General features: G+C 63.6%; 8 protein-coding genes across 27 annotated transcripts in view; 3 read left to right on the forward strand and 5 right to left on the reverse strand.

Annotated features, from left to right (window-relative positions):
• Window positions 1-287: 287 nt before the first annotated feature.
• On the reverse strand, window positions 288-9,672 carry MIDN (midnolin). Of its 4 annotated transcripts, none has more exons than XM_059060333.2 (9): window positions 9,585-9,672; window positions 7,743-8,373; window positions 6,605-6,692; window positions 6,354-6,416; window positions 4,227-4,355; window positions 3,838-4,143; window positions 3,536-3,680; window positions 3,061-3,306; window positions 288-2,357 (listed from the first exon to the last, which is right to left on the reverse strand). In XM_059060333.2, the coding sequence occupies exons 2-9, from the start codon at window positions 7,973-7,975 to the stop codon at window positions 2,080-2,082; spliced, it is 1,488 nt and encodes a 495-aa protein (XP_058916316.1). In that variant the 5' UTR covers window positions 7,976-8,373; window positions 9,585-9,672; the 3' UTR covers window positions 288-2,079. The 4 variants fall into 4 exon arrangements, with proteins under 4 accessions (XP_058916316.1, XP_058916315.1, XP_058916318.1 ...); XM_059060332.2 differs by having other exon boundaries at window positions 3,536-3,683; XM_059060335.2 differs by lacking the exon at window positions 4,227-4,355.
• Window positions 9,673-12,828: 3,156 nt separating this feature from the next.
• Window positions 12,829-15,129, reverse strand: ATP5F1D (ATP synthase F1 subunit delta). Its single transcript, XM_059060397.2, has 4 exons — window positions 14,758-15,129; window positions 14,110-14,263; window positions 13,530-13,618; window positions 12,829-13,410 (listed from the first exon to the last, which is right to left on the reverse strand). Exons 1-4 carry the CDS (start codon window positions 14,896-14,898, stop codon window positions 13,288-13,290), a joined length of 507 nt encoding a protein of 168 aa, XP_058916380.1. The 5' UTR covers window positions 14,899-15,129; the 3' UTR covers window positions 12,829-13,287.
• A 550-nt stretch (window positions 15,130-15,679) lies between these two features.
• On the forward strand, window positions 15,680-26,573 carry CBARP (CACN subunit beta associated regulatory protein). Of its 5 annotated transcripts, none has more exons than XM_067033237.1 (10): window positions 15,680-17,797; window positions 19,550-19,663; window positions 19,750-19,889; window positions 20,175-20,239; window positions 20,578-20,722; window positions 20,981-21,076; window positions 21,336-21,432; window positions 21,841-22,051; window positions 23,326-23,518; window positions 24,532-26,573. In XM_067033237.1, exons 2-10 carry the CDS (start codon window positions 19,571-19,573, stop codon window positions 25,580-25,582), a joined length of 2,091 nt encoding a protein of 696 aa, XP_066889338.1. In that variant the 5' UTR covers window positions 15,680-17,797; window positions 19,550-19,570; the 3' UTR covers window positions 25,583-26,573. The 5 variants fall into 5 exon arrangements, with proteins under 5 accessions (XP_066889338.1, XP_066889337.1, XP_066889339.1 ...); XM_067033236.1 differs by lacking the exon at window positions 19,750-19,889 and adding an exon at window positions 20,334-20,407 and having other exon boundaries at window positions 15,813-17,797; window positions 20,905-21,076; window positions 21,295-21,432; XM_067033235.1 differs by having other exon boundaries at window positions 15,818-17,797; window positions 19,277-19,663; window positions 20,905-21,076; window positions 21,295-21,432.
• STK11 (serine/threonine kinase 11) lies at window positions 26,422-44,745 on the reverse strand. 5 transcript variants are annotated; one of them, XM_059060347.2, is made up of 10 exons: window positions 43,749-44,744; window positions 35,866-35,949; window positions 34,972-35,061; window positions 34,123-34,255; window positions 33,883-34,019; window positions 33,015-33,142; window positions 30,829-30,886; window positions 30,413-30,606; window positions 28,264-28,486; window positions 26,422-27,460 (listed from the first exon to the last, which is right to left on the reverse strand). In XM_059060347.2, exons 1-10 carry the CDS (start codon window positions 44,036-44,038, stop codon window positions 27,238-27,240), a joined length of 1,560 nt encoding a protein of 519 aa, XP_058916330.1. In that variant the 5' UTR covers window positions 44,039-44,744; the 3' UTR covers window positions 26,422-27,237. The 5 variants fall into 5 exon arrangements, 4 of the variants coding, with proteins under 4 accessions (XP_058916330.1, XP_058916329.1, XP_058916328.1 ...); XM_059060346.2 differs by having other exon boundaries at window positions 28,264-28,491; window positions 43,749-44,742; XR_010840495.1 differs by lacking the exon at window positions 26,422-27,460 and adding an exon at window positions 30,102-30,303 and having other exon boundaries at window positions 28,403-28,491; window positions 43,749-44,745.
• A 19,177-nt stretch (window positions 44,746-63,922) lies between these two features.
• On the forward strand, window positions 63,923-107,413 carry SBNO2 (strawberry notch homolog 2). Of its 2 annotated transcripts, none has more exons than XM_059061047.2 (32): window positions 63,923-64,037; window positions 76,361-76,552; window positions 80,790-80,863; window positions 81,429-81,537; window positions 92,656-92,817; window positions 94,197-94,280; window positions 94,573-94,669; window positions 95,006-95,160; window positions 95,277-95,410; window positions 95,496-95,586; window positions 95,685-95,828; window positions 97,639-97,756; window positions 98,038-98,143; window positions 98,565-98,718; window positions 99,428-99,604; window positions 100,231-100,328; window positions 101,088-101,170; window positions 102,075-102,266; window positions 102,512-102,681; window positions 103,169-103,300; window positions 103,757-103,892; window positions 103,967-104,079; window positions 104,209-104,280; window positions 104,391-104,499; window positions 104,603-104,677; window positions 104,768-104,911; window positions 104,989-105,083; window positions 105,156-105,248; window positions 105,406-105,537; window positions 105,778-105,854; window positions 105,954-106,144; window positions 106,253-107,413. In XM_059061047.2, exons 2-32 carry the CDS (start codon window positions 76,400-76,402, stop codon window positions 106,729-106,731), a joined length of 4,149 nt encoding a protein of 1,382 aa, XP_058917030.1. In that variant the 5' UTR covers window positions 63,923-64,037; window positions 76,361-76,399; the 3' UTR covers window positions 106,732-107,413. The 2 variants fall into 2 exon arrangements, with proteins under 2 accessions (XP_058917030.1, XP_066889341.1); XM_067033240.1 differs by having other exon boundaries at window positions 105,161-105,248; window positions 106,253-106,609.
• Window positions 107,414-108,493: 1,080 nt separating this feature from the next.
• GPX4 (glutathione peroxidase 4) lies at window positions 108,494-110,948 on the reverse strand. Of its 2 annotated transcripts, none has more exons than XM_059060156.2 (7): window positions 110,777-110,948; window positions 109,679-109,773; window positions 109,457-109,601; window positions 109,172-109,323; window positions 109,036-109,060; window positions 108,817-108,876; window positions 108,494-108,744 (listed from the first exon to the last, which is right to left on the reverse strand). In XM_059060156.2, the coding sequence occupies exons 1-7, from the start codon at window positions 110,858-110,860 to the stop codon at window positions 108,712-108,714; spliced, it is 594 nt and encodes a 197-aa protein (XP_058916139.1). In that variant the 5' UTR covers window positions 110,861-110,948; the 3' UTR covers window positions 108,494-108,711. The 2 variants fall into 2 exon arrangements, with proteins under 2 accessions (XP_058916139.1, XP_066889343.1); XM_067033242.1 differs by lacking the exon at window positions 110,777-110,948 and adding an exon at window positions 109,995-110,261 and having other exon boundaries at window positions 108,495-108,744.
• Window positions 110,949-116,870: 5,922 nt separating this feature from the next.
• POLR2E (RNA polymerase II, I and III subunit E) lies at window positions 116,871-124,596 on the forward strand. Of its 3 annotated transcripts, XM_059061797.2 has the most exons (7): window positions 117,010-117,147; window positions 118,684-118,858; window positions 122,571-122,686; window positions 123,119-123,199; window positions 123,638-123,696; window positions 123,802-123,880; window positions 123,999-124,596. In XM_059061797.2, the coding sequence occupies exons 1-7, from the start codon at window positions 117,091-117,093 to the stop codon at window positions 124,062-124,064; spliced, it is 633 nt and encodes a 210-aa protein (XP_058917780.1). In that variant the 5' UTR covers window positions 117,010-117,090; the 3' UTR covers window positions 124,065-124,596. The 3 variants fall into 3 exon arrangements, with proteins under 3 accessions (XP_066889354.1, XP_058917780.1, XP_066889353.1); XM_067033253.1 differs by lacking the exon at window positions 123,119-123,199 and having other exon boundaries at window positions 116,871-117,147; XM_067033252.1 differs by lacking the exon at window positions 123,638-123,696 and having other exon boundaries at window positions 117,021-117,147; window positions 123,755-123,880.
• Window positions 124,597-127,619: 3,023 nt separating this feature from the next.
• The window catches only part of ARHGAP45 (Rho GTPase activating protein 45), a 12,964-nt gene continuing 8,380 nt past the window's right edge, over window positions 127,620-132,203 (reverse strand). For 3 of the 5 annotated variants that reach the window (XM_067033248.1, XM_067033251.1, XM_067033250.1), the window contains 12 exons: window positions 131,843-131,980; window positions 131,535-131,725; window positions 131,291-131,415; window positions 131,128-131,211; window positions 130,899-131,003; window positions 130,616-130,788; window positions 130,092-130,280; window positions 129,860-129,997; window positions 129,408-129,634; window positions 129,115-129,325; window positions 128,760-128,874; window positions 127,620-128,382 (listed from right to left, as the gene is read on the reverse strand). In XM_067033248.1, the coding sequence (XP_066889349.1) occupies window positions 128,012-128,382; window positions 128,760-128,874; window positions 129,115-129,325; window positions 129,408-129,634; window positions 129,860-129,997; window positions 130,092-130,280; window positions 130,616-130,788; window positions 130,899-131,003; window positions 131,128-131,211; window positions 131,291-131,415; window positions 131,535-131,725; window positions 131,843-131,980 (2,067 nt within the window). In that variant the 3' untranslated portion in view covers window positions 127,620-128,011. Of the gene's footprint in view, window positions 128,875-129,114; window positions 129,326-129,407; window positions 129,635-129,859; window positions 129,998-130,091; window positions 130,281-130,615; window positions 130,789-130,898; window positions 131,004-131,127; window positions 131,212-131,290; window positions 131,416-131,534; window positions 131,726-131,842; window positions 131,981-132,203 lie in introns of all 5 variants that reach the window. The other 2 variants (XM_067033246.1, XM_067033249.1) reach the window with 1 other exon arrangement.

The raw sequence follows: 132,203 nt of genomic DNA on the forward strand, positions 1-132,203 counted from the left end.
TTCCGGCCTTGGGTACCGGGAAGTGGCCGGCCCCTCCCTCCCCCGCCAGGCGGCTTCCTGCCCACCCTCACCCCAAGGCGGGGAGGGGGCGTGGGAACTGTTCCGGGACGCGCCCCTCCCCCCGCTGGGCGCCCTGGGAGCACGTTCCGCCTGCCACTCCCTGGGTGGCGGGCTACCCCAGCATCCAACTCGACCCTCCTGAGACAGATCACCCCCTACCGTACTCGGCCCACTCTGTGACAACCAAGACCACCCCCCACCCCGAGATGAGAAGGCCAGAGGTTCACTCGTGTTTCATTTTCTGTTTATTCCTTGAAATCACGGTGTGTAAGCTTTTTTCTTTTCCAATTTCATGTTTTCATACAAGAAACTCCCGCAAGGTGCTGGGACACCCCACAGCCCGACCCCCCGAGGGTGGGTAATGCTTTCTTGGGGGTGGGGCCCTGGCGAGGGCAGACAGGGGTGGGCGGTTCCTGCCTGGGGCCTCCACCCTCAGACCAGCGGAGGCACAGACGTTATTTAAAAATCGTTAAAAAAAAAAACCCCATCAGAACACACATTAAATAGATATCCAAGACAGCGCTTCAAAAACAAACCCGCCCTTTTTTTTTCTTTTTCTTTTTTTTTTGGAAAAACGAAAACAAAAACAAAGATCCTTGACCCCTACCCTCTGACCCCTCCCTGCCCACCCCCCCCACAAAAAATTTACAGAGCTACAGTTAACACAAGATGTTCACATCTGAAACCATTAACTTTAAACACATAACCGGGGGCAGGGTGAGGACCTGGGGTTCATCTAGGAGGGAGGGGCAGGCAGAGGGCGAGGGGTGTTGCACAGCACAGAGGGGCGGGGCCAGGACGAGACTGACAGGTGGGGGGGGCAGGGCCCAAACATCTCCATTATCAGTAAAAAATAAAAGTGAATGAAAAAAACCCTCCACCCCCATTGAAGTGGCCCCAGTAAAGGGGGGGAGGTCTGTCCCTCTGCCCTGGGGGATGCCCCTGGGGCATGGGCATGAGTGGGGAGGGTCCAAATTAGACCAGCAGCGAACCCCCCCCAAGGGGGTTAATGCTACACAGCGTTGCCCCTCCTGGGGTTTCACAGCTCAGCACCCCCTCCCCTCCCCTCCCAGCTGCCCGAGGGCCCCCAGACACAGTCCACAGGCCCAGATCCCTCAGGTTGGGTGGGGAAGGAGGGCTGGGGGCGTCAAGCCCGCCCCCCCAGCCATTGCTCTCCGTATTTTTCAAGAGATTCCCAACCACTATTGGCTCAGTCAGAAAATTAATAGTCTATAAATACCCCAAGCTCAGAAAAACGGGGTGGGGCGGTGGGGTAGCGCTGAAGGAAGTCGCACAGTGCGTGGACGGGGTGCAGGCTGGCGGCGGGCACCTCTCCTCCCTCCCTCTCCTTTCCTGGCAGGAAAGGGTCCCCCCCCACACTCACACCCCAGCCCACACCGCAAGGCAGGCTCTGGCCAGCCTCTCCCCTGAAACGGCTTTTCTTTTCTTTCCCAGGAAAAAGGAAAATGGAAAAGGAGAGACCAGGAAGAGAAAAGAGTATGGATGTGGAAGAGAAACAGTCCCTGGCGGTCAAGGTTGCGAGTTGTTTTAGGGCCAGGGTTTGTGGTGGGGGCCTCTCCTCTCCGCGGCCCCCTCCCCTGTCTGTAAAGTGCATAATGAGGAATCTACATTTTTGACTTCAACCTGAAAAGGGTGGGGAGGGCGGCAGAACGGAAGGGGGGGGGCGGCTTCCTTGTCTCCGCTCTCAACCATCTGGAAAGACTGCTACATATTTGGAGCTTGGGAAGGTGGGCGGGAGGGACCCGGCCAGGTCGGGGATGAGGATGGGAGATGGAGGGAGGGGCGGGGAGTGTGAGCCAAACCGAGGAGGCAGGAACCCAAGTCCATGGAGAGTTCAAAAAACCACGGTAGGAAGTGAAATTTAAAAAAAAAAAAAAAAAAAAAAAAAGGCCGCATACCCGGGAGGGGGAAGTGCCCCACTGCACCGGCCGGCCGCTGGCCCTCCCGCGTGGGGCCACGCTCACAGGCTACCCTGGGCTGGGGCGAGGGACAGGGTTCCTAGGCCACCACGAACTCTGACTTGATGTCGGGGTTCACTTCTGGCTTCCAGACGGCGTCCTCGAAGTCGAGGCCCAAGCCAGCCGCCTCACTGGGGCCACCGCCTCCCCCGCCGCTGGTGCTGTCGCTGCGGCCAGCCTTGCGGCTGGGCGGCCAGTGGTAGGGGCCCCGGGCGTCGCGCCGGGCCTTTCTGCGGAGCCGTTTCTGCTGGAGCAGCAGCTGCAGGCGCTCCACCTTACAGCGGGTGGCTCGGTTTTCCGTCTGCCGCAGGCGGTCCCCTGCAGAGGTGGCAGTGACCATGACCCTGAGGGCCCCTTGGAGGCCAGACCCCCCCAAGCAAACGCGAGGAACCCCAGCAGATGGGCATCAGGCCTGGTCCAGCCCTCGTGGACGCTCCCTCCTGCGAGTGAGTGGGTCAAGAGGGTCTGCTGAACCTTTAGGTTATTAATTCCACGTCTGCTGATCAAGCAGGCTGTGAGCTCCAGGAGGGCAGGGGCTGGCCTGAGCCAGGCACTGGGGACATGGCTAGCATAAAAATGAGCTGGAGCTTGAACCCTTTAGGCTATTTTCTGTGACCCAGGGTAGGACTCAGGCTGTGCCTTGGTTTCCCCTTTGAGAGCAGGCCTGGGGGCCCACATCACGGTTCTACAGGATTACGGAGGCGTCGGGAATAACGAGATCGTTGCGGTGGCGGGGCGGCACAGGCCGCCCTTGAGCAGGAGGGGAAGCTAACCCCCTCCTTGGCCTGACTGGCCCATTCACAGAGGCCCCACGCGCCATCTGGAGAAGGTGCCCGAGGGGGGTGAGGAGGAAGTGAGGACGGACTCCCCCCCGGGGAGGACACAAAGATGCTGTGTGCCCCCGGCACACACACTCCCTTCTCTACACGCGCCTGCGGAACCAGCGGCTCAGCTGCTCTGAGAGCCGCACAGAGGGGCCTTGAGAGACCCAGGACGGGCTGGGGTGGGGGCGGACACTCACCCGGGGGCTTGCACAGGCGGGCCTGGCTCAGGGAGGCCGGGGCCGTGGCCGCCAGCTTCTCGCAGGAGGTAGTTTTGGGGGCGAGGTCCGGGGCACACTGGGCGTGGCACCGCAGCTGGGTCAGCGATGGGGGCATGCCCTGGTAGTGCCGCGTGGCACTCAGGAGGTCGTTGAGGATCTGCAGGATGGTGCCAATGTCCCGCCTCGGCCGCCCGCTGCTGTCCTGGCAGTTGGGGTGCAGCGTACCTGCGGGAAGGGGTGTGGATGAGGACCCCAGTGGTGGACGGGAGGCCTCGGCAGTGCCCGTGTCCCATGAGTACAGGCGGAACCCCAGGGTGACACGGGCACTCGCACCCACCCACGAGGACACATGGCCTGCTGTATGGCCAGGCACACGTGTGGAGATCCCAGAGAGCGTGTCCCGTCCCTGGCGTGGGTTCACGTGACTGCTCACAGGACACGCCACGACACCTACCAGAGAAGGTCCCTGAGAAGACCCCCGGGGCGTGGTTCACGAAGCTCTCGATGACCGCGCCAGGTTTGCGGGAGCGGGACGTGGGGCTGCCCCCGGCGGGGGATGTGGGGCTGGCACCGGCGCTGGCAGGGGGGGAACAGTCCATCTGCTGATGGGGGAAGGCAGCACGTGAGCTTTGGGGTTCAGGGTCTGGGGATCACCCACCAGACCAGCACCAGCCCAGGGTCTGTGGACGGCCCTTGACACAAAAAGACGTATCCGGGGCTCTGACGTTCTCTCGCCACGTCCCTGCCGAGACTCACCTCAGGACAAGTGGTAGAGGCCGAGTGGGAGCGGAAGGAGCCGGCTGTGACAGGGGAGGATGCGGGCACAGGGCTGGTGGGCACTGGGGGGACGCGGGCGGCACTGGACACTGGCCGACAGGGAGAGGACACAGGGGTGGTGGTCACGCTGGGGTCTCCACGGGCGGCGGCGGCGGCGGCAGCCAGCACGTGGCGGTGCTGCAGTGGGGCGTGCTGGGCTGCGAGCTGCAGCTGGACGAACATCATATGGTCACCCACGCGCAGCGCCAGGGTCAGCGGCGAGCGGCCCGACAAGAAGTCACTGACCTGCAGAGAGCGGCCCGTCAGCCCAGGGCTCCAGCCTGCAGTGCCCCCAGCCCGGCCCGGCCCGGCCCCCCGCGCTGCGTGACCTGGGGCCTCTCGCCGCCCCTCTCTGGGCTCTGGGGTCCCTGTCGGTGCCACGGATGCTTAAATAAAATGAATCGGTATTTCCGGAAGCTGCCTCCGCCAGCCCGGCCCGGGCTGGGCGCCGCTGGGGGCTGTGGGGGGACAGAGGCGGGTGAGATGGGGGGCCTGGCCCGCCCTGGCCAGCTTGGTTCTTTCAAGGGGAAACCGAGGCCAGGGGGGGCGGGGCCCAGCCAGCAATCACTGCTCTCAAAGAACCCTCACCTCACACCTCTTCCCCACCCTCTCTCGCCAGTGAACACTGCAGGGGCCTAGCTCAGGCCCCCTCCCAGCTAAGCCAGTGGAGCAGCGAGTGGGCGGAATTCCTGGACAAATTCTTGTCCTAACCTTTGCTTTCTCAAGATAAATATTTATCTGTCCTGGGCGGGGCCGAGGCTGAGGGGGAGGTGTTGCCTCTGGGAGCGCTGGGGAAGGGGTGGTGGTGGACCGGTTCCCTGGGGCCCGAGTCTCCCAGGGCTTCAACAAAGCCTATTCAAACTTGAACCTCCAGTCTGGCAGTCCCTTCGCAGAAGGCGAGGGGTGCATACAACCCCCATCTGCACTGGACCCCTCCTCTGGGGCCCGGCCAGTGCAGAGCTCTCCCCAGGCCGGGATGGGGCGGAGGTTTCTGAGAAGTGACACAGGCCTCGATGACTCAGAACCACCCCCTCCCTGCTGGCAGCGGCTGGCGTAACCTTCCCTGCTTGGGGGCCGTGGGGAGAAGGCAAAGGAGGCGGGCCCGGGCCGAGCGCAGCCCCCCACCCCGCAGTCCCTGTGCACACGCCCTCCCCGGCCCCAGAGATGCCCTTTGCAGGAAGGGCCTGGGGTGGCTTCCCAAGAGCAGCTGGGTGTCCCCCCCCCACTCCACCCTGCAACTTCCTCCCAGGGGAGGGTGAACGGGCAGGCATGACTCGGTGCCAGGCGGAGAAGCAGCTCTGGGAGCCCAGTCACTCCGCCCAGCACCTCCCATCTCCCTCCTGACGTAGACACCCTGCAGAGGATGTGAACCAAACACGCCCAGGGGCCCCCTGCCAACCACAGCCCCCCCAGGAGCAGGGAGCTCAGTTCACATCTGCCCCAGGAAAGCACACGCCAGCCCCACCAGGCTCCAGGGACCCTGGCTCTCCCCCCGCCCCACTGCTCCTCCCAAGGGCAGACCACCCAGCTCCTGGGTCCCCTCCTCCTCCTCCGCGCCAGCCGGCTGATGAGGGCAGGATGCTACACGCCGGGAGGGGGCGAGGGCCTCAGGGCAGGAGGAAGGGAAGCCGCTGAGCAGGTTCCTGAGGCCGGGGGCCAGCCCAGCCCAGCCAGGGAGGCCGGGGACCTGCCACCCCCACCCTGGCAGCGGGCGGATAGCTGAGGCCTGTGTCACCCTCCTGGGAGGAGGGCCCCGCTGCCAGAAAAATGAGGAAAGGAGGGGGAACGAAAAAAGAAAAAAGCTGCAACAAAACCGGGAACCCAGTGTGGGCCAGCCCCAGCCTTCCTCCTCATCGCCCTCCCGGGCGCTTACTAAATATTTTCCTAACATCCTGTCTGGTCTGTGCTGCCCCAGGGGCTGGGCGCCCCCGCCCCTCCCCCTTTTGGGGCAGAGAACAAAGGGCAGAGAGAGGAGGGGGAGGGGTGACTCCCCACCCCTCGCAATGGGGTCACGGAAGGCGGAAAGAGTATCACCTAGTCCCATCCCTCCCCCACCTGAGAAATGTTAAAAAGATCTCTCTGGGGAAACCGCAGTGGGGCAGGGGGAGAGCGCCTCGGCAAGGCAAAGCTGGTGGGGCTGGGGACGCAGGCCCGGTGGTGTAGGAGCATGGGCCAAGGTCACCCCGCAGGCAGGCTTGGGAAAGCTAGGCCCCCTCCCCCATGGCGGCCACCGTGGGAGAGAAGGCTCTCAAGGTCAGGTGGTGAGTGCTGGGGGGGCGGGGAGGAGGAATAGGAAGCTGGGTGACCAGGCCAAGCTGGCATGAAGGCGGAGCGGCGCGTCCCCTCCCCTCCTCACAGGCCTGCTGGGAGCACAAACAACCCCCAGGCTCTCCAGAGTGGCCGGGCACTGGGCCTGCTGCCCCCAAGGGCCAGGAGGGGGCCGGCGCGGGTCTTACCTGGGTCTCAGTCAAGCTCTCGAGGGCCTGCATCACAGACTGTTCTGGCCTGGAAGCCTGAGACTACAGAGAGAGGAAGAAGAGAGCCTGAGGGCGCACCCGAGTACCGGGGCTGGGAGGGCCCCGCTTGATGGGTGGGGTGGGTGGCCCTGAGGGGAAGGGGTCCAGTGTGTGATGTGGGCACTGTACTCGCAGGGGAGGGGACTGCCTGTCAGTGTGGGGCCTCGGGGCGCACTGCCCCAGCCATTTACCATGAGGCCCGCCTCCACGGTGGGCACGAGTGTCAGCTTGCTGCCATCCCCCACGCCGAACTCCTGCAGCTTCCCCGAACTGAGCCGGCTGAGTGGGGAGGAAGGAAAAGGGTGAGGCTACGCCGAGACAAGGCAGGGGCTCGGAAGTGGAGTCCGCGGGGGAGGGCTGGGCTCGTGGTGTAGAGACAGGAGTCCATCACCCCCACCCCTTCCTGGCTTACAGATCCAGAGACCTGAGTGTGTGCGTGGTTGAGGTCAGACCCTGGGAGCCCCTGCTGACGGTGCAGACCCCTTCTTCCAAGGAACTCCAACTCTGGACTGAGGGCAGTATCTCTGCGCCTCAGCGAGGCACGTTTTCACCATCCAGGCCCAGTCAGCCCCTTGGCACCCTCCCCCCACCCTGGGGCCGCCCCCCTGTAATTCAACCACCGGGGCCTGCCTGGGCTGTCCCTGCGGGCCAAGCGCTTAGCCTTTCCGGGCTTTGCCGGGCGGGCCTCCCCTCCTCCCTCCCTCCCTCCCTCCCTGGCGCAGGCCGCCGCCACGGCCGCCGCTCAGACAAAGGAGACCCTCCCCCTCCCGCCCCTCCCCCACCGGGGCCCCTCCGCTGGGGATGGACACTGCGTGTCCCCGGAGGCCCGCGGAGGGAGGGCTCCCCGGCCTGGAGGCGATTTAAATAGCGGGGGGGGAGGGGGAGACTGCGGGAAGCGCTTGGTGGCGAGAACAAAGGGGGGCAGAGAGACGCAAGTGGGGGGAGAGGCAGCCAGACGCAGAGGGGGCCGCCGAGCAGATACGGAAGCCGGCAGGTCGCAGGCAGAGGAGGCAGCCGCCGCGCCCCCCACCCCCGTAGCTAGGACCCCCGCGCCGCCCGGGACTCCTGCCTTCCGGTGGGGGACGCCGCCTAAGCCCGACCCGAGGCGCCCTCGCAGCCGCCTTTGTGCAGCGACCCCGGGCGGGGGAGGGGGCCAACACTGGCAGGGCCGAACAGAGGGCGCCCGAGAGCGCGCGGCGCGCCCCCGCCCCCCGTCTGGCCGCCCCCTTCCTTACCCGAGCGGCGCGCTCTTTGTTCCCGCCCCGGGGCCGGGGCCAGAGGGGGCGGCGGGCCCGGGGGGCACGGGGGTTGGGGGCGCGCGGTACCTACGTGTCTTTGTGGAGCAGCGCCAGGCGCTCCTTGGGCACTTTGAGGCGTTGGGACAGCCGCTTGCGCAGCCCCTCCACCGTCTCGTCGGGGGGCACCGACAGCTCGTAGCGAGTGCCCGTCGTGCTGTGGATGGCCAGGCTCATGGGCGCCGTCTCGGCCGCCGGACCCAGCTCGCAGGCACCGCCGGGGGCACCGCGCCGGCAGCTCCGGGCGCCGCCGGGCTGCGGCTCCATCCCCGGCCCGCGCTGGGGGGCTGGAGTCCGCGGGGCGCCGCCAATTCTTGCCGCGCCTCCGGGCAGGGCGGGGGCGCTCCCCAAACAGGGGTCCTCGGGGCCCCTAAGGGTGGGGGACAGCGCGCTTCCCCTTCGAGAAGGTCCCAGGAGCGGAAAGCGAATCAGGAATCAAAAATCCGAGTGGCGCTCCGGGGTCGCGTCGGCTCGTCGGGGCACCTTCCTGGGTGGGGACTACACTCTCAGCTCCTTTCAAGGGAGGCGGGCGCGGGAAAGGGTCCCGGAGGAGGGGGCGCCGCTCAGCCGGCCGCGCTCAGGGCCGTCTGCCGCTCGGGCCGAGCTTCCCCGCGCGTCCCCTCCCTTAGCAACAGCCGCCGCCGCCGCCGCCGCCGCCAGAGGATCTGGGGGTGAAAGTAACAAGAAAAAAAAGTTATAATGTATCAACGTTCCGAGGGGCGGGGCCGCCGCCCCCTCCCATTCACTACTTACTCCGCCGGCCCGCGCCGACCAATCAGCGCGCGCCGAACGCCCAGTCGGCCACACGGGCCGGCCAATGGGAGCCCCCGCCTCACCGCCCCACGTGGCCGCGAGGACCCGCCCCTCGCTCCGCCCCTGTCCGGGCGGCCAAGCGGAGCGCGGCGGGGGCGGGGCCGGCGCCGCTCTGGCCCGCCTCCGCGCCCCCGCCCCGCCGCGGCCATTCATAAGGCCCGGGTCCGCAACAAAGGGCGGGCGGCCCGGCCCGGGGGGCGCAGGAGCCAGGCTTGGGGCGGCGCGCTATGGGGGAGGGCAGTGGCTCCGCGCCGAAGGAGCAGGAAGCCGGGGCCTTCCCCCAGCGCCGATCCGGGAAGCCGCCGCGAGCGGAAGCTGGACGCGGTCCCCGCGCCTCGTGGCCGAGCCCAGGCTGGGGGGCTCGCGGGAGGGTCGGTCCGGGGCTCCCCCCACCCGTGAGGCGTGAAGCCCCGGCAAGGGGTGGAGCTGCGGGCGGGGCCTGCACCCCCGTGGCCGGTGCCGTGGTGACGTGGCCGGTGCCGGAGAGCCCCTCCCGGGCCGGTGCCACCTCGCGTCCCACCCCCGTCCCGCGGGCCGGGCCCGCTTCCCGACTCGCGCCCGCCCGAGCCGTGACGTGACGCGGCGTCCCCGGCTGCGCCCGCGCGCGCCGCTCGGGGCTGCGGTGAGTCAGCAGCGCCGGCGCGCCCTCTGCCGGCCCCACCCGGGAGCGCTGCCCGGAGACCCGGGGAGGGGTCGCCGAGGCCGCCAGGGACAGGGGGCAGTCCGAGGGGACTGCGGGCGTTGTGGGAGCCTCGCTAGGGGCATGAAGCCTCCAAGTCAGGAGACTGGGGCTTCACAGTCGGGGAAACAGGCCGGAAAGGCAACTAGCTCAAGGTCACTCTCGGGGAGGGGGAGTGCCCGGGGGGCGGGGCGGGGGCAGAGGTCCCTCCCGGGCTGTGCTGGCTGCGCCGAGTGCCTCCCACTCCACGTCCCGTGGGGCTTCCCAGGGCTGGAGACACCTTTGAACACTGCCTGCTCAAAGAACAAAGAAAAGTGGGGCACCCTTAAGAGCCTAGAATGGGAACCCCCTTCCTCGGCCCGCGAGGTCCCGCCCCCCACTCACCGGGAGAGGCAAGTCCGAAGTCCCAACTGTCCTGAGTGTACCCACGTCGGGGCCGAGTGCGCGGTGGCGGAGCCGGTCTGGGGCCGAGGGGGCGGCCCCCGAGCCTTTATCCGCGCCGCCTTCCCTCGGGGTGGAGTTTGGGCGGCCAGGGGGCGGGGGGCCGGGCAGGCGGTGACGCAGGCCGGCCCCCGCCCCTGCCTGCCGGCCAGGGCCCTGGGGCGCTGTTGGGCCTGGGCCACCCGCCCCCTAAATCTCGCATTTTAAACGGGGAGGGCGTGGCGCTCCTTGAATGCTACGAACCCGGGGTCACGGTCGGCCGCGTTGACCACTCGGGCGCACCCGCACTCCGGCCCGTGCTACGGGGTTTCGGGGTGCACAGCTGGATTCCCTGCCCCGCCCCCTTTCTGGACGAGTGCTTCCGCCTGGGGGCGCCCGCGTGGGGGAGCGGGAAGGGGGGCCTGAGCCAGCGGCCTCGGTCCAGGAAAACAGGCTGGGGTCACCTGCCTGCAGTGGGGGCACCCCAGCCAGCTGCCCCGGCGGCCCGGCCTCCTGCATCCCTTAACGGTGACCTCAGAGGACATTTATGGAGCGATTCACCATAGCCAGGCCTGATCCAGTCACCACCCACTGGGCTTTGTGACCCCGTAGGGCACTGACCTTTGTGAGCCTCAGTTTCTGCAGGGTGCCAGTAGAATGAAGTGAGAGAACACAGCAGACCTCACCCTGGAGCCTGGGGATGTGGGGCCCTCACCTAGGCCTGGCAATATTGTCATCATCCCATCAGGCATGCTCACCTGCTGGTGTCCTGCCTTTGTGGTGGGTGTAATCACCCTACCCCTTTTACACGTGATGAAACTAAGGCCACGCAGCCATTAACAGGCAGAATGTCCTCAGGTGTGTCCCTGCAGGTCACCCTGTGTAAAGGGGCTTTCTAAGGATGACCCTGGCTGAGGGTAGGGCCCTCTCGGTCATCCCTCCCTCTCTGTCCAGAGGAGGGGGACCGCAGGCCACTTGTCCACTTATCTGGTGTCTCCCTTTATCTGACCTGACCACCTCAGCCCCCAGCCGTGCCCTGGGGGCCCCTCCCAGGGCTGTGCTCCTTTCCAGGTCTGCCTCCTGCTCCCACCCAAGGCTCCTGCAGCCTCTGGCCCCCCACCCTCTCACAGGCACACCCAGATACTCCCAGCCCCACAGGGTCAGGGCTGGGCTTGAGGGAGGGCATCAGGAGGCTGGGGTTGAGGCACGGATAGGAGTTTGCCAGACAAACAGAATAGTGCTCGGGTGAGAAGCAAGTCAGCGCAAAGCACCGGAGGCTCTCACGAGTGCCCCGAGACCCGGTGATGGGGCCGGGCTGAGGGTCTGCAGGCCTGGCTGGCTCTGCCTGCAGAGAGAGTAGGAAGGCAGCACAGGGGACCGTGTGTTCTGAAGCCGGAGCATCTGAACACTGGAGGGCTCACAGAGGGACAGGCCAGGTGGGACCCTCAGGTGGGCAGGTGGCACTGAGTAGGGTGCGGCTGAGACCTCCAGTGGGTCTGTGATCTCACGGGGCCTGGTTTGTCTGCCTGCAGGGAAGTGGGCTGTCTCCTGGCATGGGGCCGCTGAGGGTCACACACACAGGGGAGGGGACCAATGGCCCCTGCCTGGCTTTGCAAGTCCAAGTTAATAACCATGCCAGATCAGCCTGAGGCGTGTGCTCTCCCACTCGTAGCATCCCTGTGCTATGCGGGGCAGTCCCAGGACGTGAGCATACTCAAGGCACGAGGGGAATCCTTCCTGGGAGGGAGATGAACCCTTGGGCACCGCCTGTCCCCACAAGGCCCAAGGCCTGCACTCTCAGAAGGGGTCGTGACCCCCGGTTCCTGGCCCTGTGACCCATCTCATCCTAGGTGCCTCCCACCCCAGGACACAGCCTGGCCAGCACAGGCCGTTCCTGCAGCCGTTCGGGCACAGGTGTCCCCAGGCCAGGCTCTGAGGTGTGCACATCCCCCAGGGGGCCTGCACCGTGCTGGGGGTCCTAGCTGTGTGGCTGTGTCCCATAGTCCCGGGCTGTGGCCTCAGGGGGTGACGGTGCAGGCAGGTTCCCTGGTGTGGGGACCACTGGTCCAGGGTCTCCTCTCACGACCCCCCACCAGCCCCCAGCTGTATCCTTGCTCTTATTTATAGACCAGATGAGAAGCCAGTCCAGGAACTCGAAGACCTGGGCTCTAAGCCGGGATACAAAGGGGAGGAGGGAGCTGCACCTGTGACCCCACAGCTGTCCCAGCTTTAGCTAAGATGGGGTTTCCTGAGGAAGTGGGGGCCGGCTGCTTGGACCTCACCTGCATAGAAGGAGCAAGCCCCACACGGACACCGCCCAGAGCTGCAAGCTTGCCTGGAGGCTCCCCGGACATCGAGCCTCAGAGGCAGCTAGGGGACAGTCATTCGCATAGGACCATGACACAAGACCACACAGCCCACCGGTGCCAATGACATGCCCGGGAATGACCTCTCTGTCACCTTCGGGCTGCCGGTGACACAGAGGCCCAAGCTTTCCCACACACTCACCCCCCCGAAATGCCCTATCAACTCTGCTCTGACCCAGGGCCAGGGAGGGGGACAAGGAGGTGGCCAGTGCCTGGGCCACCCCCATGGTTGCCAAAGTGAGTTACTGGCTGAAAGAAACGGGACAGCGCTAAACCTTCAAGGTGCCAGGACCGCCGCCACCCGGCCACCCCACCCATCTGGGGCCAGTCCAGGGGCCCAGATGCCACGGAGGTGCCAACACCACCAGAGATCGGGCACCTGGCCAGCTGGGGCCACCCACAGGCCAGGCAGGAACAGGGCAGGGCCTCCGTGGGAGCAAGCAGGACCCACCCCTTCCCAGTGCAGCTGGGGCGGGGCCGGGGAGCCCACGGGACAGACGTCACAGTCTGGAACCTGGCAGAGCCTCATGTCTGTCCAGCAGCCCAGGCCCAGCCCAGAAGTGGCAGCCACACTGCTGCCTGCTGTCCCCAGCCCTGGCTGGTGACCTTCGCCTGTGCCCACACTCCCGGCGTGACAGCCAACGGCCTTCCCACAACCCAGCCTGGTTTTGTGAGCTGAGCCCGCACCGCCAACACCCCAGGCTGTTCAGACTACAGCCTGCTGAGCTGGGAAAGCTGAGGCTGGCTGCCCCACCTCGCTGCGCAGACACAGGAAAATGGGGGAGAGGCCGCGCTGGGTCCCGAGCCCACCACCAAGCAGCGTAAAGTCAGCGTACGCAAACTGGATTCCAGGTGTTTAATGGAGGTTTGGGCAGGGAGCAGGCTGTCTGTTGCCGGTGGCTGGGAGCACAAGTCTCTGCCGCAGATGCAGCAGACGAGTGGTGGCCCGCACATCAGGTTGGGGAGATCTTAGGAGGTGGGAGGAGGGCCCTCCAGGGTGAGAGTAATCCCCATGGGTAGCGCAAGTGCCTGACCTGGACACCAGCCCTTAGGCCTGCCAGAGCTGGCTTGTTTCCCTGGTTTATTCACCGCAGATAGGCAGAGCCCTGAAAGGCACTCTGAGCAGACGCCGGCACTGCGCTGCCCCCTGGTGGCTTCCTAGGGAGGATGGCTCCCCGAGGCTCACTCCTCCAGCCTCCCAGCCAGCCTGCACCCACAGGAGCTGGGTCCTCACGCCAGGCCATCCCCTGCCCAGCTCTGGCCCAGTCTCCCTGCCGGAACCAGCGTGGGGCACACACCGCCTACTCCAGGGCCTTCACCAAGGCCTCGTTGGCCTCGATACGGATTTGGATCTCGGCCCTCATGGCCTCGTCCGTGGCCCCCAGCAGCTCCGACTGCGCCTTCTCCAGGTTCGCCTTGGCCACCTGCAGGGAGTGGGTGGCGGGTGAGGGCGAAGCAAGGAGCCCAGTCCAGTACCTGTTCCCTCCCTGCAGTTGGGGATTTCTTGGCCGTTTGGAGCACCAGCTTCCCCTGGGACACTCACCCCCAGATCCAGCATGTCCAGTGTGACGGCTTCCTCAGCCAGTAACTGCACTGAAGAGTCAGCGTTCACTGTGACGGAGCCACTGCTCACTGCGGGAAGAGGGGGAGTGAGAGGTCATGTACAGGTGTGGGGACACAATCAGACCCAGAGCCCCTGTAGGGCCAGGAGAGTGACCACACAACGTGGCTCCAGGATCCAAAGGCCCCGGCACACAAGTGAACGGGGGCCACGAAGTGCATCCACCGCAGACTGGACATGGGGATAGCGCCCCCTCCTTTTGCCCAGCAGCCCAGGAGTTGAGCTAGGCTTGGGAGTGAGCCGGAGCTGGGTTCCAGTCTGGGTTGTACCGCTGGGGCCACGCTGTGGAAAACCTCCTCCAAATTGAGGATCCTTTCTCTTCCTATAGGCCCCCAACAGGCCCACTGCTGACCACTTACATCCCTAACCACACCCAGCCCAGTGCGGGGGAGTGCTATATCCTTGGTGCCCTTTCTGACGCTGCCAACTGAAACGAGAACTAGCCCGTTGAGACAAGCATCTCCCACCCAGCCCCTTCCCTCTACCCGCCCAACTGACTCACCAAAGTATTTGGAGATAGTGCCGTCCTCAGCGTGGACCACAACCAGCCCTGGTCGCAGGACCTGCAGTGTGGGTACGTGGGCTGCCAAGATGCCAAACGCTCCGGTCTGCGTGGGCACGTCCACCTGTCGAACGTTGGCGCCGTTGAAGAACACCTAGGTAAGACACATAGAGAAAGGATCACTTCAGGGCAGTCCCTCGAGAAACAGCAGTCACTCTTCCCCGCAGTTGAACAGCCAAGGCAGGACTGAAAGCTGACGGGAGACACAGAGGCACCCGATGCTTCGGCGGGGTCCTCGTGCAGGACTGCAGCGCCTTCGTCTACTTGACAATGGAATCCAAGCACCCTAGCCCTCGGGTAAGGAAACGCGGTCAAGGTAGAACCAGCGAGCCGCCTGGGGAGGAGGGTATAAGAGTGGTGCCGGGACTCAGGTTCTAAACCACGTGAGAAAGGGCACACATCGAAATGAGGGGCTGAGAGGCGACGTGAAAGTTGGGCGGTCTCATCCCGGACCACACGGGGGAGGGGCGCGGGTCCGGAATGGGGGTCGCCGACCTGAAGGCTGGGGGCTCGGATCCTGGGCCACACGGGGGAGTGGCGCAGGTGCGGGGTTTAGAATGGGGTCTCGAGCCCGGCGGACGTCCCAACCTGCGTGGGTGAAGCGAAGGTGAAAGACATCTGTCCTGGGCCCGCGGCGGGGGCCGAGGCGGCAGCGGCGTCGGCGTAGGCGCGGGCCTGGCGCACGAGGCGGCCCAGGCCCGGGCGGCGGAGGAGCGCGGCGGGCAGCATGACGGCGGGCGGACGGCGGACAGCGGAGCAGGGGCGGGCAGACTCCGGCTGGACGCCGGCGGCCTGGAGGGCGACGAGGACAACGCTCGAGGACTTCTGGGAGAAGAATCCCGACGAGGGCGCAGGCGCGAACTACGACTCCCGGCGCGCTGTGCGTGATGTTGAAGACGGCGCACCGCCTGGACTCGCGGCATGCTGGGGGTTGTAGTTTCCTTCCGGCAAGAGCTCCCAGCCCGGTGGTCAGGTGCGGCGGTCGGTTACAAGGCTCTGCATGGGGAGGACCAGAAGCCCGCGCGGAGAAAGAGACACTTAATTCAAGATTTTGGGGGCGCTCATTGGCTGTCAGGCTCTGGGGAGACATCAGGGAAATATTAAGATTCCTGCTCTAGTTTGGGGTGGTGGGGGCGTTTAACAGACACTCAACGTAATAAATTGTACAGTATGTTAGGAGGTGACAAATACTTAAAAATGAAAAAAGCAGAGTATGGGGGCCGGATGGGGCAGTCTGTGACTGTAGGAGGTGCAGGCGTCCCGGAAACGGCATACCAGGCGGAGTGTCCAGCTCCCGTAAGCGTCCAGCGGTGTAGGAATCTCTTGGCTGCAACCCCAAGGGCGCCGGCAGAGGGCGCGCCGCGCCCGGAGATGCGCCCCCCGCAGCCCCTCCCGGCCACCGCCTCCGAGCGCTGCTGACGCAGGGGCGCGTGCGCGGGCGGCCCCGGGCTCCGCGGACGTCACCGCGGCCCGCGCAGCCTCGCTCGCGGCGCTGACGTCACCGCTCCGCCCCCGCGCGCCGGCAGGTCGGCACCCCGGGTTGGGCCCCAGCCCCCACCTTGGGCTCCGGGAAAATGTGGAGTCCGGCTACACCGGGCTGGGGTCCACATCCGGAAGGGCCTTGGGTGAGGAGCGAACGGGTGCAGGGCGCGGTGGGGTGGGGGGGTGTCACACCTGGTCTCGTGGCTGGGCAGGTGCTGTGGCCAAAAGAGGTTTCCACACCAGGGAGGCCCGGGGCCTGGCGCCCAGGCCCCTGCCCCCTCTCTAGGCCAGCGCTGTGAGGGGTACTCGTGGAATCAGTCCTTATGCGCTGGGCATCCTGGCCCTAGTCAGGTGTGTGCAGAGGGAAGCTCTGCTCCCATTTCTTAGGGGTGCGTCCTGTGCATGGCTTGCTCGTCCCGGAACCCTGGATCCTACTGGAATGGAGGCCTATTCTCATATGCTTCTCAGACCCATCTATTGGACTTGTTTCTAATCCCCACTCCAAGGAGCCAAAGGGTCGGGGCATCACCTGTTACTCAGGTCCCCAACCCGAGTTTATCCTGGAATTCTCTGGTGTACCCATCGACAAGCCACCCAGCTCGGGCCCCTGCAACTACCTTTACTGGCTTGGATGGCCCCTGCAGCTACCTTTACTGGCTTGGATGGCCCCAGGCTCCTCCCCTAGCTTCACCACGGCACCTTTTCCACGAACAGCCAGAGGGACCACGTCATTCCCCTGCTGGGAACACAAGCTGCCTCCCCCTGGTCCTCCAACACATTCACCTTCAGCCCACACACTTGGGGACCTCAGGGACTTTGCCCATGCAGTTCCCACACGCCTGGAGCCAGCCTTCCCGGGTAATTGTCCACTTGACTGCCCCTTGCCCTCCTTGGGCAGTGTCACCCTTTCATCCACTGGACACACACCTTCCCTCCAGGGTGCCGCCCCTGTGCTATGCTCTGCTCGCGGACCCAGCTGTAAATGAACTGCTTTTGGAGGTCACCGCAGTGGGGGCAGGGGTGAGGAGGGACACAACGCAGAGGAACAAGTAATAGGCAACGACGTGCAGGGCCTCGGAGAAAAGCAAAGCACAGCAGAGGTCCGGAATGTGGGGTGGGAGTTGCTTTGTTAGCAAAGGGAGTCAAGAGGAGATGAAGACTTTGTCATTGGGAAAGAGGTGAAGGAAGCTCCGGAGGGGACAAGCTGTCCAGGCCTGGCACCTGCACGTGTAAAGGCCCTGGGGTTGGACTGGGCCTTCCTCTTTCACTGGAGGAGAAAGGGGTGCCATTGTGCTGTGCTGAACACAAGGCCAGGCAGGCTGAGATGGGACCCCCTGACCAGGCTGGGGGCAGATTGGTGGCCTGAGCATCTAGAAAGATGAGGCACAACTGTCTGAGAAAGAGTAGGTTTGGGGTTGACCAGGCATGGGGTTTCTGCAGGGGTAGTCCTGTTGTCACCCCACCCCAGGCAAGCCGTGGTGGCATTCAGAATGCGTTGTGTTCCATTCATTATCTTTGCTGCTCATCCTAACAAGACAACCCTGACAGTGCTGCCCACGTAGGGGAAGGAAAGTGGGACATGTGCCCCGGAGCCCCTAGGCTGTGCACCCCGGAGACTCCCAAACCAGGGAAGCGATGGACAGGGAGTCTGGGCACCCCCGGACTCCAGGCTGCGGGGAGTCGTGTGCCCTGGGACCAACACCCCTTCGGTCCCCCGTGCCCGGGGATCCAGGGAAGGTCGGGGAATCGTGCCGCAGGGGCCGGGGGCGGAGATTCAGCTGCCTCGGGAGAGGGCGGCTCCGCGTGGGGAGGGGGCGCCCAGGAGCACAGGCTCCGCCCCCCACCCCCGCCGGAAGGGACGGGGAGGCGGTGGCCGGCGCGGAGCAAGCGAGAAGCGGCGGCGAGCGCTGTGGGGGCGGCCGGCCGGGGACCCGGTAGCACCGGGCTACACCGAGCGGGTCGGAGCGGGCTGGCCGCCAGCGCGGTCACGTGTATGACCCCTCCTCTCGCGCCTGCCTCCCCCGCGCGCCGAGCTCTCCATTCATAAATTCTCCGCCTGCTCCGCGGCTACCGGGCGCCGGAGCCCGCCGGGAGCGCCGTGCAGCAGCCCGCCCGCCGCCCATGGGCCGCGCGCCCCGGCGCTGAGGTAGGCGCGCGGGCCTGGGGCTGCACCGGGGCGGGCGGGGGACAGGCCGAGGCCGCACGGCCCGCCCTGGCTAGAGACCACCAGCCCTCTCACGCGAGGCGGCGAGGCCGGAGGCAGGGAGCGGAGGGGCCAGGGCCGGCGTGGGGGCCAATCTGCCGGGCTCTGCACCCCTCTTCGGCGGCCCGGAGAGGGACCCTTGCCCACGCCCTCCCTCAGCCTCAGTTTCCCCCTGAGAGATTCGGCGAGGGCCGTGGCGTTTCCGCTCCTGGGCTTAGCCCGGGGTTGAGATGTGCCTGAGGTCGGCTCTCTGCATCTCATTGCTCGCCATCCCGGTCCCCGGGGCCGGTTGGGGACGCGGGGATGGGCGCGGTGGCGAGCCCGATCGGGAGCCGAGGCCCGGCGGGACTTTAGGGTGGCCCGTGGGCAACCTCCGCCCTGGTCTCCCGTCCCCACCTGCTCCCTAGGCGTCCACCTCCCTTCCCCTTCGGCCTCCTGCCGTCTTTCCTGGTCTCCTGTCATCGTCCCTGTGCCTCTGCCCCCTCCCCCTCTAACCTGAACTCATTTCCCGACCTACATAGAGGCGCCCCCTCCCCCGAGAATGCAGGGGAGCCGCGGCCAGCCTCTGACCCGAAGTGCCGAGGACACCTGGCTTTTCCAGGACCCCCTCCTGCTATGGGCCTCAGTTTGCCCCGCTGTTGAGTAGGGTGAAAGTCCCAAAGGGTTGGGGGCGCTGGAACCTGTGCACAGGCTTTCCCTTTCCTGTGGGGAAGGGCCGCGCGCCGTGCCCACTCAGGGCTGCTGGTCGTCCCGGCCCCGGACTCGGTTTCCTGAGATTCCAGAGTGCGGCCACCGGTCCTTCCCGCCGGGAAGAGCCGCGTGTTGGAGAGGGCGGTCAGGTGCAAGGTCCAGGCAGTCCCTCTCCCGACAGCTGAGACCCTTTCTGCCTCAGTGCCCCCGGCGCCAGGCAGACGTGGAGCCCGGCCGGCTCGGGCGGGGACGGGTGCGGCGGGGGCGCGCGGCCGAACGGGCACCGGCGGGCGGCGGCGGCAGCAGCCATCTTGCCGCCCGGGGCTGGCTCCAGCCGCCCCTGCAGGAGGCCTCCCTCCCCCGCGCCCCCTCCCCTCCCCAGTGCTCCCTGGCAACCCGCCCCCCCGCCAGCTCGGCCTGCTCGCTCAGTCGCCATGGGAACCAGATTCTTGAGGGCTGGGAACAGATGAGTCTCCTTTGGCCTTTTCACTCCCACCGGCACTGGGCGGAGGGGGAACCTGTACCTCCAGGAGTCGTAACCTGGAGTCCCGGCGCTCAGCCCTTCCGCCCCCTCCCCGGGCTGGCTAGCCCTAGGGATGGCCCGAGTCCCCGCTATTCTGGAACCAGTCTCCTGGGGCCGAGGCGGCCCCTCCCGCTCCCTGATGGTGCAGGCAGGGCCCTTGGGGTCTGGCGGGAGTGAGTTGACAGCCTCAGTTTGCCTATTCCTCACAGAGGTGCTTCTCCTTTCCTGGGCAGGGCTCCTGCCCCATGCCACCTTGCCGGGCCGGCCCCGCCCCACCGGCTGGGGAAACTGTTGATACGCACGCGCCTCCCCCTTTTCAAAGATGGGGACATGAGTGTCTGATCTGACCCGGGTGGGGGCTGCCTCGGGGCTCCCCCCCACCTCTTCGTGAGTCACCGACCTGTGTGGTCCCCTGCTCGAGCTCCCGGGAAAGCGGGAGGAGGGACAGAGGAGCTGGAGCTGAGCAGGCCCTGCCCCCCCAGGCCCCTCCTCCTAGCCTCAGAATGCAGCCCACGGCCACCATGGCCACGGCCGCCACCACCTCCGCCACGGTCGCCCTGACCACGACGTGGGACAACGCCACGGGCCGGCCCACCGTGAGTGAGGGGGGGTGGGGAGGACGGGGGGCGGGGCCTCCAGAGTCCATGCCCACCGGCCCTGACCCTTGACGCTGGCCCCGCAGGGGGAGCCCGACCCCGTCCTGGACAACTACGTGCTGCCGGTGGTTGTGATGGCGCTCTTTGTCGGGGGCACCCTCGTGGTGCTCTCGGGCGCGCTGCTGCTCTGCAGGCGCTGCTGGGAAGTCAACAGGCGCGGCCACAGGTGCGCGGCCCCCAGCCCCACGCCCCGCCCCGCCCTGCCCCGCCCCGCAGGGGAGCTGGGACAGGTCAGCCTGAGAGCCCGCGCCACAGGGGCGCTGGGCCTGCTTCTGAGTGACGGTGCCCACGTGTCTGCGCAGGAGCCTGGGAGAATGGGGTGGGTCCGAGGGAGTGGGAGTGGGTCCCGTGAGCTCAGGATGCCCCGGTGGCCATGAGCCCTGCGGGGGACCCCATGGGCAGCGCCCTGGGTCCTCTGGCCCACTTTGCTCTTTTTGCTGCCCCTTCCCAGAGCCACGGAGGAAGCAGAGAAGGCCACGACCAGCTACCTGGACAACGGCGCCCGCCCTGCGCAAGGTGAGGCGCCCTGCCAGGCCCGTCGCCGCCCGTCTGCCCCCCTCCCCCCACCCCGGCCGCCTGACCATCTGTGTCTGTCTGTCTCCCCCACCAGACTGGGCGCAGCTCGAGTCCGACTCATCTCTGTTTCCTTAAGCCCACGCGTAGGTGCTCACAGGCGCGTGCTGCGTGAGTGAGTGTGTGAGCGGATGAGCGAGTGCCCCCCACCGCCCCACCCCACCCCCGGTGGTCAGTCGGGCCCTCGGCGCTCCCTTCCCGACCCGGCACCCCAGCCCAGCCGCCCGCTGGCGCCCGGCGCGGCCCACCTGGGGCCCACCCTCTCTTGGCTCTCCTCGCAGACCCCGAGTTCAGGGGGGAGGAGCCCGAGGGCCAGGACGCCGAGACCGAGCGCTTCCTGTCCACCAGCTCCACCGGCCGCCGGGTGTCCTTCAACGAGGCGGCCCTGTTTGAGCAGAGCCGGAAGGCGCAGGACAAGGGCCGCCGGTAAGGAGGGCCCAGTGCCAGGGCCCACCGGGGAGGTCCCCTTGCTGCCCCGCGCTGGGCTTGCGGGGTGGGGCTGGCCCCCACTCCAGGGGGGCAGGGTGGCGGTGGGGCAGGGAGGACGCTGGGGCATGGGCAGAGGAACCCAGCTCGCCCAAGGTGACAGGCAGGCGCGCTGGGCACAGGTACACCCTGACCGAGGGGGACTTCCACCACCTGAAGAACGCCCGCCTCACCCACCTGCACCTGCCGCCCCTCAAGATCATCACCATCCACGAGTGTGACTCAGGCGAGGCCAGTGCAACCGCCACACCCCACCCCACGGCAGCCCCCAAGGCCAGCCTCGCCATATTCCAGGTGAGTTGGGGCTGGCAGCTGGCCCGGAGCTCAGGGGTGGCCCACCCTCCCCCAGCAGGCACCACTTTTCCCACCCTCTGGCTGCGCCCTTCACCTCCAGGTGGGGAGTGGGGCCTGGCCGGGTCCAGCGGGTGGCGGGTCCAGCACGCACCCCTCCCCCACCCATGCTCTTTGACCTGTCACTGCTTCCTCCCCCCCACCCCGGCTCTGTCCCACAGCCCCCGGGGAAGGCCCTCACCGGCCGCTCTGTGGGCCCCAGCTCCGCCCTGCCAGGTGACCCCTACAACTCGGCTGTGGGCCCTGCCGACTTCGAGATCAGCCCCTCGGCTTCCAGTGACTCTGGGGAAGGCACCTCGGTGAGGCCCCCGCACATGCATCCCCTGTCCCACTCCAGGACGGGGCAGCCTGTGGCCCCCTGCCTGGTCCCCGAGCTTGGGAGGAAGAGGGGCAAGTGGCACCCAGGGCATATGCACGGCTGGCTCACACAGGGCAGTCCAACAGCTGCAGAGGGTGTGGTTGGGGACCCAGCCCAGCCCGGGGGATGGGACCTCCTCTGTCCAGGGCTGGGGGAACAGAGGTGGCCAGTGCCTGGCCGAGCCCTGGGGAGCCTCTCAGGCAGGGTCTTGGGGGGAGGAGGCTCCAGCCCACCCCCAGCCCTGTTCTTCCTCTGCCTTCTGTGTGAGTGCCGGGTGGCCCGGGCTGGGCTGGTACTAGGGCAGCAGGGAGGGGCTGGGGGGTCTGAGAGCATCCGTCTTCCCTCACAGTTGGACGCGGGGGCCAGGAGTGCCAAGTCTGGTGGGCCGGGGGCCGCAGCAGGGCCTGGGGAGGCGAGCCCAGCCTCTGGGGCAGGCCCCGTACTGCAGTTCTTCACCCGCCTGAGGCGCCACGCCAGCCTGGATGGGGCCAGCCCCTACTTCAAGGTCAAGAAATGGAAGCTGGAGCCCAGCCAGCGGGCGTCCAGTCTGGACACGAGAGGTGAGCTGTGGTCCCTGGTGGGGAGCGAGGCCCAGGGGCGGCCCCAGGAGAATGTGGAGCCGGTGGCTCTGCACCCTGGGAGGGGTCCCCAGTGCCCACCCCATGCTGGCCGGCATTGCCCGCTTACCAGCGGGCATCTCGCCCAAGGTCAGAGCTGGTCAGGAGGAAGAGCCAGGGCTACATGCTGAGCCCCGGTAAAACCAGGGGTTGTCAGGCTAGAGCGGGCGTCAGTGAGCGTCACGTACGAGGCACTGAATGGTGTGTTTCTGGCTCTGCGGTGTGTCTGCTGCGGTAGCGTGAAAGCAGCCCTAGACTGTGTGTAAAAGAGTACGGCTTTGGCCGATGAAACTTTGTTTACAACTACAGGTGGTGGGCCTTCGATCCTGCAGAGCCCTGGTCACGGGGCCCTGCATACAGGGCTTCCAAAGCTCAACCCAAGAACCATACACGTGTCTTGGGAGGGAGGTGGCACCAACAGCTACAACCATCCCTGCTCACGGGAGCTCAGTGGGGCCAGGCCGCTGGGGTGCCTGCTGCCCTGTGGCGGAGGTGGCGGGTCCCACCGCCAGGAAAGGCGGGGCGAGGGCAGGAGCAGTGTTGGAGGCCAGGGAAGGTGCGCGGCCAGTGACAGTCCCCTTGTTGGGGCCTGGCTCCAGCTGCTGTGGGGTGAGGGGAGGGGTGAGTTCTGGCTGAAGCACTCCAGGCCGGGGAGGGGAGAGGAGGAGAGGGCAGGGCAGGGCAGGGCAGGGCTCGTCTCACTGCCCCATTGGGAACCCAGACAGAGCCTGTGATTCGGGAGGTGATGATAGGCAAATGCAGGCACAGAAGCGCCCAGAACCTGTTTGCTGGGTGGCTGTCATCCCCACCCCTGAGGCTTTCCCACTGAGGCCTCCCTTGTGGGAGGGTCCTGGCCCTGGGCTGGCAGGGCTGGAGCTGGCAGCAGAGGGCCTCACTCTCCCCTACCTTCGGCCTTCTTCGGCACTCTGGCCGGGCCGTGTCCGTTACTTGGTGTCCAGGACGAGGCTGTGTTCTGGCCACACCTGCCTGCCAGAGCCACTCGGGCCAGTGCTGCTGCCTCGGCACCTCCAGTCCCGCCCACCCTGGCTGCCGGGCTTTCGGTCCTGGCCTTTCTGCCCTGGGCACCTTGGTTTCCCCACCTGCACGGCCGGGTACATGCTCACCTGGTCCAGGCTGGCTTTGTTAGCTCAGGGATCAGGGGGCGGGGCCCGGGGTGGGAGGGGCCCAGGCAGGCTGCTGTACCTTCCTCTGCACAGGATCCCCCAAGCGACACCACTTCCAGCGGCAGCGGGCAGCCAGCGAGAGCATGGAGCAGGAGGAGGGGGACGCCCCCCACGTGGACTTCATCCAGTACATCGCCAGCGCTGGCGACACTGTGGCCTTCCCGAGCCCCTGCCCCCTTCTGGCCAGCCCCACCAGCCCCGCCAGCCCGCCCCCCACTCTCGGCAGGTATTTTTCAGTAGATAGAGGTGCTAGGGGTGGGCCCCGTCCCCCCCCCCGTCCCCCCTCCCCGTCCCCCATAGGTGGCCCAGGGAGCGCTCTCCCTCCCCTTCAGGCAGGCGGTTGTGTCCCTCTGGCTCCACCGTCCTTCCCGGAGGCTACCTCGCTGGGGCCACCTCTGCAGTACGCACCGGAGGAGGGAAGCAGGGGGAGACTGGGTAAGGGTGGAGGGGCGGGTGGGGCCTCCAAGACAGAATGCCTGCTCAAGCAGGGCCGCTGTGGGTATGTGCCCGTGTGGGTATCGCTGCTTCCTGGTGGAGCCTGAACGGCTCCGCTGTGGCCCCAGGGTCCCTCTCGCCTGTCCATGCTCCTGAGGGCTGGATGGCCACTACTCAGAAACTGTTGTGGCCACTTGTGCCGGCGGTACTGCCTCCCGCAGCCCAAGGACAACTGTGCCGAAGCCCTGGGCCCACCTCAGGGGGATGGGGAACCGGATCCCGGGGGCAGGGCTCCCGGCCCTTGGGCATTTCCTGGTCTGGTTGGTTAACACTTCCTTTGTGTGTATCTTCCTCCCGGCTACTTGTCAGTCTGTGGTGGGGGGCTGAGGCGACACATCCAGAGCCACCCAGGCGCAGGGGCTGAGCTGGACCCTGCTTGGTCCGGTCCATCCCCAGCCACCCCTTGGTACACGAAGCTCTTAGTCGAAGGAGGCCGTCTCCCGAGAAGAGCCTTCACTCTTTCTGGGCGAGGGGCCAACCTCCTGCAGTGGCGGCAGATGCTCTGGTCACATTTTATAAGAGGCCCTGGTTGAACGGCAGGCGCCAGGACGGCTCCAGGTTTACCCGAAGAGCATCCAGTGCAGAGTGAAGGGGCAGCATACAAATACATCATCTTCCATGGGGCCTGGCCAACCCTAGAGGGTGCCCACTCGTGCCCACCCTCCCGGACCCAGAGGCAGGGTGGCCGGGGAGGGGGTGCGGGGGGCCTGGGCTGCCTCCTGACGGCTGCGGCCTGGTTTGCAGGCTAGACGCAGCCGAGGAGGTGGGCGCCGCGGGAGGAGCGAGCCCCGAGTTCCCCCCGGAGTGCGGCGTCAGCGCGGGGCCTGACCAGCAGCAAGACTCAGATGGCGAGCGAGACGCGGGGCCAGAGCAGGCCCCGACCATCTACCGCGACATCTGGAGCCTGCGCGCCTCGCTCGAGCTGCACGCGGCCACCGCCTCAGACCACAGCAGCAGTGGCAACGACCGCGACTCGGTGCGCAGCGGCGACAGCTCGGGCTCCGGGGGCGCCGCACCCGCCTTCCCGCCGCCCTCGCCACCGCCCACACCACGGACGGCGGACGGCGAGGCGGGCGGGCCGCGCAAGCTGCTGCAGATGGACAGCGGCTACGCCAGCATCGAGGGCCGCGGCGCGGGCGACGACGGGCCCCCCAGCGCGCCCGAGAAGCGCTCCTCCTTCACGAGCACGGGCCGCGAGGCCACCGTGGGCTGCAGCTTTGAGGGTCCCGCGCCCGAGGCACCCGCCCGGCATGGCAGCCCGCGCGCCTGGCCTCGCCGCGCCCCGCGCCGCGACTACAGCATCGACGAGAAGACAGACGCGCTGTTCCACGAGTTCCTGCGCCACGACCCGCACTTCGACGACGCCCCTCCCGCCGCAGCGCGCCACCGCGTGCGCGCGCACCCGCACCCCCACGCGCGCAAGCAGTGGCAGCAGCGCGGCCGGCAGCACAGCGACCCAGGCGCGCGTGCCGCACCCTCCGCCCCACCCACAGCCCAGCCCGGCGCCCCCCGCCCCGCGCGCGCGCCCCTGCGCCGCGGGGACAGCGTCGACTGCCCACCCGACGGCCGCGCGGGCGATGACCCGGCCGCGCCTCCCATCCCCGTCATCGAGGAGGAGCCCGGCGGCGGCTGCCCTGGCTCCGGCCTGTGCGCTGGGCCCCCGGACGCGCTGCTGGACAAGCTGGCGGCCAGCCTCGACGACAGGCTCTTCCCGCCGCGCCTGGCCCAGCCTGTCGCCGCGGCCCCTGCGCTGGCCGCGGCCGCGCCCACGTCCCCCGACCACAGCCCGGTCTAAGCCTGCGCCCCGCGCCCACCTCGTCAGCTTATTCGGCACCGGCGGGGCCTTGGCGCCGGACACACCTGGGGCGCGACGCCCTGGCGCGCCTGCGCTGGGACCGCGGGCCTCGAGCACGCGCGCAGTGTCCCAGGCACCCTGCGCCAGCCCAAAGTGCGCACGCACACAGTCCCTTCCAGGCACTTCATCGGGTCGACTAAAGGGAGTGTGGTGGATTCTCATCTTCGGGGTTCCGAGGACCACATTCAACTTCCCTTGTCCCCAGACAGCGGCCTCGGGCTAGTGACCCGGGCCGCCGTGCGCGCCGTACCGCGCCTCCGGCACGACGCAACGGGAAGCGCATGCGTAGGGCTTGCATCCTGGAGGAGCGATGCGAGCCAACTGCGCGAGACGCTTGCGCAGAGCGCCGCTCCCAACACCAATCGAGCCTAGAGACGCGTCCGGTTTGCACGCGTCCGGTTAGCACGCGCCGGAGTTCACGCTAAGGCGCACGCGCAGGGACCAAGGGGCGCCGAAGCTCCGCGAAGAGAGGGCGCGCGGGCCCGGGCTGTGAGGTTGGCTCGAGGCCGTGGCCTCCAAGCCCCCGAAGCCATTTACCTCACCGCGGCGAGTGCTCGCGGCAGTCCGCGCCCCCCTCCGAGCAATAACCGTACCCGCCGCCGCCGCCGCCGCCGCCGCCCCCAGCCCTGTACACGCCCCCCGGTCCCCTCCCTCCCGGTGTCTGCACCCCGAACCCGCCCTCCGCATGTTGAGCGGGCCGCACTTCCCGTAACCACACCGTACAAAGAGCCGCCAGGACTCACCAGTGTTTGAGACACAAAACCCAAACGGTCAAAGTATCAAGTTTCCCAAGCTTTATTTATTGCCAAAAGATGGGGCAGCCCTCGCCAGCGGCCGAGTCGCCCTGCCCCGCCCCTCGAAGCTTCGTGCTGTGTACCATCCAGTGATGGAGTTTGTGTTCTGTTTTCTGATTGATTATATTTACTGCATACTCTGGCTTGCTCTGGGTTTTCTCTGGGGACCCAGGAGTACAGAGGCCTGGGGGGGAAGGGGATCAGGCTCCCCTGGCCACTGCACTGTGGACCTGTGGCCCCTGGGCTGAGTAGAGGGGCATGTGGAGCTCTGGGGAGGCCGGGTCACCAGAGAGCACAGAGATCCAGCATGGCCAGAGGCAGACACGCGTGGGAGGCCCAAGTCTCCACCCGGCACTACCAGCAAGACCTGCAGACCCGGGCCAGCTCCTCCACTGTGGGGTCCACAAAGAGGCTCAGACTCAGACCGCCCCCCACCTGACAGCACGTCCTGCCACCCACAGTTCCCAAACATCCCTCACAATCACAGCTCAAATCCACCTGTTTTATTTTTTCTTAAAAAAGGAGAAGAAAAAAGAACCAACCAAATAAAACAAGGCAGACCGCCGGGCTCCCCTGGGCACTGGGCATGCATCTCAGTCGACAGGCCCGCTTGTCCTGCCCGGCCCGCTGCGGCTGTGGTTGGCGGGAACACATCACCAGGTGTGGGAGGCGCTAACGAGCGGCCAAGTAAAAAGGGATGGGGCGGGCGAGAACCAGTAGTCTCAACGTAAAGTGCATGGCGAGGGCGGGCGCGCGGCCGCACCCGGCCCTCTCCCTCCTCCCCCGGCCGGGGGAAGGGGCTCAGCACAGGACTGCAGTCAGCAGGAGGTCGTGTCCACCGGCCACCAGGGGAGGGCGGACCCCAGTCCCTGCTGTCCCCCAGCCACAGCCCTCCAGGACCCTCCGGCTTCCGGAGGGGCGGTCGGCACGAAGGGTGCAGCGGCGGCCTTCCTGGGCAGTGGGCGGCAGGCCAGCAGTCGGCGGGAAGACTGAGCAGGACCTGGCCGGGACTCCTGGAGACAGGCTGAGACCAGAACAGAAGGTGGGTTATTTTCGGGTCAACGCAAGGCCCTGCATCCCAGGAAGCAGGCCGGCCCTGGGGCTGCCCAGAGGGTGGGGAAACTGAAGCCTGGTCATGCCTCAGGAGGCCAGGGAGGGCTGCGCTGCCTCAAGGGGCCACCCCGGGAATCGCTGGCCACCTGGTGGGATAAAGCATGGCCCTTCTGCCAGGGAACCGGGCCTCCCTCCAGAGAGTTCCTACCCCACCTGGCTGGTTCTGATGCTGGCAAATTCTTTGTGGGGTGTTTCGGGGGCAGCTCCCTGAGAGAGGGAACATGGCTGGACAGGGGCTGTAGCCTCAGGTCTGTACCACACTGCTCACATCCTGAGCAGGCGACAGGGTCTCCAGTGCCTCTGGGGCCCCATCGCCCTTTGAGGACTGGGCAGTCAGGGCTGGGAGGAGGAAGCAGGGAGGGGAGATGACGGCCTCAGTCAGAGCCCAGCCCCTCCTGGCCTGCTCGCCCTCCCATCCACCCCCACCCCCGCCTCATCTGACACCAGCATCGCCTTGTTGCAAAAGCACCCTGGGCGGGGTGGGGGTGAGCCCCGCAGGTCTGCAAGAGAGGCTGCCGGCTTAGGGGTCCTGCTCCTGCACACGCCGCCCTCCGACCCCAGGGCATGGCCAATGCCCTGATGAAAGTGACCTCCTACACCTCCAACCGAGACTCCAGGGGCGACAGGCACAGGCCGTGACGGTGACACCAGCCGAGCAGGGCAGTGCCCACGGCGTGCCCCCAACCCACTCCTCCGGTCCCCGCCGCGTCCCACCTGCAGGCGGCCACCCTCACTGCTGCTTGCAGGCTGACAGCCGGCGGATCTTGCTGCCGGCCGAGCAGGCCTTGCGGGCTGGGTTGGAGGCGGCGCTGGCCCTGCGCTCTGCCCTCGACCTGGTGCTCAGCTGGGCTGACTCGGTGCCGGTGCCGTTCACGCACACGGCTTTGGGGGGGCCCCGGCTCTGCGCGCTCCGCCCGGCCTCCTCCTCCTCCGGGACCTGTCCTAGGAGGGAGAAGGCAAACGTGTGCTGACTGGGGGTCCCCGACCAACACACCCCCAGCGCGCCGCCTGCCCGGACCCGGGGCACCTCCGCCACCTGTCCCACCCGGTCCTGCCAATGGGGGGGCTGGCCTTCGAGCTGGCCGGGGCGGGGCCCAGCCTGCGCTCACCTGCCTGTTCGGGTGCGAGTGGAACCCCGCAGTCGGGTGGGCGGGAACATGGTGGACACCAGGGGCCTGGGGCCCGAGCCTCGGCTCTCTCACCTGTGCGATGGCCAGACCTTGCTGGGCCCCGTGGGACTCGGAGGGCTGGGCTCGGGCCGGGTGTCCGGACTCGCCGGCTCTCCACGCCGGGCACCAACGGAGAGGCCGTCACAGGTGCCTGCCATGCCCCGACCGTGCGCACTGCCAGCCCTCGCCGGGGCCCGGGGCCGCCCGCCCCGCTCTGTGCCCGCTGAGGCGGCGGGGGCGGAGGGAAGGGCGGGGGAGCCCGTGCTGCCCGCAGCGCACCCCCCTCCCATGGATGTCAGCAGGAAACCGCCCTCAGCTGCCTCAAGCCCATCTCCTCCGCACACAGAGCCCCGTCTCCGCCAATGGCGTCCCGTGCCTGACTCGGTCTCCGGACCTGGCCGGGAGGCACCGGCCCGTGACCAGGAAGCGCCTCAGGTCAGAACCCAGAGCGTGGGGGTGGGGGCAGTGTCAGCTGCCTGCTCCGATGGGGGAGAGGGGCTGCAGGGGCGCCGAGCACTGAAACCGTGCAGATCACCTGGGGCCCAGCCTCCGGCACAGTGACCACGGTCCGAGGGCGGCCGGAGGACACGGGATCTGCCCCACATGCCCTCAAGGCAGTGGGGCCACTGGCCCCGACCAACCAACACCCGGCCCAAGGCCCAGCACCAGCCCTCAGGGTGGACGGCAGGACCAGGGACAGACCAGGGACCAGGGACCAGGGAAGCAGCTGAGAGCCTCTGACCACGACCACACAGCAGGACCAGAAGAGAAGGAGCCCCAACACGGCCCGCTGCCAGGCCACGCGCAGGTCAGCAAGAAGCGGCTGCTTGACCTCAGCACAGGACCGTCTGTCCCCAGGTCTCGTGTGGCGGACGTTCCCAGGCCAGGGATCTGGCTCGGGCCCAGAGAGCCGCTCTTGAACAAGCCGTCCCCAACCCAGACAAAGCAGCCCCAAGCCTCTGGAACAGGCCTAAAGAGACGGTGTGTGGTCAGTGCCTCTACAGTCGGCCGACCGGCAAGGCTCATGCCCAGGCACCTGTCCCAGGCCCCAGTGCCTCTGAGAGGCAGGACACCTTGCTTCTATCCTGTGGAGGGGACGGAGGCTCCAGGAGGCCTGACTCAGGACTGGACCCTGGCCAGGGTCCCCAGGGCGGGGGCATCCCACCTGACCCCAGGACCCCACGGGGAACGGCTGCAGCCAACTGCACCAAAGGCCTGAACGTGCCCCCAGGAGAGTGGGACAGGCGGACCCACCCTGGGGCTGCTCCCTGGAGGCCCTGCTGGCCGCCCCGCACACGGGCTCTTTCTGCAGTAAACGCCTAAGCCCTGGCCGGCGAGCCGGAAGGAAGCAAGCGTGACCCGCACACGCTCAGCGGGGCAGACCTTTGTGCAGGAGCCTGTGGAACCAGCCCCGGGACAGCACAGCACCGCGGGGCGGCAGGTGGGGCAGCGCTACACTAGGGCCCGGGCTCTGCCCGGAGCTCCTCGGCGGCCCTGGCCTCAGCTTCCTCTCCAGAAAGGTCTGAGCACTGGCTCTCCTGCGGGCCTCTCTCTCTAAGCCCTGCCTCAGACGCCGCCTCGCCACCTGGGGAAGAAGGCCACTCGTCAGCAGGGCGGCCAGTGCGGGGAGGGCCACCGGACCCTCGGGCCGGGGGCGGGGCCTCCCCACTCCCCCCGCGACCCCGGGGACTCACCGGGCACCGTGAAGTCCTGAGTGTAGATGATGTCGTCCTCGACGTCGAAGAGCTCGTCGTCCGCGGCGTCGGCGCAGCCGTGCAGGTCCTCCAGGTAGGGCACCACCGTCATGCCGCGCCACCGGTCCTTGCAGTCCGCGCTCGGTGGGATGGGCACCAGCTCCTCGGCCGGCGGGTGCTTCTTCCGGAACCAGCTGTGGAAGCCGGCGGGTGAGAGCAGCCGGGGGCTTTCCTGGCTCCCCACGTGGGCCCACCCCCAATTCCCGCTGAGAACCACGCGGGGTGGGGGAGGGAGAAGGGGCCCAACGGGAGAGGCTGAGCCAGGAGGACCCACGCAGCCCTGACCTCCCCCTCCCCTGCCCCCACTCGCTCGCACCACATGGGCCCCCAAGTGGGGGACCCCTGCGGGGACTCACCTGTGCTGCCGGATCTGCTGTATGGAAAACCGCTTGGCCGGCTCGTATTCCAGCATCCCTGCCAGGGAGACCAGCGGTAGGTGCAGGGGCCGGCACGGGCAGAGGGCCCTCCCCTGCCTGGGAGAGGTGGGGACGCCCGTGGGTGCCCGTACAGAGGAGGGGGTGGCGTGAGTGAGCAGAGCTCCCTCCCCCGCCGGCCTGGCCTCTACAGCCGGGCGCCCAGCACAGGGGCAAAGATGCTAAGCCCGTGGCCGAACGGAGGCGGACGCAGCCGGGGCCGTCTCCCTGTCTCGACACGAGGGGCTGCCTGGCAGACGCTGCAAAGCGAGGTCACGAGGACCAAGACCAGAGAAGGCTGGGACGCAGGACGGACAGCCCACCCCAGTGACCCTGAACCTGTCCACACGCCCCAAGAAAACAAAGCACATGGCTCGCCCCTGCTGGTGCCCGCCCGGCTCTGGCCAGCAAAGCCTGTGACTGGCCACCCTAGCCAGGACACCGAAGCTGCCCGAGGTGGCGGCATTAGAACCGGAGGCCCCGAGGGCGACACACCGTACGTAGACACTGGTGTGAGGGCCTTTCGCCCGGCACCCGGACACTCAGAAGGGGCACGGCTGCCCTGCAGCCTGGGCTGGGCTGGCCCGAAGCAGCAAAGGGTGGCACCACCACCCCCAGGGCTGCAGGGGGCCCAGGGCCCGAGGTCTCCAGTGCCCACCCCCTTCCCCAAGGGAGGACCAGGTGCGATGCAGAGAGGGGGATGGGGGCGGCAGGGCTCTCTGCACAACCCCTCTTGGAGATGCCTTTGTTCTCAGGAAACGAGAGACCATTTCAGAAGCTGGGGCTCAGAGAGCTAGCTGAGTGTCAGAGGGTGTGGGAGAGGAGAAAAGGTCACGGTCGGTCACGGCCTCGCTGCAGGAGGGCAGGGCCAGGGCGGTGTTCCAGAGACTCACGGGGGAGGCAGCCGAACAGCCCTGTGGCCGGGAGGAGCCTCCAGGCAGAATACAGTGCAAAGGCCCCAAGGCAGGCCTGGGCGGAGGAAGCGAGGATGGAACAGCCTGCCTGGATCTGGGGACAGGGACCCGGGTACCCTCTGCCATCTCGTCGGCCCCTCTTGGGACTGTTTTGAGCGTTTATGAGAGTGAGGGTGGCAACAGATCATCATCTGTGTCACTGGAGCCAAGAAAGCTCTGTACAGAGGAAACTCCGACCCACCAGCCCCTGGCAAGGGAAGGAGAGTCCGAAACACCAGCTCACCGCCTGCAACAGCCCTCGGCCCTCAGCGGAGCTGGGGGAGGCCAGGGGTCACGCTCCAGGCCCCCCAAGCACGGGGCCCACGAGCTAAGGAGCGCTCAGGGGGGGAGGGCCGGGACTGAGCCAGCTGGGCCGCCGCCTCCCACGTTCCAATAAGACCCCAGACGGGCGGTGTGCCCAGCCCTCTGAGTGTCCTGGGGCAGCTGGCAATGCAGGCCTGGACTTGGGGGGGGGGGGCAGAGCACTGGGAACGCGGCTGCCCAGCTTCATTTCACCTTCACTAACAAACCAAAAGAACCAGCGAGACTCAGTCACCAGAAAGCTCAGGAGCCACACAGGACTGTGAAGATCCTCTTGGCTGTGCATCACACGAAGGCTGGGCACTGACCCAGCACCAGCCGAGGGTCAGGTCAGTTACGCAGAGCCCGGGGACTGTGGGCAGGGAACCTAGGACGGTGCCGGTCACGCAGGTCGATACCCTGCATGTGCTGCGTCATCAAAACTAACTTCCGAGGAGCCCCAGGATGCGGGTGTGGCTCCCGCCCATCCACACCTAGGCAGGGCCCTGCCGTGCAGACAGCGCCACCTGCTGTACAGTACGGGAACCGCAGCAGGAAGAGGCCCCCGCTGGAGACCCCCACTCAGCAGGCAGACTGGGTCCCCGCTACTTCACTGTAGGGATGGGGGATCAGAACAGGGTGGAACGAAGGCCCAGGGCAGGCAGTGGAGCCCAGAGAGCCAGCGGCCCCTCGCAGGCACCCCTGTGCCCACTGCTCTCCACACCCGACTAGGCTCTGCACCCCCCCGCCCCCCTCCCGTGTCGGGGAGCTGCACGGGGAAGGGCCAGCGGGCCACGGGGAACCCACGGGGGCCCCAGTACCTGCCGCCAGCCCACCCCCCCCCCAAGGCCCCACCTCCCGCCTCGAGGGCCTCACCTTGGAGCAGGTCTGCGAGTGGGGGGCCGCAATCCCCTGGGATGGTGTACTCCCCCTTCCCGATGTTCTCAAACAGCTTGTAGATGTTGTCCCCCTCGAACGGGTACAGGCCTGTCGTGATGTTGTAGCTGCATCCCCGGGAAGGACAGACCAGTCAGCAGGGCCTGCCTCATGCCCCAGCCTGGAGCCAGCCTGGTCCCGAGCCTTAACCACCCCCACCTGTGGGGACTTGGCCGTGGTGAGAATGTTCTGGAACACATGGTGGCGGCTCACTAGGAAGATACGGAAAGCCACCGGATGGTACGCTCTGACACGGTGGGTCAAGGGTGCACGAGTCAGCTCTTGGTAACACGAAACGGGACACCCACGCCGGCGGCCGCGCGCACGGGGGGCTGCGGCGTGAACTCGCCTCGGGCAGGAGAGGCCTCCAGAGAACACAGGCCCGCTCGGTGCCGCCTGAGCTCACAGAGGAACAGACGACCACGTGGCGGCGTCTGGGTGGGGGGTACGCGGCAGTGGTCCGAGCATCGCCGGCGGCTCGTGGTATGAGAATTCTCAGCCCCAGGGGTCAAGACAGAAACACCTGCCTGACAGCGACTGTGGCCCGTGTGGGAAGCAGCGCAGGTGGAGACCAGCACCAGCCCGAGGTGGGCGGGGCCGGGAGGACGGCGTCCCAGTGCCTGTCCCCCCACCCATGGGGGCTCCTGACCCCGGCTCCGTGGCCTCCGCAGACTCGGGGGCGGCAGCAGCTGGGGAACCTGCCAGGAGGGGCAGGTCATGGAAGCCTGGAGCCCAGACGGGGTACCTGGGGCCGGGGGGCTGAGGGAGGACCCCTGGGCTGGAGGGACCCAGGCCCAGGGACACTTACAGCGTGACCCCAGCTGACCAGATGTCCACCTTGAAGCCAGAGAAGGTGTCCAGGCCGTTGGCGATCTCGGGCGGCTGGAACGCAGGGGAACCCTGGCTTGTGCGGCACGTGTCGTCCTCGGCAAACGGGTGCAGGGCCTGTAGCAGCACCAGACAGCCCTCAGGGAGCGGCCCTCGGGGGGGCCGGGACCCCACCCCGCGTCCCCACCCTGGGTCCGGCTTGGGGGGTGCGGATATCTACCTCGGCCACGCCCAGGTCGGAGATCTTGAGCGTGCCACCCGTGGTGAGCAGCAGGTTGCCGGGCTTGATGTCCTTGTGCACGATGCCCTGGCTGTGCAGGTACTCCAGGCCGTCCACCAGCTGGCAGAAGTACCTGCAGGGCACAGCCTCTGTGACCCACCGCACCAAGAGGCGCGGCCCCACCTGTCGGGAACCTCAGCTGCCTGGAGCGGCCGCCTGCAGCGACCCAGCGGGATCAAGGATGGGAGGCCGAGGCTCAGGGGCCGTCGGTGCCGGGCGGCCCATCAGGGAACCAGAGGGCCAGTGGCCGGGCCGAGCCACTCCCGGGCCCTCGCTGCAGTAGCTCCCACCAGGGGCACCTGCCCCAGCTGCCCCCCCGCCAGCCTGGGCAGCCCAGGGGCTCTCACCCCAACCTCTGTGGCCTGGACACAGCCCTGCTGCCCCCCCACACCGTTCCCCCTGGGGCCAGGGACCCAGGCCCACCCACTGACCCCTCACGCCACAGGCCCGCTGGTCCTACAGCAACTGGGTGTTAGGGGTTGACTGCCCAGGAGAACTAGCCAGCCACAGCAGTACAGGCCGCTGTCTGGAGCTTCCCAAGCACAGGCGGCCCCAAAGCCTCGGAGGCGGCCACAGTGGGGCAGGGAGGTGCACAGAGAGGGGCTCGTGGGGCTGCCAGGGCGTCCCCAGCAGGTGGGCCGCGGGACTGCAAACTGAGCCCCAAAGCCCCGAGTTCTGAAACCCACTCGAGCCTTCACTTCACTGATGGTCAGAATTAAGTTGTTCGAACACTTGGGCGTGTGAGTGACCGGGCGGGGTCGGAGCGGGCAGCAGGGGCCGCGCGCTCACCCGTGGGCCTGGCACACGGGGAAGCGCTTCTCGGGCACGCTGTCCAGCATCTCCTGCATGCCGCACACGCAGTACTCCATCACCATATACGTGCAGCAGCGGCAGCGCTAAGGAAAGCACGCTCGGCCAAGACCCCGCCCCAGACGGGCCATCCCCAGGGAACAGACAGAGGCTAGGAGCTGCAGGCTGCACTAGTGCACTGAGCTGGAGACCCCAGAGGGATCACAGGTGCTGCAGGAAGCCCCCCCGGTCGTTCCACACCCCAAGGAGGAGCTCAAGCCCCAGCCCGGGCCCCCAAAGGGGCGAGGAAGAGGCGTGTGGGCCCTGTGGAGAGAAGGCCTGAGCGGGGGTGGGAGGCCAGGGAGAGACGAGGGCAGCACAGGGGCGAGGCTGCGGAGCAGGGATGGGGAGCCCAGGGCCAGGCTGAAGCCCCCCAGCCGCATCTGCACCGTGGAGGGGCAGCCCTGCGACCAGGACGGAGAGGACCCCCATCACCCTGCATCCAGCGAGTCAGTGACAGGCCCCACTGCGACACAGGCCCCTCAGCAGGCCCCCATACCCTGCTTCTCGGAGCTGCAGCCCAAGAGTAAAGGGCGAAGGCTGAGGACACTCCCGGTACACCGTTGCCGGTGGCACACTCCCCATCCCGTCCCCCATGCATCCGCCACAGGCCAGGGCGCACAGCCCCCCAAACAGAAGCCAGGAAAGCATCCCCGCTCCAGGGACCAAGCTGACGGCAGGGCCCCAGCTCCACGTGAGAACAGGAGGTCTAAGTGGAGAACCAGCCCGCATCCTGCAGTGCCCCCCGCCGTGGGCACTCGCTGGAGAGGGGCCCCGGGCCCGGGGTCGGCGGCGCTCAGGGAACACCTGGCACCCCGAGCCCCAAAAGGATATATCTTCTGCTTCTCCTCGTTGTACAGCACGTCCACCAGCTGGATAACGTTTTTGTGCCGTAACCTCCTCAGCAGCTGGATTTCCCTGAAGACAGAGAACGGAGGCATCAGCCAAGCCCCGCGGCCCGGCAGTGCCACCGGCCCCCAGAAACCGTGCAGAGGGCAGCACCGGAGTGAGCAGCTCCACACAGGGGCAGCTGGTCCCGGGCAGGTCCCCGAGCCCAGCAACACGACCAGGCCCCGTCCCCGCGTTTTAACTGAAGACGCAGAGAGCACAGCGAAGGCCGCGCGGGGGCAGCAGGAGAGGGCGCGGAGCTGGGGCTCCAGCCAGGTCCCCGCATCCCCCCACGGCCTCCTCCCTCTGGGACTGAAGCCCAGGCTCCCGCCGCTGTCAGGGCGGCTCCATGAGGACTCCCTGCAGGAGCCGGGGGCGGGCAGCTCCGCAGAAGGCTGAACAGTCGCCAGCTGACCCAGCACCTCCAACCAGGGACCGTGCCCGGGAGGACCGAGAGCACGGCGGCCCGGTCACACGTGCTCGTGGCGGCACCATCCACGGGAGCCCAAGGGCGGGTACAACTCCCGTGTCCCTCCACACGTGGCAACACCGCTCAGCCGTGCCAAGGCAGAAACGCTGCCACTCGCTACCGCGTGGACGGACCCCGAGGACACGACGCTCAGTGAAGAGAAACAAGACACAGAAGGACACACAGTGTGTGATTCCACTGATGGGAAACGTCCAGAACAGGCAGATCCAGAGAGTCAGAGAGTGGGTTCCTGGTTGTCAGGGGCTGGAGATGGGATGCGGTGACTGCTGATGGGGACGGGACTTCCTTTGGGGTAACAGAATATTCTGGAACTAGACAAAGATGAGAGTTGCTACGAAGATACTAAATGTCACCGAATTCCATGGTATGTGAATAATACGTCAATAAAGATTTTTTAAAGTCCTCACCAGGAAGCCCAAGCGTGACACGTAAAACTAGCCGCACAGGTGAGGGGTCCCCAACGTCACGAGACCCGAGTCGCATGCCTCCCGCTGTCCACATTCTATGAAGAGGTGGCCTATTCCAGGAAGCCGTTCCTGACCGCACCCCACCCTCGCACAGCACGGACCCTGTGCCTTCAACACGGTCCTCCTCCCCTGCAGACGCCCCGGCCCGGCACTCGCGCAGCCTCTGAAGGGAGGGCGCCCCGGACACGGCATTTGTGTGTAGCGCCCTCTCCCCAGACCCATCGCACAGGAGGCCACCGACTTGCTGGAGGAAACACACCTTTACAGCTGCTTCCCGTGAGCTCACTGCCCCCCTGCCCCCCACCCCACTCCCACCCGCACCAGAGGGCTGTGGGGCGCAGCAGTAACTCTGCCCTCATCCCCCCATCAATCCACGCTTATCCCTAACCACCTGCCTCTGAGGTCTGGGATGCTGCACACGTTCCAAGCCACACCTGAGTAGGAGGGAGGGAAGGAGACTCACGGGGGGCGGGGGGGGAGGCACCCTGGTTTACGCCGCCTGACCTCTGGAATTTATCCTGGCGTCCGGTGTGAGCAGGGATCGCGCTCGATGCTCCCCCAAATGAATGACACACCGTAGCCCCGCCTCAGGACGGAGACGTCAGGGCGGGCTGGGCTCCGTGGGGTGTGGAGCAGCATCCCTGACCTCCACCCCTTTGACGCCAGGAGCCCCCCTCCCTCATCGCGACAGCCACACACGTCCCCAGGTATCGGCAGGTGTCCCTGGGGCAGGACAGCCCAGGTGAGAGAACTGCCATAAAGGACCAGGGACACCCTGGGGTGTGGGGAGCAGACCCCGTACCACCCCTTCTGGCCTGTGAGCCCCTCCGGACCTCTGGCAAGTGCTCCCTGAACCTTCCCAGCTTGGCCCCTGTGGGTCAGGCCCCGGGCGGGTGGGCGCCCTGTCCGTGGGGGCTTGGGTGCCCCATGACGCTCCGGGTCCACCACCACTTGTCAGGGAGCGGCCCTGTGCCCCCAGGCGTCCTTCCCCCCCTCGCCCAGATCACCCCACAGCTCCGACTCCTGGCCTTGCCTGCTGCCGGCTCTCCAGGGCCAAAGCTCGGCTCTGGTGACTCAAGGACCCTCCCCCGCAGGCAAGTCCCCTCCCTCTCTACCTGACAGTCGAGGGCGGGAGGCCGCACGGCACAGCAGCCTCTGTCATGACGGTGGTGACCAGGCCTTTGGGGTCCCTGCCAGGACTGAGCACAGAACTCCTCCTCGCAGGGGTCCCAGGGGCAGGTGCAGAGCCGTCTCCCCTCAGAGACCAGCGTTTGGCACCTGCCGTCCACCCAGCCAGCCAAGTACCTGCCGAGCTACCTGGCCAGAGCCGCCACGGGGTCTGCGGCCCAGAGGGGAAGGTTGTCACGTGGGGAGCAAGCTGTCGCAAGCTGCAAGCTGGGGGGGCTGAGGGAGGGCCCAGTGCAGACTCTGACCCCGCGCCAGCCTCCTCGCCAGCGCCCCCACCAGCCTCCCCGGGAAGCCGGCTCCGGGCACTCTCCCTCTCCTCTCCATCCAGAGGCGCTACCTGGGCTAACTAAACCGCACGTGTGGACACCTGGAAGCCCTCCGTACCTGGAGCCAATCCACGGCCACCACCTGGAGCGCTTACAGCCAGGCTTCAAGCAGCGTCTGCCGACCCGAGTGTGAGAACCCGCCTGAATGCAGACGCCAGCTGCCAACAACACGCGTGGCAGCTCCGGGAGGGGGGCCCGCGGCTAGTCCAGGGGCCCCGGGGAGCTCACCCCAGGCCTTCCAAGGCGAGGACAAGCCCCACTGCTCTGCCTTCCGTGCCGCGAGACACCTGGGCCTGGAACCATCCTCCGGGCCGCGCCTCCCCATCCGCCCACTGCCTTTGGGGCGAACTTCTGTGCCGGAGGAGGCAGACGGCAGCACCCCTCCCTCCACAAATAAACAGCTCACCCCCTACTCCGACGCCGACAAAGCCAGCCCTGAAGGGAGGTCCCCGGGCCGTGGGTGCGTCGAGCGCTCACGTGGTCAGTTAACTGTGATGAAAACCTCCTGAAGAAAGACGTGTAAGCCCCATTATGGATACCAGGGAAGTGGCTACAGTGTCCAGCTCCTCCAAGAGAGGAGAACTAGGGCCACAGGCGGCATGGGGACGCGCGCTCCGAGCGGGTAAAAGGGGAGTGCGGAAGGACCCCCGAGACATTCACTGCAGAGACCGGGCCGGAGAGGGGCCGCTACACCTTCTCTGAGTTCTCCATCTCCTACGAGGCACACCACCAACAGGAAAAAAAGAAAAGCAGCATTTAAAGAAAGAGGAAAAGCCAGGCGCTCAGCCAGGATGCAGGAAGTAAAGTGACCGGAAGCCGAGCCTTGCGGCCCGGTCGCAGCCGCTCAGGGCGGGTGTCACGGGGACCGGCCTGGAGTGCCGCCCGAGCAGAGCGGACTGCTGGGGACAGACCCGCTGACCACCCACGGGAGAAGCAGACGAGCCCCTGGCGCTCACAGAGTGATGGAAAGGAGCTGTCACCGCGGGTGCGCATCCCAGAGCCACCGGGGACGCAGCCACCTCACTCCCTCCGGACGGGGATGGGGACAGGGACGGGTCCACGGAGAGCAGGGAGGGGACGATGGCAGCCCTGGACGAGGGACACTGAGCGAGACCCCCCTCACCCCTCGGCCTCTCTGCTGGTGCTTCTAGTCACGTGGCAAGAGGCCATCGGGGATCCGGGAGAAAGGCTAAAATGGGGAGACATTCGCTAAAAGTGAAGTTCGACACAAACACTCGCTCACGCAGCTTCCCAGAAGCACAATTCCCGACGGGCACCAAGTGGGGACAACCCGAACGTCCACTGACGGGTGAATGGATACACCACGTCCCTCCACACCCGGGAACGTCAGCCCTGACCCTCGCTACCACGTGGACGGACCCTGAGAACGCGACGCTCAGGGAGAGAAGCCAGACACACAAGGACACACAGTCTGTGATTCCACTGACGGGAAACGTCCAGGACAGGCAGATCCATAGAGACAGGGAGTGGGTTCCTGGTTGTCAGGGGCTGGGGAGCGGGTGCTGATGGGGGTGGGGTTCCCGCTGAGGGGATGGGACGTCCTGGAATTAGAGGCTATGGTTGCACACTGTGAAAATACTAAATGACACTAAGGTACCTGCTAATAGTTGAACTTTATGTCACGTAAATTATGTCTCCTTAAAGCCGTTGAAAGAACAAATCGCCACGCAGCGCGAGGTCAGCGTGGGATACAGGGCAGCTCTGCTGTGATTCCCAACAACTCCTGAGTGAGGAGCCAGCGCCCCCATCCCCGCACCCCGGCCTGGGGTGTATCCCGATGGCCCCCAGCTCCCACTGCATCTCAGTCACCCCCTTGGCCAGGGAAGGACCAGACAGGGAGGCCGCGAGGACGCTCAGTGCAGGGCGCCTAAGTGGACCAGCCACGCCCTATCGCTGCCAGCCTGGCCTCACGGCAGAATCCTTCCCAATGGGGGGTGGGGGGCAGGTGCCCCAGCAGATGCCAGGACCTGGCAGAGGCCACTCAGGATGGGGAAGAAGGCCAGCGAAGTCCAGGCTCTGCTGCACGTGCTAAAATCCCAACCACTCCCCGCCCCCAGGTTCCAGTACCTGCCAGTCACCGCTGGCCCGGCTGAGGGAGGCCCAGCCTAGAGACTGGTGCCGGCCTGCTGGGCCCCAGCCACATGGGCAGGGACGCCGACGAAGGAGGCTGGCGGGGCCCTGAGCTGCCCAGCGCCGGCCCCACACGGCTCACCAAGCACCAGCACCCGGCACACACTGGGTACAGACCCTGACCTGCCCTCACACAGACGGGCCGTGGGGCACACAGACTGCCCTGGCCGCGGTACACTTCTAAACAGCTGATGAAAGCCCACGAAGGACAGTATCTTGGGACAGGTGAGAATCCCACGAGCGGGGCCCATCTGCCACCCGCCCTCCCCGGAGGGCTGAGTCAGAGGGGCGTGTGCCCACCCTCTGTATGGGTGCTAAACCCCATGGCTGCCTCCGGCCAGGGAGGCGCCAGCGCAGCTTTGTTGCCAACCGGGAAAGCAAGCAGGTACAGCTTACTGTTGAAAATGATCCTTAGGGGAGTTTAATTTTTCATTAAAAAGTACTTGGATAAGTAACGAAAACATGCTAAAGAAAGGCTCAAAAGGAGTGTGGCAGAAGCGTCAGTATTAAAACAACGAGTAATTTCTGTCTTACTTCCTGGTGGTTTTCGGAACTTTAGTGTTTTACAACAAGAGCAAATTAGTCTTTGTGAGCAAGAGGGGGACAAGCACAGACCCACAGCAGCCCTCCCGGGAGGAGCCACAAGAGGGGAGGACCTCCTTTAACACAAAGTGTATTCTTTAAGGAAAAGCTTCCCATCCCAACTGGAGACGGAGGACTGGACTCCTGAGGCTTGTCTGGAAAATTCTGGACGCTTCACTCCAACAGAAGAGTCTGGAGTTGAGTTCATTAAGTCTCTCCAAGACAAAAGAGCCTTTTTTCCCTGCAGCCGCCTGGCGGCAAGGCTGACCCAGAAGCCCGGCTCTCTGGGCCGGGAAGTGGACAGCCAGCCGTTGCTTGAGCCCCGGGCCTCACCTCCTCTGGCCTCCAACCCGGGGCTCTCTGCCAGGACTCAGGACAAGGGGACAGGGTGCCTCCGAGCAGGGCGCGCCCCCTCACAGCGCCCAAGGAAGGAGGCGCAGTGGGTTCTAACCCACAGCCGCACACCCAGCAGGTCCTCACGCCACACTCTGCAGACGGCAGGCGGCCGCACAGGGCCAGTGCTGCGCTCCAAGGGGCCTCAGAGAGGTGAAGACCTGCGCTTCTAGGGCTAAGCTGGGGGAGCCGGCCCTGCAGCTGCAACACCTCGCGTTGACTGCCGGGCCGGCTGTGGACCGCCAGCCACTCTGCCTCCCGGGCCTCAGTTTCCCCTCGGGCTCTCCTGACGGACACTGTGTCTCCACAGCCCCTGGGACCGCGGCTGGCCGCTTAGGAAACGAGGACTGGGAGCCGGCGCGCTGCGGCCCTCCGGTGGGGCGGCAGAACACGAGGGTACTCTTTGGGTGGCGAACACACGTCCCCTAACTTGACCTTGGGCATGTGCATTTGCATGTGGGGAGGGCCTTTATCACGTGTACGTCACGCTTTGGCAGAAGTGGGCGCTCGACGCCTCCTCGCGTCTGCGGATGTTCTGGGACCCTCCCAGCTCTGCTGCCCCCAGTCCACGCCCCTGGACGCGTGTACTCCCTGAAGCCCCAGGGATGGCCAGCAGGGTGGGCTTGGGCGACTCTAGCCAGACAGATCAGTTGGGGCTGGAAACCAGCCTTGGCCTCTTGGGGACGGACTCTGGGAACCCCTCCTACCTCGGGGTGCTACTCCCAAGAGGCTGGGGCCTGGGGTGCCACGGCAGCCCAGCATAAAGCACCGGCACCAGAACACCTCCACAGACCCAGGCTGACCTCAGGCGGAGGAAAGGTGCATCCAGGCTGCAAAAGCACAGCACCCCGTTCCCCGGACAGATCCAGGGATGAGGCCTAAGAGGAGCCAGGAGGACGAGGACCAGCCCTGGAGAGCAGGGGGGTGCGGAGGGGGCCCAACCCGGAGCAGCAGCCAACTGGCATCCTGAGGGCCACGTCTCCCCAACGCGCTTCTGACTTAATGAGAAAATGTGACTTAGAAGCACGGAGTGGGGATCTGAACAGAGGTGTGGCCTTGCTTGGCCCACAGGAGGGCACCCGCTGTCCCCTGGCCTGTCTCCCCAGGACACCGGTGGCCCCTGTCCCACCCCCACCCTGCAGGTAAGAGATGCGCACAGAGAACTGAACAACCGGCCCTGGGCGCCCGGCCCCACCTTCGCCGGGGGTCCACAGCTGGTGCACTGACCACAGCCAATCAGGTGTCAGCACCCTGCTCCCCGACCTGACCACCCTAGGCACCCCAGAGCAGGCGAGAACAGCTGGGCAGCGCTGTCACACTGCGCGAGAGCAGGGCGGCCGGGAGGAGGGAATGAGAGCGGATCCGGGAGCAGCACTCCCAGTACTGGCCAAGGTCACCAGCCAGTCCCGCTGCCGCCTGGCCCGTGAGATAAACCCCTCGGCTCGGGCAGGGCAGGGTCCCCCCAAGCAGCAGCGATAAGGAAGGGTGGCCCCTCCTGAAACCAGCAAGAGGGATGGAGGTAGGGCTCCCACCGTCCTGGCGGCGGGGGGGTGGGGTGGAATGCGGGGGTCTGCACACAGACCCCACCATCTCTGGGATGTCAACGGGCAGACGGGCGCCTGAAAAAATCCGTGTAAAAAGTTTGCGGGGACACAAGTCGATCCCCTTCTCAAAAGTCACCGGGCCCGCGAGTCGCCAAAGTGTCCTGTGTTACATCCCAGGAAAGTGAGAAAGGGCGAAGTTCCCCCCTGCTGACTGATAAGCCGGTGCAAACAATTATTTTTGGCAACCGCACGGTCCCCCTCCGACAGGATAAACAAACCGCGTGTCCCCGGCCCTAGTAAGAGCCGCACGCTGCGCGGAAACCTGCTGCCGGCGGCGGGCAGGCCCCTTTCAGAGCCCAACTGCTTGCAGCCAAACCAACGCCGGCCGCTTCCGCCGGGCACCTCAGCCCTCGGACAGCTGGGAGGGCAGAGGGGATGAGGGGCGCCCCCTTCCGAGGAGGGTTCCACATCGGCCGAGAGCACAGGACGCCCAATCGCGACAAGCGAGCCTGACTTCACCAAAGTACCCTACCGAGTTGCCCACGACCTTCCCCGGCTGGTCGGCTCAGGTGCTTAAGAAAAGAGAGGAAGGAAGGAAGAAAGCGAGAAATGGAGGGAGAAGAAAGGGAGGAAAGAACGAGGGGGCCGCCCAGCGGACCGCGCCCCCACCCAGGAAGCCCGCACTTACTTCTTTACGTTGGCCTCCCCGTTGGGGATCCTCCGCAACTTCTTCTTCTTGAGAATTTTGACGGCTCTCCGGCACAGCGTCTCCGAGTCCAGCACCTCCTTCACCTTGCCGTACGACCCCTCCCCGAGCAGGTCCCCCATCAGGTACTTGCCGATGAGCTTGGCCCGCTTGCGGCGGGGCTGGTAGATGACCTCGGTGGAGTCGATGCGGTGGATGAACGTGTCCATCCCCACCGACATCAGCTCGCCCTCTGTAAACATGCCCAGCTGCTGCGGGTCCGCCAACTCCATCCTAGACCCCAGGCCTCCGACTCGCGCCGGCGGTCCCTTATCCCCTTTATGAGCTTCGCGGTGGGCGGTTCTTCCGTTTGTTCCCCCCCCCTCCAAAAAAAATTCCCTTCTCCAAAAATAAAAGTCAACAAATCTCAAATAAAGGAAAAAAAGAAAAAAAAAAAGGAAAACCCTTCTTGGAAAAGAAACGATTGTACTGAACGTGAGTTCAAGAGGCGCGCCTGGTCCAGAGTCCGGGCAACCGGGCGTGCGCAGCGTCCCAAGTTTGGGGGCCGCCCGGCCTCGCAGCTTCGAGGCGGGCCGGCGCGTCCACGGGGGCCCTCGAGAGGCCGGTGGGGTCGGGAAGTGCTAGGTCATCCTCCAGGGACTTTAGACCCTCGAACGAACACGGACGCGGCAGGGTCGAGTCTTCTCCGCGCCGTCCATTACCAGCGGCCCATGGCGCGCGCCGGGGACCCCGCACAGGCCGGCCCCGGGACCCCCAGAGCTGGGCAGGCGAGCTTAGCCGGGGGCCAGGCGCGCCGCTCGGGGGCGTCTCCCGCCGGCCTCGCCGTCCGGGGAGCCCGAGAAGCCGGCAGGTGCGTGTCCTGAGCGCGCGGGGCACCTCCGTCCGGCCCAGCCGGCTCCCGCCAGCGCCGGGGCTGCTCGGGGCCCGCCGGCCGCAGGGAACGAGCCCCGTCTGAGCTGCCCACTGCCCGGGCGCCCGCACACCGGCCCGGGACCCCGAGCGGCCGCGCGGGCCCGGCGGGCGCCCCTCCCCAAACGGCAGCCCGCACTCGCTCTCTGCCCGAACGCCGTCGGCCGCGGGGCGCGCGGGGCTCCGGGCAGCCGAGGCGGCGCAGGCCGCAGGCCCCGGGTCGGGGTTCCGGAGACCGCCGGAGCCCGGGCGGCGCGTCCCCCGCCGCGGCCGCCGCGCGCGTGGAGCAGGCGGGGCGGCGCGGGGACCCAGCCCATGCAAGGCGGCCGCACTGCCGGCCGGCTCCCGCCGCCGCTGCCGCCGCGCCCCGCCTCACTCGCGGGGGCCCCGGGCCGCCTCCCCCCTCCCCGCCCGACACGCCGCCGCCATCTTGTTTACCTCCTCCCCCGCCCTGGGCCGCCGCGCCGCCGCACGCCCGCCTCGGGCCCGCCCCTCGCGGCACCGACGTGCACGCCCGTTGGCCGAGCCGGCCGGCCCCACCCCCACAGCGGGCCCCGCCGCCGCCTCCCATTGGGCCGTTTGGACCCAGGCGGGCGCCCGAGCGGGGATTGGCTCAAGCCCGGCCGCGCCCCAGGGGTGGATACTCCTTGCTCATTGGTCCGCGGGGGCGCCCGTCAAGGGGAGGGGGCGGGAAACAGGCTCGGGGAGGCGAGGCCTCGGCGCTGACCTGGGAGGGGTTGGGGCCTGGGGTCGGAGGTCGCGAGTGCCAACGGCGTCCTCAGAACCGGTGGGGTCAGGGTGCAGCTTACTTGGCCGGGACGCGGATCGGGAACCCTAGTGGGTCCCTGCCAGGGCTTCTCCCCCGAAACCCCGTTTGAGGCGAGGTCAAGGGTCAAAAAGTAGCCGAAAGTGGCCAATTCGAGGCAAAAAGCCTTTATTAAGAATCTCCTCGCCCAGATGGGGAGAGAAGTACGCTGGGCGGAGTATGCCCAAAGAAACTCACGGGCTAAAACTCAGAACCCAGCTGGGATGGTTCCAGCAAAGTGCTTTGGATGAAAAACAGAGTTGGCAAAATACTACGGCTTAATGAAGCTGAAAATACCTCCAGGCCTGTGTTGTTGTTGTTGTTGTTTTTAACCTTTCTGTTTTTTATCACTAGATTCTTACTTTGCCGGAACAAACTGCTTGTCTTGAGTGGAAACGTTGGGAGCTGACACCATCGGATTTGAGCTCATGGTTGGGGGTTCTGAGCCCGACACCTGTGAACTACCTAAACCTATGTGCAAAATTGAGTGTGCCCATGTACTTGTTCTTGGGGACATCCGTGAGTTTCATCAGATTCTCAAATGACCCACAGAAGAGGGATTGCTGTGGCTTTGGGGGTGGGGGCCACAAGTCACACCAACATACCAGCAAGTCCTAATCAGAACATGTGGATTAGCCCGAGATTTCTAAATCATAAAGATCAGGGCAGAAACCACTGAAACAGAATAGAAAAAGAATAGCGAAAATTGATGCAGCCAAAAGATTGGTCTTTGAAAAGATCAAAACAATTGATAAAACTCTAGCCAGACTGACCAAGAAAAAAGGATGACCAGTATCAGGAATTAAAGAAGGGATATCACTACAGACCTTACAGATATTACAAGAATTAGATATAGGAACAACTCTATGCCCATGAAGTCAACATGAAATGGACTGACACCTGAAAAGTCACTAAAATGAAAGCTTACTCAAGAAGAAATAGGTAATTTACATCGTTTTATATCTATTAGAGAAATTAAATCTGTAGGGAAAAACATTTCTTTTTTTGGCTGCACGGCTTGCAAGATCTTAGTTCCCCCATCAGGGACTGAACCCAGGCGCATAGCAGTGAAAGCAGAGTCCTAACCACTGGACTGCCAGGGAATTCCTGGGAAAAACCTTTCAACAAAGACAATTAAGGCCCAGATGGTTTCATTCGTGAATGTCCATCAAATATTTTAGGAAGAAATAACATTGGTTTTTAGCAATCTCTTCCAGAAAACTGGAGAAGAAGGAACATTGCCCAACTCAAATTCCTTTTGGTATTTTCTATGTTTTTGACTGCTGGCTTATGCCCAACTTTCTTGGAATCTGGGGTATTTGATAATTTTGGCATCTGTAAGCCTCACTCTCCTTCACTCCATCCCTCTCCTGATGTTCAGGACTCATGGAAGGGACTCGGGAAATGTTTGGTGACCGTTGCAGAAAGAGTCCATGAAGGTGAATCTCAGCTCAGAGGCCACCTTTTCTGAGAAGTCCTCCTGATCATTCCCTTGAATGTAACCCCTTTCCAGTTTGATTTTCTTCTTAACACTTGTCACCAGCAGAAATTGTCTCATTTATGTATTCCGTTACCCGTTTTTCTTCGGTGTCTGGAACCACACCGGGAGCTCTCTGAGGCAGAGGCTGGGCATGTCTTGGCCACTGCTTCATCCTCGGCAGTTTGAGCTCTGCTGTCCAGTACGGCAGCCAGTGGCCTCCTGTAACGTGGCTACTGGAATTGAGATGTGCTGTGGGTGTAACCGCACACTGGATTTTGAAGCCTTAACGTGAAAACATGTTAACATATGCATATGTACATATATATGTGTGTGTATATATATATATATATCTTAATAACTGTAATGTGAAAACACCCGATAACTTACATTGATTACATGTTGAAATGATACATTTTGGATATGTTAGGTTAAAATAAATGTTATTGAAATGAATCACTTCAGGGAATTGCCTGGCAGTACAGTGGTTAGGACTCCACACTTGCACTGCTGGGAGCCCAGGTTCGATCCCTGGGCAGGGAACTAAGATCCCACAAGCTGTGCGGTGCAGCCAAAAAAATAATTAAATTAAATTATATTGACCACTTCATACCCACTAGGGTGACAACGATCAAAAAAAAAAAAGGGATGATAACAAGTATTAGCAAGGATGTGGACAAACTGGAACTTTCATAGAGTTGGTGCAGCCACTCTGGAAAAAAAGTTGAAAGTTTAACACTGAGTTACCACATGGCCTAGTAATTCCACTCCTAGGTGTCTGCCCAAGAAAAATGGACGCGTACGTCCGCACAAAAACTTGTACACGGATATTTGCAGGAGCATGATTCACAGCAATCAGAAAGTGGAAACAACTCAAATGTCCATCAACAGATGACGGATGGACAGAATATGACATATCCATACACTGGCATAATATTCAGCCATGAGAAGGAATGAGTCATTGACACACATGGCTGAACTTGAAAACACGGTGCGCCGTGAGAGAAGCCAGACACAGAAGGCCACCCCGTGTGATTCTGTTGATGGGAAACGTCCAAAACAGGCAAATCCGCAGAGACGGAGAGTGGATTCATGGTTGTGAGGGGCTGGATGGGGTGTGCCTGCTGATGAGGACAGGGGTTTCCTTTCCAGGTGATGGAATGTTCTAGAATCCTCCTTCCACCCTCCTTACAGGTGACTGAGGTTTGCAGAGGCGAAGCCCCCTGACCAGGTGCCTGGTGGAGCGGGCACTCACATCTCAGTGCCCAGCCTGGGAGCCCCCAGGAGCCCAGTAAGAATTCTAGCATCATCCTCTCCGGGTGATTCAGGCCTTGGGGCTGCCCAGCTGTCGTGCTTATGTAAGGTTCATGGCAAGCATCAAACCCAAGCCAGGCTAGCACAGAGCCAGTCTGGGGGGACCTTCCCAAGCACGATGAGGTTGAGACCCCTGTGAGGGCTGCTCTAAGCCTCTCCAGGGACCCTCTCACAGGCCCCAGCCCTTTGCCCAGCAGAGAGCCTCAGCTGCGGAAATGGGGAGAGGTTCTTGGCTTCTCCTATACCATTTCTCTGAGTGGGGGAGTAACAATACCATGTATCATCAAATATAAGAGGCCAAGGGAAGTGAGATGTACTATTACTCTATGAATCACCACAAAAAGAAAAGACTTAGCAGCCAGGCATGACACTTTGGACCTAGAGAGGCAGCATGACCTCTGGGACAGTAAACTGTGACAAATGGGATTAGTAATAGGCTTAAGCCATAGTTACAAATATTTACGGGTGCCCTGGGAAAAATGCTTTGCCAGCATGCTCTCACCCTCACCATCCTGCGGGTTCTGTTAAGGACCCTGGGTTACAGGTGGGGCCCAGGTCATATAGGTGGGGGGCCCCAGGATGGGGTCTCAGGTTACCATCGAGGGGCTCCAGTTTCTAGGTGGGGTCCCCGGATTATAAGTGGAGACTCTAGGTTTAGGTAGGGGGCCCAGGTTACAGATGGGAGCCCCAGATTACAGGTAAGGGGCCCCAGGTTACAATGGGAGGCCTCAGGTTATAGACGGGGGCCCAAGGTTATAGGTAGGGGGCTCATGTTACAAGTGAGCGGCCCCAGGTTTGAGGTGGGGACCCCAGTTTGTAAATAGGAGCACCTGGTGATATAGCAGGGGGCCCCAGGTTATAGGTGGGCGGCCTCAGGTTATAAACAGAAGTCTCCAGGTTACGGGTGAGAGCCGCAGATAACAGGTAGGGGACTCCCGGTTATATGTTGGGGACCCAGGTCATAGCAGGGGGCCCCAGGTTATACATGGAGCCCTTAGGACTCAGGACTTTCCTCGGCCCCCGTCTCCTCCTGTGTAGCCCATCCCTCTCACCTCTCACCTCTCCCAATCCCGCACAGCCGTCACACACAGACACGCACGCTCAGCCGGGCCCCAGACTCGCTCGCTCCCCCGCAGCCCTCCCACTGACCCCCTTGCTTCCCTCAGCTCTGATAGCAAGACCCCCTTCACCCTTTCCGCGAGGACCGAGGAGGCAAAGGTCCTCCTGGACCCTCTCCTGGCCGGCTGCCCCACCCTGGGTCTCCTCCCACTTGGCGGGTCTCTTAAATGTTGGACTCTTGGCCCCAGGACCACCCCTCTCCAGGGGCCCAGCTAAGCCCCCCGCCTGCGGAGTGGGGGCCCCAGGAGCCAGAGGTGTCCTTTCAAAAACAGGGTCAGCCTCTGCCAGGAATCCAGCCATGGTTAGGTTAGGGGCTGGGTCTGTGTGGGCCAGCGTGGCCGCCAGGGGGCGGGTGGGGATCGCGGCTGAGGTTAGTCGGGTGCAGGCGTGAGCATGTGTGCATGTGTGTGTCAGTGTGTGTGTGTGTGTGTGTGTGTGTGTTACCAACAAGAGAAGCCACCGCAATGAGAAGCCCGCGCACCGCAGCGAAGAGTAGCCCCTGCTCGCCGCAACTAGAGAAAGCCCGCTCACAGCAACGAAGACCCAACCCAGCCAAAATTAAATAAATAAGTTTATCAAAAAAAGAGAAAAAAAGGGGCTTCCCTGGTGGCGCAGTGGTTGAGAGTCCGCCTGCCGATGCAGGGTTCGTGCCCCGGTCCGGGAGGATCCCACGTGCCGCGGAGCGGCTGGGCCCGTGAACCATGGCCGCTGAGCCTGCGCGTCCGGAGCCTGTGCTCCGCAGCGGGAGAGGCCACAACAGTGAGAGGCCCGCGTACCGCAAAAAAAAAAAAAAAAAAAGAAAAAAAAAAGGCCCCCAGTTCCCCCTTTTAGTTACCTCCCTCCCCCAGCCCTTCCCAAGTGCGGAACAAGTTTTGGCCTCTCAGTTTGATCCTCTCTGGGTGGAATCAGACAGTAGGAGCCTGGTCTCCTTCACCTCGCATAATTCATGGGCGATTCATCAGCGTTCTTGAGAGCGCTGACTCCTTGTTAGGTTTGGATGGTGTTCCTTCATACGGACATTCTGCAGGGTTTTTTTTTCATCCTTTGACCAGTTGAGAACCATTCGGGTTGTCTGCAGGTTTTGGTGATTACACGTCACGCTACTATGAACACGTGTGTGCAGCTTTTTCTGTGGACAGAAGACTTCATTTCTCTCGGGTTAACACCCAGGAGTGGAACAGCTGGATCATCTGGCAATTCTGCATTTCACGTTTTGAGGAACCGCTGAGCTGTCTTCCAAAGTGGCTGCATCCCCACCGGCAACATCTGAGGGTTCCGGTGGTTCCGCATCCTTGCCAGCACTTTGTTTTGTCCAAATTTTTTTGGATTTGGTTTTGCCATTCAAATAGGTGGCACATTAACACACAGGCATGCACAAAAATGTGGCCACATAGAGGAAAGGATGGATGGTCAGCTATGTGCTAAATAAATACAGTGGAATGTTAATCGTAGGAGCTAGGTTTTGAGTTTTTAACAACAAAATCCCTTCAACTCTTCTCTCCACGCTTGAAAATATTCATAATAAAAGGTTGGAAGAAATAATCCAAGGGACTTCCCTGGTGGCGCAGTGGTTGAGAATCTGCCTGCCAATGCAGGGGACACGGGTTCGAGCCCCGGTCCGGGAAGATCCCACATGCCGCGGAGCAACTGAGCCCGTGCGCCACAACTACTGAGCCTGCGCACCTACAGCCCGTGCTCTGCAGCAAGAGAAAGCCACCGCAATGAGAAGCCCGCGCACCGCAACGAAGAGTGGCCCCCGCTCGCCGCAACTAGAGAAGCCCCGCGCGCAGCAATGAAGACCCAACTCAGCCAAAAATAAATAAATAAATTTATAAAGGAAATAATAAGCATCCAAGGTTGGACTGGAGAAAAACAAGACCGGCCAGGGGTGGATACTGGTTAAGGCTGGATGCAGGCGGTGGGGGGTGGGGGTGGGGGTGGGGGTGGGGGTGGGGGCGGGAGGGGGGCTCCATCTACTTTCTCCTCTCCTGTGTGTTTTAAATACTCCATAACAAAGAGTTCGGGGGCTCATACCTCACGCCCCTCAGGATGGAAAGGAAGGAAAAAAACAGAAATAACAGGCTTTGGTGAGGATGTAGAGAAATTTTTGGAAGCCTTGTGGACAGCTGGAGGGAATGTAAGAGGGTGCAGCTGCCGTGGAAAACAGCCTGGAGGTTGCTCAAAAAATTAAACATAGAATCACCATATGACCCAGCAATCCCACTCCAGCGTACATACCCAAAAGAATCGAAAGCAGGAACTCGAAGAGATATTTGCACCCCCGTGTCCGCAGCAGCGTGATTCACAACGGCCGACAGGTGAAAGCAACCCTGCTGCCCCTCGACACACGAGGGGTAAACACGGCGTGGGCCATCCACAGTGGTCATCCTCAGCCATGAAAAGGAGAGAAGCGCTCACACTCGTTACCACGTGGATGGACCCTGAGAGCACGAATGCTGAGTAAGAGAAGCCAGGCACAGGAGGACACACAGTGGGTGACTCCACTCATAGGAGGTCCTTATGGTTAGGATGCTGAAGTTTATGTTATGTGTTATGCTATTTCATGTTATGTTACCCCTAAAATGTATGTTACGTTACGTTCTCTAAAAATTAGGAGGTCCAGGAAACAGTCTCTGGTCTTCGCTGGGGGAACCAAATGGTCCCCCCAAGGGCAGTGAGGCCACATCTTCTTTTTTTTTTTTTTGCAGTACGCGGGCCTCTCACTGCTGTGGCCTCTTCCGTTGCGGAGCACAGGCTCCGGACGCGCAGGCGCAGCGGCCACGGCTCACGGGCCCAGCCGCTCCGCGGCACGTGGGATCCTCCCGGACCGGGGCACGAACCCGCGTCCCCTGCATCGGCAGGCGGACTCTCAACCACTGCGCCACCAGGGAAGCCCAGAGGCCACATCTTCTGAAATGACAGGCAGCTGCCAGGGCTTGCTCCCTGGTTCACTTGCCCACGTGGAAGAGTCGGGACCACGTGGCTGCCTCTGGGGTGCCAGGCCACGGTATTGTCTGGCCGAGATTCCTCTGGAAGGACACCCAGGGCACCGTGGGAGGGGGACGTTCATCTGGGCACACCTTTTTGTGGTAAAATACATATAACATAAAACTCACCATCTTTATCATTTTTAAGCGTGCAGCTCAGCGGCACTAGCACATTCACACTGTCGTGCAACCATCCCCACCGTCCGTCTCCAGAACTTTCTCATCTTCCCAGACTGAAGCTCTGTCCCCATGAAACGCTGACTCCCCAGCCCCTCCCCCAGCCCCCGGCCCCCACCATCTCCTTCCTGGCTCTGTGGATGTGACTCCTCTGGGCGCCTCATGTGAATGGAATCAGACAGTATTTGCCCTTCTGTGTCTGACGTATTTCACTGAGCATCATGTCCTCAAGGTTCATCCACTGTGAAGCAGGAAATCTCCTTCCTTTTTAAGGCTGAGCAATATTCCACTGTGTGGATGGACCATGTTTGTTTATCTCTCATCCATCGACGGACACTTGGGTCACTTGCACCTTTGGCCATTGGGAACCCGCTACTGTGAACATTCACACACAGGCAGGTACCTGTTTGGGTCTCTGCTTGCAGGTCTTCTAGTTCACACCTGGTAGAATAGCTGGTGGGTCAGGTGGCAATTCTGGTCAACCTTTTGCGCAGCCACAGACTCTCCCACAGCAGCTGCCCTCTGGATGTCCTTTTGACTTGAATTTCGAAACAAGGGAATGAACTACCTATTTGAAAACTTAAATCATCACAGGGAACCAAATCAGCAAGTTCTAGACTGTAGGAAACTTAACAGGAAAAACAACCGGGTTTCATGCATAAAAACACAAAGAACAAAAAAAACCACCAAACCACAGAAAAAAAAAATGAGGGAGGAGGTGAAGCTATAAATTAAGACGTGAGCGGCATCAGCTACATTTTGTTTATTTGTTTATCCATCGGTGGGCATGAAGTGACCAGGTTGGACTGGATCACCAGGGCCAGCATCTGCTGGGATGCTGTGGGCACCAAAAACCTTGAGTGAAAGAATGAGTGAGTGAATGAATGAAGGAGTGAATAAATAAGTGAATGAATGGAGTGAGTGAATGAACAAATGAGTGAGTGAGTGGATGAATGAATGAAGGAGTGAGTGAAGGAAGGAAGGAGTGAGTGAATGAATGAATGAGTGAGTGAATGAATGAATGAGGAATGAGTGAATAAATGAGTGAGTGGGTGAAGGAAGGAAGGAGTGAGTGAATGAATGAATGAGTGAATGAATGAATGAATGAGTGAGTGAGTGAATGAATGAATGAGTGAATGAAGGAGTGAGTGAGTGAAGGAGTGAGTGAGTGAGCGAGGGAGTGAGCAAGTGGGGTGATGAAGGAGGAGAAAGCCTGCCCAGTGCTGCCCATGACCACTCCAGCTTGCTTAGGACCCCGGGTTCCCAGCCCCAGCTCCGGGGTTCCAGACCTACCTTGAGCCTCTGTGGGCCCACCTCTGAGATAAGCTACTCATTCGGATCCAGGGTCCCTGGGTGGCCAGGGAAACGCCAAGGAAGGGGCAAGGCCGATGGCCAGCCCTGTGGGAGCAGGGTCCTGGCAGACGAGGGGGCCTGGGGTATCGGTCCCCACTGTGTCCAGGGCTCTGCTCTCCCTGACAACCGCACCCTCACATTGATCCTTCTCGGCCTTAATGGCAGGGTTGGGGCTTTGGGGCAGCACTTCCTAGAGTTGGAAACCTGTGGGGTGGGAGAGACCTCTGTCAGTCTTACCCTCCCCCCCCCGGGACCATTAGCCCGTTAGCCCATTATTGGGCTTCGGGAGCCAGAGATGTGGTGGCCAGCTTGACACCCAGCCAGGCCAGCACAGACCTGAAATTCCGGGACATCATTGGGTGCTAGCCCCCATTCTACAGTTGGGGAAAATGAGGCTCGGGAGGGGAAGGCTGGATTGGGGGTGGACCCACCAGCCCAGTGTGCCTGGTGGCCTGGGGCGTGTGGCTTTGGCTAGGGGTCATTTTGTTCCAGTCACATTGTCCTTTCATCTCCCGTCACCAGAGCAGCTTCTGTCTTACCCCGCGGCCTTTGCAATTGCTCTTCCCCCAAGTGTCCACACAACTCCCTCCTTCACTCGTTCAGGTTGTGGCTTCAGGTCCCCTGACCCTCCTAGCTAAGCCCCCACCCTGACACACACACACACACACACACACACACACACACACACACACACAGTGCCCCCATCAACCCAGGCTGCAGGATCCTGTTGCCCTATTTGACATGATCTCACAAGGTTGTGCTGTGGTTCTAAGGCACAAGCATGTGTAGGTGCACAGCATTCAGGTGTGGCTTCTTCTCCTGCCTGCTACCTGGGAAAGCTGGAGGCCCCATGCCCCAGGCCACCTAAAGAGTGACAGTTATTATCATGGTGCTGACCTGGAGTTCACCTCTTGCTGGCTTGGAGGCCAAGGTCCTTCCTCGCTCTCACCAACCCCTTTTGACAGAGGGGACTCCTGGGCTCAGAGAGGTCCCTGCATCCTTGCCCAGGGACGTACATCCGTGTCGAGCAGGGCTCAGCCAATCCTTTGTGTCAAGGGCCAGAGAGCAAACATTTTCAGCTTTGCGGCTGGATGGACTCTCGTAACTGCTCAGCTCGGTCCATTGTGTCACCGAAGTGGCCACAGACGACGTTTAATGGAAGGTATGTGTCCGTGCCAGTGAAGCTTTGTTTGTGGACAGTAAAATGTGCATTTCGTGTCATTTTCATGTGTCACAGGAGAAGTCTTCTGATGCTTTTCACCCGTTTCAAAATGTAAACATCACTTTAGGGCGATAGAGTCCTCATACAGACGGACCGTGGCTGGACCGAGAGTCTGCAGACCCCTCAGGCAACCTCACTCTATTGCACTCAAGCACTGAGTTGCAAGACGGTGGTCCTTCTTTGCTGAGGCTGGAGGCTGTGTGGAGGACAGACCCTTAAGTGGCCTGTGATTCCACCTCCTGCTGGTCATGCCTTGGTGTCATCCACTCCCCTTGAGGCAGGCGGGAAAAACAGACTGTGGCTGAGGTGACATCATACACGACCAGACCTACATCCCCTCCCCGTGGGTTTGACAAAGTGAGAAGCTGAGTTAGAGAAGCCCACGTGCAGCCGAGGGCAGCCTCCAGCCAACAACTAGCAAGAAACAGGACCCTCGGTCTTACAACAGCAAGAAAATAAATCCTGCAGCAATGTGAGGGGGTTGGAAAGCAGCCCCCTCCACGGTGGGGCCTCCCAATCAGCCCCCAGCCTTGGCCAACACCAGTGATGCAGCCTGAGCAGAGGACCCAGCTCCACCAGACTTGGAAACTGTGAGATAATCAATGCATGTGTTGTTTTAAGCCTCTGTGTTTGGAGAAATTTGTTATGCAGCGGCAGCTGACTAATACAAGCTATATGTGGGGACCATCCCAGCTTCCACCACTTGTCGGTCCATTCATTACTTTACATCCAGCATGTATTTATTGAGCACTACTGTATACCACTCATTCATTTATTGATTCTGCCCCCCCAAAGCCCAGAGCGGGATGACTGGCCAAACTCGCCCAGCAGTGGTCTCTACTGCCCAGGGCTACTCCTCCTGTTTCCAATCCCGTCCAGAGTGTCCTTATCCCACTGGCTGACTTTATACACTCCATTAGCTGACATCATGGGGTTCTTACCCCATTGGCTGACTCCATACAACCATGTGATCCCAGCTCGGCCAATTAGGGCTTTCCCTTACCTGGCCACAGAGATTGGTTCAACAAGGACGTGTGACTAAAGTTGGTCCAATCAAATCCTTCCCTGTGACTTTTGCTGCTTTTCTTGAGGAAGAAGTGCTGACCTTCTGCTGGGGCTGATAGGCTGATGGGGGGATTTGGTCTGGGGCTGCCGGCACCATCTTTGTCTCCTCAAAGGGGGAGACTGTTGAGGAAAAAAGCCAAGAACGAGGATGGCAGAACTGAGAGATGGAGGGGTGGACAAATCTTTGTGACACTGTTTGAGGGTCCTGGATCCAACTGGGCCTGAAACTAGCTGGACCAGGGACAGTCCTGCCCCCAGGGGACACTGAGCAACACCTGGGGCGTCTGTAGTTGTCAAGACTGTGGGGCTCCTGCTATCAGGTGGGTGGGGGGCAAGGAGGCTGCTCCACACCCCACAGTGCCCAGGATAGCTGCAAAACACAAAGAACCATCTGGTCCCAAATGTCAGCAGTGCTGAGGGGGAGAACTCTGAGTTAAATCTATCCCTGGACCTTTCAGTTCCATGAGCAAAATTTCCCATTTAAAAGAAAAAAGTGCCAGTTTCAGTTGCAGTTTCTGTCACTTGCAACCAAAAGATTCTAATCAAACTGGAATTAAGACTCATGCAGGGGGTTTTGGATATGGAAGCTACGGGTGGCCGGCCTCGGTGGGCTTCCTTCCACAGGGAGGGGTGGGAGGACAGGTCAGTCCTTACACTTTCATTATTTTTAACAGCCTTATTTTAGATTTATAGAAAAGTTGAAAAGATGGTACGGGGAGTTCCTGTATCCCGGCACCCACTTTGTCCTGCCGTTAACATGTTCCATGAGTGACAAGGACATCTGTCATTGATACATTGTTATCAACTAAAGTCCTCATTTTTTTTCAGATTTCTTTAGTTTTTCCCTAATGTCCCTTTCCTGCCCCCAAGGCGCCATCAGGATCCCACGTGACATTTAGTTGTCACATCTCCTTAGGCCCCTCTGGGCTGTGACAGTTTCTCAGACTTTCCTTGTTTTTGATGACTGGACAGCTTTGGAAGGGGTTTGTCTGGTGTTGTTCTCAGGACTCGACCAGGGTGATGGGCTTGAGGAGGAAGGCCATAGAGGGGAGGGGGCTTCTGATCCCATCACTTCAAGGGTCCATGCTGTCCACACCGATGTTCAGTCAGGGGCCACGGAACTTCTTGAGTGTGTTTGCAACTTTTTTTTTTTTTTTGGAGGCCTCACTGGGATTTGAATGCAACATTGTTTTAGGATTTGATGGCGACCTGGCTGTGACATCGATGACCCCTTTGATTGCCAGGGTTGATTGCCTTTTGCTTCTTCTTCTTTTTTTATTTTGGTGAAATTCGCATGACATACAATGAAGGATTTTTTTAAAAAATGTTATTTATTTATTTTTGGCTGCGTTGGGTCTTCGTTGCTGCGCGCGGGCTTTCTCTAGTTGCAGCGAGCAGGGGGCTACTCTTCTCTGCAGTGCACGGGCTTCTCATTGCGGTGGCTTCTCTTGCTATGGAGCATAGGCTCTAGGCACCCGGCCTTCAGTAGTTGTGGCACATGGTCTCAGTAGTTGTGGCTCACGGGCTCTAGAGCGCAGGCTCAGTAGCTGCGGTGCACGGGCTTAGCTGCTCCGTGGCGTGTGGGATCTTCCCGGACCAGGGCTCGAACCCATGTCCCCTGAATTGGCAGGCGGATTCTTAACCACTGCACCACCAGGAAAGCCCCATGGACACGGGTTCGAGCCCTGGTCCGGGAAGATCCCACATGCCACGGAGCAACTAAGACCGTGCACCACAACTCCTGAGCCTTCGTGCCACAACTACTGAAGCCCGCGTGCCTAGAACCCATGCTCCAAGACAAGGGAAGCCACTGCAGTGAGAAGCCCGTGCACTGCAAAGAAGAGTAGCCCCTCCTCGCCCCAACTAGAGGAAAGCCCGCACACAGCAATGAAGACCCAACCCAGCCAAAAATAAATAAATAAAATTTTAAAAATAAATAAATAAATAACAAAAGCCAGGACAGTGGCTTCTAGCATATTCACCTTGTACAACCATCATCTCTCTCTAGTTTCAAAACAATGTCATCACCCCCTAAAAACATCAAGTGCCCAATAGCACTCACCCCCACCCCCCTTCCCAGCCCCGAAAACCACGAACCCACTCTCTGTGTCTGTGGATCTGCCTGCTCTGGATGTTTCCCATCAATGGAATCACACCCTGTGTGTCCTTCTGTGTCTGGCTTCTCTCACTGAGCGTCGTGTTCTCAGGGTCCATCCATGTGGCAGCGAGTGTCGGGGCTTCACCCCTTTTCATGGCTGAGGGATGTTCCCGTGTGTGGAGGGACACCTCACGTGTATCCATTCACCAGCTAAAGTATATTGGGTTTGTTTTCACTTCTCGGCTGTTATGAATCGTGCTGCTGTGGATTTGTTTTTTTAAACAATTCTTACCATAATGTCCCCAAGCTCATACCGGTTCATGACAAATTCTCACAAAAACCCTCCAAAGGAGGCACCATGATTTTTTCCCATTTTATAGGTGGGGAAACCGAAGCACGTAGAGATTAAGTAACCTGCCTGGGGTGACCCAGCCGCTGGCAGAGCTGGCTTTGCATCCAGGAAGTATCAACCTCATGGTCTGCTGCTGGACCTCCACTCCATTCTGCTGGTCATTTTTGCAGCCCTGGGGACATGAGACAACCATCAGGGGAGGACAGACACCCCAGACCAGCTCCAATAGCCACCCCCAAATTCTCACCCATTGGAACCCAGATTCCTGGCCTCAACCTGCAGATTCTGATGGGGACACCTGACCCAGGGCTGGGGAGTCTGGCTTCTCCCTCAACTTGGGGAATGCAGGGGGGGGTGGGATTCCACAGAGTTTTACAAATGCCCCCACTGTCCCTCAGGAGCCTGGCCGCTCCCGAGCCAATGGGGCCTGGACGTGAGTCAGCTTGGCCCCGGCTGGTTTGGAATTTCCCCGTGGGTCCGGGCAGATCCAAGGTGAAGGTTCAGGAAGTTCCAGCACAGGTGACATCAGGGTGCAGGGCTGGCTGTGGTCTACACCCGAGAGGACGGGCCGGGGCAAGGAGAGGCTTGGCCACCTGCTCAGACCCTCCTCTGGCCCTTGTGTTGCAGGGACGTGCCGGGAAAGGCCAGCATGGCTGTGCCCCGTGCTGCAGGGGTGTCCTGTTCCCTTGTGACCCAGGAGCATAACGGGTGTGCCCTGGTCTCTGTTCCATCCTTTGTGCCTGGCCCAGGATGATAAACGTTTAATGGATGAACGTGTGGCCACAAACTTGCGGTCAGCCTCGCCTCTCCCCTGCGGCAGCCCACCTCCCTCCCTCCCGGGGCCCCCTCCCCCTCCTACGCCCACCCTTGCCCTAGCTGCCTCTCTGCTGGTGCTCTAAATCCACCCTATCTTCCTACTGCCCTGGGGATAAAGCCAAGCTGAGTTCCCCCTCTGAAGTGGGGTTGGGGGTGAGGGCACATCCTGAGGGTCCGCACCTCTCTCCCAACCCGTCTCCAGCTCAGGCCTGGCTCACCGCTGGCCTTTGATAGAAAGAAATTCAAACGTTGGCTCCTTTGGCTTTGGCACAGTGACTCTACCTCCTCCAGCCTCCATCTTTCTACCAGATGAGCTTCGGAGAGGTGGCCCCTCTGTGCCCCCCCGTCCAACATATGTGGTAAATGTAAGGACCTCCAGCCCCACCCTGACCACACCATGCCATCGCTCCATAACCTTCAATAGCTCCCTAGTGTCCCCAGGATCAAGGCCTCGCTCTAGCTTTCCACGCCCCCCAGCACGCCACCTCTCCCTTCCCAGCCTCACTGCCTGTTCCCCCACCCCCCCTCCCCCTCCCCGCACACACACATGTTCCTCTGGGCCTTTGCACGTGCCGGGGGGTGGGGTTGCTCCCGCTAACAGTTCTACACCTCTGGGCTGGGTGGGTGGACTGCTGACCTTTCTTTCCCTCCCACCTGACCCAGCCTGGGGTGGGGGTTCCTAGTCAGGTGTCACATTTAACCCCCGTCGCCCTTGTGGCCCAGGCTCCGTGCAGAGGCGGGAAGGCCTGTCTGGGGCGGATCTCAAACCCGTTAGACAGGTTTGCTGTTCCCTGAAGTGGCTCTGGCTCAGAGGCGGCAGGAGGGAGCCTCAGGGCCCTGGAACCCACAGCCAGGCTCCACTTGAGGACACCTCGGGGCAAGTGGCAGGTGGGCCGGGTACAGGGAGGGCGTGGTGGCCGGACTGGACCGAGTAGGCTCCAGGAGGGAGGACCAGTGAGAGCCGGAGATAGAGGTGGGGACGGCGACAGAGACAGAAAGAAAGACGGGGGGGGGGGGGGGAGGGGGGGCAGAAAAGAAGGAAAGTGACCAGAGACAGAGGCCGGCGGGGGCACAGACGTGGCTTGTGGGACCTTGCTGTCTCTGCCTCAGTTTCCTCTTCTGCACCCTGCGGGGGCCTGATTGGGACTTGAGAAGGAGAGGAAAGAGGGGAGTGGGAGAGGGGGTGGGAAAAGAGGGGGAGGAGGGGGAGAGGGGAGGGGTGGGGTAGGTGGGAACCCAGCCCGCTGGGCACGGGGGGAAGTGGGTGTGGAAAGGAGAAGTGGTGAGGGAGCCAGGCCCTGAGAGGAGCAGGGAGGGAGGAGGCGCTCCGCGGCCGGGAACGCGGGGGGCTTTCCAGAACGTGGAGAAACAGGAAGTGGCTAGTCTCTGCCCCCGCTGGCTGGATGGGCCAGGCTGCGCCCACCTGCCCCGCCTCACCTGCCCGATCCGCCGGGCTCCTCCTCCCTGGATGGGCCTAGCCCGGGAGTCCTTCCCAGGAGGGAAACAGAGGCGAGTGGCAGGGGGCAGGGGGCGGGGGGGGGGTTTGCTCCTAACTGAGGGTTGGCCCAAGACTCTCCTGACTCACAGGGAAGCCCCCAGGGGTCTGACCTCTGTCCATCTGGAGTTTTCTGCTCTTTAAAATAATGACCCGCACAGTGAGCTTGCCTCTATGTCGGTGCTAGCATCTCGCCCATTTAGCAGGTGGGAACACCGAGGCTCGGAGAGAGGGAGCTGCTCGCCTGGCCCCCTCCTGGCTTGGCTCTTGGGCCCCATTTCTCTCTGTGGTCTCCCCATGTCAGCTCCCTTAATTTCACCGATAAGAACACAGGACTCCCAAACCAGCTAGATGTGAATTTCTGATACACGGAGGCTACTTCTTTAGCATAAGTATATCCCAAATATTGCCTGGGATATACTTGCACTAAAAAAATTATTCTCCGTGTACCTGAAATTCACATTTAAGTGGGTGTGCTGCATTTTATCTGATGACCCTACTTCCTCGAGCCTGGTCAGAGTGCCTGGGGGACAGTTAGGGGGCCCCTGCGTGGGGTGGGGGCAGACGGAGGGCTTGAAGAGGAGGCTCTTTGACCTCAAACAGAGCTTCACCAGGCAGACCTGTGGCCTTCTGTGAGCCCTGTCCTCACCGGACGAGGAGCCTTGGGCATTTCTGACTATTGAATGTTCACTTAGGTGACCCTATGATCCAGATGTTCACCTGGAAATATTCATAATGGCTTAATGCTAGGCACTGTTCATTTAGCTGTCTGAATAGCCTTGGAGATAGATACTATTATCCGTGGGAAACGGAGACACAGAGAGGTTAACTCACTTTTCAGGGGTCACACAGCACCCAGCCCAGAGCCATGCCTCGAGCTCCAGAGCTGCATCCCTTCTGCTCTCCAGCCCTCCTCTTGTGATTCCCTGGAAATCCCCAAATCTGACTAATTCCCTAGACATCCCCAGACTTGGCAGTTTCCTCCATGCTCAGATGGCTGGACCCACCCCGGCCTGGGCAAACTGCCCCCATTTCAGGCAGAGTTACCCATAGAGACCCTGTGTTTATCCGAGGTGGACGTGGCAGAGGTCGAGTCCACGCCTCCCCACAGTTCACTCCCTGACCTGGGCCAGCTGCGAAACAGTTCTGTGCCTCAGTTTCCCCACCAGCAAAACGTAGGTAATACCGGTCCCGATCCCAGAGGGCCGCAGTGGGAACAGGGCCAGCTTCGGGGCGTGTGACTCAGGACCTCGCCCAGGCCTGGCGCTGGGGTGGTGGCGGTGGCGCTGGCGCTGTGCTCAGTCGAATGCTCTGCAGTCTCCGACTTGAAGTTCTCCATGCTTTTTGAACAAGGGGTCCTGCGTTTTCACGTTTCACTGGGACCCGCAAATTGTGTGGCTGGCGCTGTGTGAGTGGAAACAGGAAAATGCCACCGGATAACCTGTAAATCAGTTTATTCACCCTTTCGAAGCTTAAGTGTCTCTTGCTCAATTTGATTTCTTCTCATTAGATGTAAAAAATAGTTCCAAAGTCAAGGTTATAAACCAATTGCCAAAAACTATGCATGCCAAAGTGAAGCTCGCTCTGGATAAATCACTTCTCTCTGGGTCTCAGTTTTCCCCATCTCCTCCCTTGTGCTTGTGGGTTTGGGTATAGGGGTCCTTGGCCTGAATTTTTTAGGGCAAACAGATTTTAAACAGACCAGGCCTTTGAACAACTTATAATTTGCCCTTCTTGGGACTTCCCTGGTGGTCCAGTGGTTAAGACTCATGCTTCCAATGCGGCGGGTGTGGGTTTGATCCCTGGTTGGGGAACTAAGATCCCACATGCTGCACAGTGCGGCCAAAATAATAATAATAATTGCCTAAGTTTAGCTGCCTGGCAAACTCCTACTTGAACTTCAAAGCCCCAGCTTCAACACCCCCTCAACCCCTCCTTCCATGATGCCCTAGGCAGACACTGTACTCCTCCCTGGGCTCTAGGCCTGATCTTGCAGATGGAAGTGTCTGGTCTTGGCCCTGTTTTCCCTAGACTGGGGGCTTCCTGAGGGCAGGCATGAAAACTGAGTCCTCTCTGGGGCCCCAGATTTGTCTCCAGGCATGTAGCAGCATCCATAAGAATTCACTGAATAGACAAGGAAGTGGAGAGGTGACCTCTAAATTCAAGGGGTACAGGAGGCCTCTGGCTGGTGGTGAGGTGGGTCCAGGGATATGGTGGCGTCTTCATTCCTGCACATCCTGCTGGGGAGGGGGTGGTGCCTCCTGCCCGGGCTCTGCCCGAACCGCCAGGCCCACCCCGTGGTGGGCCCAGTGGGCTCTAGTCTCAGGAACACAGCTCGTCTGTACCAGGGCTGAGTCCCACCCTGTTCCTGGCAGTAAGGCAAATCCCAGCATCATCTACTCAGGCCCCTAGAATCCCTAACGGGGAGGGAGCCAGGAGGGGAGCCACCCACACCCTGTGGCCTTGCCTGAGAGGATCCTGCTTTTTCTCCTGGTGGTGCCTGAGGCTTATCAGACCCCTTGTGTCAGGCTCCCCGTTGGGGTGGGGCGTGGTCCCAGGACTCCTATTCTGGGGTGGAGACAGATTCATAAGCAGACTACTTTCGGTGGGGAGGCAATAAAGGGAGGGAGCATGACTGGGGGACCCGGGGCCCTTTCAGATGGTTTCGAGGCCAAGATCTGGGTTGTCCAAGAGTCCCAGTGGCTGATAGGTTAGGGTCGGAGTGCACCAGGGGAGGGCACAGCCATGCAAAGGCCTGCAGGTGGGGGTGATTCCTCATGCTGCAGAGGAGGAAACTGAGGCTCGCGAGGGTAGCCAGTGACAGTCAGGGCGGGATTCAAATCCAGGACCCATGTAGTCTGAGCCTCTCCCTAAGGCGGAAGGGCCTCAAGGGGCTCAGGGTACATCGCGAGATGGCCCCGCCCACGACCCCCGCCCACCAGAGGCTCCGCCCCACGGCATGACCGGAAGTGCGCGGGGCCCCCAAGATGGCGCTCGAAACCCGGAAGTGAGCGCGGCTGCGGTGAAGCTCGGAGAAACGGAGGCGCCGCGGGCTCCGCGCCCGGCCGGACACGGGTCCGAGGTGAGGCGCGCCCGGCCCCACCCCCCGGCCCGTCCCCGCCGCCCCTGCCCGGGCTCAGCCGCGCTCCCCGGCCTGCGCGGGCCCTGGCACCCCGCGGCCGCCCGCGCCCCGGGCCGGGGGTTCCGGAGTTCCGGGGTTCCGGGGCAGCAGGCGCGGGGAGCGCGGCGGCGTGTCCCCGCCCTCCTGGGCGACCCCCGACCACGTCCTTCGCCGCAATCCTGCGACCGCGTCGTCAGCCGTGAACTCTCTGTAACCCCGTACTCCTAGGCGACCCTCGACCTTGCGCTGCTCCGTGACCCCCGCCCGACACTCGCCTTGGCGTGAACCCTGAACCCAGGCGACTCCCCCCCCCCCCCCCAGCCTTTTCCTCTCGCCCTCCTCGGCGATTCCCTGACCCCTCCCGTCTTGGTGATCCCCGGATTTTACTTTGGTGACCCTTGACCCCGCACTTCTCTGTGACTCTCCTGCAGTTGGTGACCTCCTCCTGACTGCTCCTCCGTCATTCCCCGATCCCTCTCTTCTTGTGACTCTCCACTCCGTCATTCCCCGATCCCTCTCTTCTTGTGACTCTCCAGCTCCATTACCTCAGCTCCTCCTTTTCTGGGTAACCCCTGACCCCAGGCTGCTTGCAGATTCCTGCGCTTCCTCCTCAGTGTCCCCTCTCCCAGGACGCCTCCTGTCCTCGCTTCTCCACCCTGGGGCTTTTGTTCCCTGTATTTCCACGGGTGGGATCCTGTGGCTTTGGGATGGGGGCCTTGCTGGTATTAGCTGAGCTGGCAGAGCATGTTGGGTGGGAGTGTCTCCCGGAGCTGGCACTGGAAACGGCCCCCAGGGATGTGCTGGGGGAGGTGGTAGGCAGAGGGCTGCCCGGACTTGGAGTGGGTGGAGGAGCAGCCTATGACGGTGGATGGGGAAAGCGAGGCCCCTTCCCAGCACCCCAGCACTGGCCAGGAGGGGCCGGGGTGGGGGAGCAGAGGCGTGGACAGCCAGGCAGGAGTGTCTCATAGCATCGTGTTGTTAACGTCCTGGAAAAGGAAAAAGAACCGAGCGTGTGAAGTGTGTCTGCCCCCCCTCGGCTTCTGCTTCCCGGAATGCGCCTTGGTCCTGCCTGCCCTGGACATCCTTTCTGCCTGTCCGCTGCCTGGCCCAGCCAGGTTTGGTGCCATCTGTTTGCACGCGGGGCAGGCCTGGACGTGGCCTGGGATGGAGCTTGCTGGCAATCGCGAGGTGGGGGCGGGGGGGGGGCGGGTGAGTGTTCCACGTGTGGCGAGGGGGCTGGTGTCGGACGGACTTTAGGTGGGAACCTGCCTACCTGCCGTCTGACCAGATGATCCAGCCCCGAGCCCACCATGGTGGGTCTGTCCCTGTAGGAAAGGTTCGAGGGAACGGGGGCTGGTCCCCAGGGGCTGGAGAGCCCAGAAGGAAGAAAGGCCACCTGTCAGAGGCGTGAGACTCCAGACAAGTCAGTGGATGTGAGGCCCGCCCTTCCTCCAGGCTGGGCGGCCAGGGCTGGACCTGACCCTGTGTTTCCCGTCCCTGCCCTGGGCCCTCTGTGCCTGGCTGTGTGGGGAGCTCTGCCCTCAGGGACCCTTGTGAACAGAGGAGAAGCTGCGGGCCCCTGTCCTTGGGGCCGAGACCTGGGGCTATCGGGCGGTCTGGAGAAGCCACCGCCAGCCCAGCTGCACCTTTTCTTCCAAGCACCCTGGATTTTCCCAGGGGAGTCCCCAGAGATGGGTAATGGCTGTTCAGGGCTGTCTGCTTGGACCCTGGGTAGGTGGGCTGGGGAAGGGTAGTCCTGGGAGGGCCGGGGAGACGCAGGCAGGCGCCTGATGGACCCTGGGGAGCCTGGCGAGTGTGAGACACCGTCCCCAGGGACAGCCAGTGTGGGCCCAGGGGAAGGCTGTCTGGGATTTTGGAGGGCTGGAGGGCCCTTTGTTTAACTCTGTGAGATGTCTGCTCACACCTGCTTGGAGCCGGACCCACCGCGCGCGCGCGTGTGTGTGTTCCCACCGTGTGTGTGTGTGTCCCACCGTGTGTGTGTGTGTGTGTGTGTGTACACGCATTGGGGGAGATGTTTACGCTTTGGCGGCGGGGTGGTGGGCCCCGGGACCCAGATGAGGGGCCTGATTTCCAGGGGAGCCTCGCGGCACAGCACAGAAGAGGCAGTTGCCTTTGAAGTCCAGACGGGGTGGGCCTCAGGTGTGCAGCCCAGGGCCAGCGCTCTCTGGCTGCCTGACCACCTCGACCTGGGTGGGGTGGGGGAACGGAGCTGGCCCCCACTGGGAACATGACCAGCCCAGCTGTCCCAGCTTGGTTCTAGCAAAGTCTCAGACACCCCTCCAGCAGGGGCCAGGCCGGAAACGCTGACCCAGCAGAGGGCTCTGGCCACGTGAGCGAGCTGGGCTGGGAATAAAGAGGCAACTGTGCCCAGTCCCCAGAGGCCGCCTCCCTCCCAGGATGGCCTCCACCCTTGAGGCTTTTACAGAGCCTGCCGGGGGCGGGGATCTGCTTGTGCTCCGTGCGGGGGTCTTGTCATCAAAAAGAGGCATGTGGAGGCGGACACACAGAGTAGGGAAACAGGCCCCCAGGGTGTCAGCACAGTTCCAGGGTGTGTGTGTGTGTCTGTGCGCGTGTGCGAATGCATGTGTGCAGATTCGTGTGCAGCAGTGCACGTACGTGCCAGAGCGTGCACGTGTCGTGTGTGAGTGCCACGTGCACACTGTGCATGTATGTTGCGCGTGTGCATAAATGTGAGTGTGCGTCTGTGTTGTGTACGTGCGATCCGTCGGTGGGCAGGTTTGGAGCATCTCCAGCCACTTTTCCACAGCCAAGGGCCGTGTGCTCAGATGCAGGGAGGGCTGGTTATGGAAGGCTGCCTGGAGTAGCCGGGAGTGAGGTCACTCAGGCCCCGTCCAGGCCCGGCCAGCCCTGCTCACCCACCATCTTCCCATCTGCCCAGCCTGGGTAAGGCCTGGTGTCCGTGGGGCCCCTCTCCCCTGAGTGGAACCCCAGTCCCTGTCCCTTGGAACTACCCTCTGCTCTGCTGCTGGCAGGTCAGTCCTACATGGGCGACCTGAGCTGGGCTGGGGAAGACAGCAAACTTCCTTCATCTTCCTGCCATGGTGACAGCCACCAGCTTCCTCACTGAGAGGTGGGGCCGCCCTGCCCTCAGGTGGGTGACTCAGGTGAGGACCATTTCTGAGGCTCTGGGCTTGCCAGCCCCCTGGGGTGGGGGGGCAGAGCTAAGGCCTGTCGTTTATGTACAGCGACAGGGACTGACTTTGAGAACAAGACGCTCAGTGAGAGAAGCCAGACACAGAAGGACACACAGGGTGTGATTCCATTGGTGGGAAACGTCCCGAACAGGCCGATCCAGAGAGATGGAGGGGGTGGGGGTGAGTGCTGATGGGGGTGAGGTTTCTTTTTGAGGCGGCGGAATGTTCTGAAACTAGATGGAGGTGGTGGTTGCAGACGTCTGTGGATGTACTAGAGGCCACTGAATTGTTCATTTTAAACTGGTGAAGTGTATGGCATGTGAATCGCGTCTCCATAAAACAAAGAAGTGTTAAAAAAGAAAGAGAGATAGCAGGGCCTGGCTGAGCCCTCAGATGCCTGGTGCTGCGGCGGCCTGGGGTGAGCGGGCCTCAGCCGGCCCAGAGCGCGGAGGTCTGTCTTCTCCCAGCCCCACAAGGAGGGCAGGGGAGGTGCCGTCTGCCCATCTTATGGTGGGTGAACAAGGCTCCCCTGGGAGCCCCCAAGCCCCAGCTCTGCCCTGACTGCCACCGGCAGGAAGCGGTCTTGCGGGGTCATGGGCTCCTGGTGCAGGGGTGCCTGGGCCGTGGTGGGAGGCCTGGGAGCCCCTCCCTGAAGCCCGGCCCTGTGGGAGGTGGCAGGCCCTCCTGTAGGTTCCCCCGATTGGCCGGGACACCCCTGCTTTCACCCGTCAGGTGACTTGTCCCCTCCCGGGTCGGCTCAGCACTCCCCCCGTGCAGCCCACGGGGCAGAAGGGGCGTCCCCTGCACGGCAGGCAGGGGCACCGCTAGGGAAGGCATTGAACTTGGCCCCACTGTGTGCCGGGGAGGGGCAGCGGTCACCCCGCGCCTCCCTGGGTCCTCAGGCGCCCCCTCCCTCCAGGCAGGCCACCGCCCGCCTTCCCCGCTGGCCTCGCCCCGGGGCTGCGCCCTCTCCCTGCCGGCAGGTACCTCCCTCCGGGTTGGCCTCCGTCCTCATTGCAGCCAGTCCCCAAGTGAAACCGAAAGAGGCCTCGCCGGCCTTGCCGCCAGGTCCGCAGCTGGCGCGGGAGCCGGGCCACATTCCGGAAGGCCAGCGCCTGGCATTTCCCAGGAGCCGGGGTGGGAGCTGCAGCCCCGGGTCAGAGGCTGACACAGGAAGCGGGATGGAGGAGGACGGGAGGAGGGAGTGTCTTGGGGCTGCTGGCGCAGTGAGCCTGTGTGGCTGTGACTCATCGCGGATGGGATGGGGTGAGAGCCCCGCGTGGAGTTGGCCGGGAGGCGCCAGGAGCGGGTGTCCCCCAGCACCTGAGGTACGGTGCGGAGAGGCTGGCGCAGGAGCTGGGATGGTGGGGGGGGCAGGGCGAGCCTGAGTGATCGGCCCCTCAGCCCTCAGCCCTCACCTCTCGAGGACGACGCAGCCCTGCGGCGTTGGGGTGCTCGGAGCTCGGCAGGGGCCTCCAGCAGAGCCACTCAGAGTGTCTGCAAAGCTCCGCGTGGCCTGCACGGCTTGGGGGCGGGCTCGGCCGTGGAAGCTGCACAGTGGGGGCGTGAGACCCTCCCCACTACCCACTCGTGGCCGGTCAGGGTGCCACAGGGCGTGGGGGCCCTCCTGGTGTTGCCTGGGGTATGTCCGCGGGCCGGGGCATTTGGGGGCAGTTCCGTGAGATTCAGGGCCTCCGGGGGCTCGGCCAGCGTCCCGGGCGCGGGGCTCAGGGCGCGTGAGCCTGCAGCTGGGCGTCGGGTGGTGCTCAGGAGGACCCTGGGCGGGGGCGGGAGCCGGGTTGTAAGTGGGGAGTCTGGCAGCTCTGACCCCGGCACCGTGGGCACCAGGAGGAAGGCACCCCATGCTGGGGCTGCACCCCAAAATCCAGACCTGCCACTCCCCTTGCAAAACCAGCCCATCTGGAAGCCCCGGGCCACATCCCTGCGCAGAGGAGGTCCCGCAGCCCCTCGGCGGCCCCGAGGAGGCTCCCGGGGGCATCACCACCTCCAACACCTGTGGGTGGCTCCACGCACAGGGCCGGGCCGGTCCCACCCAGGCTGCCTGTCCACTCGTGGGCTGTGTCCTAGCTGGGTTCAGTGGTCGGCTCAGTAACGGCCCCAGAGATGCCCCCGTCCTGGCCCCGGGACCTGCGGACGTGTCACCCCACACACAAAGACGCTTTGCTGGTGGGATTACATTAGGGGCCCTGAGATGCAGAGGACCCTGGATTCCCCGGGGGCCCCAGTGTCTTCACCAAGTCCTTATAAGCAGAGGACTTTCTTCGTGGAGGCTGAAGGGGACTGAGTCGGAGCTCAAGGGGCCTCCACATGCTGCTGCTGAGGCCGGGCTGCAGCCCCACTCTGCTGAGAGGATCAGCACCAAGCCGGGCCTCTGGAGACCCAGAGGCGAGGGCCGGCGAGCTCGCCTGGACTTCTGACCTGCAGGCCTGGGAGAGGGCCTGAGTTTGTGGTCATTCATCTCGACGGGAGAAGCGGACGCAGGCTCCATCTGCTGTGATTCGGGGGCGGGTGGCCTTTGGCTTGGGCGAAGGTCTCTTAGGATGTTCTTGGAACCGGGCTGGACCTAAGGAGCCCGAGGAGGGTGCTGACAGGTCTGAATATTCACCTGGGACTAGTGCGACCCGGCTGTGGGCAGCACCAGCCACTGTCTTGCTCCAGACTCTCTGAGGAGCTGGGTAGAGAGACCTGGCGTGCCAGCTGGCCTGAGACACTCCTGTCGTCAAGCAGCAAGCGACAGGAGGGACAGACCCTTCTCCCCACAGAGCCTGGACAGATTGGGGCACATCAGCGTCAAAGGACTAGGAAGTTGGGCCTGCTGAGATTTGGCTTTAACATCCACTCAGGGGAAGAAGACCTGGGCGTCAGAGGAGACCACAAGCTCAGTGTGTCTAAAGCCTTTTATTTTATTTTATTTTTGCGGTACGCGGGCCTCTCACTGTTGTGGCCTCTCCCGTTGCGGAGCACAGGCTCCGGATGCGCAGGCTCAGCGGCCATGGCTCACGGGCCCAGCCGCTCCGCGGCATGTGGGATCTTCCCGGACTGGGGCACGAACCCGCGTCCCCTGCATCGGCGGGCGGACTCTCAACCACTGTGCCACCAGGGAAGCCCCAGCCTTTTATTTTATTTTAATTATTTTTGGCTGCGTTGGGTCTTCCGTTGCTGTGTGCAGGCTTTCTCTGGTTGTGGTGAGTGGGGGCTACTCTTTGTTGCGGTGCGCGGGCTTCTCGTTGCGGTGGCTTCTCTTGCTGAGGAGCACGGGCTCTAGGCGTGAGGGCTTCAGTAATTGTGGCTCGCGGGCTCTAGAGCGCAGGCTCAGTAGTTGTGGCTCGTGGGCTCTAGAGCGCAGGCTCAGTAGTTGTGGCGCATGGGCTTAGCTGCTCCGTGGCATGTGGGATCTTTCCGGGCCAGGGATCGAACCCTCGTCCTGCATTGGCAGGTGGATTCCCAACCACTGCACCACCAGGGAAGCCCTTCTAAAGCCTTTTAAAGACCACGAGTAATCACAAGCCCTGAGCAGGCACTTCCCAGTGGAGGAAGCCCGCATGAAGATGCCCTGCCGTCGCTGTGGGCAGCCGCTCCACACCTGTCCACGTGGACGTAGGTTGGAAGGTCCGCCAGCAGCAAGGGTGGGCCAGTAGGCACCACAGCCGGAGCTCCATCCTGTGGGCTCTCCCCTGGTAAGGCTGGACCACACCTGGGAGTGGGGACCAGGGGTCGGGGCCCCAAGACCCAGGCTCGGTATCCCCAGCTGTGACTAAGGAAGCTCCCGGTCTTCATCCCCATTCCCCGCTGGGCCCTCGGGTGGATACAAAGGGCTCTGTGCCCCCAAGCTGTGTCCTCAGGGCTGGTGGGGGCACTGACTGTCCTCCTGAGGGCTGTAAGGCACTGACAGGTCCTTGTAGATTCGGGGCGGCCGCTCTGGGTGTGTGGGTTGCTTTGTGAAGCACCTGCCCTGCCGTGGGCCATCAGAGCACCCCAGGCCGGCTGTTCTGTGCCCAGATGCAGATGGGCCTGTGGGCGCGGACACAGCCAGTGCGGGTGACCCCGGGTCGGTGCCTCTGGAACTCAGCCTGAGGGTCTCCTTTTCTGCATAAACATTCAGCAGATATCGCCCTGTCACCTGGGTCTGGGGTCGGTTCTGCATCCCGGGGTTTCTCCTAGTGGCTGGCCTTGCCCTCCTGGCCTCTGGTCTGTCCGAGGTGCGTAAGGGGAGCCCTGACACCTGCCACCTGCTTTTCTGGCCGGGGCCTGTCCTCAGGCGTGTGCCTGCCCCCGTGGTGGCTCCTGGGGTAGCGGCCCCGTCCCTGGGTTGGCGTCCGGGGTCACCATGCATGTGCCCCGTGGCCGGCGCCAACGTGGTCTGGCTCTGCTATGGTCACGCTCCCCACAGGGCCTCCTCCGTGCGGCCTGGTGTCGAGTGTACCGGGCCGGGGCCCAGGCTCTGATGCTGTGGCCCCATGATGGGGGTGGGGGCCTGGGGGGGTGGTCTGTGTCCCAGTAGGCTGGGAGGTTTTGCAAGAGACTGCTTGTCACTTCAACCACCCGCTGGCAGTGAAGTGTGGGAGCTGGGTAGCCTGCAGATACCCCCCCCACTGGCAGCGGAACCGGAAGTTGGACCCCTGGCCTTCTCCGCGGGCCCACCTCCTCCTCCTCGTCCCAGGCGATGGGGCTCCCCGTCCCGCCCGACGGGTGTGTGCTCAGGGGCCGGGCCCTCCCCACCCCTGGCATCCCAGGACTGCTGTGTTCCGCTGGCCTCCTGGGAACCCGTGGAGGTGCTGGGTCGCACGCTTGGTGCCAGCCTCGCCCTGGTCAGCGGTGCGCCCAGCCCCGGGTGGCAGGAATTAGAGCCCAGTGTCGGGTGGCTCCTTGGCTCTGCTGAATGAAGTGGCTGGGAAGCCTCCCCGTCCTGTCCGAGTGTCCGGGGGTGGCCGTGACAGCTGACCGCACACTTGGCTTAAACCACACAGGTTTATCCTCTCCCGGCTCTGGAGGCCAGCTGTCTTGAGATCAAGGTGTGGCAGGGCTGTGCTCCCTCCAGAGGCTGGGGCGGGGGGCCGGCCGGGGGGGATCCTTCCCTCCTCTTCCAGCTCCTGGGGCTCCAGGTGTCCTGGGCCTGTGGCTGCATCACCCTGGCCTCTGCCTCTGTCTTCACGTGGCTTCTCCCTGTGTCTCTGTGTCCAAATTTCCCTCTTATAAAGAGGCACGGTCTTTGCGTTAGGGCCACCCTACTGCAGTACGACCCCATCTTAACTAATTTCATCTGTGAAGACCCTATTTCTCAATGAGGGCCTATCTTCAGGTTCCTGGTGGACGTGAACTTGGGGGACACCAGTCTCTCCAGCACACCTCCTCTGTCCCTCCGCCTCCCTCCTGCGCCCTGGGCCCTGTCTGCCAAACCCCTGTACCCCCGTCGCTCACCAGCTGGCCCTGTGTCCCCATGTGTCCCACCCAGGAACCTGGCCTGGTCAGTTGGTGGGGAGGCCCCTGAGGCTTCCCTTGGGACCCCCCCCCCCACTCCCTTTCCGGCCTGCCCGTGGAGGTGGCTGTCCGGGGGCGTGTGCCCTCCTGGGGGTCCTGACGTAGCCAGGCGGTGCCAGCCAGCCCAGGCGGGACCTCAGTGCGTGGCCGGCGCCCCCAGGACGGGACCCCATCCCCTTGCCCAAGCGTCCGTGTCGCCCCAGTCAGCCCAGTCGGGGCCCGGCCAGGCCTCCCAGTTCCACCAGGGCCTCCGTCCCCGCGAGCCCCCCACTCTGCCCCCGTCCCAGGACCCCAGCGCCGTTGCTCGGAGCCCAGTCGAGGGGTGGCCAGAGTGGCTGCCGTCCTGTGGCCTGGAGGAGGCCGGCAGGCCCCTGACGCCTGGAGATGCAGTTCCTGGGGGGCCAGATGACAAGTGGCCAGTGGGGCCAGGCACCACCCGGCAGGGGGTGCGGGCGGCCGGTTCTGAGGGTGCTTGGGGGGCTGAGCCAGTAGCACGCATCGTGGGGTGAGACTCAGCGGCCAGCCCTGGGGACACCAGCCCCGCGGTGAGGTCCGGCCAGGGTGACGGGGCGGAGTGGGCTCAGCCAAGAGGCAGGGGTAGCCACGGTCACCCGCCAGCTGGGCACGTCCTGGGGGTCCGGCTGTCCCAGTTCCCGCCCCTTCCCACGTCCCGCCCCCCACCCCGCCACCGTCTGGTCTGGGCCACCAATTCTTCGCCCTTTCTCTTTTACAATGACTCATTCGAAATCTGACCTCAGAAGGAAATCCTGCAGCTCAAAGCTGGGTGAGGCGTGGGCCCTTCCCCGAGAGCACCTTGTGGGCGTGCCCACGTGTCTGTGTCGTGGGGCTCACCTCTAAAAATACACTCTGACCCAGCCTCCTTCAGCCCCAAGGCCCCGCCTGGTGGGGTCGATCCTGGGCCGCTGGAAGCCCCCCAGGGATGTGGCAAGGTCACCCTCCGCAGCTCTGGGGCTGGCGACAGGGTCCTGGGCCCGGGGCAGGGCGGGGCTGGTGGGGCCGCTCAGCAGAGTTTGGAAAGTGAGGGGATGGGTGGGGGGACGGTGTTTGGGGGCTGCCCCAGTGCCAGCACTGGTGGGATGGGGGAGCAGGAAGCCAAGACTGTGGAGGTGGGGGCGGGGAGATGACCTTGGGCCTGAGCATCGAAGGACAGGGACACCATAGGGGTGGCCCCGGGGGCATGGGGATGGCGGTGGGCACGGTGTCGACCCCTCCCCAGCCCCCGACAGCTGCTTTCCGTCTGCGGATCTGCCTGTTCTGGACGTTTCCCATCAGTGGAATCACACACTGTGGGTCCTTCTGTGTCTGTCTTCTCTCACTGAGCGTCGTGTCCTCGGGGTCCGTCCACGTGGTAGCGAGGGTCAGGGCTTCACCCCTCTGCGTGGCTGCGTGACGCCCCCGTGTGTGGAGGGACCACGTGGTGTGTATCCGTCATCCGCCGGTGGACACTCTGGCCGTGTCCACCTTTTGGCTGCTGTGGTGACTGTCTAACTGTGTGAGGAGCTGCCGACGCCCAGGCGGCACCACGTTCACTGCCACCCACCGCGTGCCCCCGCCCCGTCCTGGATAACGGTGCCCAGCAGACACCCTGACTCGCAGCAACGTCGCTCCCCTCCCCACGCCCCCCTCCGGGTCCTGGTCTGAACCCCTGCTTGGCGGGGTCCCCAAGGCACGCCCCCCCCGCCCCGTGTCTTTGAGAGGACAGGATGTACAGGCTCCGCTACAGGGACTCCCACCCGGTCACGGAGCCCTCGCTGCGGGGACAGACCTCTTGCTGGGGAACGTGGTGCCCTGGATGGCAGATGACGGCGTGGGGCCTGAGCCTGCTGGGGCTGCCACTCAGAACAGAGGCCACCGGGGCCTCGCAGGCCTGGCCTGCAGCTGGTGGGGGCTCCTTGGGCACAGCGCACCCTGGGGACGGCCCGGGGTCCCCCCCCCATGCTTTTCGGCCGTGGGCTCTGGATGGTGCTTCCCAGGAAAGCAGCCCCGCCCTCCGCGGCCGCAGAACCCGGAAGTGCCCACGAGCGGGACGGGGTCGGACGCGGTTGGCGGTGCTTGGGCTGTGGCTGCCGAGAGAGGGACGCTGTGGCAGCAGGGGTGTCAGTGGGGTTAGTGGGGGTCTCAGGCAGAGACACACGCCCTGCACTTGCTGCAGATAAGGGACCCCAGGGACACAGCGAGTCGGCCCGCCTTCCATCCCAGGTGGGTCCGCGGAGGCAGCGGCCCCCGGAGTGGCTCGGGGTCGCCGAGGCCCCGGGCCCCCCTGGGCGGCAGATGGGCCTTGTGCTCGTACCTGAGCAGCCCATCCTCCCGATGACCAAACCGAAGCTCAGGGAGCTCAGGCGCCCCGAGTTGTGGGAGGTTCTCCGGCCATTAGACGTGGAGCTGGGCTTTGACCGTCCGCCCGACCAAGACCGCGGGTCCCAGAGCAGCCTTGCATTTCTCCTCCTCCCGCCGGGTCCGGCCTGCAGGAGGCTGGGGGCCATGGCACTGGCGGCTGGCCGGCAGCTGGAGCCCGAGGCCTGAGCAGAGCGGGTGGGCCCGGCCCCCGCTCCCTTCCTGAGGGCTGGACGCAGCTGTGGGCTGTGGCCCGGCCCCCGGGCCCCTTTCCCTCTGGGCCGCAGGGCGCAGGGCGAGGCGCGCACGGGCGGCCCAGCCGGTGCAGGCGGCCCTCCCCGCCCCCACGGGATTGCACAAGCTGCCGGTGTGCAGCAGTGATTACTGGAAGTCCCGAGGATTTCTTCACTCAGGGCTTGGCCCGGCCGGGAGCGCCAGCCTCCTCCCCTTCCTGCCTCCCCGGGTGATTAACATCCTCGGGCTGCTCCCTGAGGTGTGCCCCGCCAGTCGGGGGTCCCTGCTATCCGTGGCGGGTGATGGGACCTGGGGGACCGGGCTCCCGGGCCACAGGCGGGTGCAAGTGGGGGGGATCGCGTGGGGCTAGGTCGGCCCCCGCAGCTTTTCCCGGCTGGGTGTCTGCCCTCCTTCTCAGTGGGGACCCTGTGCGACCTTAGCCCCATCCGGGCCTGGGAGCTCTTCCCCACTCAGCTCGGCCCCAACCACCCGGAGACCCTTGGCCAGCCTGACCTGGTGGCAGAGGTATGGGGCTGCCCGGCCCCGGGGGGCCCCACAGCTCAGAGCTGCCGGCTGGCCGGCTTCCTCTCTGCCAGACCTGCTAGTTACGGAGAGCCGGGGGTGCGCCCCCCCGCGGCTCATGCTGGGCTCCCAGGGCTCGAGGCCCCCTCTGTGGGTGGAGGGAGCAGCCCCCGGCCAGCATTATTCAGGGGCCCGAGAATGAGGGCAGGAGAGCGGTGAGGCCTGGTCACCCAGAAGGGGTCGCCCTCACCCTGGAGGTCCCGGCCCCGCCCCCAGGAGCGGGTGGCCGGCCAGCAGGAGGGCCACCCCGGCAGCGCCGCGGTGCTGGGAGCGTCAGCTTGGCCGCCGCGTGGATGGGGCAGTCAGAGGGGCTGGGGGGACATCTGCGGGGTCCCCTGGGGGTCCCGCCACCCCTCAGCCTGCTGATCCTGTCCCTGGAGGGCACCCTCCCCTGTTGGGATCAGAGGGCGACCTCAGGACATGCGTGTCTCTCCCCAGGTCATGATGCCACCACCACGGAGCAAGAAGCCCAGATAGATGCCCCTGCGGCCTGGCTCGTGGAGCCCCCCGATGCTGGCAGTGGGGCCCACCATGGACGGGGAGTTCCCTCCGCACGAGCCTCCACCGGCCGGCAGCCTCCTGTACAGCCCGCCGCCCCTGCAGACCCCGCTGTGCGGGCCCAGCGTCCAGGTGAGCCCCAGCGCCCAGGGTCTCCTCCTGGCCCCTCGGCTCTTCCCTGGTGCCTCAAGCCCAGCCCCCAGCCCCCAGGTTTGCAGGCAGGACCCTCCGGGGGCTCCCGTCACCCCCAAGTCCCTCGTGTGTTAGTCAGGAGGCTTCTCCTGCCAAGGCCTTGGCTGGCCCTCAGGGGATGCCCAGCCCCGGCGGCTGCCCCACCTGCCCCCGCCTGCGGGACGTCACACTCGTCCGCTCTGCGTCATCGCTTCTTTCTTCTTACTTTATGAGGCTTTACTCCTTAAGCAGTTCTAGGTTGACAGGAAAATGGCACAGCAAGTTCCCGTAGGCCTCTCCCCTCCCCGCTTCCCCGCTGTTAACACCTCGCACTCGTGGGTGTGCCGTGTTCCAACCCGGGAGCCGGCGCTGACCCGGCATCGTTACCTAAGGGCCACGGTGGCGGTCGGCTCACTCTTGGTGTTGGACGTTCTGTGGGTTTTGACAGATGTCAGGTGACCCGCATCCACCGTTAAGGCGTCACACGGCGGCATAGTTTCACCGCCCTGAACCCCTCTGGTCGCCACCTGACCTTCCCTCCTCCCCCAACCCCCGCATTGCAGATCCTTCCCCCGGCTCCAGAGTCCTGCCTTTTCCAGAATGTCCCAGAGTTGGAATCACGGCGTGTAGCCTTTTCAGATCTGCTGCTTCCACTTGGCGATGTGTATTTAGGGTTCCTCTGAGGCTTTTCCTGGCTTCATAGCCCGTTTCTTTTGAGCACTAAACGACTTTCCATCGTCCGCATGTCCCACGGCTGCTTCCACCGCCGAGGGCCATCTCGCTCGCTTCCGAGCTCTGACGGCTGCAGTAAAAGTACCGCGAGTGGTAAGACGACCCTAGGGGCCGGGCCTCCTCGTGTCACAGAAGGCGCGAGAGGCCTCACGGAGAGAAGTGCCCAGAATCCTCCGGCAGGTCAGGCCTGGAGCCAGGCGGGGGCTCCTTCCCCGCGGAAAGGAAAAGAAGCCGAGCTTCTCCGTGTGGAGACTCGAGCTGCCGGGTGGGGAGACCAGAGGGGCTGCGGGCGCCAGGGGGCCGCGTGGGCTGTGGCAGTGATGTGCACACCTGCGTGGGGAGAGAGGGCGAGGATCCGGCTTGGCGTTGGGAGAAGCCGGGCCCTGGGCCTCGGGGCCCAAGTGGAGCTCCGGGTTGAGGGTCCAGAGCCGTCATGGGGCGTCCCAGACCCCAGGGTGTAGCATCAGACGGGGCTGGGAGGTGTGTGCGAACCCAGGACCCACTCCGTGCCCGGCTGTGTCCGCAAGGCACCCTATCGGGGCAGAGCACAGCGCCAAGCCACATCGAGCGGGACTTGCCAGTCGGCAGGGAGGGAGCAAAAGCGGGTCACAGCTGCAGACCCACCCGCAGCTTCCAAGCCTCGGCTGATGGCCAGAGCCTCCAGCCGGGGCCCCGGGCGCACGTGTGCCAGGCCAGCTGTGCCCACGGGGCCCCTGCCCTCCTCAGCCCCCACCTCCTTCCAAGCCTCTGCCTGCCCGCGCCCGCCCTGAGGCTCTCAGATGCCCCGGTGCCATCCCACACGCGGCACAAAGCGTGCCCCTTCCTCGGGTGCCGTGTCGCTCTGTTTCGCGGGCTCGGAGCGCGCGCTTGTCATTCTTACAACGCCTCAGGATTCCTCCTCCTCGGCATCCCATCATTTGCCTAATTATTTTCCTGTTGTTGGGCCTTTGGGGTGACTCCAGTTTTTTCTGCCGCTATAAATAGCGCCGCTGTGTTTTCCTCCCCGCTCCTGGATGAGTCCCTGGGGGTGTGTTTCTGGAATAGAATTCCTGGGTCAGAGCAAGCCCCAGCTCGGGCGGGTTTGCAGAGGATGAAGCTGTTCCACAGGGAATGGGCTCCTGCCACATCCCGTGGTGGTGACCCAGGAAGCCGACCGAGGGCCAGGACATGAGCTCTGTCTGGACAGCCCAGACAGAGGGACCAGAAGGGCTCAGACACTGGAATTGGGGGAGGGATGTTTGGAACAAGATAGGGACCCTTTTACGAGGGAGGTGCCGCGTGGAGCCCGCCCTTGGCTTCGAGCCCCACTCCGGGCAGTTGGAGCCAGCAGGGCAGGCTCCCCGGTGCCCTCCAGGGCTCAGGCTATGCACAGAGCCTGTTCCTCTCAGGACACCGAACGTGGGGGTTGCCCCTCAGGCCACACTGGGCCTGGCCCAAGAGTGACTGGAAGCCCGGGCAGCCCGCGTAGGCTGCGGGCCTCAGTGTTGGCACCGTGCTCCTTACTTCTCCTCTCTTGTGTCCTGGACGAACCAAGCTTGTAAGGAGGATCCCAGGGTGGAGCAGGTGGGGGGTGGAGCTGGCCCCAGGACTGCCTGGCAGGAACATGCCCCCAGGACTGTCAGTGTCCCTAAGGTGGCCACGATTTAGCAAATAAAAATATAGAGCCGGGTGAAATTTAAGTTACACATAAACACAAATAAAGTTTTAGTATGTGTGTGTTCCATACAGTATTTACACTAAAAATTATCTTTTGTTTATCAGAAATTCCAATTCCTGTTTTTTATCCGGCAGCCCTATGTCATCTGCCGCCCTTGCCGCCCTAGCAGGAGTGTCATCTTCCTTCATCAGTTTGCACATGGCCTAGGAAGCTTCTGGCTAATCTCCCAGGGCCTGCTTCTTCCCAGAAGAGGGCCAGCCTCTCTGTCTCCAGGCAGGCTCTGATTGGCTGGCTGGGGTAGGGGCCCATCTTTGGACCAGTCAGGTCCCACAGGCCTGCCCTCTGAAGGTGGAGTCCCCCCTCTGGCTGCAAGTGTAAAATCCCGAGGAAGGCTCTGATTGGCTGGCCATGCTGTACCACCCCTGTGGGGTGGGGCTGGAGGTCCTTGGTTGGCAGCCTTGCCAGAGCAATGTGCTGGGGGAGGAGGTTGGGGTGCTGAGTAGACAAAGTCATAAGGGACCCTCCCCAGCCTGAGGCCTCAAACTCCTCAAGGACCTGGGGGTCCCCTGGTCTGGGAGCTCCACAGGGACCACCCCAGGCCCAGTCTGGGTGCAGGTGGAGAAGGTTGGTGAGCAAGGGGCCTCTTGGCCCCCGCCTCCCCGGCTGCCCGCTTCTGGGCCCAGACTAGAGCCTGGACTGGCCTCTACCAGTCAGTACGATCTCACCACATCTCCTTCGTGCCTCTTCTCTGAGCTGGACCGTGGAGAAGCAGGCGGGGCCCTGTGGGCAGCCCAGGGCTGGGGGCACAGTGATGGAAAGTGGGACTCGCAACCCCCTTGGCACAGAGGGGCGGTCCCGGCCCCCCAGGCTGGTTCTGGGCCGGTACTAGGTCGGGGAGTCCCGAGGGGCGGGCCTTGTGCGGCCAGGGCTAGCACAAGCAGGCACCGCAGCTGCAGCCAGCGGGCCTCCCTGACGGAGTTGCACGTGGCCGGCGGCCCATTTGGGGCAGGGGCGCAGCACCTCGATTCTCCAGAGGGTGTGAGTGTCCACAGCCCTACCCCTCCAGCCGGTCCTGGCACATGCTTCCCCTGCTGACCTCAGGCTCACCTTCCAGCCACGCTCCCTCCCTGCCTGGTGTTTCCTAAAGCAGGTTCCCCAGAACCCCTGCCTGTGCCTCACTCTTGGGCCACACGGGCTTGGCCTCTGGGAGCTCTGAGAAGGCCGGGCTTCAGACCTGCCTGGAGGGGTTGGGCTGTGAGAGTCTGGCTGGGACGGGGCCGTCCACGGTGCTGGTGGGAGCCCCTCACCCTGGCCTCAGCCCCCACCCCTCTGAGAAGTCCCCTGCCCCTCTCCCCCACCCACCCGCTGGCAGGCTGCCCGTCTCGCTCATGGGTGCTGGCCCAGGAGGGACTCTTACTGTCTTGCTTTACACAGAGTCCCCTCCTCCACTTTCTAGAACGCAGGCATCCAGCCTGGGCTCCCCAGGCCCTGCAGGGATTCTGGGGGCCCTGCCAGTCCAGAGTCGCGGCCACGCCCGCCATCCCTTCCCCAGCTGGTCCCCAGCCCTGCTTGTGTACTGACCAAAGACTTCCTCTTCACCACAGCCCTCTGGGTGGGTTCTTCTGTGCACACGGGGAGACCGAGGCACCGGTGACCCAGATGGGAAGGCCCTGGGCAGGCGGGCTCCGTGCTCTCTGGAGCCTGCCCCAGGGCAGTGTGGCGGTGTGTGCTGGGGGGGAGGTGGGGGGCGGGAGGACCAGGGACCCTGCCCTCCTGTCGTCTCCCCTGACCCCCGCCACTCTGTCTCAGGATGCCATGCTGCATTACCCCTGGTGGAACAGCTTCTCGCACACGCCATACCCAGCCTTCTCCAGCGAAAGCCAGTAAGTGCCCAAACCCACTGCGTCCTGCTGGGGGGTCCCCGCCTCACAGGGGCTTCACTCTGCCTCCTCATCCTGCAGTCATGGGCTAAAGAAGACTAGAGCTCTCAGTCAGGGGGGCTGTGGGCCGCAGGCCCTGGCCACGTGGGGAGAGCTGAGACTGACCTGCTGTGGTCTGTCTAGGGAGAACTCTCGAGGGGAGAGGGCAGGGGTAGTGGGGACGAGGGGGCCAGGAAGGGCTCTACTGTCGGGGGGACACCAGGTGATGGTGAGAAACTTCAGGGGTGAAGGGAGCTGGAAGGACAGCTTCCCCATGGAGGGCATCAGCAGCCTGGGTTTTGAAGGGTAAGTAGGAGTTTGCCAATGGCCCAGGCGAAGGGCACGGAAGCACACGTAGCCAGAGCCTCGAGGTTCTGGGGCACCACGTTCCGAGACATGGGTGCGTGGGCCCCTCCTGAACGGAGTTTCTGAGGCACCGGAGTTGTTCCTGCCGGCCTGTCCTGCACCTGGGGTGGGCAGGCAGCACCCCTGTCACGCCTGCTGGCTCAGCTTCCTTCTCCGCCTCCAGCCAGTTCATGAACTCCTCCTTCATTGTGGGCCAGCCCTGCGTGGACACCAGCTATGGCCCTGCAGCCGCCACCCCTAGCTTCCCGCCAAAGAGCAGCGACTTTCCTCAGGTAGGAGACCTCGGCTGGGCCGTGCCCCGCGTGGGGTGTCAGTGCTGGGGGACTGGGCTTGTTTGGAGGACCAGCTGGTGTGACTTCCGCGCAGCAGACGGGGGCGCTGGGTCAGAGGTCACGTAACCGAGGCTGGGGGCCCATCTGTGCTCCTGCCCGTCTGCGGGTTATGGGGCCACATCTCGAGCATCCGATTGCCTCGCCCAGACCTGCACTTGCTCCATCTGGGCGCCCTAGCGCCTTGGTGCCCCCTTCCTGGTGCCCCCCCCCCAGGCCGGAGTGACACCTAATCCGGTCGAAACAGCATAGTGAGCATTTATGTCCCCAAAACAGCAGCCGCTTGACGAACGTGAGCCCCTCGAGTTGGAGGAAGGGAGGACGTCTGATCTTGATCGTTTGGGGGATGCCAGGCAGCTCAGCCCCCAGGGAGTCAGGCGGACCCCGCCTTGCAGCCTTGTCCGCGGGGTTCACGAGTGGGTCCCACACCTCTGTCCTGCACGGCAGCCGTCGAACCTGAGAGCCTCAGAGGGGGTTTGCGGGAAGGAGCCCAGCGATGTCGTGGGGTGACCCCGACCCGGGGGCAGGAAGTGGGGGCAACAGGGGCTGAGTGGCGCCGGGTTTCCCTTGGAAAGTTGAAACCCTTGGCAGCTTCTGTGCTGGCCTCTGTGTCTGGGCTGCCTCGGCGCTCAGTTTGGGAAGCATCCGGGTGGGCCCGCCAGGGAGTAGGGTGTCAGGCGCTCAGCTCCCCTGAGCCTCAGTTTCCTTCTGTAAAGCGGGGGCACGTGGGCCCCACCAGGTGACAGGCCGGGGGAGGCCACGGCACACGCGGGCTGGCGCAGACCTGCGAGGGATCCACGTGGCTTCTGAGCCCAGAAGCCCCCGGGGCGCCGCGTCCGCCCCTTGCTGCAGGTGGGGAAGCGTGCCCCGTGGTGGAGGTCGCTCATCCACTCGACAGATTCTCGCTGAGACGCGGCCGCAGCCCACCCGCCCTCCAGCTGCCCTTGCTGGGGGCGACTTGGACCCAGATCTCCCTTTAGAGCCGCAAAACCTTCTGCAAATGAAATCTCACCTCACTGCCACCCGTGGGGTCTGACAGATGTGAGACCGCAGTTCAGACCCTCAGGCTGAGGGTCTGAGGCCCTGTGGTCAGCCTCCCCCACCTCCCCCAGGACCCTGGGCCTGTGGGCCAAGCCAGGACGGAGTCCAGAGCGAGCCTGGCACTCAAGGCTCTTCCCAGACCAGCCCTGGCCCGGTGGGTCCACCACAGATACCTCTGCTCCTGGTTCTGACTGAGTGACGTTGCACGGGGGCCGGCACAGGGACAGCCCCAAAGATGTCCCTGTCCTGATCCCGGGACCTGTGGATCTGTCACCTCACAGGGCAGAGGGAACTTTGCAGGTGGGATTAAATTAAGGTCCCCGGGGCTTCCCTGGTGGCGCAGTGGTTGAGAGTCCGCCTGCCGACGCAGGGGACGTGGGTTTGTGCCCCGGTCCGGGAAGATCCCACGTGCCGCTGAGCGGCTGGGCCCGTGAGCCATGGCCATTGAGCCTGCGCGTCCGGAGCCTGTGCTCCGCAGCGGGAGAGGCCATGACAGTGAGAGGCCCGTGTACCGGGGGAAAAAAAAAAAAAATTAAGGCCCCTGAGATGGAGGTGACCCTGGATTCCCTGGAGGGCCCAGTGTCATCACAGGGTCTTTTTTTTTTTAATATATAAATATATTTTAATTAATTAATTAATATTTGTTTGGTTGCGTTGGGTCTTTGTTGCTGCACGCGGGCTTTCTCTAGCTGCGGCGAGTGGAGGCTGCTCTTCATTGCGGTGCACAGGCTTCTCATTGCGGTGGCTTCTCTTATTGCAGAGCACGGGCTCTAGGCGCATGGGCTCAGTAGTTGTGGCTCATGGGCTCTAGAGTGCAGGCTCAGTAGTTGTGGCGCACAGGCTTAGTTGCTCCGCGGTATGTGGGATCTTCCTGCACCAGGGCTCGAACCCGTGTCCCCTGCGTTGGCAGGCGGATTCTTAACCACTGCGCCACCACAGAAGTCCACAAGGTCCTTATAAGAGGGAGGCGGGAGGGTCAGAGGCAGAGAGAGACGGGAGAGGCTGCGCCGCTGGCTGTGAGGATGCAGGAGGGGCCGCGAGCCAGGGCTGTGGCACCTCTAGAAGCTGGAAAAGGCGGGAACCGCTGCTGCCCTGGAGCCTCCGGAAGGAACCGGCTCTGACAACCCATCTCAGACTTCTGACCTCCAGAGCCATAAAGTAATAAACGTGTGTTATTTTAAGCCGCCTCACCACGTGAATCCCTCCTGAGGCCCGTGGTACACTGTTGAAGTGTTCACTCCTGTTTGTGCATCAGAAGGAATTGGAATGGGGAATCCAGACCTGGGCTGGGGGCAGGCAGTGAATAGAAACCCACAGGCCTTAACATACCTCCTGGTTACTAACCTTGAGCCCTGAGTTTCCTAGCAGCCAAAGCGAAAAGAGAAAGGAGATGGGTTGTGTGGTTCCTGCTGCCTACCAGGAGAAAGCTTCTTGCCGACTTCCCTTTTGGGCTGGGAGCAGTTCCCTGAGGCTGCACGCAAGCTGGCCCCGGCCAGGACCTTCGGTGAGGGTCGAGCCGGCCTCCGTGTGGGATCCCGTTTCCCAGGTACCTGGGAAGGATCTCTAGCCGGAGGGCCTCTGCCCTAGGGAAGGCAGGAAGCCAGTCCGGTCCCCGCTCTGGGGCAGCTCTGCTTCACCGGACAGTCCTGGCCGTCAGGCCTGGCACCCATTGAGCCCGCAGAGCCGGGGCCCTGGGTTCCAAGTGTGGGAGGGGAAGTGCGCCCAGGGGTTACCTGAAAATTTCAGCTCTGACGCTCTCGCCTACACGTTACACGTAGCACCTTAAGGTAGCCGAGGCCAGCGTCGCAGGGCAGAAATTAGCCCCGGTGCAACACTGGTGAGCACGCCTGTGTACACCCATGGGTGTGCTGAGGCTCCGAAGAGAGCCGGCCAGGCGTCTGTAGGGTGCCCCGCACCGGAAGGGGGTCTGCGTCCCTGGCAGGAGGCCCACAAACACAGCATGTTGTCTTCCAGGCCCTGTGTCGATGCGTCTCGTTGCCGATGGGTTGACCTTGACCCCTGGTGAGGCAGCGACCTCTGGGTCCCCCCACTGTGCACTGTCCTTCCCGCCCTCAGGTTGGCACAGAGCTGCTCAGACCCTCACACCCTGAGGGGCCCCACGTGGGGTCTCCCACCCCAGGGTGTAGTGTGTGTTGGGGGGTGTGGACGTGTGGCTTTTATTTTTTAATTGAAACGTGACTTGGCGTTTCATACGATTCAGCAGTCTTAGTGCATTCACAGTGTTGCGCAGACATCACCTTTGTCCAAGTCCAGAACATTCCATCCCCCAAAAGAAACCCCGTCCCCCTTAGCAGTCACCCCTCCCCCTGCCCCAGCCCGACACCACAAGTCCGCTCTCTGTGTCTGCGGATCTGCCTGTTCTGGACGTTTCCCGTCAGTGGAATCACACGCTGTGGGTCCTTCTGCGTCTGGCTTCTCTCGCTGAGCGTCGTGTCCTCGGGGTCCGTCCACGTGGTAGCGAGTGTCGGGGCTTCACCCCTCTGCGTGGCTGAGGGACGTCCCCGCGTGGGGAGGGACACGTGTGTGTATGTGTTTGTCCATCGATGGACACTTGGGTCGCTTCCGCCCTTCGGCTGCTGTAACTCATGCTGGTGTGGACGTGCGTGTAGACTTCAGCGTGAGCGTGTGTTCCAGGTGTGGCTGGCTCTCGCTGGGAGGGCTGTTTGGGGCCTTGCTGGAGTCGGGGTTGGGGTGGTGCCCAGCCTTCCAAATGCCCCTCGAGGCCTTGTGCCTCCACCTCTTGCTGCCCCTGCCCCTCCAGGCCCTCCTCTGGGTTCTCCCCACCTTGGTTTCTCTGGGGTCCTGACTGTAGGGGTGGCCTCCCTGCCCTCCTTCACTGCCCCCCAGTGCTGAGCCCCGCTGCAGCCCCCAGGATCACGTGTTGCCCTGACCCGTCCTCCCGAGGACCCCTGGACCCTGGCGTCTCGGCCGGGCCCCGGGGAGGGGGAGGGCTCTTGCCGGTGGGCTGAGACCCCCCTCACGCAGTCGCAGCCGGCAGGGCAGGCCCGCGCCCCGAGGGTCCCTCCAGGCATCTCAGGTGGGCCCCGCGTCTACCCGATAAGGACACTTTCCATCTGCCAGCCCAGGCTTCTGGGAAGCAGGGTGAGGTCACAGCTCAGAAAAGTGCTCTGCACACTCTGGGCGGCTCCCCCCACGGAGAGGGGTCGGCGACATCCACTGCTCCGCGAACGGATTTCCACAGGGTCGGAGGCCTGGCCTTCCCGGCCAGCAGGGCGCGGTGCGGGGCCGCTTCCCACGGGAAGCCCTTGGGTCACGCGGGGCCGCGGCCAAGGCCCCCCGCCCTGGGGTCCGCACTCCCTCCGCAGGCTCCAGGGGAGGGTCCATCCTGCTTCTCACAGCTCCTGGGGCCCCAGGCGTCCTGGGCTTGTGGCTGTGTCACCCCACCTCTTCCTCCATCGCCAGGTGGCCTTCTCCTCTCTGTCTGTGTCCAGACCTCAGTCTTGTAAGGGTACTGGCCGTCGGCTTAGGGCCCGCCCTGCTCCAGTGCGACCACATCTTAGTTGACTACATCTGCAGCGACCCCATTTCCAAAGGCGCTCCCGACATGGGCCGCGCCCGCCCCTCTGTGGCCAGCCCGGGGGCAGCCTAGGGACCAGCGAGCGTCCCGCCGGCCGCAGCCCCACGGATCGGACGTGCTGGCCAGACGGGGCCGAGCAGCCATCTGGTGATGAAGATACAGGGGGCAGAGAGTCCGAGTTTAGAAACCGCTGGCAACCTGATCGGTTTCCTGCTGCTGAAATCTAATCACAAAACACGTGTGCTTGTCCTTTGCGGGTCTTCTTCTCATGTCCATTTCCTAGTAATTCTTTTTAAAGCTGAGACAAAATTCACACACCTTAAAATTCATCTTTCTAAAGTGTATTCAGAGTTTTACAACCACCACCTTTATGTAATTCCGGAACGTTCCATCACCCCGAAAGGAAGCCCCATCCCCGTCAGCAGTCACTCCCTCACCCCCTCCCCAGCCCCTGACAACCAGGAACCCACTCTCTGTGTCCGTGGATCGGCCTGTTCTGGACGTTTCCCATCAGTGGAATCACACGCTGTGTGTCCTTCTGCGTCTGGCTTCTCTCACTGAGCGTCGCGTTCTCGGGGTCCGTCCCCGTGGCAGCGGGTGTCAGTGCTTCACCCGTTTACGTGGCTGAGTGGTGCTCCCGTGTGTGGAGGGACCGTGTGGTGTTTATCCGTCATCCGCCGGTGGACACTGAGGTGGTGTCCACCTTTGGCTGCTGTGGACGTGTGTCTCCGTTGCCCCTGGTGGGCGCCTGGCAGTGGAATCGGGGTCGTGGGGTGACTGTGACTGTCGTCCGAGGACGCTGCCCTGTTTCACGCCCCCACCGGCCGAGTAGTGGTTCCGCTTTCTCCGCCTCCTCCCCACACTGGTCCCTGCTGGCTTTGTGGGTCCAGCTGTCCAGGCGGGTGTGAAGTGTGTCCCGCTGGTTTCGGGTTGCGTTTCCCCGCTGCCTGACAGTTTGCGTGTCCTTCCTCTCCTTGCTGCCATTTGTACACATTCCTCACCCGCGGCAGTGGCCGCCGGCCATGTTCCCCCCCTCTTCCTCCGCCGGCTGTGGGCTGGACACAGGTGAGGGCTGCAGCACTGGACCGAGGTCTCCCTGACCCCAGGGACCCTCCCCAGTCAGAGCTCTGGGGTGCTGGGCAGCTGCAGGGAGGCCCATGGGCCCGCTCGCTCCTCTTGGCCACGGATCCACACAGAACCGTCCTGGGATGGGGGTGATCGAAAGAAACAAGCAGGATGGGCACCGGGCTTCAGGGCTTTGTGCCCCCTGCCGCTGACCCTGTCTGCGTCCTGCCCCCTGTTCCGGGCTGCGGGTTGCAGGGGCTGACCCAGCAGGGAAGCGCAGCGTTTGGGGGACAGCCAGACCGCTCGCCGAGGCGAGGAGCAGCGGGTGGGGCCTGGGGCCCCATGGGGGCAGCCCTCCAGGTGGGGCCACAGCACAGGCAAAGGCCCTGGGGCGGGCCCTGTGAGGCACTGGAGGCGGCCTCTGGGACAGGGAAGGTCCAGGCTGAGGATCTGAGGGCAGGCCTGGGAGGGCGTGGGGGGCACGGAGGGGGCAGCCAACCTAGGTTTCCTCCCTGCGATGCGGGGACCTCTGAACCTCGAGTCAGTGCTGTGGGCATCCCAGGGGCAGCCGTGGTCCCTGCCAGGCCCAGCTGGGCACGTGCTTTGGGGGAACAGCGGTCTGGGGGAAACTGAGGCCGGGGCCAGGAGAGCGCCGGGGCAGGCAGGGGGCGAGCCAGTGGCAGCCGGGAGTTGTTGACAGCCGTCTGTGGTAGATTCCGCCCCGTTCAGTAATTCTCCGCGCTTTGCCAGTAATCGTCCTGACTTACCAGGCAGGCATCATTTCCTGAAAGTCAGCCGGCCTTAGGGGAAGTAGGCGCAGGCGGTGACTAAACCAACATGCAAATGCGGCCGGGCGGGCTGAGGGCTGAGGGCTGAGGGCTGAGGGCTGAGGGCCGGCGGGCTGAGCCGCCCGGGGTCATGAGGCTGCTGCTCCCGCCGCTTTCTCGGGACCCGGCGGCCACCATGTCCCAGCTGCGCTTCTGGCTGCAGTTTGCAGCCCTCGGCAAGGTAACCCCGGGCTCCTGCCTCGCGAGGGGGGCCGGGCTGGGAGGGCCCTCGGGAACGGCCGGGAACAGCCGGGCTGGGGGCGGGGGGAGGGCTCCCCGAGCCTGCTCCGTCTGTCTTTTCTTGGCAGCGAGGGTCACCCCGCTGGAGTTTTCCGAGCAGAGCCACGTGGAATGTGGGGACAGCCAGGGAAGGCAGGGGGCTGCACGGGTCGGAGCCGTCCCACCTGGCGCTGTGTGGGGGCTCCGTGTCCTGGGATGGTGGCAGTGGCTCTGTGGGCCGGGGTGGGGCATTTTGAGACGGGCTCTGATTGGACAGGTAGGATCAGTCCCCATCCCTCTGTCTGTCTCTCTGTCCCTCCCCAGGGCCAGTGAGAGGACCTGTGTCCGAAGAGTGTTTCTGGGGTCGCTCTCCTGGCTGGGAGGGGGTGCTGAGCAGACCCGGAGCCGGGTCCAGTCTGAGGGCCGTCCTGTCCCAGCCTGCTGGGCGGTGGCAGAGATGAGGTGGGGGGGGGGGTGTCACTGCGTGGGCAGCTCCTCGCTGGTCCAGGGTCCCCGACATGCTGAGAGGCAGTAAGCTCCTGGCCCCCCAGAACTGTCGGGGTAACCAGCCAGCTCCCCCACATTGGGGCCTGCAGTGGGAAGAGCAGGGGGGTGGGGTCTGGGATCCCGGAGGAGTTCCAGGTGGGGACGCAGGTCAGGAGGTGAGCCCGGGGAGGGGTGGACACAGGCTGCTGGGTCGGGGGCTCTGGTGAGGGCCTGGGAGCTGCGGCCCTGCCCTGGCCGGGCCCTGGGGACCCGAGGAAGGTGATTCTGGGTCTGGGTCATCTTGGAGGTCTCCTGTGGCTGCTGGGAGTCAGGTCCCAACACTGGCAGGCAGCCCACCCGGGGGGTCCACTCTCACTCCCGTCCAGCCACCCGCCCTCCACGGTGGGGAGAGGGAGGGACCTCGGCAGCCCCACCCCCACCCCCTGGGGACCCAAGGGAGGCCCACCTCCCTTTGCCCCCGAGGAGCCAGGGGACCCCGATGATGCCGGCTGCCCGTCAGGGCATCCGTGGAGACGGTGTCCACAGACTGGGGAGGGATCACCGACTTTCTTAATAAATTATATTTTTTAGAGCAGTGTTAGGCTTACAGAGAGGCTGCGAATCAGTTCAGAGGGTGTCCGTGTGCCCACGACCAGCCCCTGGGCGCCGCCGGATCCCGGCTGGTGGGCCCGTGTTCATGCGTTGTCCTCAGCCAGAGCGCACGCTGGCCCACGTCGCCTCTGCCCGAGGCCCCTGGGCTGTGCCGGTGTCGCCCGCTCTCCTGGGGTGGGCTGGGGCCCTGGGCCGTCGTGGGGAGCCCGGGCCGGGACTCCTGCAGGACGTGCCCAGTCTGGGTTTGCCCCGTGTTTTCTCAGGGTCACCCTGGGGCCGTGGGTTCCTGGGGGAGACCTCGGAGGGGAGGTGCCCTTCCCAGCCATCACCCCAGGGGGCCCTGCTGCTGACCTGGAGCTGACCTGGCTCCTCCACGGGGTCCTCTTCACCTGCGTGCTGTCCTCCTGGGAAGGGCCTCCGTGCCCAGCCCTCACACAGGGTGGCCCCCGAGGCCCCGCCCGGCTCCCCGCCGACGGCCTGGTGACTGTCTCACCTTTGGGAGGCAGGCCCACCTCTCGGGGCTCCAGGGCCCGGGGCTATCGCCACCCTGACCAGGCTCGCTGGGAGGGCCGCGCTGGTCCCAGAGGGATTTTAGCAAGGACAGCTGTCCCCGCCTGTCCCCGCCTGTCCCCGCCTGTCCCCGCCTGTCCCCAGAGCCCGCCCTGGCCAGCCTTCGGAGTCTCCGGGGGTCCCTACCCCGTGTCGCTTCTGCCGCCCGCCCTTCCCTGACAGTGTCCCCCAGACTCGGGATGCGCCGCCTCTGACCCCAGCTGACCGGGGGTGGGGTGGGAGCAGGCCTCGGGGCCCGCAGAGCCAGACCCACCGCCGCCGCCTCAGTGTCCCCCAAGACGGCTGCTCTGGCCTGTTGAGTCGCCAGGCTCTCACGTGGGGGTGCAGGGTGCCCCAGGGGGCAGCATGGAGCACCTGTTTCCTGCTCCGGGCTTGGCGTTCCCCTCCTGCTCCTTCCCAGGCCGCTGCCCGGGCCTGAGCCGGTCCTGCTGGACACTGTCCGCCACGCCCCCATCTCCTCACCTGGACTTGCCCAGGTCGCCAGGTCCCGCAGCTGCAGGCGGCGGGAGGAGGTTGGGGTCTGCCCCCCCTTCCGTGGGACCGGACCGCGCGTGGCCGGGGGGCAGGGGCCAGGAGGGGCCTGGCGGGCAGAGCGCCCTCCTTACACACCGCCGGAGCCAGGGCCACCCGGGCAGTGGGAGGCGTCCACAGGGGCCCCCAGCCTCACAGCAGCTGAGCCTGCCCCACCCCTTGCTGCCAGGCCCGCTGTCCTTTCCGCACAGTGGTCGCGAGCCTTCCTGTGGGGGGCTGTGCACGCCCCAGCATCGGAGCACGGGGTCCCAGGGAAGCTGGACGGGGCTGCCTGGAGGTCCCCGCACCCCAGGGTGTGGGGCGCTGGTCTCCACGCAGATCAGCAGGAGGGGAGCCCCAGAAACATGGCCCTTGAGGGGCCGTGGGGCAGGACCGGGCACTGGCTGAGATCAGGGGCCTGTTCTTGGTGACCTGGGACTGCGGAGACCTGCCCTCCACCCCCAGAAGCCAGCTCAGCTGTGGCCTCCAGGCCCGAGCTGGGCCCATCGGGTGGACCCTTGGCCCGGGCCCACCCTTCCTCCCCAGCGTCCACTGATCTGAGCCCCGGGGGCCCCGAGACCCCCACTGGTCAGCCCTGCCCACCCTCCTGGCCTTCCCTCCTCACTGGTTAGTGGGACACCACACCCTCCGTCCCAGCCCGCCCGGCCGCGGCCTTCCAGCAGCCCTGATGGGCCGAGATGTGCGAACAGTACACAGGGCCGGGGGCTCCCAGAGGGCCGCTCTCCCGCCTCCTTGGCCCTGCCCTGCTCGGGAGATGCTCCTGCTGGCGGGCCCGCTGTGGCCACGGCCCCCCTGGCTCCACGCATGGCAGCCAGGCGGGGGTGGGGGTGGGGTCCCTCCCTGGGGGCATCGGCTGAGGGCTGCCCCGCATCTGAGCCTGGAGGGGCTAAGGGAGGTGGGGGGCCTGCACCTTCCCCAGCCCTGGGCGTGGGGGGGGCTGTGCTGCACTGCCCTCCCCTGGTGGCAGGCGGCATGGGCACCGTGACCCAGCGGGGCACCACAGGGGACCCTGGTCCAGACGCCCCAAGGGGCTGGCTCTGCGTGTCCCCACGTCCAGCACAGGCCAGGCACGCTCAGGAGCTCCGTGCCTGCGACCAGGGCCGGGAGGGAGGGAGGCCGGCACGGGAACCCCCAGCGCTGCACCCAATTCCCTTTGTTTATTTATTTATTTTTATTTATTTCGGCTGCGTTGGGTCTTAGTTGCGGCACACGGGGTCTTCGTTGCGGCACGCAGGCCTCTCTCTAGTCGTGATGTGCTGGTTTTCTCTCTCTAGTTGTGGCGTGCGGGCTCCAGGGCGCGTGGGCTCTGTAGTTTGGGGCACGCAGGCTCTCTAGTTAGGGCGCACGAGCTCAGTAGTTGTGGCGTGCGGGCTTAGTTGCCCCGCGCAGCACGTGGGATCTCAGTTCCCCACCCAGGGATCGAATCCCCGTCCCCTGCATTGGAAGGCGGATTTTTTACCACTGGACCACCAGAGAAGTCCCCCGATTCCCTTTAAATTTAGGTTTAGAAACTGTAACCTCCACAGCAGCAGATGTCTCCTGAAGCTGTGGCGGTCCGTGCGTCCTGGCAACCCTACACCAGTGTCACCTCCTCCACGGGGATGGGCCAGGGCAGGCAGGGGGTATCCGTCACCTTCTCCTGGTGTCCCCTGAGTAGAGTCCAGCGCAGAGCCTGTGGGGTCTGGTTTCTCTCACCTCCACTTGCCTTTTTCCTTTTTTCTTTTTTTTTTTTTTAAACTGCTTTATTGCTACAATTCACATATTGTAAAACGGACCCATTTGAAGTGCATAATTCAGTGTTTCCAGTGCATTCACGGAGTCGGGCCACCATCACCTCTGTTGAGTTCCAGAACATTCTCACGGCCCCAAAAAGAAGCCCTGTCCCCATCAGCAGTCACCCCACGCCCTCCCCGGTCCCTGACAACCAGGAACCCCCTCTCTGTCCCTTTGGATCGGCCTGTTCTGGACGTTTCCCATCGGTGGAATCACACACCGCGTGCCCTTCCGCGTCTGGCTTCTCTCCCTGGGCGTCGTGTTCTTGGGGTCCTTCCACGCGGTAGCGAGCGTCGGTGCGTCGCCCCTTTCTGTGGCTGAGCGGCACCCAGCGCGTGGCCGGGCCTCACAGCTGCCCTCACCCGGCCTGTCTTGCAGGACGCCTCATACCTCGATGACCTCTCCAATGCCTCCATCTTCTCCTCGTCCGTGGACTCCCTCTCGGACATCGCAGACACACCAGACTTCCTGCCTGCCGACAGCCTCAGCCAGGTGCCCACCATCTGGGACGTGAGCACTGGCCCCCCCGCCCACGACAAGGTCAGTGTGCCCCATCCTCGGCCGGACACACACGGAGGAGGGTGTCGCTCGAGGGTGCTCATGTCTTCCACGTAGGCCAGAAGATGCAGGGGCTCCCCCGGGGGGGAGAGAGGGGCTCCGGGGAGCCCGGCATACACTAGTGGACACCGGGGGGGCATATGCCTAGCTGCCCTGACGGGTTCAGTGCCCACGAAACCCCCGGGCCCTCGGGAAGGGTCTGGGGCCGGCAGGGGGATACGAAGTGCCCAGAGTAGGTGCGGCAGGCGACCCAGGCCCGTCCTGGCCTCGCGAGGGCCCTCCTACCGGCTCCCAGCCTCCCCGGGAACCTGAGGCCCAGGCGGGCAGCTGAGACGCCACGCCCACTGCTGCTGTGGCCAGCCCTGCCTTCGGGAACCTGAGTCAGCCTTCCAGGAACCTGCGTCTGCGGCTGTTTGTTTGTTTTTGTTAATTCAGGAAAAAAAAAGGGAGAGGGAATTGAGAGTAGGTTTCAGACCTCCCTGTACCTCACTTCAATTTTATTTTCGTTTCAAAAAAACTTTGTTTGTTTTCCTTCCAGTTTTATTGAGATGTGATTGACATGCAGCAGTAGGTTTAAGGTGTGCACACAGAATGATTTGACTTGCATACGTCATGAAATGATGACAATAAGTCAGTGAACATCCATAGTCTCACGTAGATACAAAATTAAAGAAATAGAGGGAATGCCTTGGCGGTCCAGTGGTTAGGACTTGGCACTTTCACAGCTGAGGGCGTGAATTCAGTCCCTGGTCAGGGAACTAAGATCCCACAAGCCACACAGCGTGTCCCCCCCAGAAAAATTAAAGAAGTAAAAACCGGAGGCTTCCCTGGTGGCGCAGTGGTTGAGAGTCCGCCTGCTGATGCAGGGGACACGTGTTCGTGCCCCGGTCTGGGAGGATCCCACATGCCGCGGAGCGGCTGGGCCCATGAGCTGTGGCCGCTGAGCCTGCGCGTCCGGAGCCTGTGCTCCGCAACGGCAGAGGCCACAGCAGTGAGAGGCCTGCGTACTGCAAAAAAAAAAAAAAAAGAAGAAGTAAAAACCGTATTTTTTCCTTGTGCCGAGCACCCCTAGGGTTTCCTTTCTCAAGAACTTTCATATGTAACGTACAGAAGTGCAAATTCTATTTATCATGTGGTACGTTGCATTCCTAGTACCTATTTATCTAGTACTTTATGTATCCCTAGTACTTACATATCTACCAGATCTAGGTGGGCGGGCAACAGGAAGGAGGCCGGTAGCCAGCTGAGGGCCTTGAGGACCACCAGGCGAGCCCCGCTGGAGGCCGGGGGCCCATAGAGGCACTTCCTCCCCACCTGTGGCCTGCAGGCTCATGCCTACTCTCCCCACTTCTCCCCTCCAGCTGTTCCTGCCCAGCGGGCCGTTTACAGGCCTTGAGGACCCTGTGTCCTCTCTCTCCAGCACCCCACTTCTCATCAGCTACCAGGTGAGCCAGGCCCCTTCTCCTACCCCTGCCCATCCCTCCTGGGGACCAGGGAGGGCCGTTCACTCAGGCACCTGCTGTATGCAGGCCCTGGGCCGGCTTAGAAGCGTGGTCTGCCCATTATACAGATGGGTAAACTGAGGTCCCAGGGAGGCACCATGCTAGGAGGGGGGACCTCTCCCTATCACCCCGAGTCACCGGGCTGGCTGGTGGACCAGGCTCCTGCCCCTGGCGGGGAGGCTGGCGTGGTGCAGGGGACAGTACCGTCCCCAGCTCGACAGCACCTTGCCCTCAGTCTCAGAGTCACCCCGAGGAGGATGATGAAGCCGAGGAGGATGAGGCGGAGGAGCTGGGCCACGCGGAGACCTACGCCGACTACGTGCCGTCCAAGTGTGAGTGTCCTGTGGGAGAAGACCCCCAGCAGCAGCCACCGGGCTGCACAGCCTCACGGGGTCTGCGTCCTCCAGCCTGGGGCGCCCATCCCCGGGGTCCCTGAAGGCCCCGGGGCCCCTTAGACGGCCAAGGCAGGTGTGGGAGCTGTGGGGGGGGCTCCGGAGGGGCGGTTCTGTAATCGGGGCTGTGCTCCGCCCTCGGCACAACGGGAGACAGGCAGGCGGAGGGGGCGGGGGAGAGGTCAGCCGCCTTCCTGCTCTGCACGGATGGGCCACGCCCCCGACCCCGTCCAGACCACGCCCCTGACCTGCCCCCGCTTCACCACGCCCCTCTAGCCAAGCTTGGGAAGCAGCACCCGGACCGCGTGGTGGAGACCAGCACGCTGTCCAGCGTTCCGCCACCGGACATCACCTACACCCTCGCCCTGGCCTCCTCCGACAGCGGGGCCCTTTCCGCCCTGCAGCTAGAGGCCATCACCTACGCCTGCCAGGTGATCCCGGGGTCTCCCACCCAGCAGGTCTGCCTCCGGCGTGGCGGGTGGGGGGTCTCAGTGCCCACCCTGGCCCTGCCGCACGCTGACCCTCGTCTCCTTCCCCACCCCCGCAGCAACACGAGGTCCTGCTCCCCGGTGGGCAGCGTGCGGGCTTCCTTATTGGTGACGGCGCGGGCGTGGGCAAGGGCCGCACGGTGGCCGGCATCATCCTGGAGAACTACCTGCGGGGCAGAAAGAAGGCCTTGTGGTGAGCTGTCCCTCCCTGGGCGCGGGGCGGGCCGGGCCGGCAGGTGGGCAGGGGGTTCCTGAAGCCTGCTGGCCCGCGCCCCCAGGTTCAGCGTCTCCAACGATCTCAAGTACGACGCGGAGCGCGACCTGCGGGACATCGCCGCCCCTGGCATCGCGGTGCACGCGCTGAGCAAGGTGGGTGGCCTGCAGCCCCTCGCCTGGTAGGAGTGGGGGTCCTGGAGCGCGGGAGTGGCTGGGCCCCCGCGCGCACCGATGCCCGGCCCTCTCCGCAGATCAAGTACGGCGACAACACTACCTCAGAGGGCGTCCTCTTCTCCACCTACTCCGCCCTGATCGGTGAGAGCCAGGCAGGTGGGCAGCACCGCACGCGCATCCGGCAGATCCTGGAGTGGTGCGGCGAGGCCTTTGACGGCGCGGTATCCTGGCCGTGACGAGGGGGCGGGGCCGAGCGCAGGGGGCCGGCGCCGGAGGGGGCGGAAGCGCAAGCGCGGGAGGAATTCCCGGCAGGGAGGGCCTGGTGGCGCAGGCTCGCCCTCAGGGACCGCTGTTACCGCCCCTGGCCCGTCTGGCTGGGCCTCCTGGCTCCAGCCGGCCGGACCGTAACCACAGGGTCTGGGTGGTGTTTGCTGCGACACTACGGGCGGCGGCGGCGGCGGGGCCGGAGGTCTGGGGGTGCGGAGCACTTCCTCCCCCGTCCTTGTCCGGCCCCCAAGCTGGTCCCACCCAGGCTCCGTGGGGGCGGGGCGGGAGGCCGGCCAGGAGAGCCCGAGCACGGCAAGGCCGGAGGCCCCGCCGCTCTAGCTCTGCCAGCTGCTGTGGGTCCCACTCCCTTCCTGACTGGGCCGAAGCCCCAGGCGTGTCCCTCCTTTGCTCTTCAGCCTGAGATGACTTTCTTTTTGCTCCCACCAAACTGTAGGAAACAAAGCCTAGGAAAGTCCACCAGGGACTGCCCTGGTGGTCCAGTGGTTACCAGTGGTTAGGACTGCCCGCTTCCCGTGCAGGGGGCACGGGTTTGATACCTGGTCGGAGAACTGAGATTCCGCAGGCCGCCTGGTGTGGCAAAAAAAAAAAAAAAAAAAAGGGAAGTCCATCAAGCTGTAGGAAAAAGAAGTATAGGAGAGACTATAAGCTTGAGTCTGATGCTTGTCTGGTGTGTTAACTCTTGTTTCACACATTTCTCTTACCAGTAACAGCCTTCAGGCCAACCCCCCTCAGCCTTTTCCCCAGCCGCTCCCCCCCTACACACACACGCACACACACACGCACACGCGCGCACACACACACACACACGCAGTGAGGTGCCACGGCTTCCCCTGGGGATTTCTTCAGGGGCCCTTAGAGGACCCTCGGGCTCTATCTCCCTGGGATTCACCCTTTTTCCCAGAAGTGGGGTGAGTGCACTTTCCCGAAGCTCCCCTCACTCCCTCCGATGAGACAAGGCCTGTGGGCCCTCTGTTCGTGAGGCAGAGTCTGTTCAGAGCTCCCATGAGCCAGAAGCAGCAGCAGGGTTACTGATCCTTCTGGGCACCCGGTGTCAGGTGACACCTCAGCTCAGCAACAGCAGCATAAAAAAAAAAATAGCAATGTTGGGGCTTCCCCGGTGGCGCAGTGGTTGAGAGTCCGCCTGCCGTTGCAGGGGACACGGGTTCGTGCCCCGGTCCGGGAAGATCCCACATGCCACGGAGCGGCTGAGCCCGTGAGCCATGGCCGCTGAGCCTGCGGGTCCGGAGCCTGTGCTCCGCAACGGGAGGGGCCGCAACAGTGAGAGGCCCGCGTACCGCAAAAAAAAAAAAAAAAATAGCAATGTTAACCTCACACCTCGGGGGCTGCCTGATGGCATCAGGCTAACCTCACTCATGTTTCCACTAATCCTCCGTCGAACCCCTATACATATGTGTGGACACGTGTGCGTGCGTGTGGCACCCACGCCTTGCCTTTCAGGTAGCTTCGTGACAGACATACTCGTCTGTAACTTGCTCTTTCCCCCCTGAAAACATTAAGAACTTTCTGTGTCTTCCAATTCCTGTCCGCGTTGTTCGGGGCCCAGAGGCTGTTTCCCTCTGCCTTTGGTGGCCTCACACACCCCGAGGACCCCACCCCGTGGCCAGATCCCCCCAGGCACCTTCCGGAGTTGCCCCCAACCAGGAAGGGACCACCTAGGGCGTCGTGGTGGGTCTGTGGGGCAGCCCGCCTCCCAGAACAGCCCTTAACCCACGCACACCCCAGATTGTGTTTGACGAGTGCCACAAAGCCAAGAACGCCAGCTCCACCAAGATGGGCAAGGCCGTGCTGGACCTGCAGAACAAGCTGCCCCTGGCGAGGGTGGTCTACGCCAGCGCCACAGGTGAGGGCCTGGTCATCGATGAGCGGGCGGTGCCTGCCCTGGCGCAGCTGTGTGTGGGAGGGAGCGGGGGGGAGCGTCCGCTCTGCAGCCCAGCTCCTGCCGGGCCCTGTTCTCAGGTACCAACCCCTGTCAGAGGCCGCCCCTCTGCCAGCTGGCCGTGGGCACTTTTCCCGAGAGCCTCAGGTCCCCGTTCCTGGCCCTCGTGCCATTTCTGGGGCCACACCTGAGGCCCCCGACCTTCCCAGGTCGGAGGAGCTGACGGTGGCTCCCCCCTCCCCCAGGTGCCTCTGAGCCCCGGAACATGATCTACATGAGCCGCCTGGGTATCTGGGGCGAGGGCACGCCCTTCCGGACCTTCGAGGAGTTTCTGCATGCCATCGAGAAGAGGTGCGCTCTTTACCCCCATGCCCATCCCCCACATGATGGGAGCGGGGGGCCAGGTGTCACCCTCACCCCTGCCCATGCTCCTCTGGCAGCCAGAGAGATCTTAAAATGGAAATCCCATCCTTTCTCTGCCTACTACTTCCCATTGGTCTCGGGGGGGAAAGGGCCCCCTCCCCACTTTTCCTGCTCCCATGCAGGCCCCTCCGTGGTCCAGGCAGACCCCCTTCTGTCTGTTTCCAAGGCCCACCAGGCCCTTGGTGGCCACAGGGCCTTTGCAAGTGCTCTCTGCTCCATGCACCTGGCCCTTCCTTGCTCTGCAGGGCTCAGTGCTGGGTGACAGCCCCTCCCCGGGTCTCTCTGTTCCTGGGTGGGACCTAGCATGTGGTCCCAGGCCGTTGCCCATGCAGCCAGTGTTCACCTGCAGGGGTGTGGGCGCCATGGAGATCGTGGCCATGGACATGAAGGTCAGCGGCATGTACATTGCACGCCAGCTCAGCTTCTCCGGCGTCACCTTCCGCATCGAGGAGATCCCGCTGGCCCCGGCCTTCGAGCACATCTACAACCGGGCGGCCCTGCTGGTGAGCCTCTGACTGAGGGGACAGCCTGCATGTCCCCTTGGAGTTACACCCCCGTCACCTTCAGCGTCTGCCCTTAAGGACACCACAGGCATTAGTCAGACTGTGGGCGGGAGGGAGCGTCTGGCCCACCCGTCTTGGTCTTTGGCGGGAGCCCAGCGTCCTAACCCTGTTCAGGTTGGGGATTCTGTACAGACTGTATGCCTGCGCCCCCGCCCCCCTCCCCACGATTTCGTGAGCACGTTGCCCCCAGGACAGGACCTAGAGCTGGCGGCTGTTTTCAGGCTCTCTTCGTGGGGCCGTCCTGGGCGCTGTGGGGTGGGAGCACCTCCCTGGCCCCACCTGCCCGATGCCTGGATCCCCCCAGCGTGACAGCCACGGATGCCCCAGACGTGGCCCGCTGTCCCCTGGGGGCAGGACCGCCCCGGCGAGACCCCTGGTCTGAAGCGTGGAGAGCCAGAGGCCGCTGGCGGGGAGCTGGCAGGGAGGCTGCGTCCACCCGCTCCCGGGCCGCACGAGCCCCATTCCTCCACGGCCTCGCCAGCATCACACTTGTTGTTTCTTAACATTTCCGACCATCCAGCTATCGCCAGGGCCTCCCTGTTGCTCTACTTATACCCCCCCTTCCCTGGCCCACATTTCCACGGGGCAGGGGCAGCCGGGGCCCGGGCAGAGGCCGTGGTAGTGAGCTGAGCTGGGCTTGTCATTGCAGTGGGCCGAGGCCCTGGGCGTGTTCCAGCAGGCAGCCGACTGGATCGGCCTGGAGTCGCGCAAGTCCCTGTGGGGCCAGTTCTGGTCAGCCCACCAGCGCTTCTTCAAGTACCTGTGTGTTGCCGCCAAGGTGCGCCGGCTGGTGGAGCTGGCCCGGGAGGAGCTGGCCAGGGACAAGGTGAGCTGGGCTGTGCCGGGCCCCCTGCATCCCCGTGTCACGGGCGCGCGGGCAGAACCCGGCACGCTGTGTCAGCCTCAGGATCTCAGAGGAGCCTGCGCGTGGCTGGGCCGAACCCGCGAGGGTGGGGCTGGTGAGGGCGATGCTGAGGCCCGGAAGATTCTGGTCCGCCTTGCACTAGGCTCCCCGTGTGCAGGCTGGGCTGGCGAGTCCCCAGAAAGAACAGGGCAGAGGATGGGGGTGGGGGTCCGGGAGCTGAGGCTGGCCGTGGGCTGCCAGGTGGACTTTCCAGGTGGATCTGGGCCTGTCGGGGCCTGGCAGCCCGAGGGACACGGGTGGGAGGAGGGAGAGACTGAGGCTGCGGGGACAGGGCAGGTGTGGGGCCTGGGGCCCCTCTGGGGGCCCCTCTGGGGCCGCACTCCCGCCCTGGGGTTCGGCTGCGGGGACAGGGTGGGTGTGGGGCCTGGGGCTTCCCTGGGGACCCCTCTGGGGCCGCACTCCCGCCCTGGGGTTCGGCTGCGGGGACAGGGCGGGTGTGGGGCCTGGGGCTTTCCTGGGGGCCCCTCTGGGGCCGGCACTCTGGGGCTGGTGGGCGGGGCTCTGCTCACCACCACCCACCCCCGCAGTGCGTGGTTATCGGGCTGCAGTCCACGGGTGAGGCGCGTACCCGGGAGGTACTGGGCGAGAAGGAGGGCCAGCTTGATGGCTTCGTGTCCGCTGCCGAGTGAGTGATGCCTGCGGCCCTGGGGGGAGGGTGGGGGCTACGCCGGGGACCCTTCCCTGTGCGACCCACCCTGGGGCCGACCTGTGGCCTGGCCCTGCCTGTGTTCCCAGCCTAGGGAGTGGCCCCGGCCCTCAGTGACTTTACGCCCAGCTCACGTCGTAAAGCCAGCGAGGGTAACCGTGGGGACCCCAGGACTCAGAGGGCACTGGCCGAGGGTCCCAGGGCTTTAGAATGAGGCTTCCCGGTGCCTGCACCCCCACCAACACGTGGGAACCGTGCCGTTTCAAGGACAGCACTGATTTTAGGGACTGGCCTTGGCGGTCCCCGAAGCCCCCGGCCTCCCTTCCCACCCTGGGGGAAGGTCCCAGCATGAGGCCCCTTGCCTGGCTCACCTCATCCTGGCCCCTCCCCCTCAGCCCAGCGTCACCTCCCTTCCCCTGGGACCCCATCCTGGGAGCTGCCCCCTCAGCCCTCAGAGGCTGTCAGCGCGCGTGGGCAGAGCTGTGGGCCCTTTGACGGCGGGAGCCCCACCCAGCTTCCCACCCCCGCGCCGTCCATTGCCCACCACGTGTGGGTGGGACCTCCGCCCCCCTGTCCTTGCAGCTCCTTTCCCCTCCCACCCGCCTTCTCTGAGCCCCTGCACCCAGACCCACCCACGAGGCCCCCTGGCGCTGGGTGTCCCCGCCAGAGCAAACCCACACACGGGACCCAACCCCTCCAGGTCTCCCAGCGAAAATAAACTCAGCTTCTCACTTTCAGAGGCGTCTTTCTGTCGCTAATTCAGAAGCACTTTCCTTCTACCAAGAGGAAGCGAGAGAGAGGACCGGGCAGTAAGCGGAAAAGTAAGTGCCCGCCACCCGCCTGGACCTCGGGTGCCTTGTGGCCACCTCCCTTGCTCCTGCCGCCCCCGTCCGACCTCCCTCCTTTCTGGGCCTTGATCTGGGTCGGCCCGTCACTCCCCCTGGCCCCTCTGCTGCTCGCTGCACAGCCACGCGGCCTGACCCCTGATGCCCTCCCCAACCCTCCAGGACAGCTGCTCGGCCAGCTAAAAACCCTAGCGCTGCGGGATGGGGGTGTGGCTAGGACTTCCCCACGGCCTCTGCCTCATCCCCCAGAAGGCGGGGTCTCACGCTTCCCAGGTGAAAGTGAGCCTCGGGCCGGAACCACACTGGTCGGGGGACTAGGATGGAGCCCTTAAAAGCACCCCGGGAGAGGGGAGTGGCCTCATGTCACCTTCTGGCATGCACTGCCTGCTGTTCTTCTAGGCAAAGGCTGCGCATCCACTCCCAGGGGGGAAGTAGGGCTCAGAGAGGCCAAGCAACTTACCTCAGGCTACGCGGCCAGCCTCGGGGGCCCTGTCCTGCCCCTCCCACTTTCTGGGACTGGTCTTCAGGTGTCCTGGACGGTAGCCTAGTTACGTAGGCCCCTGGACCATCACCCCATCAGGGCCTGGGCTCATCCTCTGGCCGACCCACCCAGGGCCGCCCTGTGAGGGTGGGTGTGTGGCCTCCCCAGGCACCACCCGAGGACACGCTGCCGTGTCAGGAAGTCTGGCGGGGATGTTAGAGGTGCCCCTTTACCCTGCGCCCCGGCCACCAGCAGAGCCCAGACCTGCCAAAGGTGGATGGAGCAGGGGACTCCGGCCCTGAGCCCCGACCACCCTGGCACCCGGGCCCGTCCCGGACCGTGCCGCCAGGACAAAGGCGCGGGGCCAGGCGGCAGTGACCCCTGGCTGCTCCCCCGCAGGGCGGCCGCGGGGCCGTGGGGCCAAGATGCCCAGGCTGGCGTGTGATGCAGCGGGCGTGATCCGCGTCAGTGACGACAGCAGCACGGAGTCGGACGGCGGCCTGGACAGCGACTTCCACTCCTCCCCCGAGTCCCTGATGGACGATGACGTGGTCATCGTGGACGCCGTCGGGCTCCCGGCCGACGACCGTGGTGAGGCCCGCGGCCGCCCCCACGCCCTCCCCCCACATCCCTGCTCCTCAGGCTCCGAGTGCAGGGGTCGGGGCACGCGGCTGGGCGAGGGCTGGTGGGGCTGAGGGAGAAGGTTCTGGTGGACCCCTGGCTCCCAGGAGAAACCCGCTCCCCAGAGACCCCCCCGTCATCCTCAAGGGCCAGGGCTGGGGACAGGGCCATGGGCAGGTGGCCTGGCCAGGCCCCCTGACCCTCTGGCCCCACAGGCCCCCTGTGTCCGCCACCACGGGACCTGCACGGCTCCGGTGTCCTGGAGCGGGTGGAGCGGCTGAAGCAGGACCTGCTGGCCAAGGTGCAGGCGCTGGGCCGGGAGCTGCCGGTCAACACCCTGGATGAGCTCATCGACCAGCTCGGGGGTCCGGAGTGCGTGGCGGAGGTGAGCGCTGGTGCCCCCTGGTGGCCAGCTTGGCGGTGACGGGGCCGCGGCTGCTGGGTCCAGTGTCCCATGTCCTGCTCTACCCCTTCAGCCACTGCTGCCCAGCTCCACGCCCACCCCCCACGCCCCCCTGGGCCAGGGCTCTCAGGCCCGACCCCCGACCCCATCCCCAACCCTGTCCCCCCTTCCCGTCCTTCCTCCCGTGCTCTTACCTGGGATGTCCCTCCGGTGCCACCTCAAGTTCATCTTGGCCTAGGCGGCTGGGTTGCCATAAAAAACTTAGGAAGGTGGCAGTGAACATTCCTGCTGACGGCCCCGTGGGCACCCGAGCCTGGCAAGAGGCCGGGTCCTGGCAGCCCCCTGCCACACACACCCAAGAGCCCCAGGGTCCCAGGTCGGGGACAGGGAAACTGAGGCCCACAGGGACCAGCCCCTGGGCGACCACAGCGGCTGACAGCCTGTCCTCTCGCTCCCACCATGGCCACAGATGACCGGCAGGAAGGGCCGCGTGGTGTCCAGATCCGACGGGACCGTGGCCTTCGAGTCCCGGGCGGAGCAGGGCCTCTCCATCGACCACGTGAACCTCAGGGAGAAGGAGCGCTTCATGAGCGGAGAGAAGGTGGGGTGCGGGGCTGTGCCTGGAGGGCATCCCAGTGCGTCTGTGCGTGGGCCGGGAGGCGCAGGGGTCCAGCCGGCTGGAGGATCGCCAGCCGTGTGAGGGTGTGTGTGCTGTGCTCCTGTGCCTGCGTGGGGCCTTCACAGCGCCCCCCGGCTGGCCCCGCCTTCAGCCCGAGTCGCACGTGCCCTGTGTCGGTGCCTGGCCCACCGCTTCTCTGGGCTGCCCCGTGGGAGCTGATGTCCACAGGGCAGGCAGACCCTCCAGGGGTGACCCAGGATGGTCCAGAGTCCACTCTAAGCCTTCGGGGACACCTTCACGGACACACACGTCTGAACTTCCTGTGTGGGTCACCCCAAATGCAGCCAGTTGACCCAGGGCACACAGGGTGCGGGGCGAGGAGGAGCAGGCTACCCGCCCGGCTGCCCCACAGACCTGTCCCCGTCCGTGTCCCTCTAGCTCGTGGCCATCATCTCAGAGGCCTCCAGCTCCGGCATCTCCCTCCAAGCCGACCGCCGGGTCCCGAACCAGCGGCGCAGGGTGCACATGACGCTGGAGCTGCCCTGGAGCGCCGACCGGGCCATCCAGCAGTTTGGTGAGCCCCGGCCCCGCCCCAGGCCACCCCACCCCGGGTCCTGCCTGGTCCCTAAAAACCCTCTCTGCCTCCAGGCCGGACCCACCGCTCCAACCAGGTCTCCGCGCCCGAGTACATCTTCCTCATCTCGGAGCTGGCCGGGGAGCGCCGGTTTGCCTCCATCGTGGCCAAGCGGCTGGAGAGCCTGGTGAGCCTGCGGGCCTGTGGAGCGGGGGCTGGGAGCGGGGCTGGGCGGGAAGGCTCCCTGGGGAGGGCGGAGGGCGCAGAGAGGAGCGCCACGTCGGCAACATGTGACCGCTTCCCCCATCCCGGGCAGGGGGCTCTGACCCACGGGGACCGCCGAGCCACCGAGTCCCGTGACCTGAGCAAGTACAACTTTGAGAACAAGGTACCCGGGGGCGGGGGGGCAGGAGAGGAGGGTCCTCGGGGTGCCAGGACCCCGAGACCTGGGGTGCCCCAGCCTCTGACACGGCCCGCGGCCCTCACCCCTCCCCACAGTACGGCGCCCGGGCGCTCAGCTGCGTCCTCACCACCATCCTAAGCCAGACAGAGAGCAAGGTGCCACTGCCCCAGGGCTACCCTGGAGGGGACGCTGCCTTCTTCCGTGGTGAGCTGGTGGACCCTCCCCACAGCCCCGGGGAACACGGGTGATGAGGGGGAGCCCCCGTGGGCTGGGGTGGGCGGGCGTGCGAGGCTCTCCCTCCCCACAGACATGAAGCAGGGGCTGCTGTCGGTCGGCATTGGTGGGCGCGAGTCCCGGTCCGGCTGCCTGGACGTGGAGAAGGGTGAGTCCCACGCCCCCGGCCCCGCACCTCCTGGGTGGGCGTACAGAGAGGGCCAGCCAGACGCAGGCTGAGGTCCCCTGTCGCCAGCAGACTGCTCCATCAGCAAGTTCCTCAACCGCATCCTGGGGCTGGAGGTGTACAAGCAGAACACGCTCTTCCAGTACTTCTCCGACACCTTTGACCACCTCATCGCTGCGGACAAGAAGGAGGGCAAATACGACATGGGCATCCTGGGTGAGCCCCGCTGGGGACGCCCTTTCCCCCGGGCCCGGGCCCCCAGACCAGCCACTGACCCCGCTCGCCCTCCCCAGACCTGGCCCCCGGCATCGACGAGATCTACGAGGAGAGCCAGCAGGTGTTCCTGGCCCCCGGGCACCCGCAGGATGGGCAGGTGGTCTTCTACAAGGTGAGCGGCTGCACCGGCCCGCCCCGCCCCCGCCCCTCACCCCCACCCCCCCTGATGCCCGCGTGCCCGCAGATCAGCGTGGACCGCGGCCTGAAGTGGGAGGAGGCCTATGCCCGGTCGCTGGAGCTGATGGGTACCCACGACGGCTTCTACCTCTCCTACAAGGTGGGCCCCACAGCGAGCCCCCGGCTCCCCACCATGGGCGGGCCCCCGGCCGGTGGGCCGGAAGGGGAGGGCGGCGGCCCGCGCGGGCCCACACGCCGTGGGGACCCCTGCCCGGCACGTGCGGCGCAGCCGCAGCCTCACGCACGCCCCCCCTCAGGTCCGTGGCAACAAGCCCAGCTGCCTGCTGGCCCAGCAGAACCGCGGCAAGCTGTTCGCCGTGTACAAGCCCAACATCGGGCGGCAGAGCCAGCTGGAGACCTTGGAGAGCCTGTGCCGGAGGTTCCACCGGGTAGGCCCCGACGGCCCCCCACCGTGCCGGCCCCGACGGCCCCCCACCGTGCCCCCACTGTGCCCCTGGTGCGCCCGTCTCCTGCAGCCCCCAGGCCAGCCCTCCACCTCGGTGCTCCGCCGCCCTGGCCTCCAGGTGCAGGATGTGCGGGCCGGGACCTTAGGACCTCCCGTTCCCCGCCTGCGCGCTGGGGAGCGCGGACAGGCTGCAGTCCAGGGGCTCAACCGGCTGTGTCCGCAGGTGACGGCAGAGGAGGCCAGAGAGCACTGGGAGAGCAGCTACACCTTCTCACTGACGCACTGCAGCCACACCACGTGGTGAGGGCCCAGGGCGGCCTGCGGGGAGTGGTGGGGGGGAGTTGAGGGGGCTCGGCCCACGCCCGCGCAGCAGCTGGCTGAGCCGTGGTCCCCGCGCAGGAACCGGCACTGCCGGCTGGTGCAGGAGGGCAAGGACTGCGCGCAGGGCCTGCGGCTGCGACACCACTACATGCTGTGCGGGGCGCTGCTGCGGGTGTGGGGCCGCATCGCCGCTGTCATGGCCGACGTCACCAGCAGCAGCTACCTGCAGATCGTGCGCCTCAAGACCAAGGACAAGAAGAAGCAAGTTGGTGAGCGGTGGGCGCCGGGGCCGCCGGCAGGGTGGGGGAGTGGGGCGACTCGCCCCGCCCCGCCCCGCCCCTCGGGCCCTGACCGCCGGCCCCGCCCCCACCCCGCAGGCATCAAGATCCCCGAGGCCTGCGTGCGCCGCGTCTTGCAGGAGCTGCAGCTCATGGACGCGGATGTGAAGCGCAAGCAGGCGCACGCCCGGGGTCTCCCCGCGCTGCCGCCCGCCCCACGCCCGCTCGCACTGCCCTGCGGCCCCGGCGAGGTCCTGGACCTCACGTACAGTCCGCCGGCCCAGGCCTTCCCGCCGCCCTCGCCCTTCGCCTTCCCGGCCCCGGCCCCCGGCCCCGGCGGCCTGCTGCTGGGTGCCCCCGACGCCCCGACTGACCCCGCGGCGCTCCTGCACCAGGGTTGCGACATCAACTTCAAGGAGGTGCTGGAGGATATGCTGCGCTCCCTCAACGCCGCGCCGCCCCCTGAGCCCCCCGGCCCGCTGGGCGCCGGCGGGGGGGCAGCAGGCGTGCCGGAGGGCAGCGGGGGCCCCGAGCGGCAGAGCGTCATCCAGTTCAGCCCCCCCTTCCCCAACTCCTAGGCCCTGGGGCATCCTTCTCGCACGAAACTTATTTATCTATAATAGGCGCCCTGTCTGTACCAGGGAAGCGGGTGGTGAGCAGGGCTAACACCCCTGCGGACTACTGAGAGGAGCAGGCGGGGCCAGGGGCCCTTCGTCCGGCCTCCCGGGGCCTCCACTGCAGTGCCTTCCCGCCGGTGCCTGGGCAGACCCTCGAGACGCTGCCGGCCCCGGGGGTGCCCTCCGAGCCCTGCCTGCTGGGCAGTGGCCATGCGCAGGCCCCACTCAGGACACTCAGGGGCCAGGCAGGGCCTGGGGTTGGGGTCCTCCTCTGTGCCTCTGTCCTCTGCTGCCCCCTCCAGGCCGGGGTTGGGGCTCGCACCCCACCCACCTTACCAGGCCCGCTCTGGCCTGGATCCCTGAAATCCACAAAACTGGGTGCCCCAAGAGCTGGAAACTCAGGAAACCCCCGGTGCTCAGGGCCCCACCGCCTCTGGGGGGCTCCGTGGGGCAGATCTTCTATTAATATATGCAACCCCCTCCCTGCTCTCTGTGCCCTAAATTATTGCCCAGCCACCTCTCCCAGGGCCTGGAATCTCCTGCGGAGCTGGTGGGTGGCCCCCTGGTTTCTATGTGTATTTATAATGAATTCAAGTGTATATATGTAAAGAGATCTTTTTTAAATATATGTGCCTTTTCACTACTTCCCAGGCTGTCTGCTGCTCTGGCCCGCAGGGACGGCGGGGAGGGGGCGTGTGGTGGGTGGTCCCGGGAGGCTGCTGGCCCTCCTGCTGCCTCATCCCCCACGGTGCCTGGCCTTCTGGATGACCGGGGCTGGGCTCGGGGAGACACCCGCCCCACGAGGCTGTTTGTCTACTGCGTGCTCCTGGCACCAGGATAGCAGGCCAGCTGCCTCTGAACTGGCCGTACCAGGCCCCAGATGTCTTGGAGCAGACACTGCCGCCTCCCACCCGCCGAGCCGTGAGCCGCCTGGGCCCGTCGCTCAGAACCCTGTGTTCAGGACTGCAGGCTCTGCCTTGGTTTCTTCCGTCTTCCTCAGGGTGTTTGTCGGTTGAGGCAGGCGGGGCAGCCTGGGGACAGGAGATCCCAAGAGCTGGGCCCAGCGGGGAAGGCAGGACTGGACGCCAGGCCCTTCCCTGGAAGCTGTGGGGAGCGTGCCCGGCCTCTGGCCCGGAAGTGGGAGGGGGCTGCCCCCAGCCAGGAGGCCCCGGTAGAAGCAGGCCCTGGTAGAGCGGCTCAGCCAGTCTACAGCTGTGCTCCCCCCACTCTCACCAGGAAGGCTCTCTTGAGCTGCAGGCAGGCAGGCTGTGCCCACCAGCCCTCCTGGGGGGCTCTCTCTGCAAGGTGAAGCCCGTGGGCAGGCCTGGCGCAGACTCCACGTCCCCACCGCGAGGCCGGCTTGGTGCCCAGCTGGGCCCGACGCCCGGCTCAGGTGCAGTGGGCCTCCAGCAGGCAGGACCACAAGGCCCAGGTCGCCTGACCCTCCCACCTGGGCACACAGGAGGAAACCGAGTCCCCCCCGCGGGCCTAGAGCAGTGGACCAGTCAGGAGGCGGCATCTCCGCCAGGATCAGCTCCGACCTGGCTGGGCTGAGGAGATTAGCAGCAGGGCGGGTGCAGCCCTCTGAACCCAGAAGGAATTCCACCTCCCACATTCCCCCTCCCCAGCCTGGGGAGCCGACTATACCTGCACCTGAGCCCAAAAGGGCCTGGGACAAGACACCCCCCCCCAACCCCCCAGATAAGTAAAAGCAACAAGCAAGTCAACTTGTATTGTGTGTTTTATTCCCACCAGGCAGCAGGGGGTGGGGCTGCCGAGCGTGAGCCGGGCCGAGGGGCCTTCCTCCGGCAGGGGTGCACGCCGGGTTCTCGGGTCTCCCCCACCAGGGGCTGGTTTTCAGGCAGACCGTCATGGACGCCGGGTAGAAGGCTCCGAGGGGCACAGGCAGCAGGCTCGGGTCGGGGGGGCACACTTGTGGAGCTAGAGGTAGCATGGCAGGTCCTTCTCTATCACCTGCGGGGGAAAGGGGGTCAGGGGCGCCTCTTCCCAGGGCCCTCCCGGGCAGGCTCCCCAACAGACACCTACCAGGGGCTCTTCCATGGGACCATACCGCTTCACCACACAGCCGTTCTTGTCAATGAGGAACTGCGGGGGAGGCCGTGTCAGGACCCGAGGCCACCATGGGGCTGGGGTGAGCCAGCAGTCCCCATGCACCGCCCCATTTAGGTCAGGGCCAGGGACCCTCGAAGCAGCCCAGCTGTGGCTGGGTCTGTCCCCGTCCCCCAGGCCCCCAGCATGCCTTACCTTGGTGAAGTTCCATTTGATGGCACTAGAAGAGAAGCGTGAGATCGTGAGGAATCCCGTGGCAGGTGCAGACCCCCCATTGCCCCTGGGGAGCCATCCTGACCCCCCCCGCTCCCCGCCCCAGCCCCCAACTCACTTTCCCAGAATGCCCCTCCCCTTGGGCTGGACTTTCATCCACTTCCACAGTGGGTGGGCATCATCCCCATTCACACAGATCTTGCTGAACATGTCGAATTTGACGTTATAGCCAGCAGCGAACTCTTTGATCTCGGTGTCACTCCCTGGCTCCTGTGCAGACAGGGGTGCTGGGGTGAGTGGGGAGGAGCCTGTACCCCTTTGGCTCCCACTTCCACAGAGAGACCCTCTCCCCACACCCACACACAGGGACACACAGGGACATCCAGGGCCAGCCATGACGTACCTGTTTCCCGAACTGGTTGCAAGGGAAGGCCAGGATCCGTAAACCACTCTCAGCGAATCGGGCGTGCAGGTCGACCAGCTGAGTGTAGTTTACCTCTGTCTTGCCTCATTCCGAGGCCACATTGGTGACGATGCACACGTAGCCCCTGGAGGCGGGACGAGGCGATCAGGTCATGGCCGCGACCTTCCCCCTGCTCCCTCCACCAAGTGGGCAGGTACCCACCGGTACTTGTCCAGGTTAACCATGCGCCCGTCGATGTCCTTAGCTGAGAATTCGTGCATGGAGCGAGCACAGCGCCAGTCGTCGCGGGACGCGCACTGCAAGGCAAGGGCGTGTCGAGTGGCCGTTGGACCTCGGGGTCTGGAGCCCGCGGCCGCCCGGCCCGCTCGCCCGGCCCGAGGTGCCAAGGGAGGAAAACCGGAGCAAATAAAAAGGGAGGCTTCTCCTCAAAGGCGCACGCTCCACTGCACAGCAGGGCACATTTGACCGTAGACACTGAGACCCAGGAAGTGTTCGGAACCCCGCCAGGTACGCCAGCGGGTGGGGACGCCGCCCGCGGGTGTGGAGGCCCCGCGCGCACCGGGTCTTGGGACTCAATGCCGCGGCCACTTTCCCCGGCCGCGGACCCCACCTGCCCAGGGCTCTTGGCAGTCGGCGGAAGCCGGGAGCGCGCCCTCCTGCGACAGCACGCTCGAGCCCTCCGCCTCCGGGGGGCTCGGCGCCGCCGCCCGGCCAGCAACCGGCGCCGAAGCCTGCGACGAGCCGGGGAGCCGGCGGCTGCGCGGCCCATGCCCGCCCGTCTCCGGCTGCACCTGTGCCCACCGAGCGCCGCGCCCGGGGGACAAAGGGCCGGTAGCCAGGGGCGCTGGGCCGCTCTGTGACGCCACCGCGCGGGGCCCCGGGGCACGCAGGGTGGGGGAGGGGCAGTGACGCCCCGCGGCGCGTGATTCCGGATTTCCACCCCGTCTGACACCCCCGCTCGCCGGGCCGCAGGCGGGGCTCCAGTGGCTAACGACACCTCCCCCAGCTGCCCCGACGCTGCAGCTTCTGTGCGTCAGGGGCGCCCACCCGGGGGTCTCGACCGCCCAGCCCTGTCCCTGGCTCCCCCGGACGCGGCCCCCGCCCCCCACCGAGACTCTGACCGTGACCCCGGCCCGCGCGCTACCCACGGCCCCGACGGCCGCGGACGGGGCGCCGAGCGCTCTTTGCGCACCCGAAGCCGGCGGCCCCCCGTCCAAAGTCGCCGCGGCCCCGCGCGCCTGAAGGCAGGCCGCGCGCCCGCCCAACGGCCCGCCCAACGGCCAGTGGCACCGCGCTCACCATGGTGCTGGCCAGGCCGGGCACGGCCAGGGCCCCGCACAGAAGCGCTGGCTTCAGCAGACGACACAGGCGGTTGAAACTCATCGCGGAGGCGGCGGTGGCTCCCCGGGAGGCAGCGCTCCTCCCCTCTCCGAGCCGACCAATGGACGCGCGCTGGCGCGCCTCGCCTCCCCGCCCTAGGCCACGCCTACCAGCGCCCTCGTTGGTTGGATGCGTCGGCTCTGCAGACGCGTGCCTGTGCCAGCCAATAGGAGGACGGGGTGGGGGTGGGGGCCTGGCTGGGCGGGGCCGGGGCCCGACGGCTGTTTTCGTCGCTGTGACTGCGCATGCTCGTTGGCGGGTGGGTGGCAGCGTCGACGCCGGCGGTGTGGGGAAGGCTTGCGAACAGTTATTTGCACCGAGGGATGCCCGACAACTAGAGATACTACTGGAAACCCGTGGCGCGGGGGAGGGCGAGGGGTGGTGGGGGCTGGCTCGAGCTCTCAGAAAACTCGCCCCAGCTCATTGCAAACTGTCTTTGGGGTTTTGTTTTTAATGTAAATAAAACCACGCTGGGTGTCGGAGTCCCCCCACTAGGGCTGCGAGGTGTCGCTGCGAGGGCCTGGGGGTCACCTGTGGCGACAGCCCCGGACGGCGGCGTCCCTGCTGCAGGGTGCACCGTCAGCACAGAGCCGAGTGTCGCCACCCTTGGACACCGCCGCCTTAGCTGCTTATATAAGTGACACGTGAGCCCTGGGGAGGGCCGTTAGCAGTTACCCTGTGATCCCGGCCCCCTTTCTCCTGGAGGACGCGCAGGTGTGTGCTTAGCAAGGAAAGCGCAATCCCAGAGGGATCTGTTGTCATTTGCAACGTGACACAGCGTGCGGTTCGGGATGGGGCTCCCGCTGGCTTGGCTCCAAGTTCATTTCCACTCGAGGCTCAGGCGTTTGGCCACCGCCCAGAGAGCAGACCCACCCCATTCTCGGGACCTGAGTCACGGAATTCCACACCAGCCTGGCTGCCCCCACCCCCAGCCGTGGCTGGACGTTGACCTGCGGCCAGGAGGGTGTTGTGCTGCCCGTGAACTTCTCTCTCCTTGGACCCTCCCGGTGAATGTTTCTGCAGAGGCTTTGGGGGCAGGACTTTCGGGGCTGGGGTTCTTTGGGGGAGACAACGAGCCCCCAACCCAGGCCAACCCAGGGCTTAGACGGCCGAGTTTGGTGGCAAAGGGGACAGGATCCCCGGGGCCAGGTTGCTACGTTCCTTCCTTGCCCAATAGCCTTCACGTGCTTCTCCCTCTCAGACTGGTCACGAGGGGCCGGCGAGTTCTGAAGTCGTTTCACGTGCTTCTCCCTCTCAGCCTGGTCACGAGGGGCCGGCGAGTTCTGAAGTCGTTTCTTTGCTGGGAGCTCCCATTATCTCACTGGGTGCCTCACTTCTCAGGAAACCCCCCCTCACTTCCGCCCCCTGGCAGCACTGGGTGTCAGGCTACCCTGGTGAGTCTGAGTGGCCCTCGGGAAGCCTCAGCTGTTCCCAGTTTCCCTTCAGCTGGTATCTGTAACTTTGTCGTGAAGATGGCCACCAGCTAGCTAGTTACTTGAGGGTTTCCAGAAAAACAGCTCAGGGCGACCTTCCCTCCCCTTGGAGCTCACCGAGGGGGAGAGATGAAGCAAGGCCTCACCCCATTCCTGACTTCAGGCCAGTTACAATAAGAGCAGAACTGGGCAGGATGAGCTGCCCACTGTGGTCTGGTAGGGATTTATGCCTGGGTTTCACCACTTTTCCACACTTTCCCCACTTTACAGAGGAGCAGTGAAATCCTGGGGAAGTCTCAAGGCTCTGGCAAGGCTCCCCTGTGGTGGCCAAAGTGCCTGTGTCCCCCAGTGGGGTCGCTGAGTTGCCCACCAGCCAGAGGCCTTTCCAGAACCAGGGCCTGATTTCTTCTTAGAAAAAAAAATGTTTTTAATTGAGTAAAATCCACATAACATAAATTCACCATTTTAACCAAAGTGTGCAATTAAGTCATTTTTAGTATATTGACAATGTTGTGGAACCATCACCACTATCTAATTCTAGAACATTCTCACCACCCCAGACAAACCCCGTCCGCATTTGTAGTCACCCCCCCAGCCCCTGGCCTCCACCGTCTACTTCCTGTGTCTATGAATTTGACTTCTCTAGGAACCTCATTAGTGGAAGCAGACAGTACTTCACTTTCTGTGACTGGCTAATATCATTCAGCACCCCAAAAAGTAACCCCCTGTCCCCATTACCAGTCTCCTCCAGCCCCCTACCCCAGCCCCTTACAACCATGAATCCACTCTTTGTGGATTTGCCTGTTCTAGACGTTTCACATCATGTACTATGTGGCCTCTTGTGTCTGTTGTCTCTCATTGAACATCACGTCTTCCGGGTTCATCCACGTTGTACTAGGCTGAGCTGTACTGCTTCTCTCCTTTTCATGCCGAGTAATATCCTCCTATATGAACGGACCGTATTGCGTTTATCCATTTGTCCATTGATGGGTTGTCCCACCTTTTTTTTTTTTTTTGCGGTACGCGGGCCTCTCACTACCGCGGCCTCTCCCGCCGCGGAGCACAGGCTCCGGACGCGCAGGCTCGGCGGCCACGGCTCACGGGCCCAGCCGCCCTGCAGCACGTGGGATCCTCCCGGACCGGGGCACGAATCCGCGTCCCCTGCATCGGCAGGTGGACTCTCAACCACGGCGCCACCAGGGAAGCCCTGTTCCACCTTTTGGCTTTGTAACACTGTACAAGTTTTAGTGTGGACATATGTTTTTATTTCTGCTGGGTATGCACCTTGGAGTGGAACTGCCCGGGTCACATGGTAAATCTGTGTAACTGTCTGAGGAGCTGCCAGACTTTCCCACAGCCACTGGCCCACCTCACATCCCCACCCAGGAGTGTGAGGGTGGTGGCCTGATTTCTTTTTGGTTTAAACATTTATTTTATTGGAGTATAGTTGATTTACAAAGTTGTGTTAATTTCTGCTGTACAGCCAAGTGATTCAGTTATACATATATAACTTTTAAAAAATTTTATTTTATTTATTTATTTATGGCTGCGTTGCGTCCTGGTTGCTGTGTGTGGGTTTTCTCTAGTTGTGGTGAGCGGGGGCTACTCTTCATTGCAGCGTGTGGGCTTCTCATCGCAGTGGCTTCTCTTGTTGCGGAGCATGGTCTCTAGGCACGGGCTTCAGTAGCTGTGGCACGCAGGCTCAGTAGTTGTGGCTCGCGGGCTCTAGAGCACAGGCTCAGTAGTTGTGGTGCACGGGCTTAGTTGCTCCGTGGCATGTAGGATCTTGCCACACCAGGGCTTGAACCCGTGTCCCCTGCACTGGTAGGATTCTTAACCACTGCGCCACCAGGGAAGCCGGGTGGCCTGATTTCTGACCCTTGGGCTCTGCCAGTTGCGCCGCATGGTGGCAAGGTTCCAAGGAGAAAGCTGCCACTCCTTATGCTGTTGCTGAGACCACAGGGTCACAGGCGGGATTCTGAATCATGGGCCTTGGGGTTGGACCCGCCTGCTACTGTGAGCCCCTTCTCCTCTCTTCCCTGCCCCCAAGAACAGCAAGGCTACCTAATGTCCCCTGTCACTCGCACCTGGGCCCTCCCCCCTTACCGTCTAGGCCACCCTCTGGATCATCCAGCAGTTCTGCCCCCTCCCCCACCCAGATTTGCCCATCACCTAGACCGACACCCTTTGTCCTGCCTTAAACCCACTCCCACTCTGGACCCTCTCCCTGTCCCCCCCGCTACATCCACATCTCCAATACCTTTCCTCCCATAAACGCCTCCCCCAGCTGGGCCCCCTCCTTGGGTCTGCCCTCTGTGGTCACAAACAGTGTCCCCTTGGCCAATCCCCTGCTCAATCCTCAGACCTGCTTTGACGGCTGTTCCGTCCCTCCTCCTTCCAACAGCTGCTTCACTGGGCTCCTGGACACCTGGCTTCCACCCACCCTCTATTTTTTTTTTAATGTTTATTTATGTTTGGTTGCATTGGGTATTCGTTGCTGTGCCTGGGCTTTCTCTAGTTGCGGCGAGCAGGGGCTACTCTTGTTGCGGTGCGCGGGCTTCTCATCGTGGTGGCTTCTCTTGCTGCAGAGCATGGGCTCTAGACGCACGGGCGTCAGTAGTTGCGGCTCACGGGCTCTAGAGCTCAGGCTCAGTAGATGGGGCGCACGGACTTAGTTTCTCGAACCCGTGTCCCTGTGTTGGCAGGCGGATTCTTAATCACTGCGCCACCAGGGAACTCCCTCTATTCTATTTAAGAAGCCTTAAGTATTGCCAGCGCTGCAATCATCAGCCAAGTACCTGTGCAGTGCACGCTGTTCTTGTCCCTGTTCTACAAGTTGGGGGGGGGGGGGGACATCGAGGCACAGAGAGGTTAAGTAATATGCCCGGGTCACACAGTCAGTACTGGAGCCCAGGTGGCCACACCCCTCTACCTTCTGCTCTTTCCTCCCCTCCTCCCGGCCTCTGAACAAGGTAGGCAAGCCTCCCTCCTGGCCTCCGATCTGCTCATTGATCTCATCCAGGCTCCCAGCTCCTGTCTCCACTGTACACCCACAACACCCACGTCTGTCTCCACTCCAAGCTCATCCCAAGTTCCAGACTTTTATCCCACTTCCCCCGGATGTGTCCCCTTAGGGTCCCCCGGGAGCCCCAAGCTCACCACATCCAAGACCCCCTCCCAAGCCGCCCCACACTTTCCCACCAAAGTTGCTCTCCCTCCTCGGCCCACCTCTGTGTCTCTCATCTCCACGTCCCGTCCACCTGCAGATCCTGTGGGCACTGCCCTCTGGACACCATGGACCTGCCCGCTGCACGCCCCTCCCTTGGAGCCATACCTATCTCTGGCCAGGATGGTTTTCCCCAGCCCCCTCCCTGGTCTCCCTGCTTCTGCCCTGCAGAGATGCTGAACATGGCTGCAAACCTGAACTTTTCAACCCAACCAGCAAGGCCTCCCAGGATCTGCCCCACCTGACCCTCTGACCTCTTCTCCCACCCCTCCGCCACCACTGGCCTCCTTGCTGCCAACACAACCAGGCATGGTCCAGCCTCAGGGCCTTTGCACACACTGCACCCCTGCCTGATACACTTTTCTCCAGACATCCCCACGGCTCCTACCCTCTCACCCTTTGGGTTTTTGCTGGAAACTTCCTTGACCACATTTTTTTTTTTTTTCTGACCAAGCGGCTTGTGGGATCTTAGTTTCCCCCACCAGGGATTAAACCTGGGCCCTCGACACTGAAAGCCCAGAGTCCTAACTATTGGACCGCCAGGGAATTCCCTTCTCTGACCACATTTGGGACTGCAAACCTCCCGTCTCCCTCAGCCTGCTCTATTTCTTCTTCCACAGCATTGTCACCTTCTAACATACTTTATCATTTACTTATTATGTTCACTGCTTCTGTCCCGTCTCTCCCTGGCATGTAAGGGTGCTTAGCTTGTTTTGTTCACTGTCCCTGTGGTTGCTCATTAAACATTGAATCATTGAATGAATGCATTACTGAATGAGAAGTTACCGATGCAGGGGCACTGGGCTCGGCAGGGGTGGGCAAACCTCCTGTACGAACTCGGGGGCAGGGGCAGATGCGGATTGTAAAAACATGCACAGTCTTGGGGGCTGTGGGGTATCCAGGCAGGGGCTGGGCTGGGGCCCACGGGACAGGAGAGGGGGAAGACAGAGGTGGGAGCATTTCATAAGCACCAGGAACTATTCCAAGCTCCTCCCAAGTACGACCATCTCCTTAGATCCCCAGCTAACCCTCTAAAATGGGGACACTTTATTTCCATTGTACAGAGGGGAAACTGAGGCTCGGGGGCATTAAGTTGCGTGTAGCCCTGAGCCAACTGAGAAAACCCCCTACAGTTGGATGCACAAACACTCATGGAGCGCCTCTTAGGCTGCCCGACGGTCCCGGGGTGCTGAACAGACCCCTGACCCCGTGAAGGCCTCAGTTTCCCCGCCCACACTTCGCCTCTGTTCTCTGGATTCTAAACGGCCCTCCCAGGCGGGCATTGAGCGGAAACTACAACTCCCGAGGGGCCTTGCGGTCAAAGCCTCGCGAGAAGTTCCGAGGCGCGGGTGGCGGTGCTGGTCTCACGCTTCTCGCGCAGCCAACCGTCGCTTTAGTAAGGCTCGGGCTGCCCTTGGCGCTGCCGTTCCAGAAGGTCGCTGCATTCAGGCATTCGCCGGCGACAGCCCTGCAAGGGGAGGGCGACGTGAGGGGGCCTGACCGGGGCTCGGCGCAGGTGCAGTGGGCGCGGGTCCTGCCGGGCGCAGGCGTAGTGAGTGCAAGCGGCGGCAGCCATGGACGACGAGGAGGAGACGTACCGGCTGTGGAAGATCCGCAAGACCATCATGCAGGTGAGCAGCGCGCTTGGCGAACGCGGTGAGAGCGAGCCTCGCTCCCCCAGGCTAGCCAGGCACGCAGCAGCCGGGGCGCGGACGGCGGGTGCGAGGCCTAGAGGTAAGAATGAGCCTCTCCACCCCCGGCCGCGCGGCTGGAGCGGAGGAGTCGGGCTCGGGCTGGGTCCCCGGGGCGGGGGTTTGCGGGGGACGGAGGCGCGAGTCCAAGAGCCCCCCGGAAGGGGGTCAGGGTCTCGCTCGAGCTGGAGAGAGGGAGGGCGGCAGACGCTAGGCCGGCGCGTGTTTGTGTCCATGGAAGTTTCTGATGTTACCTACTGGGGTTCTTGAATTCCTTAATCAGTAGAAATTGATAGCAGGCCAGACGAGAAATTCAAGCCAGGCTCTATTGGAGTTTGTGCTGCAGCATGAAGTAGCGAAAACAAGCAACAGGTGCCCTTGCTCCAAGGAGGGCGAGCTGGTGTCTTAAATGGGGTGAGGGTGGGGACGGGTCCAGGGGTCAGGCCGGAGGGGTGGTTTGGAGGGGTCTGCCCACCCCCTTGGTGGTGCTGTGTGCAGGGATCATGCCCAGTGCTATGCTTTTGCTCCCAGCTCCTCAGAAGTGGCAGTTGGGTTCTCGGCCTTTTTGTATCTTGGTCCTTGCTTGCTCCTACTGCGCATGTGCTTAGTTATTTCTAGTCCCTTACGTATAGTTTCTGGGTTTTCTGTTGCTGGAGGAGACATTTGCCCAGGTGCAAGGGCTTCAGCAAAAGGTCCCAGGTCTCAGACTGTCTTATCGGCACCACCTCAAGTGCATAACGCAGAATCGCGGGGTCGTGGGGGTGGAAGGAACCCTGGTGGTCTGGTCTGACCGCTGTCTGGGGGCTACTTAGATGTACCAGCCACGAACTGTGAATTACTCGGACTGGGTCAGAGTCATACCAGCGTTCTCTGTGTGCCTCGTTCTTTAAGCCACCCCGTGGGAGGGGACCAATGTGATGCCACGGAGGCTTGCGGCCTTGATCCAGAGCACCCACCCTCCCGGGAATCCTGCTGGGCTAAGGCCGGGTGGTGGCCCCCAGCCTCTCTGCCACTTTGCAGAGCTGCCCAAAGACAGGGTCGGAGCAACTGTGCTTCTGGCTGACAGTGTCGGGGGCCCCTGGGAGAGGAGACCCAGGGCTCTGGAGGGAGACTTGGCCGAGGAAATGGGGTGCGGGCAGGGCTGGGCTGAGTAGCGATTCCAACCTTCCTTTCTCTGTCTGGGTCCTCATCTAGTCCATGCAATCAAATAGCCCCAGTTTCTGAGGCAGGACCTAGAACTGCTGACCCTCAGGCCTTTGCCTGGTTTTCCAACCAGCGTCTGCCCAGCCAGCCCAGCAGCAGCCTCCCAGCCAGCTGTCCTTGTCTGCTCCAGACCCTGGGGCCTGGCTCTGCATTCAACAGCCCTTCTCACGTCCCAGCTCTGTCCCGGTCTCCTCCGCGGTGGCCTCGCCTACCCCGAGCTCTTGCTGCCATCCCCCCTCCGCCCTGGGGTCACCTGGTTCTTTCTTTTTGCAGCTGTGCCACGATCGTGGCTACCTGGTGACCCAGGACGAGCTGGACCAGACGCTGGAGGAGTTCAAGGCCCAGTTTGGGGACAAGCCCAGTGAAGGGCGGCCTCGGCGCACAGACCTCACGGTGCTGGTGGCCCACAACGACGACCCCACTGACCAGATGTTCGTCTTCTTCCCAGGTGAGGGGCAGCTCAGGGCCAGCTCTTAGCGGCCACCTGCCTTGTGACCCAGAGGCTGCCTGCTCTCATCCTTCTGCCCCCTCGCCCTCCTTGCTGTGGGGACTGCTTTTCCGGCTTCCTCTTCTCGGTCACCCTCCCCGTTCTCTCTTCCTCAACCCTTTTCCCTGACCAAGGTTATCACGGGCCTCCCAGCTGGGCCCCTGGGTCCTCCCTGCCCCCACCCGTCAGCCCAGCTCCTGCTCCCAGCGCCTGCCCTTCCTGCACTGCTGCAGGACTCCCGCCCTGTCTCGCCCCTGCCGGATCCCCGCTCGCCTGCCTGCTCCGTGTCCATCCATCGTCCCTGGTGGCTGAGCTCAACTGCCTTCTCTTTGGGAACCCAGTCTGAGCCCCGGGTTGAGTGAAGACAACACCCCCCCCCCAAGGGTGTCGCAGGACCCCTGTGTTGCTCTGTCTTCGCACATCCTACACTGAGGCCGCCTGGCTCTAAAGCCCCAAAGGTTAGGGAACCTTGTTGGGTCATGAGCACCTTGGGGGCCCGCCCCGGTGCCTTGAATCGAAGGGGTGGGCGGAGAACGCTTGCTCAGCAGACCCAGGTGCCTTGAATCGAAGGGGTGGGCGGAGAACGCTTGCTCAGCAGACCCAGGTGCCTTGAATCGAAGGGGCGGCAGAGAACGCTTGCTCAGCAGACCCCGGTGGCGCTTGTTAAAAAAATTTGTTTTGTGGAAGTACAGTTGATTTACAATGTTGCGTTAATTTTTGCCATACAGCAAAGTGACTCAGTTATACATATATATATATATATATGTTTTTTTTCCTATTCTTCTTTACTATGGTTTAATTCCAGAATACTGAATATAGTTCCCTGTGCTATATAGTAGGACCTTGTTTATCCATCTTAAATATAATAGTTTTTATCTGCTAACCCCAAACTCCCAATCCATCCGTCCCCCACCTCCCTTCCCCTTGGCATCCACACATGTGTTCTCTATGTCTGGGAGTCTTTCTGTTTTGTAAATAAGCTTATTTGTATCATTTTTTTAGATTCCACGTATAAATGATATATGATATCTGTCTTTCTTTTCCTGACTTACTTGGCATAGTTTGGTAATCTCTAGGTCCATCCATGTTGCTGCAGATGGCATTATTTCATTCATTTTTATGGCTGAGTAGTATTCCATTGTATATACGTACCACATCTTCTTTATCCATTCATCTGGACATTTAGGTTGTTTGCATGTCTCGGCAATGGTGAATGGTGCTGCTATGAACACTGGGGTGCGTTTTTTTTTTTTTTTTGGTGGTACGAGGGCCTCTCACTGTTGTGGCCTCTCCCATTACGGAGCACAGGCTCAGCGGCCATGACTCACGGGCCCAGCCGCTCCGCGGCATGTGGGATCTTCCCGGACCAGGGCACGAACCCGTGTCTCCTGCATCGGCAGGCGGATTCTCAACCACTGCGCCACCAGGGAAGCCCTATCTTTTTGAATTATAGTTTTGTCTGGATATATGCCCAGGAGTGGGCTTGCTGGGTCGTATGGCAACACTGTTTTTAGTTGTTTTTTTTTTGTTTGTTTGTTTTTAACATTGATTGGTTTGTTTATTTATTTATTTATGGCTACATCGGGTCTTAGTTGCAGCATGTGGGATCTTCACTGAGGCATGCAGGATCTTCCATTGCAGCGCACAGGCTCTTCAGTGCAGCGCATGGGCTTCTCTCTAGTTATGGCATGCGGGTTTTCTCTTCTCTAGTTGTGACATGCAGACTGCAGGGCGCGTGGGCTCTGTAGTTGTGGCGTGCAGGCTACAGAGCACGTGGGCTCTCTGGTTTGCGGCACGCAGGCTCTCTAGCTAAGGTGCGTGAGCCCTCTATTGTGGCGCAAGGGCTTAGTTGCCCCGCGGCATTTGGGATCTTGGTCCCCTGACCGGGGATCAAATCCATGTCCTCTGCGTTGGAAGGTAGATTCTTAACCACTGGACCACCAGGGAAGTCCCCTCATGTCTTGCATTTAAATCTTTGAGCCGTTTTGAGTTTATTTTTGTATATGATGTGAGGGAGTGTCTAACTTCCTGGATTTACATGTGGCTGTCCAGCTTTCCCAACACCACTTGCTGAAGAGACTGTCTTTTCCCCAGCGTATATTCTTGCCTCCTTTGTCGAAGATTAATTGACCATAGCTGTGTGGGTTTACTTCTGGGTTCTCTGTTCTGTTCCATTGATCCATGTCTGTTTATGTGTCAATACCATGCTGTTTTGAAAACTGTAGCTTTGTAGTATAATTGTAAGTCTGGGTGAGTTATGCCTCCTGCTTTTTTCTTTTTCCTGAGGATTGCTTTGGCAATTCTGGGTCTTCTATGGTTCCATGTAAATTTTAAGAGTGTTTGTTCTAGTTCTGTGAAAAATGTCATGTGTAATTTGTGCTGGGTCTTAGCTGCGGATCCATGAATTGCTTTTTTATGTTGAGATATATTTCCTCTATACCCACTTTCATAAGAATTTTTATCATGAATGGATGCTGAATTTTATCAAATGCTTTTCTGCATCTGTTGAGACAGTTGTGTGGTTTTTGTTTTTCCTTTCGTTTATGTGGTGTAACACATTGATTTTCATATGTTGAACCATCCTTGTGACCCTGGGATGAATCTAGGTGGCACTTTTAAGAAGAGCGTCCCCTGTGTGTGAAACATATTTATTGTAGACTTTGGTGCCTAAGCTCATGCCTCCCATGGTGCCATCTCGGGGGTGGGGCCACCTCACTTCCTGGTCTTTACTGACAGTGTGGGTGTCCTGCTCTCTCAGATGGGCCGCGGCACAGGGTTGAGGTCCTTGCCTGGGTTAGTTTGCACGGCTGCTGTAACAAAACCCCACAGACCAGGGGAATAAACGGACAGTGCTTCTCTCCCAGTGCTGGGGCCTCTCGCTGGTGTGTAGACCTCCGTCTTCTCCCTGTGTCCTCACATACTCGTCCCTTCCTGTGTGTCTGTTTCCTGATCTCTTAAGGACCCCAGCCTCACGACCTTGTGTTGCCGTAATTACTTTTTTAAAGACCTCATTTCCAAACACAGTCTCATCCTGAGGTTCCTGGGGGTCAGCACTCCAACAGAGGGACTTCGGGGACAGGGCACTGCCGGTCGGTGGAGTGGGGTGTGAGGAGAACGGCAAGAGGCAGTGGACGTGCCGCACACGGACTCCGGGGCTGCCCCAGCCGCCGACCTGCTGGGCTCCTAGGGTCCAGCTGTTCTCTCGTGACAGGCCCCAGGCCCCACACGCTGCCGAGACCGTGAGGACCCCTGGTGCTGGCAGTGAGGAGCTGGGTGGGCTGTCTCTGTGCTGGGACCGTGCTCCCTGGGTCGTCTCACCTCCGAACACCCCAGCCCTCATCTCGTGGGCCCCCGGACTAAACAAACCGCTTAGTCTGGGACTTCCCGAACCCCAGAACTGCTAAGGCACTGCACAGTCCCAGACTCCCAGACCCCACTTCCAGAAAGAGGTCCCTTAGGTCCGGGGCCCAGGGCACCTTTCAGCTCCCACGTGACATGCAGGCAGCCAGCACCCTGTTCTGGGACCGGCAGCCCGGTTCTCACTCTGCAAACGGGCGGCAGAGGCCCCAGTGGGGGGGTGGCACTGCAGCGTCTTGGCGGGGGGGGGGCTAGAACCCAGGCGCCGGGCAGGGCGTGAGGGGCCAGCATCTGCCAGCCTGTGCTTGGTCTGCAGAGGAGCCCAAGGTGGGCATCAAGACCATCAAGGTGTACTGCCAGCGGATGCAGGAGGAGAACATCACGCGGGCCCTCATCGTGGTACAGCAGGGCATGACGCCCTCCGCCAAGCAGGTGGGTGCCCGCCGCCTCTGGTCCCCGGCTGTGGGTTGGACCGGCCTGAGTGGAGGCTGGTGGTTGGGACAGGCAGCCGGCGAGCACCTTTGCCCCCGTGCGAACAAGGGGACACAGGCCGTGGGGTCCAGGGAGGGGCTGCCGCACCAGCTCCTGGCAACTCTGGGAGCATTTTGACAGACGGGCCCTCACCCTTCTTGCAGTGAGACCGAGGCCTCGGTAACGTGCCGAATGCCTGGGAGGGGCAGGGTGGACTTCTCCCCAGGTGGAAACCCTACCCACCGGGGTGGGTTTTCCTGATGTGTGACGCGGACCCGCGCAGCGTCCCGGGTGCCAGCTGCCTGTGAGGAAGGGCGGGGTGAGTGGGCCCAGGGCCAGCGCAGGGGGCAGGTGGCCGCCCCGGCTGAGCCTGAGGGTCGGCGCCTCTTCCAGTCGCTGGTCGACATGGCCCCCAAGTACGTCCTGGAGCAGTTTCTGCAGCAGGAGCTGCTCATCAACATCACGGAGCATGAGGTAGGCGGGGGCGGGACTGGGGGCCCGCCTCCCGCTCCACAGGCCCCTCACCGGTTCGGGGTCGGGGGACGTCCAGGGCTTGGGGAGGCGAGTCTGGGAGCCCCTTCACGGTGGAGAGAAGATGGGGCAGGGTGTCAGTGTGTGGCCCCTGGGCCAGGAGCAGCTGGGGCCTTGCTAGGAGGGCAGGTTCCCAGGCCCACCCAGCCCTGTGGAGTCAGGAGCTTGGGGTGGGTGGAATCTGCATGTCCCCAGGAGCCTCGGGGCTCCGGGATTGTGCCCTGCGACCCATCTGCACGGCTAGGGGTGTAGGCTCCAGGACCCCCGTCCCAGTGTGGAGACAGGACTTGCGCAGATGCCTGGGGCCCACGCTGCACCCCTCCTCTGGAGGGCCTGTGGGGTCTGTCGCAGCCCTGTGGAGACCAGGTTCTCTTCTCACAGCTGGTCCCAGAGCACGTTGTCATGACCAAGGAGGAGGTGACGGAGTTGCTGGCCCGGTAGTATCCTTTCTGGCCCCTGGCCGGGCCCGGCTCCTCTCCCCTACACCTCTCCCCGCAGCACCCCCAGTCAGTCCAGCGAGGCCTTTTCCCTGACCTGCTTCTCAGTAAACTCCGAGAGAACCAGCTGCCCAGGATCCAGGCGGGAGACCCCGTGGCACGTTACTTTGGGATAAAGCGAGGGCAGGTGAGAAGACCCTCCCAGGGAGGAGCTGGGCCCACCTCCAGCCCCCTTCAGAGCCCAGGCTTCTGAGCAGGGCACGGGGGTCCCGGGAGCCAGCGCACCTGCTCTCTTGCCTCTGCAGGTGGTGAAGATCATCCGGCCCAGCGAGACCGCAGGCAGGTACATCACCTACCGGCTGGTACAGTAGCAGCCCGACGGACAGATGAGGCGAGAGGGCGCCGAGGGCCTGGTGTGGGCGGCCGTCCCAGCCCTGTGAGTGAGCCCCGCCTGTTACGTGCTCTGGAGGGAGCTCACTGCTGGCCGCCCCCTCTCTCTCGGCAAGTCCCTCGGGGGACGGAAAGGTGGGCTGTGACGACCCACCAGGCCGGGAGCGTGGTGGCCGGCTGCCCGGGGGCGTCCGCTCCTCCTGGGAACCTCGCCTCTGCTCCCCTGGGCCCCAGGGTGGCCCGCCTTGGGCCTGCCTTTCCTGGCCTGAGGGTCCCTGTGGCCTCTCCTGGGCTCCTGGACGCTGAGCCCCACCCTGGGTCCCACCGGACGGTGCCTTGGGAGGGGCCAGGATACTGCAGGGCGGCCCCCAGCTCCTCCCGGCCTTCCCGCCGTGTCCCCCCACGGTGGCCCCGATACTGCCTGTCTGGGCGCTCCGAGGGCAGCGGGGAGTGAGACCGATTGCTACGGAATGCTGCGTGTCTTACAGAATTAAACATATCTTGAGTAAATAAGCTAAATTCTCTGAAAGACCAAGGTGGAATGTCTACCCGGTTTGCTGTGAGCAGCCTTGCTCGGGCTTCTGGCCCCTCAACGGGGTCTCGGCCCACTTCCCCCTGGTGGAGCTGTGAGGGAGGGGCTCCAGTGCCGCCTTCAGCTTTGCTTCTTGGTGCTTTTCTTGCATAGAAGTTTGGATCAAAGTACCCCCTCTCCCCTCTACTAATTTCAGAGGCCTCCTACCCAGGCTAAGCTCAGTTGTCTGTGTTTTTGTTTAATAGCTTCATTGAAGTAGGATTTACATAGCATAGGGTCCACCCATTTAAAGTGTACGGTTCTGTGATTCTTAGTGTGTGCACAATCGGGCACCCGTCGCCACAGTCAAGTTTGGAACATTCCACCCTCCTAAAAAGAAAGCCTGTCCCTGTCAGCAGTCTCCCCCCACCCCCCTCCCGCCGCCGCCAGCCCCTGACAACCACGAATCTGGCTCTGGATCTGCCTGTTCTGGACGTTTCTCATCGGTGGAATCACACGCCGCGTGGCCTTCTGTGTCTGGCTCCTCCCTGGGCGTCGTGTTCTCAGGTCCGTCCACGCGGTAGCGAGCGTCGGGGCTTCACCCCTCTTCAGGGCCGAGTGATGCTCCCGTGTGCGGAGGGACCCGTGTTCGTTCTCCAGTCGATGGACGTTCGGGCTGTTTCCGTTGGTTGGTGGCTGTGCGTCGTGTTGCTGTGGGCGTCCCGGGACGAGGTGGTGTGTTTGTGTTTATTTCTCTGGCTGTGGGTGTGCCTTGGAGTAGAATTGCTGGGTCCTGCAGAAGCTCTCGTTTCCTTTGGAGAGACAGGCTGTCTCCTCCGCGGCTACCCCGGTTCCTGTTCGCGTCTCCACCTCCTCACCGGCGCTGGGTCTCGCGGCCTGGGGGTGAGTCTCTGTGGTTCACGTTCGCTTGCCGGGTGGTGAGCGCCTTTCCCCGGCTCGCCGGCCGCCTGCCGGTCACCTCGGAGACGTGTCCGTGCGCAGGGCCTCTGCCCCTTGTTTAACTGGGTTCTCTCTGCTGAGTTTTAGGGGTTCCTTAGATATTCTAGGCTCAGGTCCCTTATTAGACACACGCTTTACAAAAACGTATTCCCACTCTGTGTTATGCCTTTATACATAGGACTCGAATCCTGGGATTTACTTGTGGGCATCGTATGACTTGGGGCTGTCACTCTCCCGCAGACAGCGGTCTTGACGCTGTTTAGTGAAGAAGCCGAGGTGCTCTCCTCACTGCCTTGAGTTGCCACTCTCGTAGTGAACGCACAGATCCACGTGGGTCTGTGTTGAGATCCTCTTCTTTTCCACTGATGAATTTACGTTCTAGAATCTTAGTGTTATGGTACATCTGACAGGAGAACAGGTCTCCCCTTTCCCCCAGACATACATCGTTTTCCAAAACCACCTTGGCCAAAAGGAGCCAGATGCGGACGGGTGAATCCTGTCCCATCCCGCTCACAGGGGCCCTAGAGGAGTCAGGTCCACAGAGACAGGAAGCAGATGCTGGGGGCCCGGGGCTGGGGACTCAGGAGTCCACGGGGACAGAGTCTCCCTTTGGGAAGATGAGGAAGTTCTGGAGATGATGGTGGAGATGGTTGCACGACAGTGTGAAGGTGCTTAGTGCCTGTGAACTGTGTGGTTTAAAGTGGCAAAAGTGGTAAATGCGTATGATTTACAATTTTTAAAAGTTGTCTCGGCTGTTCTTGAGTATTGCTTCTTGCAGATGGATTTTAGCGTCAACTCACTGATTCCCTGAACATTCGTTCTGCTCCTGGTTAGGGTGCTTGGTCTCCTGGCCGGGCACAGACCTGTCCCCGGGTGCGGGGTCTCAGCTGCGAGCTGCAGACGCCCCTCACGCCCTCCACCCGGCGGCACCCGCTCCCCTTTGGGGCCCCCTGCTTGTTGCGGGGGCGCCAGTTCCGCCTGCCTGTGCCACCACACGCACAGCCTGTTCTCAGTCCCTGAGATTGGCTCTGACGCCTGCCTGCCTCGGGGCTTCGGGACGTGGGTCCCCCCCCCGGGTCTGGAGGCAGGGGCTGGCTTTCACGCAGCACCCCCAGCCCCCCACTCCGGCCACCAGGATGTGTTGTGAGCCTGGGCCAGCCCTTGTCTGAAGGTGGTGCAACCTGTGAAGTTGTGTGGCGTGATCTGCCAGGCTCCCTAGAGGTGCTTTCTTGCTGTTACCTGTCCTGCTGAGCACTCTGAAACGGTAAGAGATTTGCTCATTCTTCTGACCGTTTTTTAAAAAAACGTAGATCAGGGTCAGCAAAGTTTTGCTGTAAAGGGCCAGACGGTCGATATGTTGGCTTTGCTGGCCAGGTGCTACAGTTGCTCAAGTCTACAGGGCATAAGTGGCCACAGGCCACATGTAACCGAGAGGGTGTGGCCCCTGGCCCATTATCTCTGTTTGCAAAACACGTCGGTAGTTTGCTGGCTGCTTTTCCTGCTCCCTCTTAGGACGCGTGTGCAGGGGCAAAGCACCCTGTCACAGCAGGTCTTATCTAAGCCTGGGTGGGGGACTGAAGTTTGGGGTGAGCTGTTCTGTATCAGGAATGGAGGCCCAGCAGCTTTTACCATGACTGGGTGTGAATTCCATCTAATTCCTCAAATGCATAGTTGGGTCTCTGCTGAGCCGGCGGCCCCAGCCCTCCAGCTGGGGTCTCTGAGCTGGGTGAGGGGTGCTCGCCTCTTCCTTGCGGTGCTGTTCCAGGTGATGGCTGCGGTCTTCCTGAGGCCTTTGGTGCAAGCAGATTTCAGCTGCAGCTCCTCAGCACAGCAGCCACACCTCAGTGCTCAGGAGCCACCGGGGGCTGGTGGCCCGAGTCAGGAGTCGATGGGAATTGGTCCCCGTGGCCACCTGGGCTCCCACGCCTGACGGGGCTGCCTCGTGATGGGATTTCTTCTTCACAGCTCCCTGCCCCGCCCCCCCAGGCCCAGCGAGGAGCTGGGGACGGCGCTCGGTGCCCTGTGTGTCTGGGTCACTAGGCCACTGCTGCCAGAGAAGACAGGCTCAGGTTAAAGACTTTATTTTATGCAGAAGGAATGTGCTTGTCAAAGAACTCGGTCGTGGAACTTCACCGCATCCTCAGCCCCAGGTATCCAAACCCAGGTTTCCGTAAAAGCCGGGCATCCTGAGTCTGCCCACCCGCCATCCACAAAGACGTCCAGCCCTCCTCCCAGCTGCCACGTGTCCCCCACGGCCCCTCCACCGCCCGGCCGACTCCAAGAGCAGAATCCCCCAGCTCAGCAGAGTGGGGCCTGGTGGCCGTGTGGAGCAGCGCGGGCAGAAGCTTCTGGAAAAGTTGGCCAGTGATGCCCTTGCCGCCGTGGGCGGAAGGAGAGGCCTCTCGCTGATGTGTCTGCAGGGACGGGAGCCTGGAGCGGACCCGCCCGCTGCCCCAGCTACACGAACTCTGGCCGCCTCTCCCAGCCCGCGCCCCCCGCCAGCCACCCGCCGCGGAGCCTCACGGCCGGCAGGCGGGCCGCAGCCACGTTGTTGCACTGGTTGGCATTGTGCTCGGCGAGCCGCCGGGCCGGCTCCTCCCCGAGGTCCTCCCAGACCCCAGGCCCAGGCCCTTCCTCCCCTTCCCCGGTGGCAGTGCCCAGCTGCTCCTCGCTGCCGCTGTGGCTGTCCCGGCCGCTCTCCGCGCCCGCCTCACGGCCCAGCTTCTCCAGGAAGCCGAGGCAGTGCAGGGCCACCGCACCCGCCGGGGACGGCAGGTCCGAGGCCTCTTCCAGTTCTGAGTCGGAGTCATTGGAGGCAACGTGGGGTTCTGGAAAGTCCAAGGGAGAGAGACAGGGACAGACAGAGAGGGACAGATGGACAGCCTGTGAGCAGGGTGGGGGGCACTGGGCGGAGGACTGGGCGTCCGCCTCCCCCCAGCAGGCCCGGCTCCCTGCTTAGAACCCTCCCGGGTGAGGCGGAGGCGGAGGTGCAGGGTCTCAGATACCGGGGTCGTTTCCACTTTGGGGTGCCCATTTCTCGGCATTGGCAAAAACACCTCGAGAGGGTGTCTCTTTGCGAGCGTTCGTAACACGTTAAAGACAGTGAAAAAGCAGGGGACACTCATGGTCTCCACGGCAGACAAACCGGGATGCAGCCCTTGAGGTGGACCCGCTGTGCCATCCGCCGCCTGGGCCCACTGCTCACCGAGGCCCCCATCCTCATCCTCGGCCTCCTCCGGCAGGGGGAAGGCCGCGCCCCCGCTGGCCTCCGGGTACGGCTCCCGGACCACCACCTCGGCCCCCTGGTTGGACGTCTCATCCTGCAGAGGCAGAACGGAGGTCAGGGGGCGCCGTGGCCCCGGCCATCCCACGCTCCATTTTCTGTCTTGTGAAACCCTAGAAACTGTTAGCACCCGCTGCGGCTGAGCGCCTGAGGCCCCCGGGTCCTCAGCCTCGAGCGGGCTGAGCTCGCCCAGAGTGGGCAGAGGGTGAGCGAGACTGCCGGCCCCCGTGATGCTCACAGAGCCCGGCACCCCCAACCCAGGCTGGGCACCCCTCACCTGGCACCCGGACGCCACCTCGGGCTCCTCCTCGAAGACCAGGCTGTAGTGGGTGATGAGGGTCTCCAAGATGCAGGCCTGGTGGGGGTAGTCCACCAGGGAGGAGAGGGACACGGTGGCCTCGGTGGGCCGGGGCCGCAGCAGCGTGGGCCCGAACACGATGCCCAGGTTCCCCGGTGTCATCTTGTTGTCCTGCTCCACCTCCACGATCCTGGGGGTCAGGGGGTGCAGGGGCGGGTGTGAGCAGCTCCCGGGACCCCACCGCTCTCGACCCCGGCCTGGCCAGCCCTCACCTGCGCAGGTGCCGCATCAGGTACTGCAGCGTGGCCCGGTTCTCCGGCGGCAGGTCCCGCAGGAGCTCCCGCAGCCGGCCCGCCATGGCCACGGCCGCAGCCTCCCTCTCGGTGACGTCCAGCCGGCCTCGGGTTGCCGCCTTGGCCTCGGCCTCTGCCTTCAGACTGTCCTTGGCCAGCCCCACAAGCTCATGGTAGAGGCGGAAGGAGATGAGCGGCTCGGGCAGCTGCAGGGCGACGGGATAGGTCAGTGGGCCTGGCGCCGTGCCATCCATCCTGCACCGGCCCCGCCCCTAGCAGCAGCCCCACCCCTGACAGCCACCGGTCCTGCCCACCCTGTACTGGCCACGCCCCCGGCCTAGCAACCACAACCCTGCTCAGAGCTGGCCACGCCCCCCACCAGGCTCAGGTCCAGCCCAGGATCTGCTCTGCTCTGTCCCCATCTGTCTCGCCTGGCGCAGGTAGAGCTTGAGGACGTTGCTGATGTCGTGGGGCGAGGCCTGCGACAGCTCCACCAGCTCCTTGCCGTTCTCGAAGGCCTGGCACAGCTTCTCCACACGCGTTTTCACCCCATTGACCCGGTAGATGCCCTGCGGGAGCCCACAGTCAGCCTGGGCCCACGCCCCTCCCCTCCCCGCATGGCCCCTCGACCGGAGCCCCCGCGGCTGTGCCCGAGGCGGTCACCTTGGTGCGCAGCGCCCGCTGCTCGATCTCGAAGACACACTTCTTGACGATGAAGGGCACGCCGTCCGGGGTGCTGCGGGCAGCCTGGCTGAAGTCCTGGCCAAAGAGCTGCAGGCGGCCCTGCAGCTTCTTGTGGCCACACTGGATGGCCAGGGTCTCCAGGCACTTCTTGTGGCAGGCCAGGCAGCACTGGGGGCGGGTGAGGAATAAACAGACCTTCCTGGCGCCCCAGCCCCGCGCAGACACCCCCGGCACCCCTCCCACCGCGTCCCCCGCTGCTCTCATCACCCCCCTACAGGGCAGCTTTCACCCCTCCTGGTTGGGAGACGTGCCCCCGCCACCAGTGCAGCCTGGGCTGCTCCCCCGGCCCTCTGGTTCCCTCAGCACTGGCTGAGCCCTCCGCCTGGGGTGCTCTACCCCAGGAGACTGCACGTGCTCCCGGCGTCACTCCTCTCCAGCGCTCTGCACGGCACGGTCTTGAGGCGCACATGCAGGGGCCTGGCTGCCCCGGGACCACCACTCACCTCCTCACACTCGGCACCCTGGAAGTACACGTAGCTGTTGCACTCCCGGCACTTGGCCGGCGTGCGGAGCTTCCGGAGCCGGTGGGTACGTGCCGCCTTGGACAGCCCCACGTGGCGGAAGGGCCCGCTGGGCATGGCCACGGGCAGCTCCGGGGCGATGCCGTTGAGGTCACCTGGTGGGGGCGGGGGGCAGGTGGTCAGTGTCACCGAGGCAGGTCAGGGCCAGGCGCACGGAGTCCAAACCGCCCCCCCTCCCCGCTGCCCCGCCCAGGGCTCCCCTCACCCTGGTCAAAGGCCGATGCTCCTGTGCTGCCCTCCTGGTCGGCCAGCTCCTCGCTGGACGACATGGTGCCACTGGAAGATATGCGCTCGAACTTCTTGAAGTCCCCTGAGCAGGAAAGGGGCTGTCAGAGACTCCCCCGAGGCCCCACGGCTGCACGATGAGCCCTATGAAGCCTGGGGCAGGGGGCGGCAGCTCTGTGAGCCCCCCGCCGCCGGCCAGGCCCCTTCACCTGAGCCAGGGCTGGGGTCCAGACTGGCGTCAGAGTCTGAGATGGCGATCGGCCACGACTTGTGCACCTGGTGTCCGCGCCCACCTGCGAAGGTGTCTCCGGTGAAGGGCTGAAGGGGGCTGCAGGGGGCCCGGGCCCGCGCCCGCCCCTGCCAGACACTCACCCCTGTGCTCCTTGGCAAGCTCCCCGTCGCCGGGCCCACCTTCCTCTGGGGGGCAGCCCGCGGCCTCCACCACCGCGGCATCGCTGACGTTGAAGCTGCCCTTTCGGGCTCGCAAGACCGGGGACCTGGTGGGACCAACAGCCAAAAGAAGGGGCCACGATGGGGGTCACAGAGGCTCACTGCCCCCACCCCCACCTCAGGAGAGAAGTCCAGCTCCCCCGGGCATGCGCAGACGGAGGGGTACCAGGTGTTGGCGGAGACGTGGGGCTCGAAGTCGTAGTGCACGTCCGGCTCCTCGCCGCGCTGCAGCTGGCGCACGTGGGAGGCGTACTGCTGGCCCGGGTCGTACAGCTTGCTGCTCTCGCACAGCATGTGGAAGTGCACAGGCAGCGGGGCCGTCTGCATGTGCATCATCTGGTAATAGGAGATGGTGGCCTGCGGGCAGGCAGGTGGGAGGGGCCCTAAGTGCCGGAGGTCCTGGGGCTGGATGGGCACCCGCCCCGCCCACCCCGCCAGGGGCTGGGGACTGGGGGGTGGGAGCTCAGCGCTCACCGACTTGATGGTCTGATCGCTCTGCCGGATGACCTCCTGGATCTGCCGGAGCGCCGTCACCTTGGTGTCCTCAAGCTCCTGCTTCTGCGTCTTAGCATCGGCCACGCACGTGCGGTACGTGGCCATGGCTTCCTCCGCCTGGGGTGGGGGCGGGGCGCCAAGAGAGGCCTCAGCCTGGGGTTCAGCCCTCAGGGCATCTTCAGGCCCCACACGGAAATCAGCCAGGCACACAAGGACAGGGAGGCATTCCTGGCAGGAGGCACAGCCCAGACAGAGGCCCGGCGGCGGGCAATCCTGCACAGGGCGGCAGGCCCCGACGCCATGGGTCTTGTCCTGCACCTCCTGCCCCCTGACCCGCCCT

This window comes from Kogia breviceps, chromosome 4 (genome assembly GCF_026419965.1).
Source record: "Kogia breviceps isolate mKogBre1 chromosome 4, mKogBre1 haplotype 1, whole genome shotgun sequence".
In the NCBI taxonomy this organism is placed as follows: domain Eukaryota; kingdom Metazoa; phylum Chordata; class Mammalia; order Artiodactyla; family Physeteridae; genus Kogia; species Kogia breviceps.

Excerpts from the sequence above, each read along its gene's own strand:
- MIDN (XM_059060332.2), bottom strand. The coding sequence starts at position 7,975 with ATGGAGCCGCAGCCCGGCGGCGCCCGGAGCTGCCGGCGCGGTGCCCCC. Across the intron at positions 4,356-6,353 it reads AGAGCTTGACTGAGACCCAG|CCCCCAGCGGCGCCCAGCCC; the intron begins GTAAGACCCGCG and ends GTCCCCCCACAG. Across the intron at positions 3,307-3,535 it reads CTTCTCAGGGACCTTCTCTG|GTACGCTGCACCCCAACTGC; the intron begins GTAGGTGTCGTG and ends CCCTTCCCGCAG.
- ATP5F1D (XM_059060397.2), bottom strand. The coding sequence starts at position 14,898 with ATGCTGCCCGCCGCGCTCCTCCGCCGCCCGGGCCTGGGCCGCCTCGTG. Across the intron at positions 13,619-14,109 it reads CACTATCTCCAAATACTTTG|TGAGCAGTGGCTCCGTCACA; the intron begins GTGAGTCAGTTG and ends CTCTTCCCGCAG. Across the intron at positions 13,411-13,529 it reads TGGACATGCTGGATCTGGGG|GTGGCCAAGGCGAACCTGGA; the intron begins GTGAGTGTCCCA and ends CACTCCCTGCAG.
- CBARP (XM_067033235.1), top strand. The coding sequence starts at position 19,571 with ATGCAGCCCACGGCCACCATGGCCACGGCCGCCACCACCTCCGCCACG. Across the intron at positions 20,240-20,577 it reads CGGCGCCCGCCCTGCGCAAG|ACCCCGAGTTCAGGGGGGAG; the intron begins GTGAGGCGCCCT and ends CTCTCCTCGCAG. Across the intron at positions 22,052-23,325 it reads GTCCAGTCTGGACACGAGAG|GATCCCCCAAGCGACACCAC; the intron begins GTGAGCTGTGGT and ends TCCTCTGCACAG.
- STK11 (XM_059060347.2), bottom strand. The coding sequence starts at position 44,038 with ATGGAGTTGGCGGACCCGCAGCAGCTGGGCATGTTTACAGAGGGCGAG. Across the intron at positions 30,607-30,828 it reads CAGCAGATCCGGCAGCACAG|CTGGTTCCGGAAGAAGCACC; the intron begins GTGAGTCCCCGC and ends CGGCTTCCACAG. Across the intron at positions 27,461-28,263 it reads GTGAGGGTGGCCGCCTGCAG|CCTGTCTCCAGGAGTCCCGG; the intron begins GTGGGACGCGGC and ends TTCTGGTCTCAG.
- SBNO2 (XM_059061047.2), top strand. The coding sequence starts at position 76,400 with ATGCCCCTGCGGCCTGGCTCGTGGAGCCCCCCGATGCTGGCAGTGGGG. Across the intron at positions 104,912-104,988 it reads ATACGACATGGGCATCCTGG|ACCTGGCCCCCGGCATCGAC; the intron begins GTGAGCCCCGCT and ends CGCCCTCCCCAG. Across the intron at positions 105,084-105,155 it reads GGCAGGTGGTCTTCTACAAG|ATCAGCGTGGACCGCGGCCT; the intron begins GTGAGCGGCTGC and ends GCGTGCCCGCAG.
- POLR2E (XM_059061797.2), top strand. The coding sequence starts at position 117,091 with ATGGACGACGAGGAGGAGACGTACCGGCTGTGGAAGATCCGCAAGACC. Across the intron at positions 123,200-123,637 it reads TCAACATCACGGAGCATGAG|CTGGTCCCAGAGCACGTTGT; the intron begins GTAGGCGGGGGC and ends CTCTTCTCACAG. Across the intron at positions 123,697-123,801 it reads ACGGAGTTGCTGGCCCGGTA|TAAACTCCGAGAGAACCAGC; the intron begins GTATCCTTTCTG and ends CCTGCTTCTCAG.